At 48.5% G+C, this 121,896-nt stretch overlaps 4 protein-coding genes across 5 annotated transcripts in view; 1 reads left to right on the top strand and 3 right to left on the bottom strand.

Moving 5' to 3' along the window:
• Window positions 1-972: 972 nt before the first annotated feature.
• Window positions 973-76,354, bottom strand: LOC140420136 (uncharacterized). The gene is made up of 3 exons (XM_072504164.1): window positions 75,268-76,354; window positions 73,294-75,165; window positions 973-2,092 (listed from the first exon to the last, which is right to left on the bottom strand). Exons 2-3 carry the CDS (start codon window positions 74,805-74,807, stop codon window positions 1,564-1,566), a joined length of 2,043 nt encoding a protein of 680 aa, XP_072360265.1. The 5' UTR covers window positions 74,808-75,165; window positions 75,268-76,354; the 3' UTR covers window positions 973-1,563.
• Window positions 51,458-55,070, top strand: LOC140420128 (uncharacterized). 2 transcript variants are annotated; one of them, XM_072504150.1, is made up of 2 exons: window positions 51,458-51,752; window positions 53,564-55,070. In XM_072504150.1, exon 2 carries the CDS (start codon window positions 53,833-53,835, stop codon window positions 54,775-54,777), a length of 945 nt encoding a protein of 314 aa, XP_072360251.1. In that variant the 5' UTR covers window positions 51,458-51,752; window positions 53,564-53,832; the 3' UTR covers window positions 54,778-55,070. The 2 variants fall into 2 exon arrangements, with proteins under 2 accessions (XP_072360251.1, XP_072360250.1); XM_072504149.1 differs by lacking the exon at window positions 51,458-51,752 and adding an exon at window positions 51,759-51,896.
• Window positions 76,355-84,224: 7,870 nt separating the features above from the next.
• Window positions 84,225-87,991, bottom strand: LOC140420123 (uncharacterized). The gene is made up of 2 exons (XM_072504142.1): window positions 86,096-87,991; window positions 84,225-85,915 (listed from the first exon to the last, which is right to left on the bottom strand). The coding sequence occupies exon 2, from the start codon at window positions 85,554-85,556 to the stop codon at window positions 84,543-84,545; it is 1,014 nt and encodes a 337-aa protein (XP_072360243.1). The 5' UTR covers window positions 85,557-85,915; window positions 86,096-87,991; the 3' UTR covers window positions 84,225-84,542.
• Window positions 87,992-113,227: 25,236 nt separating this feature from the next.
• Window positions 113,228-121,896, bottom strand: part of LOC140420117 (uncharacterized) — a 10,154-nt gene continuing 1,485 nt past the window's right edge. The window contains exon 2 of the mRNA XM_072504133.1: window positions 113,228-115,109. Within this exon, the coding sequence (XP_072360234.1) occupies window positions 113,473-114,762 (1,290 nt within the window). The 5' untranslated portion in view covers window positions 114,763-115,109 and the 3' untranslated portion in view covers window positions 113,228-113,472. The remainder of the gene's footprint in view (window positions 115,110-121,896) is intronic.

Raw genomic sequence — 121,896 nt, 5'->3', positions numbered from 1 at the left:
TTTGAAACAGAACGAGTTATTCTGATTTGAGATTCACAGCCTGACAATTGTGCAGGAAGTAAATTCAACTATAGCTTTCAAAATGGAACTGGACACACTCTGGAAAGAAGTATAAACTTTCAGGGTACTGGGATTAATTAGATAGTTCATTCAAAGAGGCAGAATGGGGACGATGGGCAGAATGGCCTTCGCTCTCTGAAACCAATTTGCATTTAAAGAAATTGGTAAACATCTGGAGCCCATTCCCTACGATGGGGGTAGAAGCAGAGATGATGGAATGTTTCCAAAAGGAAATTGGATGGGGACCTGAGGGAAATAAAACGACAGGGATAGAACAAGGCGATGGTGAGATCTACAGAGAGCCAGCATGGACTCAATGGGCCCATTGGCCCCATTCCCAACCCTAATTCCTGTTTGATCTAAAAAGAGAAAATTCAGATGCTCCAGTCTCTCCAACTCACTGAAGTCCGTCATCCCTGGTACCATTCTTGTAAATCTCCTCTGCACCCTCTCTTTTCCTCTTCACATTCCTATAGCAGCTTTTCCAGTCAGTTTTTATGTTTCTCACCAGTTTGCTCTCATATTCTATCTTCTCTTTATCAGTTTCTTGATCCTCCTTTGCTGAATTCTAAACCAAGTTCCCAATCCTCAGGCTTACTACTATTTAACTTTCCTTGTTAGCAACTGTTGTATCACTTTTCCTGTTGGATTTCTGTTCCCAAAAATAATCTATATTTGGTGTATATATGAGAAATGAGAGGCGCCAAAGTTCCGGCAAGGGAGAGGGAGAAAGTGAAATAGAGGGAGAGAGCGCCTCGTGCGAGGGGCAATGTTGAGAAGGTGGACCCTTCATAGATAACCTCAGCCAGTACGACAGTTGAACCCCTGCTATTGGAATCACTCCACATCGTGAACCAGCCATCCAGCTAACTGACCCCCCTCCCCCTCCCCCACCCCCCCCCCCCCCCGGCAGATATATAATAATTCCTTAAATATTAGCTATTGCCTGTCTCTCATTATACCATTTAATGTGGTTTCCCAGTCCCCCTCAGACAACTTGCCCCTCATACCCTGATGGTGTTTCTCACAGAAGAAAACTCAGATAAATTCAACAAAAACATGTAACCACCAGGGCCCATCGTCATGGCAATGTGGTATAATTTGGGAGGATCCAAACAGAAATGCAAACTAAATATCGGCTCACTTCCAAACACCCCTTCACTCTGATCCTTGTGAAATTTGAAACAAGGAATTTGCAACAAGGCTCAAAGAGCGTCAGCCCACCGGAGGCAAAGCCGTGAGACCGGCCAGTCCAGCAGAAAGAAACCCTACGGCCATCCCCATTGACCAACTCTCAAAATGAACAAAATTCAGTCCTAGATGTAATTGAAGCAGATACAATAACAGAGAATCCAACCCCTGTAATCACTTGTGAACTTGTTGGTGTCTCAGCAGGTGCAATGAATCAAGCGTTCCCTTCCCTCACCGCGGGGTGATCGGCTTCTCCCCAGTGTGAACTCGCTGGTGTTTCTTCAGGCTGGATAACTGAGCGAATCCCTTCCCTCACTGAGGGGTGATCGGCTTCTCCCCAGTGTGAACCCGCTGGTGTTTCTTCAGGCTGGATAACTGAGTGAATCCCTTCCCACACTGAGAGCAGGGGAATGGCCTCTCCCCAGTGTGAATTTGTTGGTGTGACTTCAGACTGGACAACTGAGTGAATGCCTTCCTACACTGAGTGCAGGTAAAAGGCTTCTCCCCAGTGTGAACTCGCTGGTGTATCCGCAGGTGGGATGAATCTCTGAATCCCTTCCCACACTGGGAGCAGGTGAACGGTTTCTCCCTGGTGTGCACTCGCTGATGTGTCCGCAGGGTAGATGAATCACTGAATCCCTTCTCACACACCATGCATATGAATGGCCTCCCTCCAGTGTGGACCCGCTGGTGTCTCCGCAGGCTGGATAACTGAGTGAATCCCTTCCCACATTGAGAGCAGGTGAACGGCCTCCCCCCAGTGTGAACCCGCTGATGTTTCTTCAGGCTGGATAACTCAGTGAATCCCTTCCCACACTGGGAGCAGGGGAATGGCCTCTCCCTGGTGTGAACTCGCTGATGTGACTGCAGGTTAGATAACTGAGTGAATCTCTGTCCACACCGAGAGCAGGTGAACGGCCTCTCCCCAGAGTGAACTCGCTGGTGTGATGTCAGACTGGAAAATTGAGTGAATCCTTTCCCACACTGAGAGCAGGTGAACGGCCTCTCCCCAGTGTGAACCCGCTGGTGTTTCTTCAGGCTGGAGAACTGAGCGAATCCCTTCTCACACTGCGAGCAGGTGAACGGCCTCTCACCAGTGTGGCTGCGTCGATGAATCTCCAGCTGAGATGGGACACTATATGCCTTCCCACAATCCCCACATTTCCACGGTTTCTCCATGTTTTGGGTCTCCTTGTGTCTCTCCAGGTCAGAGAGACAATCAGTTGAAGCCTTGACCACACACAAACTGGTGAAGGGCTGGTTTAGCTCAGTGGCTAGACAGCTGGTTTATGATGCAGAACAAGGCCAGCAGCGCGGGTTCAATTCCCGTACCAGCTTACCCGAACAGGCGCCGGAATGTGGCGGCGAGGGGCTTTTCACAGTAACTTCATACTTGTGACAATAAAAGATTATTATTAAACACGAGTATGGTCTCTCCCCGCTGTGAATGGTGTGATGTCTTTTTCAGGCAGTGTAACAGGTTAAAGCTCTTTCCACAGTCAGTGCTCTGGAACACTCTCACTCGGGTGTGTGTGTCTCGGTGCTTTTCCAGTCACACTGATGGTTAAAATCTTTTGAAGCCGCCAGATTGGGCAAACATTTCTCCTTCTAGATTCAAAGGCCGATGATACTCAGATTCCAAGGTATCGAGTGAGTCTGTAAGACCGAGACATGATAATTGAAATTTCTGTCTGTAATTCCTCCTCTTGTAATATCTGTAAAAGGAGTTTACAAAAGTCAACACTCAGTATAGGATAGAAATTCAGAACAGAGAATTCTAGTTTCTATGGAACATTGCTTCCTCTCATTCCCCAATACCTCGTCTCCAATACCTATTCCCCAGACCTAGTCTCCAGGAAGCGGACTTGGAGGGACGGAGTTTCGGAGCTGTGACTGGAGGAAGGATGAGCTCGCTGACCACTGCACCCTGGTACAGGAGGCCATTCAAGCGGGGAGAGAAAGTGGTAGCTGACAGGGATTCTGTAATTAGGGAACTGATTCCCTTTGGAAGCAGGACCGAGAGTCCCACATGGTATGTTGCCTGCCTGGTGCCAGGGTGAGGGGCATCTCTAACCGGCTTGAAAGGATATTGGAGAGGGAGGGGGAGGATCCAGTTGTTGGGGTCCACATTGGGACAAACAATATCGGCAAGACTCGGAAAGAGGACCTGTTTGGGAATATCAGGAACTCGGAACAAAATTAAAGAACAGATCCTCAAGGGTTATAATCTCTGGATTATTCCCCAAGCCATGTGTAATTTGGCATAGGGACGAGAAAATTAGGGAAGTAAACACGTGGCTAAAGGAGTGGTGCAGGAAAGAAGGGTTCCATTTCATGGGGCACTGGCATCAGTATTGGGACAGGAGGGATCTGTACAGTTGGGACGGTCTCCACCTGAACCGATCTGGGACCAGTGTCCTCCCGGAACGGATAAATAGGGAGGTAACAAGGACTTTAAACTAACATATGTTGGGGGAGGGGAAGGTCTCAGGGAAACTCAATACAGTTCCAAAAACAAGTAGCAGCATGGTCTGGACTGGACAAATAGACCGGTTATAAAGTTTACAGGAGGGACAGAGAATACAGCAGAGTGGGTGGAGTAGCCTTACTGATTAGAAATACTATCACCTCAATGGTGAGGATTGGATTTGTTAATTGTCACGTGTATCGAGATACAATGAAAAGTATTGTTCTGCATACAGTTCAGACAGATCATTCCATACATGAGAACAATACATCGGGCAAACATAAATACACAGGGGGCCTTCTCCTCCTCCAAAATAGCCCCGTAAACCGGCAATACTACCCCTTCCCCAGTCCCCCTGTCGTCAGCACCTCCTCCAGCAATGTGGAAGCCGGCTTTACTTCGAAGTTCTGTATCTCCTTTCTGGCAAAGTCTCGAATCTGCATGTATCTAAATATTTCCCCTTGCTCCAGCCCATACCTCGCTCCCAGTTCCTTCAATCCCGCAAAAAGACCCCCAAGAAATAAATCTTTTAGTGCCCTAATTACTTTCCAGTCCCATCTCCGACTATTTCCAACCCCACTTCCCTATCTCAAATCTATGGTTATCCTCTCCTTTTTTAAGGAGAAAGTCGACATAGCTTTATGACAGGAAACTCATCTGGACGATGAGGAACACTTTAAATTGGGGTGGGATTAGGTGGGGCAGGTTTTTTCATCTCCTTTTCATCTACTTGATAGCAGGGGTGTTGCAATCCTTATTAATAAAAATATCTCTTTTAAGGTTGAAACCTGCACCAAGGACAAAGGAGGTAGATATGTGATCATTAGAGGTTCGGTGCATGGAGATATTGTTTCAATAATGAATGTTTATGGATCGCCAAATTACTCCCCGGAGGCCTTTGTGGATTTGCAGAGTTAGCTTCAACTAACTCTTTCGTGGTTGGCGACTTCACCTGTCCCTTAAATCCTCTGGTAGATAAGCTCCCGGTTACCAGGAAAGCCCCCCCCCCCCCCCCCCCAATGCTGCTAGGGCGTTGGCCTTTACTTGTGAGGAGGTGGGTTATGTGGATGTTTGGAGCACTTTGCACCTGAGGGGAGGAGATTTTACCTTCTTTCTAGTCCTAATCAATGTCACACTAGAATCAACGACATTTTTATGTCAAGGACGATCCTACACCTGGTGTCCTCTTGCACCGAAGTGAACATCGATTGTGGACCATTCCCCTGTTTCTCTGGAATTCTACTCGAGGGTTCACCCCCAGGTCGAGAATGTGGACGGTTGCTGCCTCTCTGATAAGAGATATTTCATTTACTATGCATTTTAAGAACGAGTTTGAGTTCTTCCTTTGGATTAACTTGACCCCTGGTATTCCCCCTCCATTTTATGGGAGACGTGTAAAGTTTATGCTCGGATGCTGAAGAACCAGCAATGTCTGGGGGTTTGTTTCACGAAGGCCGAGCAGAATTATGAGGAGATCTCAAATAAGCTATTGCTGAAGGAGGTTAATGCGGCAAGAGTGGCTTTGGACTCCCTATTGATTCAGCAGGTTGAGAAAGGTTTGCGAGGCAGACGTTGTACGAGTTTGGGAATAAACTGAGCAAATACTTGACCTGTTGGACAAAGAAAAAGGCCGACATTGGAACAATTCCCTCTGTGTGACGTGGGGGAGGGAAAAGGGTTGTGAGGACAGAGGAGATAAACAGGGATTTGGGGAATTCTATACAGGATTATAAAGTCTCTGAAGTCTGGTGAAGTGTTGTTGGATATGGAGCATTTATTCTCTTCCCTGAAGCTTACGGAGGCCTCAGAAAGCCAGTGTGAGCCTCTTAATGCTCCCCTTTCTAGGGAAGAGGTCTCAAAGGCCATGAAGGAGCTGCAGCCGGGAAAAGCCCCGGGACCGCAATGGCTGTGGGTTTGAGTTTTATCGGGCGCTTGAGGATTTGTTGTTGGACCCATTGATGGGTATGTATTGTCACTCTTTTGACTCAGGGATGCTGCCATCGACTCTTCGGGAGGCTACTATCTCTTTGATTCTGAAGGACCCAGAGGAGTGTGTCTCTTATTGGCCAATATCTCTTTTGAATCTTGACTTCAAATTACGATCTAAAGTTTTGGCGAGCAGGCTGGAGGACATCCTTCCAACAATCGTGTGGGGGCGAGGGGACCAGTCTGGGTTTATAAGGGGGAAGACTTTCCAGTAACAATGTTGGAAGGTTGCTGAATGTGATTCAGGCTTTCCAGAAATACACAGTGGATGGGCTGGTGATCTCCTTCGACGCAGAGAACGTTTTTGCTCGAGCCTCCATGAATGTCTTTAAGAGAGAGAGAGATCTGGACCAAGCTTTCCAGAGTCTGCACCCTCCCTGGATTCACTTCCTTTCCCTTCAGTTGCTGCAAGTCACCAATTGAAGGTGAGAATGAGAAAAGAAATGGAAAGGGGGAGAAAAGAGTTTTACTCACAGATGTTGCAGACAGGAGGATATTTCAGTCTGTGTGAAGGTCAAACTCCATTCACACAAAGCCCGCACTGATTGCCTGGAGTACCACAGTCCTTCCGGTCATCCAATCTTTCCCATTGGTCAACGCTTCAGCAGGAAGGTCAGGGGTGAGCTTTCCCTCGCACATGCGCATTCTCTCCTCTCCCTCGGACATGCGCATCCCCGGGCCGGGGGGAGGGGAAATCACCGTGCGACTTCTCGGTCTGGCCGGAGCTGTCAGCCGGTTGCCTGGAAACCTTGTCTCGAGCAGGGGGAACAATGAATGGGGCGGAAGAAGGTTGTTGACCAATGGGAAGAGTTGGTGAACCGGAAGGACTCACTTCCACCATCCAATCAGCTCCCCCGTTGTTCGAACGTGGAAACTGGACAATGAGGAAAACTGGGGCCTCACACAGTTGTGAACTTCCTCTTGTCTCCAACATCTGTGAGTAAAACACTTTCTTTTCTTCCTCTTTCCATTTCTTTTCTCATTCTGACCTTTAATTGGTCACCTGCAGCAACTGAAGGGAAAGGAAGTGAATCCAGGGAGGGTGCAGACTCTGCAAAGCTTGGCCCAGGTCTCTCTCTCTGTGAAAGACATTGACATCCTTTGGTCCCTCAGCTTCTCACATTTATTTGTCTGGGTAAAAGGATGGTCCCTTTCCTAATGGTCACCATTAAAGGGCTGGTTACTCCAGGTGATGGCTGACATTTAAGGGGACAGTAAATTAATACCAAACAGACATTTCTCGTGCTGTTATATGGTACACATTAGAAAAATTATTTATGGTTCTGTAATAAAGTACAATCCAGTCATCTCTTCCCTTGGAGGGTTATTCATCTCTGGATCTTTCTTCCACAGGGACCAGTGGGGTGTGGGGGTCATTGAATATATTCACAGATGAGTTGGACAGATTTTTAATAAATTGTTATGTTTTAAATAATTTTTAAACACTGAATGCAACAGAATAACAAAACGAATCGTGGGCACAGAGTGGAACAAGAGATATTGCCAACATAAATCCAAGCAACATATTGCAGAATTAATTTGGAACAGGATATTTGAGAGACAAGAGCCTCAAGATGAAATACTAGATCAATTGAAGAACCAGTTAACAGGTTAAAGTAGTGAGTGGGGAAAGAGGGTAAGATTATATAACAATTCAGTTTGTAAACCCAAAAATTTCACAAACTGACTAACCGCATAATCAAATTAAAACGAATAACACAACATAGATGATATAGAACTCCAGTAGTGCAGAAGGCTATTCGCCCCTTCACATCTGCACTGAGACTCAGAAAGAGCATTTCACTGAGGCCCACTCCCCATCCTATCCTCGTAAGCCGGTGCATTGATCATGGTCAACCCACCTAACCTACACATCTTGGACACAAAGGGGCAAATTAGCGTGACCAATCCACTTTCGCTGCACATTTTGGACAGTGGGAGGAAACTGGAGCACCCGGAGGAAATACACAAAGACACAAGGAGAATATACAAACTCCACACAGACAGCCATCCAAGGATGGAATTGAACCTGTGTCCCTGGCACTGAAGTAGCAGTACTAACCACTGTGCCCTAAGTTAAATTGAATTCACTCATGGAAAGCCCAGGAGGAGCAAGTCAGTCAAATTGGAGGCTATGTATTTGAGATAGGAGTACCACACTTTACACAATGCATCAGACTCAGAATGAATTACAGACATTAAAAATTGAATGGAGATGCATTCCATAATCAGCCTATGCCAGTTTTGGATAAAGGGAGAACTGACTGGTCTGCTTCTGTATTGAGCCAGATGAATGTTGGCTCCATCCTAATCCAATCCCTTATGAACATAAGACGAGAGGCCAATTGATGAAGCCTGATTTTCGGGAGACCATCTTCTCCCTTCGCTCCTGGTGATTGGAGCTTAACAAACTTGACGCGAGGTTTCTTTTTGTTCCAGGTGGAGTTATAGATGTTTACAGCTTGGAAACAGGCCCTTCAGCCCAGCTTTTCCATGTCGCCCAGTTTCTATCACTAAGCTAGTCCCACTTGCCAGCATTTGGCCCGTATCCCTCTGTACCCACCCTGCCCATGTAACTGTCTAACTGCTTGTTAAAGGACAAAATTGTACCCGTCTCTACCACTGACTATGGAAGCCATTCCAGATGCTCACCACCCTGTATGTAAAGAAACTTCTCCTCTGGTCTCTTTTGTATCTCTCTTCGCTCACCTTAAACCTATGCCTTCTAGTTCTAGACTCCTCCACCTTTGGGAAAATATGTTGACTATATACTTTATCTATGTTCCTCACTTTGTAGACTTCTATAAGGTCACACCTAAGCCTCCTACGCTCCAGGGAAAAATGTCCCAGCCTATCCATGTGCGGTCTCACCAATGTCTTGTCCAACTTCAATAAGAGATCACAACTCCTGTATTCAATATTCTAACCAATAAAACCGAGTATACTGACTGCCTTCTTCACCAGCCTGTCCACCTGCGACTCCACCTACAAGGAGCTATGAACCTGGACTCCTAGATCTCTTTGTTCTGTAACTCTCCCCAACTCCCTACCATTAACTGAGTAGGTCATGGCCTGATTTGATTAATTTCCCAAACGACTCTGGTCGACAGCAGTATAGGCAGCATCTGCAGAGGGTACAACAGTCTGGGCATACATTCATTTTAATGAAGGCAATCCTCCCTCACCATGAAATCGGAAGAGCCAACCACCAGGCAAGGTCCCACCTAATAGTCATCATCAGCTGTGGAAAGTTGACCTCACATAGCTGCCTAAAAGAGGGGCCATTGACATCCCCAGGTTTGAAAATGGCTCCGGGGGGGGGGGGGGGGGGGGGGGGGGGGGGGCACCTGAAGGGGAAGTTAGCAAGAGGAGGAGGATTACCCCTCAACCCCTCCCCACGGGCATGGCCTCCGACTCAGCAAAATTGATCTTGATACGAGAGAAGCCACTAAATCTATCCACTGCTCCAATAATGTCCAGGACTGAAACACTGGGGTTCAACACAAACAGCAGCCTGTCATCTGCACACAGAGTGATCTTGTGCTGCCTCACCCCACCCTCCAGGCTCAATATCAGAGGATCCAATCTAATATCCTCCGGCAAGGGCTCAGTGGCCAACGCAAACAGCAAGGGGGACAGAGGGCAGCCCTGTCTAGTCCCTCTCTGAAGCTCAAAATTTGACATCCTTATACCATTGGTGAGCACCGCCGCTGCCGGTCTGTGATATAACAATTGAATCCACTCAATATAATCCTCACCCAACCCGAAGCCTCACAGCGGATACGCCAGATAATTCCACTCAACTCGAGCAAAAGCTTTCTCTGCATCGAAGGAGATCACCAGCCCATTCAATGCATATTTCTGAAAAGCCTGAATCACATTCAGCAACCTTCCAACATTGTTACTGGAAACTCTTCCCCGTATAAACCCAGTCTGGTCCTCCCGCACGATTGTTGGAAGGATGTCCTCCAGCCTTATCGCCAAAACATAAGATCGCAGTTTCAAGTCAACATTCAAAAGAGAGATTTGGCAATAAGAGTCCCACTCCTCTGGGTCCTTGCCCACCTTCAGAATCAAAGAGATATTAGCCTCACAAAAGAGTCAGTGGCAGCATCCCCGAGTCAAAAGAGTGACAATACAGATCCACCAACGGATCCAATAACAAATCCTCAAACCCCCGATAAAATTCACACCCACAGCCACCTGGTCCCGGGGCTTTACCCGGCTGCAGCTCCTTCACGGCCTTTGACACTTCTTCCCAAGAAAAAGAAGCATTAAGATTTTCTGAGGCCTCCAGAAGCTTCAGGGAAGAGAGAAAATGCTCCACACCCACCAACACATCACCAGACTGCTTAGACTTGTGTAATCCCGCATAGAATTCCCAAAGTCCCTGTTTATCTCCTCCGTCTTCATGACCCTTTTCCATCCCCCAAGCCACACTGAGGGATTCGCTCGAAGGTCGGCCTTTTTCTTTGTCAAACAGGCAAGTATTTGCTCGGCTTATTCCCAAACTCGAAAACTTCGACCTCATAAACGTTCAACTTTTCTCGGCCTGCTGAGTCAACAGGGAGTCCAAAGCCACTCTTGCTGCGTTAACCTCCTTCAGCAATAGCTTACTCGGGTCCTCCATATGATTCTCCTCCACCTTCGCCAAACAAACCTCCAGAAGCCGCTGGTTCTCCAGCATCCTGCACCTTTTATTAGCAGTGTGAGAAATGATCAGCCCCGAGCATAAACTTTACACATCTCCCACAAAATGGAGGGGGAAATCCCAGGAGTCGAGTTAACCAAAAGGAAGAACTCAAACTCTTCCTGAAAGTGCATAATAAATGAACTCGGGGAGGCTGCAAACCTCCACGTTCTCGACCTGGGGGTGAGCCCTCGAGCAGAAACTCCAGACAAACTGGGGAAGGTCTGCGATTACGATGCTCCCTGTGATGCAAGTGGACACCAGGTGTAGGATCGTCCTCGGCACAAAAAAGTTGTCGATTCTAGTCTGACATTGCTGTGGGGCTGGAAAGAAGGTAAAATCTCTGCTCCTTGGGTACAAAGTTCTCTAAACATCCACATAAACCACCTCCTCACTGTTATGATCCCGGACCAGACCCCAACAGTGGCTCGGATACTGGACACAAACCCCAATATTTTATTTGTGTTTTGTCAGACTGTGAGTAAAGGATACCTCACTCCAGGAGTGATTTTACAAAAAATAGGGCCATGCCGTATGAAAACAAACTTTATTACTAACACAATATTAAAATAAATTTAACACCACACCAGGAAACCGCTGACAATTAGCCCTTAAACAATGCTAATCAATACAGTGAATACAGTAACCCTTAACTGCTACCTTTATTCCCACTCAAACAACAAAAACACCATCTCAGCTCTCAATCCACCGTTAAACACAGTTAGCCCTCAGCAATACCTGCTTTACGCAGATGTTCTTTGAGAGAGATCTTGTGTCACCGCTTTAAAGACAAGGTCTCAATCCTGTCAGAACCATGAAGAAACTTGGGAAGTTGTTTCAGCTTAGACCATAGACCATGGAATTTACAGTGCAGAAGGAGGCCATTCGCCCATCGAGTCTGCACTGGCCCTTACAAAGAGCACCCTACTCCAGCCCACGTATCTACACTATCAGCATAACCCCCACTTAACCTTTTTGGGCACGAAGAGCAATTTAGCATGGCCAATCCACCTAAACTGCACATCTTTGGATGGTGGGAGGAAACCGGAGCACCCGGAGGAAACCCATGCAGCTACAGGGAGAATGTGCAGACTCCGCACCGACAGTGACCCAGCCGGAAATCGAACCTGGGACCCTGGAGGTGTGAAGCAATTATGCTAGCCACTATGCTACCTACTGTCTACGTGAGCTTGTTTCAGCTCACCTTCTGAACTGCTTGGAAAGAAACTGCGAATCTAGCTCCAGACTGAACTGAGATGCTTGACCTCTGCTCATATCTTGAACTAATTCTCAACTAAAACACTTCTTGCATGCCAAACGCCTGATACCGTGGCACCTCCCAGAACTGACATCATCTTACCAAGCTGAAATCTAATTAACTCCACAGGGAATACCCTTCATCAAAACAACTTACCATGAGCCCACATGTTTATGATGCTTTAATTGCACCTCTGGCTCCAGAACCTAGTTGTCTTTCAAACTAGGATTTCTTTTAGAAACATGGCTGCAGCAGTCACACACACTAACTCAGGCTTTTAGCCCTCACTGCGCCAAATACCCAGAGTACAAAAACTCTGAAATTCCTACAGTCATCAAATTACAAGCCAAGGCCAACGCCCAAGCCTGCAGCGTGGGGATGTTGGTGGTAACCGGGAGCTTATCTACCAGAGGATTTCAGTGGCAGTTGAAGTCACCAACCACAAAAGAGTTAATTGAAGCTAACTCTGCAAAGTCCTTTATAATGAACTCCGGGGAGCAATTCGGGGATCCATAAACATTCATTATTGAAACAACACCTCCATTCACCGAACCTCTAATGATCACATATCCACCTTCTTTGTCCTTGGAGCAGGTTTCAACCTTAAAAGTGATATTTTTATTAATAAGCATTGCCACACCCTTGCTGCTTGACGAAACGGAGGCAAAAAACGTGACCCACCCAATCCCGCCTCAATTTAAAGTATTCCTCATCATCCAGATGAGTTTCCTATAATAAACCTATGTCGACTTTCTCCCTAAGTAAGGAGAGGATCTTTTTCCTTCTGATAGGGTGATAGATGCCCCGTACATTCCCTGGGAAAATTTGCAGATTAACTGCCGCCGTTAGTCAGACGACAGAGAGAACCGGAACAGATTTTTACACCACAATCGAGCGTGCGCCATTATGTCCTCCTCCAACTCACTTTGCACCAGAGGCACCAAAGTCTCCCCAAACTGCTCCTTTCACAGATAAAAGCCCCGTCTGTACCAGAGTAGGATAAAGTCAACAACACATAAACCCTCCCATAATAACAAAAATACAAAAGAATCACCACCACAATAGATCCAAGGGGACATTCCTCAATAAGACTGAGGACCCGGAGGATTAACCCCACGGCCAGACTGTCGTTACCCTCAGGACACCTTCTCCAAAATGAGGAGAAGAAAAGGGCCAACAAGGGAATGGGGATCGAATGTCCCTCCCGCATTTTATACCCACCTGTGAAGACCTGCATCCACCACCACCCACCCTTCGGCAATGGCCCCACTCGGTTCTGCCATGATTAACGCTCGGATAATAGAAGAAAGACGGCGGATAATAAGCATATGGCACATCTACCATAACTGAGATAAGATAATCCGAGTCCCTGGGACACTCGAGGAGAAGAAGAAGACATTCAATCGGCGCTCACAGAATAACAACTCCCTTCAACAGGATAAAAGATAACAAATTCAGACAACAAAACAGTGATAAGGAAAGAGTCTAGATTAGAGCCGGAGTTAGTCTGAGCTGCAAACCATCCCTCCAAATCCTTGCGCTTCGTGGATTTAATGAAGGCCAAGGCAGTAGTTGGATTATTGAAAGACTTGACGGAGTTGTCAATATAATTTTCAGGGTCACAGGATAAAGCAACATAGTTCCCTTCAAACTTCATCAAAGTCTCGATGCTTCGTTTGCGTTGCTGTTGAAAAATCCTGGAATAAGGAAAATCCTCATTCCTTATGGAGCCACGTCCCACCTCACCTTACCCGTCTCCAGGACCCTCTGGTGATCTTTCAAGTTGTGGAAGTGAATTGTTACAGGCCTGGGATGAAAACTATCCCTGGGCCTCAAAGACAGGATCCGATGCCCTTTCTAATTTGAAACACCCAGGCTTCACCTCCAGCTTGAGAAAACGTGGCAGCCGGTCCTTGAAGAACCTAACGGGAGCCTCACCCTCCACACCTTCTGGCAGGCCGACGACTCGGATGTTCTTTCTCTGACCCTCTGTTCTCCAAGTCCGCCAGGCTTCTCCCACGCCACTCAGCTGGTTCTCCAAGGATTGAATTCTTGTCTCCGCCGAGGAGGCATCTTGCTCAATGTTCAGGATTTTCTCCTCCGCATCATCGAGCCTCTTCATGGTGTTGTTCAGCTCGGCCTCATGAGCTCACAGATATTGAGTCAGCACACTCAGCCTCTGGTCAATAACACGATAATGTCGCTGACATAGATCGACCAATGATCCCACAGAATAAATGAGCAGGTTCGATGGGCCGAATGGCCAACTGCAGCTCCTATTTGTTATGATCTCTGTGCCCAGGACAGGAAGCAGTGAGCATGGATCTGTCAATCAGCCTGAATCAGCACCGTCAGAAGAATTGAAAGGGTGAATATTAGATACAGCAGGGTGAGAATGGAGGAAGAGTGTGTGGGATGGAGATTTACAGCTTTTGAGGAATGAGAGAGGAAAGAATGTTCTCGAGGAACTAGAATTGTCTGTTCTGAATTTCTATCCTGTACTGACAGTGATGTCTTTTGTGAATTGTTTTGACAGGATATTTGAAGAGGAGGAATTACAGACAGAAATCTCAAACGTCACGTCTCGATCTGGCTGAGTCTCAATTCCTTGGAACTGGATATCACTGGACTTTGAATCTAGAAGGAGAAATGTTTGCCCAATCTGTCGGCTTCAAAAGGTTTTAACCATCATTGTGACTGGAAAAGCACCAAGACACACACACCCGAGTGAGAGTGTTCCAGAGCACTGACAGTGGAAAGAGCTTTAACCAGTTACACAGCCTGAAAAGACATCACACATTTACAGCGGGGAGAGACCGCACACGTGTTCTGTGTGTGGACAAGTTAGACCTGGAGAGTCACAAGGACACCCAAAACATGGAGAAACCGTGGAAATGTGGGGACTGTGGGAAGGGATTCAAATTCCCATCTCAGCTGGAAGCTCATCGACGCAGTCACACTGGGGAGAGGCCGTTCACGTGCTCTGTGTGTTGGAAGGGATTCATTCAGTTATCCGCCCTGAAGTCACACCAGCGAGTTCACACCGGGGAAAGGCCATTCACCTGCTCTCAATGTGGGAAGGGATTCACTGAGTTATCCGGCCTGCGGAAACACCAGCAAGTTCACATTGGGAAGAGGTTGTTCACCTGCTCTCAGTGTGGGAAGAGATTCATTGAGTTATCCAGCCTGCGGAAACACCAGCGAGTTCACACTGGGGAGAGGCTGTTCACCTGCTCTCAGTGTGAGAAGGGATTCACTCAAACATCCGACCTGCGGGCACACCAGCGTGTTCACACTGGGGAGAGGCCGTTCACCTGCTCTCAGTGTGAGAAGGGATTCACTACTTCATCGAACCTGCTGACACATCAGCGAGTTCACACTGGGGTGAGGCCGTTCACTTGCTCTCAGTGTGAGAAGAGATTCACTCAGTTATCCAACCTGCAGAGACACCAGCGATTTCACACTGGGGAGAAGCCGTTCACCTGCTCTCAGTGTGAGAAGGGATTCACTCAGTTATCCAGCCTGCAGAGTCACCAGCGATTTCACACTGGGGAGAAGCTGTTCACCTGCTCTCAGTGTGAGAGGGGATTCACTACTTCATCGCACCTGCTGACACACCAGCGAGTGCACACTGGGGAGAGGCCGTTCACCTGCTCTCAGTGTGAGAAGGGATTCACTCAGTTATCCAGCCTGCAGACACACCAGCGAATTCACACTGGGGAGAAGCCATTCACCTGCTCTCAGTGTGAGAAGGGATTCACTTGGTTATCCAACCTGCAGAGACACCTGCGAATTCACACAGGGGAGAAGGCGTTAACCTGCTCTGAGTGAGAGAAGGGATTCAGATATCCATACACCCTGCGGGAACACGAGTGAGTTCACACCTGGAAGAGGCCATTCACCTGCTCTGAGCAGGTGAGACATTCAATGATCCATCCCAACTACGGAGACACTAGTGAGTTAATTCTGGGGAGAGACCATTCATCTGTTCTCAATGTGGGGAGGGGTTTTGTGATTCATCACACCTGTTGTGACTCCAACAAGTTCACAAATTACAGATGTTGGCTCCGTTGTATTGTTTCTGCTCTCACTGACATCCAGGACTGCATTTTGTTCATTCTGACATCTGGTGAATGGTGATGATTGGAGGGTTTCTTTCTGCTGGACTGGCCGGTCTAACAACGCTGCCTCCGGTGGGCTGACCATTTTTGAGCCTCGTTGCGATCACTTGGTTCCAAGTTTGACGAGGAGCACAGAATGAAAAGGTGTTTGCACGTTGGAAGATATTTAGTTCCCAAAGCAGCCACGTTGCCATGAAGATGGGCTATGGTGGTTACAGGGTTCTTTTGTCTAATTTATCTGGGTGTTTCTCGCAGAAGGAAACTGTCATGGTCTGAGGGGCAAGTTGTCTGTGGTAGATTGGGAAATTACAATAAACATATCACTGAAAGTGGCAACGCAGGTGGATAAGGAGCTAAGAAGGTAGACGGCATGCTTGTCTTCATTGGTCGGGACATTGAGTATAAAAATTGGCAAGTCATGCTGCAGCTGTACAGAACCTTAGGCCACACGTGGAATATTGCCTACAATTCTGGTCAGCACGTTACCAAAAGGATGTGGAGGCTTTGGAGAGAGTACAGAGGAGGTTTACCAGGATTTTGCCTGGCCTGGAGGCTATTAGCTATGAGGAGAGGTTGGATAAACTCGGATTGTTTTAACTAGAGCGACAGAGTTGAGGGACGACCTGATAAAAATTTACAAAATTCTGAGTGGCATGGACAGAGTGGATAGTCAGAAGCTTTTTCCCAGGTTGGAAAAGTCAATTACCAGGTGACAGAGGTTTAGGTGCGAGGGGCAAAGTTTAGAGGAGATGTGTGAGGGAGGTTTTTTTTTTACACAGAGGGTGTTGAGTGCCTGGAACTCGCTGCCGGAGGAGGTGGTGGAAGCAGGTATGACAGTGACGTTTAAGAGGCATCTTGATGAATACATGAATAGGATGGGAATAGACGGATACAGACCCTGGAAGCACAGAAGGTTTTAGTTTAGACAAACATCATGATCCGAGCAGGCTTGGTGGGCCGAAGGGCCTGTTCCTGTGCTGTGCTGTACTGTCCTTTGTTCTTTGTTCATCTTTGTATGACGATAGACAATAGACAGGCAACCTCTCGCATTTTATTTTCATAAAATATAGATTCCTTTAAGAAGCAAAAATTAAACAGCAAAATGAAGCTATCGTGGCTAACAAGAAAAGTTAGATTCTATTAGATCAATGGAGGAGACTCAAAGTGGCTAAAATATTAGTGAGCCTGAGGATTGGGAACTTGGTTTAGAATTCAGCAAAGGACCAAGAAACTGATAAACAGAAAATAGAATACGAGAGCAAACTGGGGAAAAACATAAAAACTGACTGGAAACGCTCCTATCGGAATGTGAACAGGAAAAGATTAGCAAAGACCAATGTGGGTCCATTCCAGGCAGAGACAGGAGAGTTTATAATGGGGAATAAGGAAATGGCAGAGAAACTAAACAATGTGAATCTGTCTTCACGGAGGAAGATACAGAAATCATCCTAAAAACACCAGAGAACCAAGGGACCAGTGAGCACGAGGGAATGAAAGAGATTAGTATTCGTGAAAAAGTAGTACTGGAGAAATTAATGGGATTGAAAGTTAATAAATCCCCAAATGCTGATGCTCTACATCCCAGAATGTTGAAAGAGGTGGCTGTAGAGATAGTGGATACATTGGTGATCACCTTTCACAATTCTATAGATTCTGGAATGGTTCCTGCAGATTGGAAAGTGGTAAATGTCACCTCACTATTTAAGGAGGGAGAGAGAAAACGGGAACCACAGACCCATTAGCCTGACATCAGTAGGAGGAAAAATGCTACAATCTATTATAAAGGATGTGATAACATACGAATTAGGAGCAGGAGCAGGCCACTTGGCCCCTCGAGCCTGCTCCACCATTCAATAAGTTCACGGCTGATCTGATTGTAACCTCAACTCCACAGAGGCCCCTTAGAAAATACATCTCAGGCGATAGTAATAATATTCTTTATTGTTATCTTTATTATTGTTACAAATAGGCTTACATTAACACTGCAATGAAGTTACTGTGAAAATCCGCCAGTCGCCACACTCCGGCCCCTGTTCGGGTACACAGAGGGAGAATTCAGAATGTCCAATTCACCTAACAAGCACGTCTTTTGGGACTTGTGGGAGGAAACCCACGCAGTTTTGGGAGAACGTGGAGACTCCGCACAGACAGTGACCCAAGCCGGGAATTGAACCCGGTTCCCTGGAGCTGTGAAGCAACAGTGCTAACCACCATGTGCCTCCACGCCGCTGTGTCAGTTATGGGGAACAAGGAAATGGCAGAGGAGTTAAACAGATTTTTTTGCATCAGTCTTTATGGTGGAAGATACTTTGTCCCATTAATACTAAAGAATACGGATGGAGCAATTAAATACCATCACTGGAGAAGTCATTTTGGACAAACCGATGGGGATAAGATATGTCCCCTGGATGGCTGCATCCTAGGATCCTAAAAGAAATGGCTACAGAGATAGTGGATGCATTGATTGTAATTTTCCAAAAATCCTTGGATTCTGGAGAAGTACCAGAGGAATGGAAAACTGCCAATGTGACAACCCGCCGATTCAGAATGGGAGGGAGGCAAAAACGAGACACTATAGGACGATCAACCTAACATTTATTGTTGCAAAAAATGTTGGAATCAATTATGAGGAAGTAATAGGAGCACATTGAGAAAATCATAATCTAATCAAGCAGAGTCAGCATGGCTTTGTGAAAGGGAAACCGTGTCTGACTAATTTATCAGAGTGTTTCGAGGAAGTCTCAACCAGAGTGGATAGAGGGGGACCAGTAGATGTGTTGTATTTAAACTCCCAGAAGGCCTTTGACAAGGTATCTCACAAAACGTTAAGTCATGAGATAAGAACCCATGGAGTTGTCCTGGATAGAGAATTGGCTAATGAGCAGGAAACAGCGAGTGGGGATAAGGGGTTCTTTTTCAGGTTGGTGACCTGTAACCAGTGGGGTTCCACAGGGATCAGTCCTGGGACCACAACTGTGTACAATTTATAATAATGACTTGGAGGAAGGAAGCGAACGTACTGTGCCCAAATTTGAAGACAACACAAAAATAGGTGGACAGGTAAGTTGTGAGGGGGATACAAACAGTTTGCAAAGAGATATTGAGAGGTTAAGCAAGTGGACAAAAAGTTGCCACATGGGGCATAATGTGGGAAATTGTGAAGTTCATTTTGGAAGGGAGAACAAAAGAACAGTATTATTTAACTGGAGAAAAACTGCAGAAAGCTGCAACACAAAGGGACTTGGGGGGAACTTGTGCACGAAACACAGAAAGCTAACAGACAGGTGCAGCAGGTAATCAGGAAGGCTAATGGAATATTGGCCCTGATTACAAGGGGGTTGGAGTAAAGGAGTCGGGAAGTCTTGCTGCAGCTGTACAAGGTGCTGGTGAGGCCACATCTGGAGAACTGAGAGCAGTTTTGGTCCCCTTGTTTAAGGAAAGATATTATTTCATTGGAGGCTGTTTAGAGAACGTTCACTAGGATGATCCCAGGTATGGAGGGATTGTCATAGAGCAAAGATTAAACAGGTTGGGACTTTACTCATTGGAATTTAGAAGAATGAGAGTTGATCTCATTGAAACATACAGGATTCTTAAGGAGCTTCACAGGGTAAATGCTGAGAGGATGTTTCCCCTCGTGGGAGAATCTAGGACCAGAGGGCATAGTCTCAGAATAAAGAGATGTCAATTTAAGACTGAGATGAGGAGGAAATTCTTTTGGAGAGTCTTTGGAACGTGAGAGTTGAGGGGACAGAGTCCTTGTGTATATTTCGGGCTGAGATAGATTCTTGATCAGTCAGGGAACCGAGGATTACAGGGAAAGGGCAGGAAAGTGAACGTGAGAAATGTTGGTTTCAGCCATGATCCTATTGAAATGTGGAGCAGGCTGGAAGGGCTGAATGGCCTACTCCTATCACTTATGGTCTTAGTGTGGTCTTATTCCCACCTACCCTGATAAACTTTCACCCCCTTGATTTTCAAGAATCTATCCAACCTGCCTTAAAATATTCAAAAACTCTGCTTCCACTGCCTTTTGAGGAAGAGTGTTGCAAAGACTCACAACCCTGAGAGAAAAAAGTTATCCTCTGTCGTAAATGGGCAAGTTATTGCTTTTGAAGTGACTCCAATTTCTAGATTCTCCCACAAGGGGAAACATCCTTTCCACATCCACCCTGTCAAGGCCCCTCAGGATCTTATCTGGTTCAATCAAGTCACCTAAACTCCATCGGACACCCAGCCTGTCCACTCATTCCTCATAAGACCAGCCTCCAATTCCAGGTATGAGTCCAGTAAAACTTCTCTGATCTGCTTCCAACACATTGACATCATTCCTTAAATGAGAGCAATACTGTACACAGTGCTCGAGATGTGGTCTCACCAATGTCCTGTATAACTGAAGCGTAACCTCCCTACTTTTGTATTCAATTCCCCTCACAATAGACAATAACATTCTATTAGCTTTCCTAATTACTTGCTGTACCTGTATACTCGCCTTTTGTGATTCATGCTCTTGGACACCCAGATCCCTCTGAATCTCAGAGCTCTGCAATCTCTCATCATTTAGATAATAAACCTTTATATTCTTCCTGTCAAAGTGGACAATTACAAATGTTCCCACATTATTCTCAATTTGCCAGATTTTATCCTGCTCATTTAACATATGGCTTTTTAACCTTATGTCCTCTTCACAATTTACTTTCCTACCTATCTTTGTACCATTGGAACATAGGAGCAGGAGTTGGCCATTCAGCCCGTCGAGCCTGCTCCACCATTCAATACGATCATGGCTAATCATTCACTTCAATGCCTTTTCCCCCACACTATCCCCATATCCCTTTGTGTTATTGGTATTTAGAAATCTGTCAGTCTCTGCTTTAAACACACTCAATGACTGAGCTCCCACAGCCCTCTGGGGTAGAGAATTCCAAAGATTCACAACTTGTAGATTTCTTTTTTAAAATATTTTTTATTCTCCTTTTTCACATTTTCGCCCAAATTTACACCCAACAATAAACAATCAGTAACGAATGTAATACCAATCCATATATCAATAACAACGATCCCACCCTCCCACCAAACCCCAGACATTAGCCCGCATGTTAACATAAACAAATGACAAAAAGGAATCAGGACTCACCCATAGTCACCAATAACACACACAGCCCCCCTCCCCCAACCCCACTAATGTTCGATGTGATTCAATTCTCGAAAGTGCACAATGAATAACGCCCATGAAATGTAGAACCCCTCCATCCTTCCCCTCAGTTCAAATTTGACCTTTTCAAGCGTTAAGAATTCCAGCAGGTCCCCCCGCCACGCCAGTGCACAGGGTGGAGAGGTTGATCTCCACCCTAACAGAATCCGCCTTCGGGCGATCAACGAGGCGAAGGCTACAACATCTGCCTCCGCACCCGTTTCCAACCCCGGCTGGTCCGACACCCGAATATGGCCTCCCGAGGGCCCGGATCCAGTTTTACTTGCACCGCTTTAGAGATTAGCCTGAACACCTCCTTCCAGTAATCCTCCAGCTTTGGACAGGACCAAACCATATGAACGTGGTTTGCGGTGCCACCCCGCAACGTTCACACACATCTACCCCCTCAAAGAGCCGACTCATCCTCATCCTTTAAGGTGCGCACTATACACCACCTTCAGCTGTGTCAGCCCCAACCTCGCACACGAGGTGGAGGCGTTCACCCTCCGGAGCACCTCACACCAGAACCCCTCCTCCATACCCTCACCAAACTCTTCCTCCCTGTTTGCCTTGATCCCTTCAAGCGGTGCCTTCTCTTCCTCTAAAATAGTCCCGTAAACCGCCGACACTACCCCCTTCTCCAGTCCCCCTGTCGTCAGCACCACCTCCAGCAATGTGGAAGCCGGTTCTACTGGGAAGTTCTGTATCTCCTTTCTGGGAAAGTCTCGAACCTGCATGTATCTAAATATTTCCCCCTGCTCCAGCCTGTACTTCACTCCCAGCTCCTTCAATCCCGCAAAACGACCCCCAAGAAATAAATCTTTTAGTATCCTAATTCCTTTCTCCTCCCATCTCCGAAAATTTCCATCCCACTTCCCTGGTTCAAATCTATGTTCCCCCGAATCGGCATTTCCATTGACCCTGCCCCCAACCCGAAGTGCTGTCGAAACTGTCTCCAAATTCTCAACAAAGCTATTACTACTGGATTCCCTGAGTATCTCCCGGGGCCGTCGGGAGCGGCGCTGTCGCTAGCGCCTTCAATCCCGACCCCCTACCCAAACTCTCTTCCATTCTGACCCATTGGGAGTCAATCCCTCTGATCCAGCTCCGTACCTTCTCCACATTCGCCGCCCAGTAATAATACATCCGGTTCGGAAGACCCAAACCCCCTGCCTGCCTTCCCCTCTGTAGCAGCACCTTTTTAATTCTAGCCACCTTCCCTCCCCATGTGAATGATCAATCATCCTATCAATCTCTGTAAAAAATGCCTTTGGCAGGAAAATCAGCAGGCATTGAAAAATAAACAGGAATCGCGGCAGCACATACATTTTAACCGCCTGTACCCGACCTGCCAGTGACAGAGGGAGACCATCCCACCTTGCCAGATCAGCATTCACTCTCCCCATCAAACTAGAAATGTTGTACCTGTGGAGGCCCCCGCCCCACTGCCGGGCAACCTGCACCCCCAGGTCCCTGCCCTACGGAACGGCAGCCCCTCACCCCTGCCGCACCACCCCCGACCGAAACACCACAAAATATTCACTCTTGTCTCGATTTAATTTGTACCCCAAGAAAGACCCAAACACCAGAAGCAGCTCCAGTATTCCCCTATTGACACACTTGGTTCCGACATGTATAATAACAAGTCATCGGCATATAAGGACAACCTATGCTCTATCCCCTCCTGCATTATCCCTTTCCATATCCCCAAACATCTTAATGCAATAGCCAATGGCCCAATCGCAAGTGTAAAGAGCAGGGGGGACATAGGACATCTCTGCCTCGTCCCACGGTGGAGAGGAAAGTATTTTGAGCTGGTATTGTTTGTGCGGACACTGGCCCTCGGCTCCTTATATAATAGCTTTACCCAGTCCACAAATCTGGGTACAATTCCAAACCGCTCTGGAGTACCCCCATTCTACCCGGTGAAACGCTTTCTCGGCGTCCAATGCCACAACCACCTGTTTCCTTCCCCTCCGCCGGTACCATAACCATGTTCAATACCCTCCTAATGTTCGAAAAGAGCTGCCTCCCTCTCACGAACCCCATCTGATCTTCACTTATCACCTTCGGGAGGCACTCCTCCAGCCTACCCGGCAGTACGTTAGCCAGTACTTTCGCGTCCACTTTTAAAAGTGATGTGGGCCTATACATCCCACACTCCGTCTGGTCCTTATGTTTTTTTAGCAACAGGGAAATTGATGCCTGCCCCAAGGTTTGCGGCAACACCCCCCTCCCTATCGCCTCCTCAAACATCCCCACCATCAGCAGTACCAGCTTATCCTTGAATTTTTTATAATTTCCACCGGAAACCCATCCGGCCTTGCCACCTTCCCCGACTGCATCCTCCCAATCGCATCTTTTATCTCCTGCTCCACTATCGCTCCTTCTAATGTAGCCCTGTCCCCTCCCCTAACCTCAGGTACTCCAACCCATCTAGAAATTACTGCATCACCCGGTCTGCCCCAGGTGGCTCTGACCTGTACAACTTCTCATAGAATTCCTCAAAGACCTTGTAATCAAATCCAGAGCCACCACCAACTTCTCTGCCCTATCCCTCACCTGAACAATTTCCCTTGCCGCTGCTTCCCTCCGGAGCTGACCTGCTAACATCGCCTTATCTCCATGTTCATAAACTGCACCCTTGTTCGCCTCAGTTGACGTACCGCCTTCCAGGTATTTTTTGTGAAATCACTCCTGGAGTGAGAACATAGAACGATACAGCGCAGTACAGCCCCTTCGGCCCACGATGTTGCACCGAAACAAAAGCCATCTAACCTACACTATGCCATTATCATCCATATGCTTATCCAATAAACTTTTAAATGCCCTCAATGTTGGCGAGTTCACTACTGTTGCAGGTAGGGCATTCCACGGCCTCACCATTCTTTGCGTAAAGAACCTACCTCTGACCTATATCTATTACCCCTCAGTTTAAAGCCATGTCCCCTCGTGCTAGCCATTTCCATCCGCGGGGGAAGGCTCTCACTGTCCACCCTATCTAACCCCCTGATCATTTTGTATGCCTCTATTAAGTCTCCTCTTAACCTTCTTCTCTCTAACGAAAACAACCTCAAGTCCATCAGCCTTTCCTCATAAGATTTTCCCTCCATACCAGGCAACATCCTGGTAAATCTCTGCACCCGCTCCAAAGCTTCCACGTCCTTCCTATAATGCGGTGACCAGAACTGTACGCAATACTCCAAATTCGGCCGTACCAGAGTTTTGTACAGCTGCAACATGACCTCATGACTCCAGAACTCAATCCCTCTACCAATAAAGGCCAACACTCCATAGGCCTTCTTCACAACCCTATCAACCTGGGTGGCAACTTTCAGGGATCTATGTACATGGACACCTAGATCCCTCTGCTCTTCCACACTTCAAAGAACTTTACCATTAGCCAAATATTCCGCATTCCTGTTATTCCTTCCAAAGTGACTCACCTCACACTTCTCTACATTAAACTCCATTTGCCACCTCTCAGCCCAGCTCTGCAGCTTATCTATGTCCCTCTGTAACCTGCTACATCCTTCCGCACCGTCGACAACACCACCGATTTTAGTGTCACCTGCAAATTTACTCACCCACCCTTCTGCGCCCTCCTTTAGGTCGTTGATAAAAATGACAAACAGCAACAGCCCCAGAACAGATCCTTGTGGTACGCCACTTGTAACTGAACTCCATTCTGAACATTTCCCATCAACCACCACCCTCTGTCTTCTTTCAGCTAGCCAATTTCTGATCCACATCTCTAAATCATCCTCAATCCCCAGCCTCCGTATTTTCTGCAATAGCCTACCATGGGGAACCTTATCAAACGCTTTACTGAAATCCATATACACCACATCAACTGCTCTACCCTCGTCTACCTGTTCAGCCACCTTCTCAAAGAACTCGATAAGGTTTGTGAGGCATGACCTACCCTTCACAAAGCCATGCTGACTATCCCTGATCATATTATTCCTATCTAGATGATTATAAATCTTGTCTCTTATAATCCCCTCTAAGACTTTACCCACAACAGACATGAGGCTCACCGGTCTATAGTTGCCGGGGTTGTCCCTGCTCCCCTTTTTGAACAAAGGGACCACATTTGCTATCCTCCAGTCCTCTGGCACTATTCCTGTAGCCAATGATGACATAAAAATCAAAGCCAAAGGCCCAGCAATCTCTTCCCTGGCTTCCCAGAGAATCCTAGGATAAATCCCATCAGGCCTCAGGGACTTATCTATTTTCAGCCTGTCCAGAATTGCCAACACCTCTTCCCTACTTACCTCAATGCCATCTATTCTAATAGCCTGGGTCTCAGCATTCTCCTCCACAACATTATCTTTTTCCTGAGTGAATACTGACAAAAAATATTAATTTAGTATCTCGCCTATCTCTTCAGACTCCACACACAACTTCCCATCCCTGTCCTTGACTGGCTCTACTCTTACCCTAGTCATTCTTTTATTCCTGACATCCTGAGGTATCCTTTCCTCACAGTCTGACAAAACACGAATAAAATATTGGGGTTTGTGTCCAGTATCTGAGCCACTGTTGGGGGTCTGGTCCGGGATCATAACAGTGAGGAGGTGGGTTATGTGGATGTTTAGAGAACTTTGTACCCGAGGAGCAGAGATTTTACCTTCTTTCCAGCCCCACAGCAATGTCAGACTAGAATCGCCGACTTTTTTGTGCCGAGGACGATCCTACACCTGGTGTCCACTTGCATCACATGGAGCATCGTAATCACAGACCTTCCCCCATTTGTCTGGAGTTTCTGCTCGAGCGCTCACCCCCAGGTCGAGAATGTGGAGGTTTGGAGCCTCCCCGAGTTCATTTATTATGCACTTTCGGGAAGAGTTTGAGTTCCTCCTTTTGGTTAACTCGACTCCTGGTATTTCCACCTCCATTTTGTGGGAGACATGTGAAGTTTATGCTCGGGGCTGGTCATTTCTCACACTGCTAATAAAAGGTGCAGGATGCTGGAGAACCAGCGGCGTCTGGAGTTTGGTTTGGCGAAGATGAGGAGAATTATAAGAAGCTTCCTAGTAAGCTATTGCTGAAGGAGGTTAATGCAGCAAGAGTGGCTTTGGACTCCCTGTTTCCTCAGCAGGTCGAGAAAAGTTGAAAAGTCAGAAGTTGTACGAGTTTGGGAATAAGCCGAGCAAATACTTGGCCTGTCTGACAAAGAAAAAGGCCGACTTTAGAGCAAATTGCTCAATGCAGCAATTGCTCAATGCAGTAAAGGGTCATGAAGACGGAGGAAATAAACAAGGATTTGAGGAATTCTATGCAGGATTATGCAAGTCTGAGCAGTCTGGTGATGTGTTGGTGGGTGTGGAACAGTCTTTCTCTTCCCTGAAGCTTCTGGAGGCCTCAGAAAATCTTCATGAGACAGCTGGTTTGTAATGCAGAACAAGGCCAGCAGCGTGGGTTCAATTCCCGTACCGGCTGAGAATTCTGAATTCTCCCTCTGTGACCCAAACAGGTGCCTGAATGTGGCGACTTGGGGCTTTTCACAGTAAAGTCATTGCAGTGTTAATGTAAGCCTGCTTGTGACAATAAAAGATTGTTATATTATTTCTAGGGAACAGGTGTCAAAGGCCAAGAAGTAGCTGCAGCCGGGTAAAGCCTCGGGACCGGATGTCTGTGGGTGTGAGTTTTATCGGGGGTTTGAGGATTTGTTGTTGGACCCATTGGTAGATATGTGTTGTCACTCTTTTGACTCTGGGATGCTGCCACCGACTCTTTGTGAGACTAATATCTCTTTAATTCTGAAGGTAGGCAAGGACTCAGAGGAGTGGGCCTCTCATCACCCAATCTCTCTTTTGAATGTTGACTTGAAACTGCGATCTTATGTTTTGGCGAAAAGGGTGGAGGACATCCTTCCGACAATCGTGTGGGAGAACCAGACTGGGTTTATAAGGAGAAGGTTTTCCAGTAACAATGTTGGAAGGTTGCTGAATGTGATTCAGGCTTTTCAGAAATATGCATTGGATGGGCTGGTGATCTCCTTCGATGCAGAGAAAGCTTTTGCTCGAGCCGAGTGGAATTATCTGGTGTATCCGCTGCGAGGCTTCGGGTTGGGTGAGGTTTATATTGAGTGGATTCAATTGATACATCACAGACCGGCAGCGGCGGTGCTCACCAATGGTTTCAGGGTGTCGAAGTTTGTGCTTCAGAGAGGGACGAGACAGGGCTGCCCTCTGTCCCCCTTGCTGTTTGCGTTGGCCATTGAGCCCTTGCTGGAGGATATTAGATCAGACACTCTGATGTCGAGACTGGAGGGTGGGGTGAGGCAGCACAAGATCACTCTGAGTGTCGATGACGAGCAGCTGTTTGTGTCGAACCCAGTGTTTCAGACCCGGACATTATTAGAGTGGGGGAGGGGGTTTGAGGAGTTGAGGGGTAAGCCCTCTTTTCTTGCTAAGTTACCCTTCAGATGGTTCCCCTTGGGATTTAAATATCTGGGAATGTCAATGTCCCCCTTTTTCAGACAGCTATATGGGGCCAACTTTCCACAGCTGATGGTGACTATTAGGTGGGACCTTGCCCGGTGGTCGGCTCTTCCGATTTCATGGTGAGGGAGAATCACCTTCATTAAAATGAATGTGTTGCCCAGACTGTTGTACCCTCTGCAGATGCTGCCTATACTGCTGTCGAACAGAGTTGTTAAGGAAATTAATGGTACGATTAGTACATTTATCTGGTCTCAAGTTTGTTCTGCTCCAGTCACCAGGAGCTAAGGGAGGGTTGGATCTCCCGAATATCAGACTATGTCAATTGGCCTCTCGTCTCAGGTTCATAAGGGATTGAGTTAGGATGGACCCAACATTCATCTGGCTCAATACAGAAGCAGAGCAGTCAGGTCTCCCTCAATCCAAAACTGGCATAGGCTGATTATGGAATGCATCTCCATGCAATTTTTAATGTCTATAATTCATTCCTAGTCTGATGCATTGGGTGAAGTATGGAACTCCTATCTCAAATACATAGGCTCCAATTTGACTGACTTGCTCCTCCTGGGCATTCCATGAATGAATTAAATTCAACTTCGGCCAGGAATAGGGCACAGTGGGTAGCACTGCTGCCTCACGGCACCAGGGACCCAGGTTTGATTCCTTGAGTGGCTGTCTGTGTGAAGATAGGCATTCTCCCTGTGTCTGCGTGTGTTTCCTCTGAGTGCTACGTTTTCCTCCCACAGTCCAAAGATGTGCAGTTAAAGTGGATTGGTCATGCTAAATTGCCCCTTAGTGCGCTCTTTATACCAAAGAGGTATAATAATAATTGCTTATTGTCACAAGTAGGCTTCAATGAAGTTACTGTGAAAAGCCCTTAGTCAACACATTCCGGCGCCTGTTCAGGGAGGCCAGTACGGGAATTGAAGCCGCGCTGCTGGCATTGTTGCGCATTACAAGCCTGCTGTTTAGCCCACTGTGCTGGTGTAGGTTAGGTGGGTTGTCTATAATCAATGCACGAGGTTATGGGGATAGGGCAGAGAGTGGGCCTCAGAAAAATGCTCTTTCTGCGGGTCAGTGCAGATTTAATAATAATAATAAATGTACTTTATTACAGAACCATAAATAATATATCTAATCTGTACCATATAACAACACTGGACATTTCTCTGTCTGATATTAATTTACTGCCCCCTTAAATGTCAATCATCTCCTGGGGAAACCGGCTATTTAATTGTGAATATTAGAAAACTGACCATCCTTTCAGCCAGACAAACAAATGTATCAAGTGGTTAGCACTGCTGCCTCACAGTTCCAGGGACCTGGGTTCAATTCTGGCCTTGTGAGACTGTCTGTGTGGAGTTTGCACATTCTCCCCGTGTCTGTGTGGGTTTCCTCTGTGTGCTGTGGTTTCTTCCCACAGTCCAAAGATGTGCAGGTTAGGTGGATTGATAATGCTAAATTGCCCTTAATGTCCAAGAGGTTAAGTCGGTTTACTGGATTACAGGGATCGGGTGGAGGCATGGGATTAGGTAGGGTGCTCTTTCTAAGGGCCGTGCAGACTCGATGGGCTCCGTCTACACTGTAAATTCATTGGTTCTATGAAGCTGAGAGAGGAAAGGATGTCAATGACTTTAAGAGAGAGAGAGACCTGGGCCAAGCTTTCCAGAGTCTGCACCCTCCCTGGATTCACTTCCTTTCCCTTCAGTTGCTGCAAGTGACCAATTGAAGGTCAGAATGAGAAAAGAAATGGAAAGGGGGAGAAAAGAAAGTGTTTTACTCACAGATGTTGGAGACAGGAGGAGGTTTCAGTCTGTGTGAAGTTAAATCTCCATTCACACCAAGCTCGCGCTGATTGGCTGGAGGAGCAGAGTCCTTCCGGTCCTAACTCTTCTCATTGGTCAACACCGCACCAAGAAGGTCAGGGGGTGGGCTTTCCCTCGCACATGCGCAGCCGCTCCTCTCTCTTGGACATGCGCAGTCCCGGCACGGAGGGAGGGAAAATCACCCAGTGACTTCTCGCTCTGGCCGGAGCTGTCAGCCGGTTGCCTGGAAACCTTGTCTGGAGGAGGGGGATTAATGAGTGTCCTGGAGCTGCCGTGTCCGCGCGCCGGGCTTGAGCACTGGACCCTGAGACGTCACCGCGGATTCCTGTAAGTGCGTCGGACAGTTGTTGACCAATGGGAAGAGTTGGTGAACCGGAAGGACCCTCTTCCTTCATCCAATCAGCTCCCCCGTTGCCTGAATGCGGAAGCTGGATGATGAGGCGTCCTCCTGTCTCCAACATCTGTGAGTAAAACACTTTCTTTTCTCCCTTTTTCCATTTCTTTTCTCATTCTGAAGAGAAAGGAAGTGAATCTAGGGAGGGTGCAGACTCTGGAAAGCTTTTCTCTCTCGTAAATACATTGTCATTCTTTGCTCCCTCAGCTTGATCATAGAATTTACAGTGCAGAAGGAGGCCATTCGGCCCATCGAGTCTGCACCGGCTCTTGGAAAGAGCACCCTACCCAAGGTCAACACTCCCACCCTATCCCCATAACCCAGTAACCCCACCCAACATTAAGGGCAATTTTGGACACTAAGGGCAATTTATCATGGCCAATCCACCTAACCTGCACATCTTTGGACTGTGGGAGGAAACCGGAGCACCCGGAGGAAGCCCACGCACACACGGGGAGGATGTGCAGACTCCGCACAGACACTGACCCAAGCCGGAATCGAACCTGGGACCCTGGAGCTGTGAAGCAATTGTGCTATCCACAATGCTACCGTGCATTTATTTGTCTGGCTAAAAGGATGGTCTCTTTCCCAATGTTCACAATTAAAGGGCTGGTTTCTCCAGGAAATGGCTGACATTTAAGGGGACAGTAAATTAATATCAGACAGAGATATGTCTCGTGTTGTTATATGGTACAAATTAGACATCTTATTTATATATAATCTCCACATCATATTATTTATGGTTCTATAATAAAGTACATTTATTATTATTTCTAGCCTTGTAATATTGTGCTGTAGCTATGTTATATATTTCCTGTCATCTCTTCCCTCAGAGGGTTATTAGTCTCTGGATTTCTCTTCCACAGGGACCTGTGGGGGTCATTGAATATATTCACGGATGAGGTGGACAGATTTTTAATAAGTTGTTATTTTTTAAATCATGTTTTAAACAATGAATGCAACAGAGTAACAGAAAGAAAGGTGGAAAATGGTCACAGAGCGGAACAAGAGATATTGCCAACATTAATTCAGCAACACATTTCAGAATTAATTTGGAACAGGATATTTGAGGGACCAGAGCCTCGAGATGAAATGCCAGATCAATTGAACAACCAGTTAACAGGTTAAAATAGTGAGTGGGAAAAGAGGGTAAGATTATATAATAACCGAGGATAACAATTCAGTTTGTAAAATATTACAAACAGACTAACAGCATATACAAATTAAAATGAATAACACAACATAGATAACAGAGAACTCCGATAGTGCAGATGGCCATTCACCCCTCAAGTCTGCAGTGAGTCTCAGAAAGAACACTTCACTGAAGCCCACTCCTCACCCTATTCTCGTAAACCGGTGCGTTGATCATGGTCAAGCTATCTAACCTAAACATCTTGGACACTAAGGGGCAATTTAGTGTGACCAATCCACTTTCGCTGCACATCTTTGGACAGTGGGAGGAAACTGGAGCAACCGGAGGAAACCCACAAAGACACAAGGAGAATGTGCAAACTCCACACAGACACCCACCCAAGGCTGGAATTGAACCTGGGTCCCTGGCACTGAGGTAGCAGTACTAACCACTGTGCCCTACTCCCGGCCTAAGTTAAATTAACTTCACTCATGGAAAGCTCAGGAGGCGCAAGTCAGTCAAATTGGAGGTTATGTATTTGAGGTAGAAATCCCATACTTTACCCAATGCATCAGACTCTGAATGAATTACAGACAAAAATTGCATGGAGATGCACTCCATAATCAGCCTGTGCCAGTTTTGGATACAGGGAGACCTGACTGGGCTGCTTCTGTATTGAGCCAGATGAATGTTGGGTCCATCCCAACCCATTATGAACCTAAGACGAAAGGCCAATTGATGAAGCATGATTTTCGGGAGACCATACCCTCCCTTAGCTCCTGGTAATTGGAGCTCAACAGACTTCAGGCGAGGTTTCTTTGTGTTCCAGATAGAGTCATAGATTTTTTTCAGCATGGAAACAGGCCCTTCGGCCCAGCTTGTCCATGCCACCCAGTTTCTATCACTAAGCTAGTCCCACTTGCCAGGATTTATCCCATATCCCTCTATACCCACCCTGCCCATTTAACTGGGGTTTAAATACAAAATTGTACCCGCCTCTACCACTGCCTCTGGCAGCCATTCCAGATGCTCACCACCTTCCATCTGAAGAAATTTCCCCTCTGGTCTCTTTTGTATCTCTCTCCTCTCACCTTAAACGTATGTCCTCTAATTCTAGACTCCTCTACCTGAGGGAAAAGATGTCGACTGTATACCTTATCTATGATTCTCATTATTTTATAGACCTCTATAAGATTACATCTAAGCCTCCTACGCTCCAGGGGAAAAAGTCCCAGCCAATCCAGCTTCTCCTTATAACTCAGACCATCAAGTCCTGGCAGCATCCTCGTAAATCTCTTCTGCACTCTTTCTAGTTTAACAATATCCTTCCTATAATAGGCTGACCAGAACTGTTCCCCATCATCCAGATGAGTTTTCTGTACTAAGGTTATGTCGACTTTCTCCTTAAGAAAGGAGAGGATCTTTTTCCTTCTGATGGGGTGATGGATGCCCCGTACATTCCCTGAGAAAATTTGCAGATTAACTGCCGCCATTAGTTAGGCGACAGAGAGAACAGGAACAGATTTTCACGCCACAATCGTGCGTGCGCCATTACTCCCTCCTCCAACTCACTTTACACCAGAGGCACAAAAGTTTCCCTAAACTGCTCCTTTCAAGGATAAAAGCCCCGTCTGTACCAGAGTAGGATAAAGTCAACAACACATAAACCCTCCCATAATAACAAAAATACAAAAGAATCACCACCACAATAGAACCAAGGGGACATTCCTCAATGAGACTGTGGACCCGGAGGATTAACCCCAGGCCAGACTGTCATTACCCTCAGGATACCTTCTCCAAACTGAGGAGAAGAAAAGAAGGGCCAACAAGGGAATGGGGATCGAATGTCCCTCCCACATTTTAGGCCCACCCGTGAAGACCTGCATCCGCCACTTCCCACCCTTCGGCAATAGCGCCACTCGGTTCTGTCGTGATTAATGCTCGGATAATAGAAGAAAGACGGCGGATAATAAGCACACGGCAAATCTGCCATAACTGAGATAAGATAATACGAGTCCCTGGAACACACAAGGAGAAGAAGAAGACATTCAATCAATGCTCACAGAATAACAACTCCCTTCAACAGGATAAAAGATAACAAATTCAGACAACAACACCATGATAGGGAAAGAGTCCGGATTAGAGCCTCAGTTAGTCTGGGCTGCAAATCTTCGCTCCAATTCTTCCCCTTCATGGATTTAGCGAAGACCAAGGCAGTAGTCGGATTATTGAAAGAATTGACGGAGTTGTCGGATACAATTTTCAGGGTCACAGGATGACGCAACATAATTCACTGTAAGGTGAGGTAGGAGCCAGGTCCCACCTCACCTTTCCCGTCTCCAGGACCCTCTGGTGATCTTTCAAGTTGTGGAAGGGAATGATTACAGGCCTGGGATGAAAACTATCCCTCAGCCTCAAAGACAGGATCCGGGGCCCTTTCTAATTTGAAACACCCAGGCTTCACATCCAACTTGAGAAAATGTGGCAGCCGGTCCTCAAAGGACCTAACAGGAGCCTTACCCTCCACACCTTCTGGCAGGTCGACTACACGGATGTTCGTTCTCTGACCGTCAGTTCTCCAAGTTCTCCAGGAGTCCACCACACCACTCAGCCGGTTTTCCAAGGATTGAATTCTTGCCTCCGCCGAGGAGGCATCTTGCTCAACATTCAGGATTCTCTCCTCCGGATCATCGAGCCTCTTCATGGTGTTGTTCAACTCGGCCTCATGAGCTCACAGATATTGAGTCAGCACACTCGGTCTCTGGTCAGTAACACGCAGAATGTCGCTGACATAGATCGACCAATGATCCCACAGAATAGACGAGCAGGCTCGATGGGCCGAATGGCCAACTGCAGCTCGTATTTGTTATGATCTCTGTGCCGAGGACAGGGAGCAGTGAGCATGGATCTGTCAATCAGCCTGAATCAGCACCTTCAGGAGAATTGGGAGGGTGAATATTAGATGCAGCAGAGTGAGAATGTGGGGATAGTGTGTGGGATTGAGATTTACAGCTTTTGGGGAATGAGAGAGGAAAGAATGTTCTCTCGGAACTGGAATTGTCTGTTCTGAATTCTATCCTGTACTGACAGTGATGTCTTTTGTAAATTGTTTTTACAGGATATTAGAAGAGGAGGAATTACAGACAGAAATCTCAAACTTTACGTCTCGATCTGACTGAGTATCTCAATTCCTTGGAACTGAATATCATCGGCCTTTGAATCTCGAAGGAGAAATGTTTGTCTGTTCTGTCGGCTTCAAAAGATTTTAACCATCAGTGTGACTGGAAAAGCACCGAGACACACACACCCGAGTGAGAGTGTTCCAGAGCACTGACTGTGGAAAGAGCTTTAACCAGTTACACAGCCTGAAAAAAACATCGCACCATTCACAGCGGGGAAAATGAAAATCACTTATTGTCACAAGTAGGCTTCAATGAAGTTACTGTGAAAAGCCAATAGTCGCCACATTGCGGAGCCTGTTCGGGGAGGCTGGTACAGGAATTGAACCGTGCTGCTGGCCTGCCTTGGTCTGCTTTAAAAGCCAGCGATTTAGCCCAGTGAGCTAAACCAGCCCCTTAGAGAGACCGTACACGTGTTCTGTGTGTGATCGAGGCTTCAACTGACAGGTCAAACCTGGAGAGAAAGAAGAATACCCAAAACATGGAGAAACGGTGGAAATGTGGGGACTGTGGGAAGGGATTCAGGGTTCCATCTCAGCTGGAAGTTCATCTGCGCAGTCATACTGGGGAGAGGCCGTTCACCTGCTCTGTGTGAGAAGGGATTCAGTCGGTTATCCACCCTGCAGTTACACCAGCGAGTTCACACTGGGAAGAGGCCGTTCACCTGCTCTCAGTTTGGGAAGGGATTCACTGAGTTATCCAGCCTGCGTAAACACCAGCGAGTTCACACTGGGGAGAGGCCATTCACATGCTCTCAGTGTGAGAAGGGATTCACTACTTCATCGAGCCTGCTGACACACTAGCGAGTTCACACTGGGGAGAGGCCGTTCACCTGCTCTCAGTGTGAGAAGGGATTCAGTCGGTTATCCAGCCTGCAGACACACCAGCGAGTTCACACTGGGGAGAGGCCGTTCACCTGCTCTCAATGTGAGAAGGGATTCACTCGGTTATCCAACCTGCAGACACCAGCGAGTTCACACCGGGGAGAAGGCGTTAACATGCTCTTAGTGAGAGAAGGGATTCAGATATCCGGACACCCTGCAGGAACACTAGCGAGTTCACACCTGGAAGAAGCCATTCACCTGCTCTGAGCAGGGGAGGCATTCAATGATCCGTCCCAACTCCGGAGACACCAGCAAGTTAATTTTGGGGAGAGACCATTCACCTGCTCTCAATGTGGGGAGGGGTTTTGTGATTCATCGCACCTGTTGTGACTCCAACAAGTTCACAATAAATTACAGATGTTGGCTCCGTTGTTATTGTTTCTGCTCTCACTGACATCCAGGGCTGCATTTTGTTCATTCTGATATCTGGTGAAGGGTGATGATTGGAGGGTTTCTTTCTGCTGGACTGGTCAGTCTAGCACCTCTGCCTCCGGTGGGCTGACCATTTTTGAGGTTAGTTGCGATTACCTGGTTCCAAGTTTGACGAGGAGCACAGAATGAAAAGGTGTTTGCACGTTGGAAGATATTTAGTTCCCAAAGCAGCCATGTTGCCATGAAGATGGGCTATGGTGGTTACATGGTTCTTTTGCCTAATTTATCTGGGTGTTTCTCGCAGAAAGAAACTGCCATGGTCTGAGGGGCAAGTTGTCTGGTAGATTGGGAAATTACAATAAACAAATCACTGAAAGTGGCAACGCAGGTGGATAAGGAGCTAAGAAGGCAGACGGCATGCTTGTCTTCATTGGTCGGGGTATTGAGTATAAAAATTGGCAAGTCATGCTGCAGCTGTACAGAACCTTAGTTAGGCCACACGTGGACTATTGCCTACAATTCTGGTCACCACATTACCAAAAGGATGTGGAGGCTTTCGTGGTAGTCACCACTGATGTATATATTGTATATCGAGGATGTCGATGTAGATGCTTTATGGTGAGGCCCTGTACTACAGGTATGGGGGTAGTACCCTGCCTGCTGGCCCCGCCCAGTAGGCGGAGTATAAATATGTGTGCTCCCTGTACAGCAGCCATTTCGCCAGCTGCTGTAGGAGGCCACACATCTTAGTGTAGTAAATCCTTGATTGCATCCAACTCTCGTCTTTGTGTAATTGATCGTGCACCAATTTATTACACTAAGTTTTCAGAAGATGGACCTCCGCATCAAGCCGGATCGCCTGCAGCTGCATCCGCAAGCAGACAACGCCAAAAAGGAGTATCAACACTGGCTAGCCTGTTTCGAAGCTTACATCGGGTCTGCGCCAGCCCCAATCCCAGAACCACAGAAGATCCAGATCCTTTACACGCGGCTGAGCTCCAACGTCTTTCCACTTATCCAGGACTCGCCGACCGACGCAGAAGCCATGGCGCTACTGAAGGAAAACTATGCTCAGCGGCCGAACACACTATACGCCAGGCACCTCCTCTCCACGTGTCGTCAACTTCCTGGTGAGTCAGTGGAAGATTTCTGGCGTGCCCGGGTTCCCCTAGTTAGAGACTGTTACTGTCAGGCCGTCTCGTCCATGGAACACTCGAATTTGCTCATGAGAGATGCATTTGTTACGGGCACAGGGGCCGATCACATCCGCCAGCGCCTTTTAGAACGGTCCACGCTCGACCTCGCAGAAACCAAAAAGCTAGAGCTCTCACTCACGGTCGCTTCATGCAACGTCCAGCCTATGCACCCGGCCGAGCGGCCCACCCCCCCTGTGCATCATGGACTCCGCAGACGGCCGCCCCATCATGGACCCTATCAGCGAACGCCCTCAGCCAACCCCACGCCTGTGCCACGCGGCAGCCAACCGATCATTTTGCTGCAGTGTGCCAGGCCCGCTCAATTGCCACTATTGTTCCGGCACCCGCCACGTGCGGACAGTGGGCTCCGCCATTTTCCCTTCCTCAGACCACGTGCGACCTAAGGGTGCCGCCATCTTGTTCCCCCCAGGACCAACGGGCGCCACCATCTTGTTTTCCCCACGACACGTGCAGCCCGTGGGCGCCGCCATCTGTTCCCCCCCAGGACCAATGGGCGCCACCATCTTGTTTTCCCCACGCACGTGCGGCCCGTGGGTGCCGCCATCGTGTTCCCCCCAGGACCCCTGCCCATCCGGCACCTCAACCAGCTGCTCATCGCCCGCAACCACCGATGACCAGCCGCGTCTCGCCTCGGTCACGGTCGCAAAAAGAAACATCCTCCAAGAATTTGGATCATAATTAGGAGAGAGCGCACATCACTCAAAGGGATCCTTCATTTTCAACACACAACCGTTAGAGTGGTTAACTGATACGAGTGGGATCATCTCAGGACAAAGTCCACTTGGATCTATCCGCTTTCCGCAGTCTCGTCCACACAACCTTGCAACTGCTTCAACCAAAGTGAAGGTCGATGGGCACAAGATCTCCTGCCTGCTGGACTCCGGGAGCACTGAGAGCTTCATTCACCCCGATACGGTAAGGTGCTTCCTCGCGCTACATCCCGTTAACCAGAGAATCTCCCTGGCCTCCGGGTCCCACTCCGTGGCGATCCGGGGGTGTTGCATCGCCACTCTCACTGTCCAAGGCGTGGAGTTCAGCGGCTTCCGTCTCTACGTCCTTCCTAACCTCTGCGCTGCCCTGCTACTTCCAGTGCAACCTCCAGAGCCTAACACTGAAATGGGGCAGGCCCCTACCACCCCTTACTGTGTGCGGCCTCGCGACCCTAAAGGTCGACCCACCTCCCCTATTTGCAAACCTAACTCCGGATTGTAAATCTGTCGCCACCAGGAGCAGACAGTACAGCGCCCAGGACAGGACCTTCATCAGGTCCGAAGTCCAGTGACTGTTTCGGGAGGGCATCATCGATGCCAGCAACAGCCCCTGGAGAGCCCAAGTGGTAGTCGTTAAAACTGGGGAGAAACACAGGATAGTCGTTGACTACAGCCAGACCATCAATCGGTACACGCAGCTCGACGTGTACCCACTCCCACGCATATCTCATATGGTCAATCAGATTGCACAGTACCGGGTCTTCTCAACTGTGGGCCTGAAATCTGCCTACCACCAGCTCCCCATCCGCAAGGCGGACCGCCCATACACAGCCTTCGAGGCAGGTGGCCACCTTTACCACTTTCTTAGCGTTCCCTTTGGCGTCACTAACGGGGTCTCGGTCTTCCAACGGGAGATGGACTGAATGGTTGACTGGTACGGACTGCGGGCCACTTTCCCGTACCTGGACAATGTCACCATATGCGGCCACGATCAGCAGGACCATGACGCCAACCTTGCCAAATTTCTCCACACCGCCACTCTCCTCAACCTAACCTATAACAAGGAGAAGTGCGTGTTCAGCATAAGCCGCTTAGCCATCCTCGGCTATGTGGTCCAGAACAGAGTTCTGGGGCCCGACCCCGATCACATGCGCCTCCTCATAGAACTCCCCCTTCCCCACTGCTGCAAGGCCCCCAAACGATGCCTGGGGTTCTTTTCGTATTACGCCCAGTGGGTCCCAAACTATGCAGACAAGGCCCGCCCACTCATTCAATCCACTGTTTTCCCCTGACGGCCGAGGCTCCACCAGGCCTTCAACCATATCAAGGCCGACATCGCCAAGGCCGCGATGCACGCAGTCGACGAGACGTTACCATTCCAAGTCGAGAGCGATGTATCAGACGTCGCTCTGGCCGCCACCCTCAACCAGGCAGGCAGGCCCGTGGCATTCTTTTCCCGCACCCTACATGCCTCCGAAATTCGGCATTCCTCCGTTGAAAAAGAGGCCCAAGCCATCGTTGACGCTGCGCGGCATTGGAGGCATTACCTGGCTGGCAGGCGATTCACTCTCCTCACTGACCAACAGTCAGTTGCCTTCATGTTTAACAACACACAGCGGGGCAAGATCAAAAACGATAAAATCTTGAGGTGGAGGATCGAGCTCTCCACCTACAACTACGAGATTTTGTATCGCCCCGGTAAGCTCAACGAGCCCCCTGATGCCCTATCCCGAGGTACATGTACCAGCGCACAGGTGGACCGACTCCGGACTCTGCACGACAACCTCTGTCACCCGGGGATCACACGTTTTTACCATTTCATTAAGGCCCGCAACCTGCCCTACTCCATCGAGGAAGTCCGGGCAATCACCAGAGACAGCCAGGTCTGCGCGGTGTGTAAGCCGGACTTCTACTGGCCAGACCGTGCGCGCCTGGTGAAGGCCTCCCGCCTCTTTGAACGCCTCAGCGTGGACTTCAAAGGGCCCCTCCCCTCCACCGACCATAACACTTACGTCCTCAGTGTGGTCGATGAACATTACAGATTCCTCTTCGTCATCCCATGCCCTGATATAACGTCTGCCACCGTCATCAAAGCCCTCAACACCATCTTCGCTCGGTTCAGCTTCCCCGCCTACGTCCACAGCGACACGGGATCCTCATTCATGAGCGATGAGCTGCGCCAGTTCCTGCTCAACAGGGGTATCGCCTCGAGCAGGACGACCAGCTACAACCCCCGGGGAAACGGGCAGGTGGAAAGGGCGAATGGGACGGTTTGGAGGGCCTTCCAGCTGGCAGGAGGTCCTCCCCGACGCCCTTACTCCATTCGGTCGCTCCTGTGCACTGAGACTCATGAAACATCTCATGAATGTCTCTTTGCCTTCCCTAGGAAGTCCACCTCTGTGTCCCTCCCGACATGGCTGACAGCTCCGGGACCCATTATCCGCCGTAGGCACGTTCGACTCCACAAGGCGGACCCGTTGGTTGAGAGGGTACAGCTACTTCACGCCAACCAGCAGTACGCCTACGTAGCGTACCCCGACGGCCGCCAAGACACAGTCTCCCTCAGGGACCTGGCACCAGCTGGTTCCACCAGACCCCCCCCCTCCCCGCTCCGGCGCACCCCACCGCAGTTCCCGCTCCAGGATAATCCGTCCTCCCCCGGCTCACACCCGGGGATGAAGAGGATTTTGCCACGCTCCCGGAGTCACCAAAGACCAAATCAACACCGGAGTCGCCGCCCGGAGTCACCGAAGACCAAACCAACGCCGGAGTCACCGCCAGCACTGCTCTCAACGGCAGATCAAGGCTCCGGACCGCCTGAACTTGTAATATTTTCTGTATTTGAAATCACATCTTTCTGCATATAGTTCTCCACCACCCCCGCCGGACTCAATTTTAACAGGGGGTGAATGTGGTAGTCACCACTGATGTATGTATTGTATATAGAGAATGTCGATGTAGATACTTTATGGTGAGGCCCTGTACTACAGATACGGGGGTAGTTCCCTGCCTGCTGGCCCCGCCCAGTAGGCGGAGTATAAATATGTGTGCTCCCAGTATAGCAGCCATTTCGCCAGCTGCTGTAGGAGGCCACACATCTCAGTGTAATAAAGCCTCGATTGCATCCAACTGTCGTCTTTGTGTAATTGATCGTGCATCAGTTTTGGAGAGAGTTCAGAGGAGGTTTACCAGGATGTTGCCTGGCCTGGCGGGTATTAGCTATGCGGAGAGGTTGGATAAATTCTGATTGTTTTCACTAGAGCGACGGAGTTGAGGGACGACCTGATAAAAGAGTGGCATGGACAGAGTGGATAGTCCGAAGCTTTTTCCCCGGTTGTAAAAGTCAATTACCAGGTTGAAGGTGTGAGGGGCAAAGTTTAGAGGAGAGATGCGAGGGAAGTTTTTTACACAGAGGATGGTGAGTGCCTGGAACTCGCTGCCGGAGGTGGTGGTGGAAGCAGGTACGATAGTGACGTTTAAGAGGCATTTTGACAAATACATGAATCGGATGGAAATAGACGGATACAGATGGAAGCACAGAAGGTTTTAGTTTGGATAGACATCATGATCAGAGCAGACTTGGTGGGCCCAAGGGCCTGTCCCTTTGCTGTACTGTCCTTTGTTCTTTGTATGTCGATAAACAATAGACAGGCAACTGCTCGCATTTTATTTACATAAAATATAGATTTCTTTAAGAAACAAAAATTAAACAGCAAAATGAAGCTATCGTGGCGAACAAGGAAAGTTAAAGATTCCATTAGATCAATGGAGGAGACTCATGAAGTGGCCCAAATAGTAGTGAGCCTGAGGATTGAGAACTTGTTTTAGAATTCAGCAAAGGACCAAGAAACTGATGGAAGAGAAAATAGAATATGAGAGCAAACTGGGGAGAACTGCAAAAGCTCCTATAGGAATGTGAAAAGGAAAAGATTGGCAAAGACCAATGTGGGTCCATTCCAGGCATAGACAGGAGAGTTTATAATGGGGAATAAGGAAATGGCAGAGAAACTAAACAGTGTGTGTTTGTCTTCATGGAGGAAGATGCAGAAATTGTCCCAAAAACATTAGTGAACCAAGGGACTAGTGAGCAGAGATTAGTATTAGTGAAAAAGCAGTACTGGAGAAATTAATGTGGTTGAAAATTAATAAATCCCCAAAAGCTGATGCTCTCCATCCCAGAGTGTTGAAAGAGGCGGCTGGAGAGATAGTGGATACATTGGTGATCATCTTTCAAAATTCTATAAATTCTGGAATGATTCCTGCAGAATGGAAGGTGGTAAATGTAACCCTACTATTTAAGGAGAGAGAGAGAAAACAGGGAACCACAGACCCATTAGCCTGACATCAGTAGGAGGGAAAATGCTACAATCTATTATAAAGGATGTGATAACATACAAATTAGGAGCAGGAGTAGGCCACTCGGCCCCTCGAGCCAGCTCCACCATTCAAAAGGTTCATGGCTGATCTGATTGTATCTTGGGAGATAGTAATATTCTTTATTATAATCACCTTTATTATTGTCACAAGTAGGCTTACATTAACACTGCAATGAAATTACTGTGAAAATCCCCTAGTCGCCACACTCCGGCACCTGTTCGGCTATACAGAGGGAGAATTCAGAATGTCCAATTCACCTAACAAGCACGTCTTTTGGGGCTTGTGGGAGGAAACCCACACTGTTTTGGGGAGAACGTGGAGACTGCACAGACAGTGACCCAAGCCGGGAATTGAATCCAGATCCCTGGAGCTGTGAAGCAACAGCACTAACCACTGTGCCTCCATGCCACTGTGTCAGTTATGGGGAACAAGGAAATGGCAGAGGAGTTAAACAGATATTTTGCAAAAGTCTTTATGGTGGAAGATACTTAAAATATCCCATTAATACTAAAGAATATGGAGGGAGCAATTAAATACCATCGTTGGAGAAGTTGTATTGGACAAACTAATGGGGATAAGATAAGTCCCCTGGATCGCTGCATCCTAGGATCCTAAAATAAATGGCTGCAGGGATAGTGGATGCATTGATTGTAATTTTCCAAAAATCCTTGGATTCTGGAGAAGTACCAGAGGATTGGAAAACTGCCAATGTGACAACCCCCCGATTCAGAATGGGAGGGAGGAAAACAACGAGACACTATAGGATGATTAGCCTAACATTTATTGTCGAAAAAAATGTTGGAATCAATTATTAGGAAATAATAGCAGCACATTGAAAAAATCATAATCTAATCAAGCAGAGTCAGCATGGCTTTGTGAAAGGGAAACCGTGTCTGACTAATTTATCAGAGTGTTTTGAGGAAGTCTCAACCAGAGTGGATAGAGGGGGACCAGTAGATGTGTTGTATTTAAACTTCCAGAAGGCCAATATCATTTAGGACCTTTCCCATCCCTTGTGGATCTGTACATAGATGACCTAGTGTATCCTTAAGAGGCTCTACCCTCTCCCTAGTCACTCTTTTACCCTCTATGTATCTGTAAAAGCTCTTTGGATTTTCCTTTGCCTCATCTGCCAAGACAATCTCATGTCCCCTTTTTACTCTCCTGATCTCTACCTTAACTCTACTCCGACAAACACTGCACTCTTCAAGGGATCCACTTGATCCCAGCTGCGTATGCATGCCATATGGCTCCTTTTTGACCACAGCCTCAATATCCCGAGTCATCCAGGGTTCCCTCCTCTACCAGCCTGAGGGGAATGTGCTCACCCTGAACCCTAGTTAACACCTTTTTGAAAGACTCCCACTTGCCAGCTGTCCCCTTGCCTGCAAATAGCTGATCAATAATTTTGCAATAAAATCAGAAGGGCACTGCAGGGCTACAGAATTGGACAAATGTGAGACTGACAGAATTGCTCGACAGAGAGTTGGCATCGACTCGAGTTGCTGACTAACTCCTTCTGTGCTGCAATGCTCTGAGGCTGGAAATATATAACAAAACAACAGTACTAGATTACAAGACTGGAAATAAATGTACTTTATAACAGAACCATAAATAATACATATATGGCGACTAGGGGCTTCTCAAAGTAACTTCAATGTAAGCCTCCTTGTGACAATAAAGATTATTATCATTAATATGTACCATATAACAACATGAGACATATCTCTGTCTGATATTAATTTACTGTCCCCTTAAATGTCAGCCATCTCCTGGGGAAACCAGCCCTTTAATTGTGAACATTCGGAAAGAGACCATCCTTTTAGCCAGACAAATAAATATGTCAAGCTGAGGGAGCAAAGGATGCCAATGTCTTTAAGAGAGAGAGAGACCTGGGCCGACCTTTCCAGAGTCTGCACCCTCCCTGGATTCACTTCCTTTCCCTTCAGTTGCTGTAAGCGACCAATTGAAGGTCAGAATGAGAAAAGAAATGGAAAGGGGGAGAAAAGAAAGTGTTTTACTCCTAGATGTTGGAGACAGGAGGACGTTTCAGTCGATGTGAAGCTCAGTCTTCATTCACACAACGTCCGCGCTCTGACTGTCCTGGTCCTCCAACTCTTCCCCCACACATGCGCAAGCTCCCCTCACCCTTAGGCATGCACAGCCGCACGTTTGCACGGCGGATAGAGTGGTTTCCGCAGCGCGGGGCATTATGGGGGCTTCGGCCGCCATTACTCATTCGGAGCCCAGTCTCCAAACTCCTTGGACTTGGGACTTTTGGGGGTGTGGTGGGGGGGGGGGGGGGGGTAGTCACTGGATTGGATTATGACGCCCCCCTTAGTAAAACAGTTTGTTAACTTCAGGTGTAAAGATTTAGACACCTGGGTGACATATTGGGGAGAGCAACGGGTGAGAGTGAAACTGAACCCGAGAGTCAGCACCTTCCAGGAGGAGAATTGGGGAAAAAGCAGGAAGTACTTCTGCACTGTATGTTGTATGTTCTATGGGGACAGTGGGATTAATTAGTGTTGAAATCAATTGGGAGGAGGGAGTGTGTGGGGGATAGAGATTTATAGTTTCGGAAGAAGGATTTCTGTGACAACAAGAATTATCAATTCTGAATTTCTATCCTATAATTACAGTGATGACTTGATGATGTCAATCCTATTACGCCCATTAAAGTCTCTATCAGGTCAGTCTTCAACCTTCTCTTTTCCAGAGAAAATATTACCAGCCTGTTCAACATATCCTGTAACTTAATCCCTCTCAGTTCTGGTATCATCCCTGTGAAACTTTCTAGAGATGCAGGTAGGGCAGTGGATGTTGTCTATATGGACTTCAGTAAGGCATTTGACAAGGTCCCTCATGGCAGACTGGTACAAAAGGTGAAGTCACACGGGATCAGGGGTGAGCTGGCAAGATGGATACAGAACTGGCTAGGTCATAGAAGGCAGAGAGTAGCAATGGAAGGGTGCTTTTCTGATTGGAGGGCTGTGACTCATGGTGTTCCGCAGGGAACCGTGCTGGAACCTTTGCTGTTCATAGTATATATAAATGAATTGGAGGAAAATGTAACTGGTCTGATTAGTAAGTTTGCGGATGACGCAAAGGTTGGTGGAATTGCGGATAGCAGTGAGGACAGTCGGAGGATACAGCAGGATTTAGATCATTTGGAGACTTGGGCGGAGAGATGGCAGATGGAGTTTAAACCGGACAAATGTGAGGTTTTGCATTTTCGAAGGTCTAATGCAAGTAGAGAATATACAGTGAATGGTAGAACCCTCAAGAGTATTGACAGTCAGAGAGATCTAGGTGTACAGGTCCACAGATCACTGAAAGGGGTAACACAGGTGGAGAAGATAGTCAAGAAGGCATACGGAATGCTTGACTTCATTGGCCGGGCATTGAGTATAAATATTGGCAAGTCATGTTGCACCTGTATAGAATCTTAGTTCGTCCACAATTGGAGTATAGTGTTCAATTCTGGTCGCCACACTATCAGAAGGATGTGGAGGCTTTAGAGAGGGTGCAGACGAGATTTATCAGGATGTTGCCTGATATGGAGAGCATTAGCTATGAGGAGAGGTTGAATAAACTCGGTTTGTTCTCACTGGAATGACGGAGATTGAGGGGCGACCTGATAGAAGTCTACAAAATTATGAGGGGCATAAACAAGGTGGATAGTCAAATACTTTTTCCAGGGTAGAGGGGTCAGTCACTAGGGGGCATAGGTTTAAGGTGCGTGGGGCAAAGTTTAGAGGAGATGTACGAGGCAAGCTTTTTTACACAGAGGGTAGTGGGTGCCTGGAACTCACGACCGGAGGAGCTGGTGGAAGCAGGGACAATAGAGACGTTTAAGGGGCATCTTGACAAATACATGAATAGGATGGGAATAGAGGGACACGGACCCCGGAAGTGCAAAAGATTTTAGTTTAGACGGGCAGCATGGTCGGCACAGGCTTGGAGGGCCGAAGGGCCTGTTCCTGTGCTGTACTTCTCTTTGTTCTTTGTTGTCTTTCCGTTTGAACGAGCAGATAATTAATATTTGGGCTTAGTATAATTTAGTTACAGGTGCCTAATTGCTCTATTCTAAATTGACCCTCCTAAAGGTTTAGTTAGGAAAAGCCTTAAACATCTGGCAAGACAGAACTGTGAAATAGCAAATACTATCAATGCTTTAGTTCAAATGACTTCACCATCTGAGAAGACAGCTAACAATATCAATGTTTATTTAAAAAACATGAACGACTTTCACCCCTTCAATCTTTTTTTAAACATGTTTTTCAGTGGGTTTTTGAACAAAGTATATTTACTGTTATGTACACAGAATAAAATATACATATATATATATATATATATATATATATAGAAGAGCACACACAAACAAAAAATAATAAAATAAAATAGCTGGTAGGGTATTATGCACTAGCTCAACAACAGCAACTCTGTACAATTGGCAATATTATTTTTAACACATAAGTAGGCATCTGTTTGTGGGGGAGGGGGCAACTGGGGAGGTACATATACATTTGGGTGCCAGAGAAACAATTACAGAGGGCAATCCTCGAATGGATCTGGTGTTGTTCACCCCTTCAATTGACCGACCACCCCAGGTAGGAGTGTGAAACAGCGATTTCCCAAAATCCTGCCACAGGAGCACTGAGTATCTCCATGACTAGAGTCCAACTTGCAACGCCCAAGATCACTCACAAATCCCACGTTTACCTCTTGAATTAACATTCCCTGATCTGAATAAGACCTGTTGTAATCAGACAATTGGTTATTGTTTATATTGGGTTAATTTTATTGGATTTAACCATTTATGTAAATTGCTCCTTGGAGCAGAACAATGGGACTGTTCAGAATCTTTCTATTATCCGGAAGGTAGGGAGGTGGAGGTAGTGGTCGCAATGGATGCAGAGAAGGCTTTTGAATCGGGTAGAATGGGAATATCTGTGGGAGGTACTGGGACGGTTTGAATTTAGGCGGGGCTTTATTGACTGGGTCAGGTTGCTGTATGAGGCTCCTGTGGCAGGCGTACGGACGAATAGAACAACATTGGACTACTTTAGACTGCACCGGGGGACGAGACAGGGATGCCCCTTCTCCCCACTGTTGTTCGCGCTAGCTATTAGAGCCACTGGCAATTGCTCTGAGAGCTTCAAGGGGCTGGAAGGGGCCGGGGTGGAGGGGGGGGAGGGGGGGGGGGTGGAGCACAGGGTCTCGCTTTATGCAGATGACCTGCTTCTGTATGTATCGGACCCAATAGAGGGGATGGAAGAAATCATGAGAATTCTCGGGGAATTTGGCTGGTTTTCGGGGTATAAGCTAAATATGGTGAAAAGTGAGATGTTTGCGGTCCGGGCGAGGGGACAGGAACGGTGATTGGGGGAGCTACCGTTTAGATTAGTGGGGAAATGCTTTAGGTATCTAGGCATCCATGTGGCGCGGGAATGGGAATGGCTGCATAAATTAAATCTGGCCCGACTAGTAGACCAAATGAAGGACGATTCTCGGAGATGGGACGCGCTTCCGTTGTCACTGGCTGGGAGGGTGCAGATGGTGAAGGTGATGGTCCTCCCGAGATTTCTGTTTGTATTTCAGTGTCTCCCCATTTTTGTTCCGAGGTCCTTTTCTAAACGGGTTAACAAAGTGATCACTGGCTTTATTTGGGCGGGCAATACCCCATAAGTAAGGAAGGTAATGCTTGAGCGGAGTTGGGGAGATGGCGGGCTGGCGCTGCCAAATTTCAGTAACTATTACTGGGTGGCGAATATAGCCATGATCAGGAAGTGGGGGAGGGGGGAGGAGGTCGGCATAGCAGCGTATGGAGGCGGCTTCATGCAAGGGCACCAGTTTAGGTGTATTGGTAACTGCGCCTCTGCTGTTCCCGCCGGCACAGTACTTCACCAGCCCCGTGGTGGTGGCGGCCCTGAGAGTCTGGGGGCAATGGAGGAGACATGGGAGCAGATGGAGTATTGGTCTGGTTCTCAATCTGTAATAGTCACCGGTTTGCCCTGGGAAGTATGGATATGAGGTTCCGGGCATGCCAGAGAGCAGGGATTGAGAGGATGGGGGATATGTTTATAGAGGGGAGCGTTCCGAATATGAGGGCGCTGGAGGAGAAGTTTGGGTTGGCGAGGGGAAACAAATTCAGGTACCTGTAGGTGCAGGACTTCCTACGTAGACAGGTGTCAACCTTCCCGCTCCTACGACCAAGGGAGATTCAGGACAGGGTAGTTTCCAGAGGGTGGGTGGGAGAGGGGAGTGTCTCCGACATTTATAAGGAACTTATGGGGTCAGAGGAGACGCAGACCGAGGAGCTGAAGCGCAAGTGGGAGGAGGAACTGGGAGGAGAGAGAGAGGATGGTCTGTGGGCAGACGCTTTGAGCAGAGTCAATGTGCCAGGCTCAGCCTGATTACAATTCAAGGTCGTTCATCAGGCTCACATGACAGGGGCCTGGATGAGCAGATTCTCTGGGGTGGAATACAAGTGTGCAAAGTGTGCGGGAGGACCAGCGAACCATGTCCACATGTTTTAGGCATGTCCGAAGCTTCGGGGATTTTGGCTGGGGTTTGCAGATGTCATGTCCACGGTGTTAAAAACAAGGGTGGCACCGAGTTCAGAGGTGGCGATTTCCAGGGTGTCAGAAGATCCGGGAATCAGGAGAAAGAGGCAGACGTTCGGGCCTTTGCTGCCCTAGTAGCCCGGAGACAGATACTATTAGCATGGAGGGACTCCAAGCCCCCAAAGTCGGAGACCTGGCTAGCAGACATGGCTAGCTTTCTCTGTTTGGAGAAAATCAAGTTCGCCTTGAGAGGGTCAATGTTAGGGTTCGCCCGGAGGTGGCAACCATTCGTCGATTTCTTTGCGGAAAATTAATCATCAGCAGGAGGTGGGGTTAGGTTAGTTTAGAGTAGGGGGTTAATAAAGGTGGGACCTGTAAAGGAGGGAGACATCTTTTGCACTATGTTTATAGATTCATGTACATTGTTTATTTTGTTGTTGTTGTAATACCAATAAATGTTTATTATATAAAAAAGGGTCTACAAGACACATGTTCAGGTAGAACAGGAAACTGAGGAGATTAATAATAACATCAAGCAGACAAAGGAGACAACTTGGTCGGACAATATTTGGGATTGGGGCTCTAATATGGACATACACCCTTGGATACAGGTCACATTGCATTTTGTTATTGCTGTTGTTCTTGTAACTATACATCAAGCTTCAATGATAATTATGTTTAAGAGATGGAAAAGGCAAATGGAAGAGAGATTCAATGTGGAATAGGTAATGAGACGTAGGGATTTGTTTCTAAATATAAAAATACATAATTAAACAAGCTTTTAATAACTGTAACTAAGTATGTAATTGAATACGTTTTGAATAATGTAAAGAAATGATGTATCTTGGACTCACACTGGGAAATACAGTTGCCCAAACTAGTGGCCCCATACGTTTATATTTATGGGATCAAAGGGGGAAATGTGATACTGGGAACAGGCTGACAAGGAAGAAAACACACATAGGCCGAAAAATAGGAACTGCCAAATAAGGCCCTGGCTAAATTCGATACTGGACATCTGCCAGAGCACCCAGGTCAGTACAGAAATTCATTACACTATATGGAACTTTGTGATTCCCACTTACAGTAGTTAACAGTTTTACACAAAAGGGCAAAAAAACCATATTATGAATACCTAATTAACTACGAGGCAGAAGTAATCAACTTTACAGCATGCAAACGATATCAGACTCCATAATGGACTAATAGCTGGTCAGCCAAGAGTGTTTCAGAGGACAATGGATCTTGTTTGAATCACCCTGGGTGAACAGGAGTATCCTGTTTATTCCTATTTCTGAGTTTAAGTCTGGATGGGACAATAGAACTCAGGCCAGATGTGGGTGTGTACTTACAACTCAGTGCTAGCAGAACTGGTATAGAAGAAGGAACATTGAAACCTGTCGCGAGTGACAACCTGGGAATCTCCCAGGCACAACTATCACAAGAAGAAGGGGCCCTGGGCTCTGAGCTCAGAGAAGAAGGTATCCACATCGAGTGATCTTGGCCTGGCCAGCTTACTTCACGAAGTGCGGGTAATACCTGGAACTCAGCTGTGAGTCTGAGTCATATTCAGTGTGAGTGCTGTTGAAGATTGTAATGCCCAAATAAAACAGAAGAACAGCAAAACAATCAGAGAATTGTGAATAAAATTGGGTGAACCCATGAATCTGTTTTGTCCTTTGTTCGTCTCATAAGTAAGGACAACTGGGTAAAATATTTAATAATAAACTGGTCAAAGTATCTGATAATTCACCGGACAACAAATGGAAAAGTGACAAATTTTAGATCTACCTGTAGTTTAAAAAAATATATATATGTTTGTATTGAGGCATTTATATTAGAATTGTAACAATTTTAACAAGATAATAAAATAACAAAATGAACAACACACACCCAACCAACAAAGCCCTAGTCGACATGGTTTACATCAACGACACCCAAATCCCAGTTCCCCCTAACCTCCCCCCACCTTCCCCCCCCCCCCCCCCCCCCGCCCCCGCCCCCGCCCCTGCCCCTCCCACTGCTGACAGCTTAATTTTTCCCAGAGAAGTCGATAATCTGCCCTCTGGGCAGATCTACCTGTAGTGGTAGGAAATCATTATTTACTCTCCAGGATAAAATAAATGTCCTTCATCCGATTTTAGGGATCATTTCAGTGGAAATGTGCTCTCCCAGGCTCAAAGAACATCAGCCCACTGGAAGAAAATTGAGGGAAGGACCAGTCCAACAAAAAGAAACCCTCCGACTTCATCAACTTTCAAAATGAACATTGTTCAGTCCTGGTTGTGATTAACAGCAGAATCCAACCCCCATCATCACTTGTGAATTCGTTGGTGCCTCAGCAGGTGAGATGACTGAGTGAATCGCTTCCCACACTCAGAGCAGGTGAACGGCCTCTCCCGAGTGTCAACTCGCTGGTGGGTCCGCAGGTTAGATGGATCATTGACTTCCTTCCCACATTCCGAGCAGATGAACAGCTTCTCCTCAGTGTGAACTAGCTGGTGTGTCTGCAAGTGAGATAACTGACTGAATCCCTTCTCACATAGAGAGCAGGTGTATGGCCTCTCTCCAGTATGAACTCTGTGGTGTATCTGTAAGTGAGATAACTGACTGAAGCCCTTTCCACACAGAGAGCAGGGGTATGGTTTATCTCCAGTGTGAACCCGTTGATGTGTCAGCAGGCCAGATAAAGCTATAAATTCCTTCCCACACTCAGTGCAGGAGAATGGCCTCTCTCCAGTGTGAACTCGCTGGTGTCTCACTAGGTGGGATGAATGAATGAATCCCTTCCCACACACAAAGCAAGTGAACTGGCCTCTCCCCAGTGTGACTGCGTCGATGAATTTCAAGATGAGATGGGGATATGAATCCATTCCCACAGTCTCCACATTTCCAAGGTTTCTCCATGGTGCAAACGTTCTTGTGTCACTCAAATTCCAAGATGAGCTCAAGGCCAGACAAACACAGAACACGTGTGCTGTCTCTCCCTGCTGTGAATGGTGTGACGTTTTTCAGGCTGTGTAACTGGTTAAATTCTTTGCACAGTCAGTGCACAGGAACACTCTCACTCAAGTATCACAATGTCATTAAGAGAGAACCAACCTTTCCAGAGACCTGCCCTATTAAAGTCACCAATGTCTGACCAGAGTGAGAAAAGAAATGGAAAGGGGGAGACATTGATTTGCTCCCAGATGTTGCCCAGAAGAGGGAGCTTTAATCTGAAACTCATTGCCCAACCTCCGCATTGTGACGTCACAATCTAGCCCTGCCTGAATCAGCCAATTGGAATCATGCTACTCCTTGATGACGTCTCTGGGTTCCAATGCGCAGGCCCAGCGTGGCTGAGCCCCCCCCCCCCACCCCCCCACCCGCGCCCCCGCCGCCCGCCAGCCAATGTTCCGCTCCCCTGACACCTCGCAAAACAAGGTTTCCAGGCAACCGGGTGACGGCTCCGGCCAGAGCGAGAAGCCGCTCGATGATTTCCCATTCCCATCGGCCGAGGACTGCGCATGTCCAAGGAAAGGGGAAGTTGCGGAGGCGAGCTCGCCCTTGACATTCCTACTGAGGTATTGACCAATGGCAAGAGTCAGAGCACCGGAAGGACTTTTGACCTCCAGCCAATCAGAACGAGATTGAGCTTCACACAGACTGAAATCGCCTCCTGTCTCCAACATTTGTGAGGAACACACTTTCTTTTCTCCCCCTTTCCATTTCTTTTCTCCCCCTTTCCATTTCTTTTCTCATTCTGACCTTCAATTGGTCACTTGCAGCAACTGAAGGGAAAGGAAGTGAATCCAGGGATGGTGCAGACTCTGGAAAGGTTGGTCCAGGTCTCTCTCTCTCTCTTAAAGACCTTTGCTCCCTCAGCTTGACACATTTATTCGTCCGGCTAAAAAGGATGGTCTCTTTCCTAATGTTCACAATTAAAGGGCTGACATTTAAGGGGGACAGTAAATTCATATCGGACAGAGATATGTCTAGTGTTATATGATACAGATTAGATAGATTATTGATGGTTCTGTAATTAAGGATATTTATTATTATTTTTAGTCTTGTAATATTCTACTGCAGCTACATTATATATGTCCAGGCGTCGATTCATTGTGGCACAGGCAGGGTCCATCCAGTAACCAGAGCCTGTGCCGAATTTGGGTACAACAATCCAGTCAGTTCCATTCCCCACTATAGCCCCGTTCTACATAGAACATAGAAAATACAGCACAGAACAGGCCCTTCGGCCCACGATGTTGTGCCGAACCTTTGTCCTAGATTAATCATAGATTATCATTGAATTTACAGTGCAGAAGGAGGCCATTCGGCCCTTTGAGTCTGCACCGGCTCTTGGAAAGAGCACCCTACCCAAACTCAACACCTTCACCCAACACCAAGGTCAATTTGGACATTAAGGGCAATTTATCATTGGCCAATTCACCTAACCTGCACATCTTTGGATTGTGGGAGGAAACCGGAGCACCCGGAGGAAACCCACGCAGACACGGGGAGGACGTGCAGACTCCGCACAGTCAGTGACCCAAGCCGGAATCGAACCTGGGACCCTGGAGCTGTGAAGCAATTGTGCTATCCACAATGCTACCGTGCTGCCCTTGAGAACAAATAAATCTACACTATATCATTTAACCGTAATCCATGTACCTATCCAATAGCTGCTTGAAGGTCCCTAATGTTTCCGACTCAACTACTTCCACAGGCAGTGCATTCCATGCCCCCACTACTCTCTGGGTAAAGAACCTACCTCTGATATCCCTCCTATATCTTCCACCTTTCACCTTAAATTTATGTCCCCTTGTAATGGTTTGTTCCACCCGGGGAAAAAGTCTCTGACTGTCTACTCTATCTATTCCCCTGATCATCTTATAAACCTCTATCAAGTCGCCCCTCATCCTTCTCCGTTCTCCTGCAAGATTAATTGCACGTCCAATTTCAGTTTGAAATTATTCTTATTCACCGCCACCACTGGCGTACAAAGTGATTTTTAGATTTTGCCCACTCAATGTCTAAATAAAGTTCTTCCTCACACCCGCACTATATCTCTAATTAGGATATACAGTCCTGTACCTCAAAATCTGTTGTGCAGCTCATGATGTACATAGAAATATATCTGTATTGGATTGGATTGGATTTGTTTATTGTACCGAGGTACAGTGAAAAGTATTTTTCTGCGAGCAGCTCAACAGATCATTAAATACATGGGAAGAAAAGAAAATACATAATAGGGCAACACAACATATAACGTAAAGCCTATATTAAGATTTTTGTGTGTCTGTCTCCAGGCTATGAATCACTCCTTTAGGAGGGTTGGGAGGGTGTATATTAGATGTAACAGAATGAGAATGGAGGGAGAGTGTGTTGGATGGAGATTTACTTTTGGGGAATGAGAGGACTGAATGTTCCACAAAAACTAGAATTGCCTGTTCTAAATTTCTATCCTCTACTCACAGTGATGAATTTTGTAAACTCCTTTTGCAGGATATCAGAAGGAGAGAATTTTCAGACAGGAAATGGAGACCAAAATTTTTCATCAAGATCTGAAAGAGTCACGCAACTCATCAGGAATGTTTGTCTGATTCAGAAGTTTTTGAACATCAGTGTGACTGGGAAAGTACCGAGACACACACACCCGAGTGTGAGAATTCCAGCTTTAAGCAGTTACACAGCTTGAAAAAACCATTACCCTTTGGAGCAGGGAAAGACCGTCCACAAGTTCTGTGTGTGGACACTTCAGTTAATTGTTGAACATGGAGAGCCACAAGAACACCTGCACCATGGGGAAACCATGGAAATGTGGGGAATGTGGGAAGAGATTCATATCACCATCAAAGCTGGAAATTCATCGACGCAGTCACACTGGGGAGAGGCCATTCACCTGTGCTGTGTGTGGGAAGGGATTCACAAATTCATCCCACCTTCTGACACACCGGCGAGTTCACACGAGTGACAGACCATTCAACTGCTCTGAGTGTGAGGCGAGATTCAGTCGGTCATCCCACCTGCTGAGACACCAGCGCACTCACACTGAGGATAGGCCGTTCAACTGCACTGAGTGTGGGAAGGGATTCAAACATTCATCCACCCTGCAGAAGCATCAGCGAGTTCATACTGGGGAGCGTCCGTTCATCTGCTCTGAGTGTGGGAAGGAATTCGCTCAGTTATCCAACCTGCTGACGCACCAGCGAGTTCACACTGGGGAGAGACAATTCAGCTGCTCTCATTGCACAAAGAGTTTTACATGGTCATCCAACCTGCTGGAACACCAGCGAGTTCACACCGGAGAGAGGCCATTCACCTGCACTGAGTGTGGGAAGGGATTTATTCAGCTGACCAAACTGCAAATGCATCAACGAATTCACACTGGGGAGAGGCCATTCACCTGTTCTGAATGTGGGACGGGATTTAGAGATTCTTCCACGTTGGTGAGACACCAGCGAATTCACAGTGGGGAGAGGCCGTTCTCCTGCTCAGTGTGTGACAAGAGATTCAGTCATTTATCCAGCCTCTTGAGACACCAGCGAGTTCATACTGGGGAGAGGCCGTTCTCCTGCTCTGAATGTGGGAAGGGATTCAGGGATTCATCCAACCTGCGGATACACCAGCGAATTCACACCGGGCAGAGATTGTTCACCTGTTTTAAGTGTGGTAAGGGATTTGCTCGGTCATCCCACCTGGTGAGACATCGGTGTTAAACTCAGATGGAACCTCTGTGATAAGAACTAGAAAGCAAGTCTTCTTCAACTCCAATTTTATTGTGTTCTACAATCACTTCTCCTCCACCTGTATCCCCTTTACACATATTTGCAATCTCTCAAACAATGTGGTCGATTAAGCAACTAAATTTAAGCACTGGGGAACATTAACTCTTTCCTAACAGATTTGCAAATAATAATTTCTAAGTTTGATGTAAATTACCACAACAAATTATACAAATGTATCTATTTTCGTTTTGACAATAAATGCACCCTATTCCTTGTTCTTAAAACATTTTTTTTTAATATCCACCCTCACATTCTCTTCCTTAAGGGAAAAGACTCCCCTCTTTAACAATTTCTAATAACTTCTTCAAACTTGCCCCTTTTCATGTCAGACAGTCAGATAAATGGAACTGCTATCAACATCACTTGATCTTGTCAATCTCCCTGTTCTCGAGCATCTGTTTTAGGATCGCTATGTTAATCTGCAGTCTCTTTTCATTGAAGCTTTTTGCAGAGAGGACATTCTCCCAAAGGGACATATTGTCTATGTGACACTCTATATCTATTGTCTATGTGACACTCTATATGTATTGTCTATGTGACATTCTATATGTATTGTTCCCATAATGTCCTGTTCCATTGAAAATGTTTGCCAGGATCTTGGATATAAAAAATGCCATATCTACTGCCTCCACAAAGACAAGTGTCTCTGCTGCCAATGTACTTTTTACCACTCTTCTTATCATTTTAGTTTCCCGTGTCAAAGGGCAACATTCACCTTTCTCCCCCTGGAGGAAAACTATAAATCCTCCTGCACTCGAAAAGCCATCACAGAGATTAGCATAAGATGTGTCCCTGTAAACAATCAGTTTCCATTGTCTAATCTTACTTAAAGATGGGAATTTCAAAACACAATTCTCCAATTTTAATTTTGCCAAAGTTTTGTTTGCTGCAATAGTTTCTTCAATTTTAGGATCGTTCATTTCAGTGCTTAGCCTCTAAAACACCAAAGCTGCCGTCCGGTTTTGTTTGTCCACAATTATTTTCTTTTCTTTACTGTGTAGAATTATCGACTGACCCTACTTAGTTGCCAAGTTGACAAAGTGTGAATGAAAATGTTCTTTTCTTTATCCCTCACCATAAGGTCCACGGCTACAACTTCATTAAAATCTTTCACTGAGGGCATACTCTCTATGGGTTGGGATGGCATTCTTCTATATTTCTTACATATATCACATCTAGCGTTTATCTGTTCTTTATTCCGATACCTTCCCCTCCACCACTCCCGCTTTTGACACTCCATTACCCTGTAGCCCCTGGGGCGGTGGGTACGGAAAGGTTGAAACCTGCCTCCGCACAAAGTCCCTCACCGTCAAGTAGCCAAACCAATTCCCAGCAGGCAGTTCAAACTCCTCCTCCAACTCTCCCAAACACGGAAAGCCACCATCTATAAACAAATCCTCAAAATCGCTCCATCCCCGCCCGCTGCCACCCCCGAAACCCCCATCCAGCCCCCCTGGAGCAAACCAGTGGTTACCACATATCGGTGCCCACTGACACCCCCTCCAGCCCCATGTGCTGCCGCCATTGTCCCCACACCCTCAGGGCTTGTGGAGTACCTGGTCGGTGAGAACGGCAAAGGTGCCTTTAACAGTGCCCCTAAACGCGAGACCTTACACAAGGCTGCCTCCACCCGCTCCCACACGACCCCCTCCCCCACTACCCATTTCCTCCCGTCCTTCACTTTCCCGATCTCTCTCGCTGCCTTCTGCTTCCTCAGCTGGTGCGCCAGCATCCTGCTCGCTTTCTCCCCATATTCATGAACCGTCCCTCTCGCCCTTCTCAGCTGCCCCACCCGCCTTCCCTGTGGCTAACAATCCGATCTCCATCTGCAGCTTCTGCCGCTCCTTCAACAGCCCCACCTCCGGGGCCTCCGAATACCTCCTGTCCACCTGCAGGATCACCTCCACTAGCCTTTCCATCTCCAGCCGCACTGCCTTCCCCCTGTGCGCCCGTATCTAGATAAACTCCCCCTTCACTACTGCCTGCAATGCTTCCCGCAAAGTGGCCGCGAGACCTCCCCTGTGTCGTTTCGCTGCACAAACCCCCTAATGGCCTCCCTCACCCACTCACAAACCTCCTCATCTGTCAAAAGCCCCACATCTAGCCTCCATTGTGGGCACTGGTCCCCTCCCTTATTCACCCGCAAGCCAACCCAATGCAGCGCATGATCCAATGCAACAATCGCTGCAATGCAACAATCGCTGACTACTCCACATCGACTCGCCCCACCAACAGGACCAAAAAGTCAATTCTGGAGTACACCCTGTGTACATGTGAAAAGAACAAAAATTCCTTTGCCCTCGGCCTACCAAACCTCCACAGACCCCCCCCCCCCCCCCACCTCCCCATGTTCTCCAGAAACCCCCTCAGCTCCTTTGCTACCGCCGACACCCTCATCGACCCCGAACTCGACCGATCCAGCCTTGGGTCCAAATCCCCCCCATTATCAACTGATCCGAGTCCAGATCAGGGATCTTCCCCAACACCCACCTCATAAACTCCACATCGTCCTAGTTCGGAGCACAAATATTCACCAACACCAACAGCATCCCCTCCAATTTCCCACTCACCATCAGATACCTCCCCGCCAAAGTCAGCCTCTTCGAACGCCACCGTTTGTTCATCAAAATTGCCACAACCCTCGTCTTAGAATCTAATCCTGAATGGAATACCTGCTCTACCCACCCTTTCCTCAGCCTAGTCTGATCCCCAAACTTCATATGTGTCTCCTGTAACAGAGCTATGTCCGCCATTAGACTCTTTAAATGTGCAAACAAACTGGCCCTCTTGACCGGCCCATTCATATCTCTCACGTTCCATGTAATCAGCCGGGTCGGGAGGGCAGGTACCTCTCACCTCAGGCCCACCTTCAGGCACCCACCGTCATTGACCCTTCCCCTACCACCTTCTAGAAACCCCTCCCCTACCACCTTCTAGAAACCCCTCCCCTGTCAGCACTACCTCCCCCTCTCCCCTATCACAAAATAACAACACCAAACCCCATCAACACACTAACCACCTGCTCACCCCCCACTGTGCGTCCGTGAGCTAGTCCACCCAGCAAGCCTGGTAGCCCCCACCCATGGCACCTAGCATCTTACACCCCATTGATTCCCCTCCCCTCCGCTCAAACATCCTCCCAGTGCAAACTTAACAACACCCACCCAACACAAAGAAAAGAACAAGAACAGATTCCGAGCAATGGTCCCAAACACAATACAAAAACAAACAGAAAGCGATCATCTCCTCAAACATTCAGTGTCCTCCTTCTCCTGCCAGTTCATTGTCACTGACAAATTCCATCGCCTCCTCCGGCATCCCAAAGTACAGCTCCCGACCCTTATAGGTCACCCACAGGCGTGCCGGGTACAGCATACCGAAATTCACCCCCCTTCTTTTTTTAAAAATATATTTATTAAGATTTTTAACACAATTTTTCACCCTTACAAACAAAACCTCCCCCCTCCCCCCCGTAACAGAAAGAAAGAAAGCGCACATAGCAAGACATGAACATGGTAAAACGAGATGTTACAGAGCTTTGTACATTGGATTCCTCCCGTACATGTCAGTTTTCCAGATCCTTCATGTATTTTCTTGGTCAAAGACGCCCCAGGCATCCCCCCCTCCCCCCTGGGTTGCTGCTGCTGCTGACCGACCTTCATCTAACGCTCCGCGAGATAGTCTAGGAACGGTTGCAACCACCTGTAGAACGCCTGCGCAGACCCTCTCAAGGCAAACATTATCCTCTCCAACTTGATAAATCCTGCCATATCATTTATCCAGGCCTCCATGCTGGGGGGCTTCACCTCCTTCCACATTAGCAAGATCCTTCGCTGGGCTACTAGGGACGCAAACGCCAGAATGCCGGCCTCTTTCGCCTCCTGCACTCCCGGTTCGTCCACTACTCCAGATATTGCTAGCCCCCAGCTTGGTTTGACCCGGACTTTCGCCACCTTAGATACTGTTCCCGCCACTCCCCTCCAGAACCCCTCCAGTGCCGGGCATGACCAAAACATATGGACATGGTTTGCCGGTCTTCCTGAGCACCTCCCACATCTGTCCTCCACCCCAAAGAACCTACTCAGCCTCGCCCCCGTCATGTGCGCTCTATGAACCACCTTAAATTGTATTAGGCTAAGCCTGGCACACGAGGAGGAGGAATTAACCCTACTGAGGGCATCAGCCCATAGCCCCTCCTCAATCTCCTCCCCCAGCTCCTCCTCCCATTTACCCTTCAGCTCCTCTACCAAGGCCTCCCCCTCTTCTTTCCTCTCCTGGTATATCGCCGACACCTTGCCCTCTCCGACCCATACACCCGAGATCACCCTATCTTGAATCTCCTGTGCCGGGAGCAATGGGAATTCCCTCACCTGTCGCCTCACAAATGCCCTCACCTGCATGTATCTGAAAGCATTTCCCGGGGGTAGCCCAAACATCTCCTCCAGTGCCCCTAGGCTCGCAAACGTCCCATCAATGAACAGGTCCCCCATTCTTCTAATCCCTGCTCGATGCCAGCTCTGAAACCCCCCGTCCATCCTCCCTGGGACAAACCGATGGTTACCCCTGATCTGGGACCACACCGAGGCTCCCATTGCACCCCTGTGTCGGCTCCACTGCCCCCAGATCTTTAGCGTTGCCGCCACCACCGGACTCGTGCTGTACCTTGTCGGCGAGAGCGGCAGCGGTGCCGTCACCAGCGCCCCCAGGCTCGTTCCTTTGCAGGACGCCATCTCCAACCTCTTCCATGCCGCCCCCTCTCCCTCCATCACCCACTGACGGATCATCGCCACATTTGCTGCCCAGTAGTAGCCACCCAGATTCGGCAGCGCCAACCCTCCTCGGTCCCTACTGCGCTCCAGAAACCCTCTCCTTACCCTCGGGGTCTTATTCGCCCACACAAAACCAATCATACTCCTGCCTACCCTCTTAAAAAAGACCTTGGTGATTACAATTGGAAGGCACTGGAACACAAAAAGAAACCTCAGGAGGACCACCATTTTGACCGACTGCACTCTACCCGCTAGCAAGAGCGGCAACATGTCCCATCGTTTGAAGTCCTCCTTCATCTGCTCCACCAGCCTCGTCAGATTCAGTTTATGTAGGGCCCCCCAACTCATAGCTATTTGGATCCCCAGGTACCGAAAGCTCCTTTCCGCCCTCCTCAGCGGTAGATCGTCTATCCCCCTTTCCTGGTCTCCTGACTGTACTACAAAAAGCTCACTCTTCCCTACATTAAGCTTATAGCCCGAAAAATCCCCAAACTCCCTTAGAGTCTGCATGACCTCCACCATCCCCTCCACTGAATCTGCCACATACAGCAACAGGTCGTCTGCATAAAGGGACACTCGATGCTCCTCTCCCCCTCGGACCACCCCCCTCCATTTCCTAGACTCCCTTAATGACATGGCCAAGGGTTCAATTGCTAATGCAAACGACAGGGGGGACAGGGGGCACCCCTGCCTCGTCCCACGATACAGCCGAAAATACTCCGACCTCCGCCGATTCGTAACCACACTTGCCACCGGGGCTCTGTAAAGGAGCTTAACCCAACTAATAAACCCTCCCCCGAACACAAACCTACGCAGCACTTCCCAGAGGTACTCCTACTCTACTCGGTCAAAGGCCTTCTCCGCGTCCATAGCTGCCACTATCTCCGCCTCTCCCTCCACCGATGGCATCATTATCACGTTTAGGAGCCTCCGCACATTGGTATTTAACTGCCTGCCCTTTACAAATCCCGTCTGGTCCTCGTGAATCACCCCGGGACACAGTCCTCGATCCTCGTAGCCAGCACTTTTGCCAGCAACTTAGCATCCACGTTGAGGAGCGAGATCGGCCTGTACGACCCACATTGCAGTGGGTCCTTGTCCCGCTTCAGGATCAAAGAGATGGTGGCCTCCGACATTGTCGGGGGCAGGGTCCCTCCCTCCCTTGCCTCATTTAAAGTCCTCACGAGCAACGGGGCCAACAGGTCTACGTACTTCCTACAGAACTCAACCAGGAACCCGTCCGGTCCCGGGGCCTTCCCTGCCTGCATACTCCCCAGACCTTTGCTCAGCTCCTCCAACCCAATTGATGCCCCCAAACCAGCCGCCACCTGCTCCTCCACCCTCGGGAACCTCAGTTGGTCCAAGAATCGTCTCATCCCCTCTTCCCCCGCTGGGGGCTGGGATCTGTACAGCTCCTCATAGAAGGCCTTGAATGCCTTATTTACTTTTGTCGCACTCCGCACCGTAGCTCCCCTTCCATCCTTGACTCCACCTATTTCCCTCGCTGCCATCCTCTTACGGAGCTGGTGTGCCAGCATCCGACTCGCCTTCTCCCCATACTCGTACGTTGCCCCCTGCGCTTTCCTCCACTGTGCCTCTGCCTTCCCTGTGGTCAACAGGTCAAACTCCATCTGGAGGCGTCGCCTTTCCCTAAGTAATTCCTCTTCAGGGGCATCTGCGTATCTCCTGTCCACTCTTGAAATCTCCCCCACTAACCTCTCCCTTTCCATGCCCTCTATCTTCTCCCTATGAGCCCTGATGGAGATTAGCTCTCCCCTGATCACCACCTTCAGCGCCTCCCATACCACCCCCACCCGCACCTCCCCGTTGTCGCTGGCCTCCAAGTACCTTTCAATACACCCCCTCACCCTCCCACACACCGCCTCATCTGCCAGCAGTCCCACATCCAACCGCCACAACGGGCGTTGGTCCCTCTCCTCTCCCAACTCCAGTTCCACCCAGTGCGGGGCGTGATCTGAAATGGCTATGGCCGAATACTCCGTTCCCTCCACTTTCGGGATCAGCGCCCTGCCCAGAACAAAAAAATCTATCCGGGAGTAGGCTTTGTGCACGTGGGAGAAAAAAGAAAATTCCCTGGCCTGCGGCCTGGCAAACCTCCACGGGTCCACTCCCCCCATCTGATCCATAAACCCCCTAAGCACCTTGGCCGCAGCCGGCCTCTTTACGGTCCTAGATCTGGAGCGAGCCAGTGCTGGGTCCAACACCGTATTAAAATCCCCGCCCATTATCAAGCTTCCTACCTCCGGGTCCGGAATGCGCCCCAACATGCGCTTCATGAATCCGGCATCGTCCCAGTTCGGGGTGTATACATTTACCAATACCACACACCTCCCCTGCAACTTACCGCTCACCATCACGTATCGACCTCCATTGTCCACTATGATATTCTTGGCCTCAAACGACACCCGCTTCCCTACCAGTATTGCCACCCCTCTGTTCTTCGCATCCAGCCCCGAATGGAATACCTGTCCTACCCATCCCGTTCTTAACCTGACCTGATCCGCCACCTTCAAATGTGTCTCCTGGAGCATGACCACGTCTGCCTTCAGTCCCTTTAAGTGCGCGAACACTCGGGCCCTCTTTACCGGCCCATTCAGGCCCCTTGCATTCCACGTTATCCGCCGGAGGGGGCCACCCCCCCCCGCCACCCCCCCCCCCCCCCCCCCCCCCCCCACCCCCTCCGCCAGCTAGCCATCTCCTTTTCTAGGCCAGTCCCATGCCCGCGCCGCCATCACCCTCCAGTCCCCCAGATGGGCGACCCCCGCCCACCTCTTCTGTGTCCCATTCCCCTTCGGCCAGTGCAGCAGCAACCCTATTTCCCCCCCCCCTCCCCGCTAGACCCGTGTCTAGCTCTTTTGCTCCCCCCATAGCACTCCCGTAAGTCAGCTGACGCCTGCTGACCCCGGCTTCCCCCGCCGTCACATTGACCCCCCCGTGTGGGAATCTCCCAATCAGTGTTCGCTCCTCCGTTCCCCCCGCCCCCCCCCCCCCCCGTCTTTCCCTGGCGCGGGAAAAAGCCCGTGCTTTCCTAAGCCTGCCCCGCCCCCTCTGCCACAGCTCCTGTCGCGGCCTTGTCTCATTTCCCCCATCCCCGAGCCTCCTCTCCCTCCAGCACCAGCGCCCGCCGTCTCGTACGGTCTACTCACCCGGTCCCTTTCCCCATCCCCATCCATCCCCCAGCCCGTGGAACATTTCCTGCGCGTGATTAACACCCCATGTGCAACAAACATCAAACACCCCCCCCACCCTCACAAACCCTCAGTTTGAGTCCAACTTTTCAGTTTGAATAAAGGTCCAAGCCTCCTCAGGCATTTCAAATAGTGATGTTGATCCTTGAATGTGACCCACAATCGCGCTGGCTGCAGCATTCCGAATCTCACTCCTTTCCGGTGCAGCACCGCCTTGGCCCGGTTGAAACCCGCTCTCCTCTTTGCTACCTCCGTGCTCCAGTCCGGGTATATTCGGATCTCCGCATTCTCCCAGCTGCTGCTCCGCTCTTTCTTGGCCCATTTCAAGACCCTCACTCTGTCCGTGAAATGGTGAAACCTCACCGCAATAGCCCTTGGCGGCTCACTAGCCTTGGGCCTCCTCTCCAACACCCGGTGTGCCCCATCCAGCTCCAAAGGCCTCGAAGGGGCCTCCGCGCCCATCATCGACTCGAGCATCGTGCTCGCATATGCCCTGGCATCGGCCCCCTCCACTCCCTCAGCAGACCCAGGATCCGAAGATTCTTTCTCCTCGACCTGTTCTCCAGGTCTTCGTATCTTCCCGCCCACCTCTTGTGCAGCGCCTCGTGCACCTCCACCCTCACCGCCAGGCCCAAGATCTCATCCTCGTTCCCATTAACTTTTTTCTGCACCTCCTGGATCTTTACCTCGTGGGCCTTCTGGGTCATCCCCAATCCTTCAATCGCCGACCGCATAGGCGCCAGCATCTCTTTCCGCAGCTCCTCAAAACAGCGCTTAATGAACTCTTGCAGCTCCGGCCCATATTCCACTTTATCTCCGGCCGCCGCCATCTTGTTTTTCTTCCCTTGCTTCTCCCGTTGCTCCAACGCCACTTTTTTGGCCGTTTCACTTCTTGTCTGATCCATAAACAGTGAAGGAGGACCTCACTCTCCCCTTCCCACACGGAACGTCTTCAAAAAATTCCCGTTGGGGCTCTTCTAGAGAGCCCGAAAGTCCGTGATCATGGGAGCTGCCGAATCGTGCGGCTTAGCTCCGCATCGCCGCATCCGGAAGTTATTTCACCCCCTTCTTAAAGAGGGCCGCCTTCACTTTGTTGAAGCCCGCTCTCCTCTTGGCCAGCTCTGCACCCAGGTCCTGGTACACGCGGATTTCACTGCCCTCCCAGGTACATCACCTCGCCTGCCTGACCTCAGGATCCGCTCCTTATCAGGAACTGGTGCAGCCGCACCACCACCGCCCACAGCGTCTCGCTCCCCTGCGGCTTCCTCATCAGCGCCCTGTGTGCCCGATCCACTTCCAAGTGGCGTTCAAATGTCCCCTCACCCAGCAACTTCTCAAACAAGCGAGCCTCACACGTGCCAGCGTCCGCTCCCTCGCTGCCCTCCAGGAGTCCCATGATCCGCAGGTTTTGCCTGCGAGACCGATTCACCAGGTCCTCCACTTTCTCCTGCAGCCACCTCTGATTATCCCGCATCAACCCCATCTCCGCTGCCATTGAAGTGAGCTGCTTCTTGTGCTACCCCACCATCTCCTCCACCTTCCAGATCGCCTGGCTCTGGGCCTCCAGCCTTGTCTCCAGACGTTCGATCCCGCTTTTAATCAGGTCCACCACCCTAGCCAGGTCCTTCAGATTCTCCTTCCTCTGCTGGGTGAACTTCTTGTTCAGAAAGCCCACCAGCTGCTCCGTCGACCATTGAGAGGGCAGGATCAGTCCCTGACCGTCCGCCACCTTCTCCTGTGTCGCAGGCACCACCCCAACTATCTCCAACTGTTCCTTTCTTTTTAGACAACTTCTGGTCCACAAATATATCCACCGGTGGTACCCTCTGTCCTTGTAGGCCTCGTCAAAAAGAAAAAGGAGGAATTTGTCAAGGCTAAAAGGCTGGGAACAGACAAAGCCTGTGTGGAACATAAGGAAAGTAGGAAGGAACTTAAGCAAGGAGTCAGGAGGGCTAGAAGGGGTCACGAAAAGTCATTGGCAAATAGGGTTAAGGAAAATCCCAAGGCTTTTTATGCGTACATAAAAAGCAAGAGGGTAGCCAGGGAAAGGGTTGGCCCACTGAAGGATAGGCAAGGGAATCTATGTGTGGAGCCAGAGGAAATGGGCGAGGTACTAAATGAATACTTTGCATCAGTATTCACCAAAGAGAAGGAATTGGTAGATGTTGAGTCTGGAGAAGGGTATGTAGATAGCCTGGATCACATTGAGATCCAAAAAGACGAGGTGTTGGGCGTCATAAAAAATATTAAGGTAGATACGTCTCCAGGGCCTGATGGGATCTACCCCAGAATACTGAAGGAGGCTGGAGAGTAAATTGCTGAGGCCTTGACAGAAATCTTTGGATCCTCACTGTCTTCAGGTGATGTCCCGGAGGACTGGAGAATAGCCAATGTTGTTCCTCTGTTTAAGAAGGGTAGCAAGGATAATCCAGGGAACTACAGGCCGGTGAGCCTTACTTCAGTGGTAGGGAAATTACTGGAGAGAATTCTTCGAGACAGGATCTACTCCCATTTGGAAGCAAATGGACGTATTAGTGAGAGGCAGCATGGTTTTGTGAAGGGGAGGTCGTGTCTCACTAACTTGATAAGAGTTTTTCGAGGAGGTCACAAAGGTGATTGATGCAGGTAGGGCAGTGGATGTTGTCTATATGGACTTCAATAAGGCCTTTGACAAGGTCCCTCATGGTAGACTAGTACAAAAGGTGAAGTCACACGAGATCAGGGGTGAGCTGGCAAGGTGGATACAGAACTGGCTAGGTCATAGAAGGCAGAGAGTAGCAATGGAAGGATGCTTTTCTAATTGGAGGGCTGTGACCAGTGGTGTTCCGCAGGGGTCAGTGCTGGGACCTTTGCTGTTTGTAGTATATATAAATGATTTGGAGGAAAATGTAACTGGTCTGATTAGTAAGTTTGCAGACGACACAAAGGTTAGTGGAATTGCAGATAGCGATGAGGACTGTCAGAGGATACAGCAGGATTTAGATTGTTTGGAGACTTGGGTGGAGAGATGGCAGATGGAGTTTAATCCGGACAAATGTGAGGTAATGCATTTTGGAAGGTCTAATGCAGGTAGGGAATATACAGTGAATGGTAGAACCCTCAAGAGTATTGAAAGTCAGAGAGATCTAGGTGTACAGGTCCACAGGTGACTGAAAGGGGCAACACAGGTGGAGAAGGTAGTCAAGAAGGCATACGGCATGCTTGCCTTCATTGGCCGGGGCATTGAGTATAAGAATTGGCAAGTCATGTTGCAGCTGTATAGAACCTTAGTTAGGCCACACTTGGAGTGTAGTGTTCAATTCTGGTTGGCACACTACCAGAAGGATGTGGAGGCTTTAGAGAGGGTGCAGAAGAGATTTACCAGAATGTTGCCTGGTATGGAGGGCATTAGCTATGAGGAGCGGTTGAATAAACTCGGTTTGTTCTCACTGGAACGACGGAGGTTGAGGGGCGACCTGACAGAGGTCTACAAAATTCTGAGGGGCATAGACAGAGTTGATAGTCAGAGGCTATTCCCCAGGGTAGAGGGGTCAATTACTAGGGGGCATAGGTTAAAGGTGAGAGGGGCAAGGTTTAGAGCAGATGTACGAGGCAAGTTTTTTTACACAGAGGGTAGTGGGTGCCTGGAACTCGCTACCGGAGGTGGTGGTGGAAGCAGGGACGATAGTGACATTTAAGGGGCATCTTGACAAATACACGAATAGGATGGGAATAGAGGGATACGGACCCAGGAAGTGTAGAAGATTGTAGTTTAGTCGAACAGCATGGTCGGCACAGGCTAGGAGGGCCGAAGGGCCTGTTCCTGTGCTGTACATTTCTTTGTTCTTTGTTCCACTCCTCCTGCAACTTTATAAATCAACAAATCCACCCATTAACAAGGGAAAAAGTCAGAATATTCCACCACGGGCGGGAGCCACCAAATGTGCGACCACTCACACCGTGGCCGCCACCGGATATCCCCCTTTCTAATTTTGTATTGTCTATAGTGTCAGCCGTGGCTCAGTGGGCAGCTCTCTCACCTCGGAGTCAGAAGGTTGTGGATTCAAATCCTACTCCATGGACCTGAGGACAGAAATCACATCCAACATTCCTCGTCCCAGCACTGAGGGGGTGCTGCACTGTCAGAACAGCTACTTTCAAATAAGATGTTAAACTGAGGTCCTGTCTGCCCCTCCCAGGTGGGTGTAAAAGTTCCACAGCCACTATTTTGAAGAAGAGCAGGGGAGTTATCCCCAGTGTCCTGGTCAATATTTATCCCTCAATCGACATCACTAAAACCAGATCATCTGCTCATTATCACATTGCTGTGTGTGGGATCTTGCTGTGTGTAAAATGGCTGCTGTGTTTCCTACATTACAACAGTGACTACACTTCAAAAGAACGTCATTGGCTGTAAAGCACTTTGGGACGTCCTGTGGTTGTGAAAGGTGCTGTAGAAATGCAGGTTTTTAAATTGAAGATTTATGTTAAAAGATCTTGTTATCTGGAACTTAATTGATTTCAGCCACCCCCAACTTACCATTTAATAAATTCACTTTGGTTCAGACAAGACTTTAACCAATTAAGGCAAAGGCAGAATTCTCTGGATAGTAAATTTCAAAAGAGGTTTATGAGATGAAAAGTTTACTGAACAACTTTAAGACACTGGGCTGGATTTTCCGATCCTGCGGCCAAGTCCACACCGCTGATCCTCCGCCCGGTGGGGGGCTTGTAGTCACGCAGCGTAAAGCCCGGCTTTACCTGATGAACGGTCGCAGAATTGCCGGGTCATTGGCTCCGCATGTGCATGCCGGCTGCCGCGCCGCGCAACATGGCGCCCGCCACGAGCGGACCCGGCCTGCCAAACACTGCCCCCCTGTAACCAGCCTCGCCACCCCCACCAGTCCCCCGCTGAAGCCCCCCATGGCAGCAGAACAGTTCCCTCTCCCCCCGTGACTGTGGCGACGCTGGACTCAGTCCGCCGCTGCCACGCGAGGTCCCCTAATGGTGTGAGCACAGGCGAGTGACGCAGTCGGGGACTCGACCCATCGGGGGCGGAGTATCTGGGGAGGGTCTCAGGTGACCTCTTCGAGTTCGCTGTTTTTGAGTGGGCGGAGAATCGCAAAAATGCCGCCACTTCTGCCGTAAAAGTGGATTCTCCGGCCAATCGCGGTGATCGGAGAATCCAGCCCATTGACTTTTACAACTTCATGTGGGTGATCAGTCTGTAGAAGGGTAACCCTCTCTGGCTCCTTCTTTGAGAGTAATTCTTGTGGAATTCAGCCTCGGGAGTCTGGCTCCTTCTTTGACAGTAATTTCCTTGGAACTCGGCCGCGGGAATCTTCAGTACTTGGCCAGCAAGGAAGACCTTCGGAACCTCTACTTTTATCCCCAAAGTGACCATTACCTCACGTCAGAGTTGGGCCTGTTGTAACATGACAATTGGTCAATTTGGTCACTGGATTAATTTAATTGGATCTCCAATTCCTGACACCACCTTCTCTATCTCAGACAGGAATACAATAGAACTGTTTCATACTATCCCTTTATCTGATTCTATACAATCCCTTATTCATAGTTTCAAATGTTGAGGCTAATCAGAGGTTGAAGGTCTCTCTTGCCAGTACATTTATCCTCATTGCACATTCTTTACATACACAGCAATTAAGTATTTACATTTTTACAGCAAATAAAACTCAAGCCATGATCTAATGGCCATATTGAGCCAGGCGAGCCGGTTAGACCGCTGGAGAGTCCGGAATTGGTAACCACGCCAAGCGCTAATCGCTTTCCGATCTAACCGGCCCACTCCCGTTGGCGAGGTCGAGCTCCAATGAAGGCCAATCTCCATCCCATTAACGGAAGGACCCTCTAATAGCCCCCGGTGATCTAACTAGCTCCCCAGCAAGCGGTCATGCGGGCGCCGAGTGTTACTGGTCTACACAGACATGGACCAGGCATCACAGCACCTGAGGGGTCTCCCGGCCATTGGAAGCCCTTGAATGGTCAGGGCGGACCCCTGGCCTTCCCCGGGAACATGGGTACCGTGGCACTGCCGGATGGCACCTTGGCACTGAAAACTTGGGTATATCACACTCTGCCCATTCATGAAGATCACTCATAAAGACTGAGGCTTGATTTTCTCTCCATTTCAAATACAGTGTGAAAATCCAAACACAGTATATCATGAAATAATTAGATTTAAAACCGAACGAGCTGTTGGGATTCACTGCCTGACAAAGGTGCAGGAAGTAAATTCAACTGTAACTTTCAAAAGGGAACTGGACAGATTCTGTGGGAAAAGAAACTTGCCGGGCGATGGGACTAATTAGATACCTCACTCAAAGAGCTAGCATGGGAACAATGGGCGGGATGGCCTCTTTCTGTGCTCTCTGACTCGTTTGCATTTGAAGAAAGTGGGAAATACCTGGAAGCCACTTCCTACGAGGGGGGTAGGAGCAGAGATGATGGAATGTTGGTTTGATCTACAGAGATCTACACGTTGTGAATCTTTGGAATTCTCTCCCCCAGAGAGCTGTGGGAGCTCAGCCATTGAGCGTGTTTAAAGCAGAGACTGACTAACAGAGACCCAATAACACAAAGGGATATGGGGACAGTGTGGGGGAAAAGACATTGAAGTGGATGATCAGCCATGATCGTATTGAATGGTGGAGCAGGCCCGACGGGCTGAATGGCCAACTCCTGCTCCTATGTTTCAATAACACAAAGATAGGCAGGAAAGTAAGTTGTGAAGAGGACATAAGGAGGTTAAAAATCTGAACATCAGGCGCCTGCTGAACGTGATCATGACCCCATCCGTGGAGAGAAAACCTGAGGTGATCTTCTCCCTGGACAGAGAAAAGACCTTTGATAGAGTTGAGTGGAAGTACCTCATAGAGGTACTGGAGCGGTTCGGGCTTGGAACAGGATTCACTGCCTGGATGAAACCCCCGTTTAACCCCCCCCACCAGCTCTAAATACTTCCAGCCGCACAAGGCAGGGATGACTGTTATCCCCGCTACTGTTCGTCCTGGCGATCAAATCACTCGAGATCGCGCTTAGGGTGGCAAAGAACTGGAAAGGGATCCGGAGAGGAGACACAGAGCTTTGCTCTATGCAGATGGCCTCCTCTACATCTCGGACCTGCAAACCGCATGGAATGAATTATGGGGCTTTTGAAAGAGTTTGGAACCTATTTGGGTGACAAACTTAACCTGAGCAAAAGCGGGATCTTCCCGGTGAACCCATAAGGGAGAGGAGCAGAGATGGAAGGTTTACCTTTTAAACAGGCCCGGCACAAATTCCACTACCTGGGGATCCAAATCGCTCATCACAAGACAGGGATCCACAAGTGGAGCCTGACCAGCCTGGTGGAGGAAGTATAACAGGACCTGCAGAGATGGGACACACTCCCACTCACCTTGGCGGGGAGGGTGCAGACGATCAAAATGAATGTACTGCCCAGGTTCCTCTTCCTTTTTTTTTTAGAAAACATTTTATTGAAGCATTTGTAATTTTCACAGTTTAACAATTTAACATTCTAAACAAGCGAGCGGACCGACACACGCAACAACATCACCATAAAATACCCAACTGCCCTCTCCGCCCGAGCTCCTAACTACCCGTATATTAGATTCCCCATCCTTATTTTACACTGCTGTGCCTCCCATTCCCCCCCTCCCCCCTCTCTTACTGCTGACGGACAGTTTTCCTTGAAGAAATCAATGAACAGTTGCCACCTCCGAGCGAACCCCTGAATTGAACCTTTCAAGGCGAACTTAATCTTTTCCAGCCTGCGAAACCGTGCCATGTCACTGACATTGGAGGCTCTGAATCCTTCCATCCCAACAAAACCTGTCTCTGAGCCACCAGGGAGGCAAAGGCCAAAACGTCGGCTTCTCCTCACCTCCCCCTCCCCCTCCGGATCTTCCGATACCCCAAATATTGCCATTTCTGGACTCGGAGTCACCCTCCCTTCCAGGACGTCCACAAATCCCTGCCAGAATCCCCTCAACTTCGGACATGCCCAGAACATGTGTACGTGGTTCGCCGGGTTACCCCCAAACCGCCCGCACCTATCCTCCACTTCCTCAAAAACCTACTCATCCGGGCCACAGTCATATGAGCCCCATGAACCACCTTGAACTGGATCAGGCTAAGCCTGGCACACAACGAGGATGAATTGACTCTCATCAAGGCCTTTTCCCATAGTCCGACTTCCAACACCCCTCCCAACTTTTCCTCCCACTTCCTCTTTGCCTCCCCATTTGGGACCCCTTCCCACTCCATCAATTCCTTGTATATTTCCGAGACCCTACCCTCTCTAACCCCTGTTTTTGACATCACCATATCCTGTCGTCCCCTTAGGGGGAGGCGGGGAAAACTTGGGACCTGTCTCTGGACAAAGTCCAAAACCTGCAGGGAGTGAAACCCGTTCCCACCCGGCAACTCAAACTCCTCCTTTCGTGTCTCCAGGCTCGGAAACCCTCCTCAATGAAGAGATTACCAAATCCCTCGATCCCTGCCCGCTGCCATCTCCTAAAGCCCCCGACCAATCCTCCCGGAATAAAACAGTGATTGTCACAGGTCGGTGACCCCTCCAGTCTCATGTGCCGCCTCCATTGCCCCCACACTCTCAGGGCTGCCACTACCACTGGGCTTGTGGAGTACCAAGCCGGCGAGAATGGCAGAGGCGCTGTTAGTAAAGCCTCCAAACTCGTACCCTTACAAGATGTTGCCTCCACTCGTTCCCACACCGACCCCCTCCCCCACTACCCACTTCCTAACTGTTAGTGGGAGAGAATCTCAAAGAAATCACTCAACGCCCAGGGTTACTGGTTCTCGCACCAAACGGTTCATTTCGCCGGCGGGGAGATGGCGTCTGTTACAGTCCCAGACCATCTCTCCACTGAACAAAGGAAAACATCCATTCTTATATTTTTCAAAACAGCCGCACAGCCCATTCCGGCCGGACCTTGTCCAATAATACTGATTATAGATTACATACATTAGATATATATCCAATTAAATTTGACATTACGCAAAGTGGGTTGGTGTCTTACCAACCCCTAACTTCATGAAGAAGTCACTCAAAACCAACTTAAAGTTATGTCTCCTGCCTGCACCTGGAGACCTTGAGCTGGTGAGGATACATTCTGCTCTTTGTCCTGTGGAGCTGTTATCAGTGCTGGTAAAATCCTCCCTAAAAACCCCCATGTATGTTTCACATTCAATTCCTTGATATCAATCATTCCTGCCTCCCTGACTAACTCTGCTGTCTGTAATTAAATGATGTTATTTGTACCAGTTTGCAAGTAACCCAGCTAATGATTGTTCAGCAATGTGCCTAGCTCAGCTAACAGCCATTTTGTGTCCTTTCTGATATTAGTAATTCTTCGGTTATAAAATCACAAGCATGTTATACACTATCTATTCCTACAAATTGCCTCTTGTCCAGGCATCCAAGCCAGGGTACCTTTATCTAAAATCTTCTTTCTAAATCGGACTTCAACACTAACCATCGATATGTTGGCCGCCCAGTAATAGTTAATAAAATTCGGAAGAGTCAAGCAAAAGTTTGCCATCCGAGGTCGGAAGGGGGATTCCACAAAACGTGGGAGCCATTCACTCGGTTGTTCCAAGACCTGTTTGTAGCCCAACAGCTTAGAAGACAAAGAACAGGAGAAGGCAGTCATGACACAGTAAGGGAGGGGGAGGGGGTGGGTGGGATAGGGGAATGAGAGGGGGGCAGGAGACATGGAACCCAACCACGCCCAACAAAAGAAGCATGAGAAACAAGGGGGGGGCGGGGCAACAGCCGGAACAAAAATAAACAGTGGGGAACGAAAAACAGGTAACCACAACCACCACTGTGAATAATGCGAGAGAAAGAACAACCGTGTCTGTATGTACACACTGATCCTTCTTTTTACCACAAAAATCTCAATAGAGAGAGAGCCCCTGGTAAATATGTAATCATTCCTTAAATATTAGCTATTCTAGGTCTCCCATCAGTTTCCCAGTCCACCTCAGACAACTTGCCCCTCATACCCTGATGGCGTTCTTCTGTGAGCAACACCCAGATAAATTAAACAAAAAAAAACCCATGTAACCATCACGGCCCATCTTCATGGCAATGTGGCATGATTTTGGGGGATCCAAACAGAAATGCAAACTGAATATCTTCTCAATTGCGAAACATCCTTTTACTCTGTGATCCTTATGAAATTTGAAACCAGGTATTCGCAACAAGACAAAGAGCATCAGCCCACTGGAGGCAAAGCCATGAGACCGGCCAGTCCAGCAGAAAGAAATCCTCCGACCCTCCCCATTGACCAACTGTCAGAATGAACACAATGCAGTCCTGGATGTAACTGAGAGCAGAAACAATAACAGCAGAATCCAACTCCTGTAATCACTGGTCAATTTATTGGTGTCTCAGCAGATGCAATGAATCATGCTTTCCCTTCCCACAGGTGAATGGCCTCTACCCAGTGTGAACTCGCTGGTGACTCTGCAGGTTGGATGACTGAGTGAATCCCTTCCCACACCGAGAGCAGGTGAACGGCCTCTCCCCAGTGTGAATTCGCTGGTGTGTCTGCAGGTTGGATGAATCACTGAATCCCTTCCCACACTGAGAGCAGGTGAACGGCTTCTCCCCAGTGTGAACCCGCTGGTGTCTCTTCAGAATAGATAAGCGAGTGAATCCTTTCTCACACACAGAGCAGGTGAATGGTCTCTCCCCAGTGTGATCTCGCTGGTGTGTCTTAAGACTAGATAAGCGAGTGAATCGCATCCCACACTGAGAGCAGGTGAATGGCTTCTCCCCAGTATGAACCCGCTGGTGTGTCTTCAGGTCAGATAACCGAGTGAATCCTTTCCCACACACAGAGCAGATGAATGGCCTCTCCACTGTGTGATCGTGCTGGTGCGTCTTCAGACTAGATAAGTGAGTGAATCGCATCCCACACTGAGAGCAGGTGAACGGCTTCTCCCCAGTGTGAACTCGCTGATGTGTCTTCAGGTTAGATAACCGAGTGAATCCTTTATCACACACAGAGCAGGTGAACGGCCTCTCCCCAGTGTGAATCCGCTGGTGTGACTGCAGGTTAGATAACCGAGTGAATCCTTTCTCACACACAGAGCAGGTGAATGGCTTCTCCCCAGTGTGAACCCGCTGGTGTGTCTTCAGGTTAGATAACCGAGTGAATCCTTTCTCACACACAGAGCAAGTGAATGGCCTCTCCCCAGTGTGATCTCGCTGGTGTGTCTTCAGACTAGATAAGTGAATGAATCGCATCCCACACTGCGAACAGGTGAACGGCCTCTCCCCAGTGTGAACTTGCTGGTGTGTCCGTAGGTGGGTTAACCGATTGAATCCTTTCCCACACTGAGAGCATGTGAATAGCTTCTCCCCAGTGTGAACTCGCTGGTGTTTCCGCAGGTTGGATGAATATCTGAATCCCTTCCCACACTGAGAGCAGGTGAACGGCCTCTCCCCAGTGTGAACCCGCTGGTGTTTCTTCAGGCTGGATAAATGTTTAAATCTTTTCCCACACTGAGAGCAGGTGAATGGCCTCTCCCCAGTGTGAACTCGCTGATGTATCCGCAGCGTGGACAACTGACTGAATCCCTTCCCACACTGAGAGCAGGTGAATGGCCTCTCCCCAGTGTGAACTCGCTGGTGTAACTTCAGGCTGGATAACTGTCTAAATCTCTTCCCACACTGTAAGCAGATGAACAGCTTCTTCCCAGTGTGAACTCGCTGGTGTATCCGCAGGGTGGATAACAGACTGAATCCCTTCCCATACTGAGGGCCGTTCAACGGCCTCTCCCCAGTGTGAACTCGCTGGTGTGACTGCTGGTGGGATAACTGACTGAATCCCTTCCCACACACAGAGCAGGTGAAGGGCCTCTGCCCAGTGTGACTGCGTCGATGAGTTTCCAGTGCAGATGGGACTCTGAATCCCTTCCCACAGTCTCCACATTTCCACGGTTTCTCCATGTTTTGGGTCTCCTAGTGTTTCTCCAGGTCGGACAACCAGTTGAAGCCTCGTCCACACACAGAACACGTGTACGGTCTCTCCCCACTGTGAATGGTGTGTTTTTTTTCTGGCTGTGTAACTGGTTAAAGCTCTTTCCACAGTCAGTGCTCTGGAACACTCTCACTTGGGTCTGTGTGTCTCGGTGCTTTTCCAGCCACACTGATGGTTTAAATGTTTTGATGCCGACAGATTGGGTATACATTAATTCTTCTGGATTCAAAGGCCGATGATATTCAGATGCTAACGAATCAAGTGGCTCTTTCAGATCGCGACGTGACGTTTGAGTCTTCTGTGTGTAATTCCTCCTCTTGTAATATCCTGCAGGAGGAGTTTACAAAGTCAACTCAGTATCGGATAACAATTCAGAATAAACAATTCTAGTTTCTGCATAACATTCTTTCCTCTCTCATTCCCCCATACCTAGTCTCCAGGAAGGAATGGAGTATTGGAGCAGTAAGTATAACAACCGTACCTCGGGATTCACAGCCTAGTCTCCAGGGACGGGACTCGGAGGGGCAGAGAATCTGAGCTAAGAGTATAAAAGCCTTTGCACATTCTCCCCCTGTCTGTCTGGGTCTCACCCCCACAACCTAAAAAGATGTGCAGGGTAGGTCAATTGGCCACGCTAAATTGCCCCTTAATTGGGGAAAAAAGAATTGGGTTACTCTAAATATATTTGAAAAAAGATTTAATTATGAGTAATAACCCTAATTTAGTTGGTAGCCTAACTGCGCAAACATTTATCAAATAGTGATCACAACATGATTGAATTCACTGTAGTGTTTGAAAGTGAAAAGCACGTTACAGACAGTAGAATTTTAGAATTGGGTAAGGCTGACTTTAACGGGATGAGACAGAGACTGTCCACGGTAAACTGGGGAGATCGGTTACTGGGTCAAACAACTGAAGATCAGTGGAGAATATTTAAAGAAACATTTAACGAGATAGAGAGCAAGTATATCCCCGAGAGGAAAAGGCTCCGCTTCACAAATAAAAACAGCCACGGACAAATAAGAGGTTAGGGACAGCTTAAAATTAAAAGAAAGGGCGCACAAAAATACAAGACACAGGACAGATCCATTTCAAGTTGACTATGTTGTTCGTCAGTTCCCCAATACTTTGGGGTGTGTGAGCTGCATTGTTATCCTCCTGTTTTTATAGAATCTAACCCTCTTTCCCCACTCACTGTGTGAACATGTTGACTGGTTGTTGATTTGCTGACATTTCACCTGGAGGCTGTGCTCCCTCAGATATCCTGTTCTGAATGAATTCCCAATGTCTGGTTGTATTTCTGCGGCAATATCTCTTGTTCTCTGGACCCATTTCCCGCCAGTTTTTCTGCTGCTTTCATTGTTTGAAAAATGTTGAAAAGAAAAGTAATAAAAATATTGACATTTGCGGGTGTCTGGCGGGAGGTGCGCGGCTTCCCTTCCGACAGGGAGTCAGGAAGCCGCTTCAGCTCTTTCCGTGCAGCCTGGTCAAGCTGCCGAGAGCCTCGGGACTCACTGCTCGGTGTCGCCGGCCGGTGCTGCGGGTCCGACGCGGGGACAACCCAGTCAGTGACCTTCCCCTCCCCCGGCCCGGGACTGCGCATGTGCGGGGAAGAAGGGAAGCCGCGTATGTGGGGCGAAGCGGCCACCCCTGACCTTACTGGTGACGTTTGGACCAATAGGAAGTATTGGAGGACCGGAAGGACTCTGGTCCCCCATCCAATCAGAGCTCCGGCTTTGTGTGAACGAAGTTTGAGCTTCACACAGACGGAAACCTCCTCCTGTCTCCAACATCTGGGAGTAAAACACTTTCTTTTCTCCCCCTTTCCATTTCTTTTCTCATTCTGACTTTCAATTGGTCACTTGCAGCAACTGAAGGGAAAGGAAGTGAATCCAGGGAGGGTGCAGACTCTGGAAAGCTTGGCCCAGATCTTTCTCTCTCTCTCTCTGAAAGACATTAACATCCTTTGCTCCCTCAGCTTGACACGGGGAGAACGTGCAGATGCCGCACAGACGGTGGGACCAGGCTTTTGGACTGAACCCCTGGGTGGTTCCGATGTGCTTGGCCCGGCGGTCGCCTGAAGGGTATCCTGTCCACGACCCACACTTGGGCTGAAGTGTTTTTGTCACAAAGGCCCCTGGGTTAAGGGTGTAGCTCTGCCCGCCTCATCCAGGTAGGTGGTACTTGGGTGAGGCCTGAGGGAATCTGAGGTTGCAGATTCCTTGGTCTCCTGTAGGGTTGCAACACAGGGAAAATGGTGCTGAGGTAGAGGGGCCAATTATCTATCGAATGGTTGAGCAGGCTTGATGGGCCAAATGCAGCTCCTATTTATTCTGTGTTGAAACACATGATAGCACAGTGATCAGCACTGTTGCTTCACAGCTCCAGGGTCCCAGGTTTGATTCCCGGCTTGGGTCACCGTCTGTGCAGAGTCTGCACGTACTCCCCGTGTCTGCGTTGGTTTCCTCCGGGTGCTCCGGTTTCCTCCCACAAGTCTCCAAAGACTTGCTGTTCGGTGAAATGAAAAATGAAATGAAAATCACTTATTGTCACAAGTAGGCTTCAAATGAAGTTACTGTGAAAAGCCCCTAGTCGCCACATTCCAGCACCTGTTCGGAGAGGCTGGTACGGGAATTGAACCCGTACTGCTGGCCTTGTTGTTTTACAAGCCAGCTTTTTAGCCCTGTGCTAAACCAGTCCCTCAGTGATTTGGACATTCTGAATTTTCCCTCTGTGTACACGAACAGGCGACGGAATGTGGCGATGCGGGGTTTTTCACAGTAACTTCACTGCAATGTTAATGTAAGCCTACTTGTGACAACAAAGATTATTATTATAAAGCAGTGAGCATGGATCTGTCAAACAGCCTGAATCAGCACCTTCAGGAAAATTGAGAGGTTGATATTAAAAACAGCAGAATGAGAATGGAGGGAGAGTGTGTGGGATGGAGATTTACAACTTTTCGGAACATAGGAACTGGAGCAGGCCATTCAGCCCCTGGAGCCTGTCCCGCTATTCAATGAGATCATGGCTTATCTGTGACCTAACTCCATATACCTGCATTTGGCCCATATCCCTTAACCTCTTTGATTTACAAAAATCTATCTATTTCATTTAAAATAAACAACTGATCTAACTTCAACTGCAGTTTGTGGGAGAGAGTTCCAAACTTCTACAACTCTTTGAGTGAAGAAGTTCTTCCTAACATCTCTCTTGAACGGTCCAGCCCTAATTTTATTTTTTAATAAACATTTTATTGAGGTATTTTGGATTGGATTGGATTTGTTTATTGTCACGTGTACCGAGGTACAGTGAAAAGTATTTTTCTGCGAGCAGCTCAACAGATCATTGAATACATGGGAAGAAAAGGGAATAAAAGAAAATACATAACAGGGCAACACAACATATACAATGTAACTACATAAGCACTGGCATCGGATGAAGCATACAGGGTGTAGTGTTAATGAGGTCAGTCCATAAGAGGGTCATTTAGGAGTCTGGTGACAGTGGGGAAGAAGCTGTTTTTGAGTCTGTTCGTGCGCATGTAGAAACAACAACAAAATAGAAAAGATACATGAAACCATAAACATCGTGCAAAAACCGTTTACCTTTGGTACAGGTCTCACCCTTATTGACCCCCGACTCTAACCTAACCTACTCTCCCCATCCACCCCCGTCTGCTGACAATTAATTTTCCGCAAGGAAGTCGCGAACGGTTGCCACCTCCGGGTGAACCCGAATAGTGAACCTCTCAAGGCAAACTAAATTTCCTCCATACAGAGAAAGCTAGCCACGTCCGATAACCAGGTCTCCGACTTCGGGGGCTCTGGGTCCCCCCATGCCAAAAGTATCCGTCTCCGGGCTACCAGGGAAGCAAAGGTCAGAACATCCGCCTCTCTCTCCTCCTGGATTCCCGGAACTTCCGCCACCCCGAGAATCACCACCTCTGGACCTAGCGCCACCCTTGTTTTTAACACCGTGGACATGATGTACACAAACCCCTGCCAGAATCCCCGAAGCTTTGGACATGTCTAAAACATGTGGACATGGTGCACCTGTCCTCCACCTAAAAGAATCTGATCATCCGGGCCACTGTCATGTGAGCCCGGTGCACAACCTTAAATTGTATCAGGCTGAGCCTGGCACATGTTGCAGACGTGTTGACTCGAAACGCGTCTGCCCATAAACCATCCTCTATCTCACCTCCCAGCTCCTCCTCCCACTTACGCTTCAGCTCGTTGGTCTGCATCTCCTCCGACCCCATAAGCTCCTTATAGATGTCTGAGACGCTCCCCTCCCCTACCCACCCTCTGGAAATTACCCTGTCCTGAATCCCCCTCAGTGGTAGGAGCGGGTAGGTTGACACCTGTTTACGAAGGAAGTCCCACACCTGCAGATACCTGAATTTGTTTCCCCTCGCCAGCCCAAACTTTTCCTCCAGCACCCTCATACTTGGGAAACTCCCCTCTATGAACACATCCCCCATCCTCTCAATCCCCGCTCTCCGCCATACCCGGAACACCCCATCCATACTCCCCGGGGCAAACCGGTGGTTAGCACAAATTGGGGCCCAGACCGATGCTCCCATTGCTCCCACATGCAACGTCCACTGGCCCCAAACTCTCAGGGCCGCCACCACCACTGGACTGGAAGAGTACCGTGCCAGCGGGAATGGCAGAGATGCAGTTACCAACGCCCCAGACTGGTGCCCTTACAAGAAGTCGCCTCCTTACGCACCCACGCTGACCCCTCCCCCACCACCCACTTCCTGATCATGGCTATGTTAGCTGCCCAGTAATAATTGCTAAAATTTGGCAGCGCCAGCCCGCCCTCTCCCTGGGTCCGCTCGAGCGTTACCTTCCTTAGCCGTGGGGTCTTGCCCGCCCAGACGAAGCCCGTGATCACCGTGTTGACCCACTTAAAAAAGGAACGCGGAATAAAAATGGGGAGACATTGAAATACAAATAGGAACCTCGGGAGGACCATCATTTTCACCTATTGCACCCTCCCGGCCAGAGACAACGGGAGCACGTCCCATCTCCGAAAATCGTCATTCATTTGGTCCACTAGCCGGGCCAGATTCAAGTTATGCAGCCGGTCCCATTCCCGTGCCACTTGGATGCCAGGTACCTAAAACGACTCCCTACCGACCTGATCGGCAGCTCCCCAGTCGCCCCTCCTGTCCCCTCGCCTGAACCACAAACATCTCACTCTTATCCATGTTTAGCTTATACCCCGAAAACCGGCCGAATTCCCCAAAAATCTTCATGATTTCCTCCATCCCCTCTACTGGGTCCGAAACGTTCAGAAGCAGATCATCCGCATAGAGCGAAACCCTGTGCTCCACCCCACCCCCAACCAGTCCAGCTCCTTGAAGCTCTCAGAGCAATTGCCAGTGTCTCTCGCCAGCAAAAACAGCAGTGGGGAGAGGGGGCATCCCTGTCTCGTCCCCCGGTGCAGTCCAAAATAGTCCGAAGTTGTCTATTCGTCCACACACTTGCCACAGGAGCCTGATACAGTAACCTGACCCAATCAATAAAGCCCCGCCCAAATCCAAACTGTCCCAGTACCTCCCACAGATAATCCCATTCTACCCCATCAAAAGCCTTTTCTGCATTCATTGCGATCACTACCTCAATCTCCCTACCTTCCGGGGACATCATGATCACATTTAGCAGCCTTCTTACATTGGCCATCAACTGCCTATCCTTAACCTTCTGGTCCTCCCCAATAACGTCCGGATCACAATCCTCAATCCTGGAGAACAAGATTTTGGCCAGCAACTTGGCATCCACATTCAGCAGGGAGATCAGCCTGTAGGACCCACACAACTCCGGGTTCTTGTCCCGCTTAAGAATCAGCGAAATCATTGCCTGTGACATCGTCGGGCGCAGCACCCCTCTCTCCCTTGCCTCATTGAACATCCGCAACAACACTGGCCCCAATATCCCCGAGAACTTTTTATAGAACTTTACTGGGTACCCGTCCGGACCCGGGGCCTTACCCGCCTGCATGGCCTTCAAGCCGTCCACTATCTCTTCCAGCCCAATTGGGGCCCCCAGCCCTTCTACCCGCTCCACGTCCACCATTGGGAAATTCAGCCCCTCCAAGAAGTGCCTCATCCCCTCCGGCCCCGCAGGGGTTTCCGACCTGTACAGCCTGCTGTAAAAATCTCTGAACACCTTATTCACCCCTACCGAGTCACCAACCAGGTTCCCATCTCAGTCCTTTACTTTCCCTATCTCCCTAGCTGCCTCCCTCTTCCTAAGCCGCTGTGCGAGCATTCTACTGGCCTTCTCCCCATGTTCATAAATCGCCCCCCTCACCTTTCTCAGCTGCTCCACCTGTGGTCAGCAAACTAAACCCCGCCTGCAACCTCCGCCGTTCCCTTAATAGCCCTGCCTCTGGGGGTCTCCGCATACCTCCTATCAATCTGTAGTATCTCCTTTACCAGTCTGTCCATCTCTGCCCTGTCAACCTTCTCCCCATGAGCCCGGATCGAGATCAGCTCCCCCCTTACCACCGCCTTCAGTGCTTCCCAAACCACTGCTGCCGAAGTTTCCCCCGTGTCATTGACCTGCAGGTAGTTCTGAATGCATTTCCTCAGCCTCTCACTCACCCCTTCATCTGCCAAAAGTCCCACTCCAGTGCAGGCGCTGGTTACTGTCTTTGCTAACCTGCAGGTCATCCCAGTATGGTGCATGGTCTGAGATTGTAATCGCCGAATACCCCGTGTCCACTACCCCAGTCAGAAAGACCCTGCTCAAAATAAAGAAATCAATCCGGGAATGCACTTTATGCACGTGAGAGAAGGAGAACTCCTTCACCCTCGGTTGCCTAAATATCCATGGATCCACCCCGCCCATCAGCTCCATGAACCCTCTTAGTTCCTTTGCCATTGCTGGAACCCTGCCCATTTTTGAGCTTGACCGGTCTAAGCCAGGGTCCATAACTGTATTGAAGTCCCCTCCCATGACCAACCTGTGCGAGTCCAGGTCCGGTATCTTTCCCAGCATCCTCCTAATAAACTCCACATTGTCCCAATTTGGCGCATATACATTTACTAATACCACCTGCACCCCCTTCAGTTTCCCACTGACCATAATGTACCGACCTCCCACGTCCGAGACTGTTCTACCCGCCTCAAACACCACCTGTTTATTGATCAGGATCGTGACCCCTCTAGTCTTTCAATCTAGTCCCGAGTGAAACACCTGGCTGACCCAGCCATTCCCCAATCTAACCTGGTCCGTTATCTTAAGGTGCGTCTCCTGCAACATTATCACGTCCACCTTCAATCTCCTAAGTTGCGCGAGCACACGTGCCCTTTTAACCGGTCCATTTAACCCTCAAACATTCCAGGTGATCAGCCTAGTTGGGGGGCTCATTGCCCCCCCCACCCTCCGCTGCTCAGCCACCCCCTTTTTTAGGCCCACCTCCAGCCCGTGTTCCGCGCCTCCACCGGTCCGCCCCCAGGCAGCCCCCGATCTCCTCTCTGTCCCTCAGCCCAAGTCCCTCCTTTGTCAGCAGAACATTCACCCCCCCCAGCAACAACACCCTGTAACCCAACCCCTTTCCTAAACCAAACATATGCACACCCCCCACTGCACTTCCGAGAGCTAGCTCACCGAGCTAGCTTGGCGGCTCCCATCCCCGGCGGCAGATAGTCTTCCACCTATTGTTCTCTCTCCTTCCCCCCCCCGCTCATACAAACAAACTCCAGCATCAAACAATCCCCACATAATTGCCCAACAGAAAAAACACCAAGATCAAAACAAGCACACCTCCATCCCCCAACAGTGCAAATGAAAACCTTAACTCACTCAGCTCTACTCCTGGTTCCAAATCAATGCAAACGGCACCTCAAACCCATCTTCTATAAAACGCAGAACGAGAAACTTTTTGCAAAAACAGAGGAACAAAAACATGAACATTGCAGCCAAGTTCAAAAGTTCTCAGTCCTTCGCCAGCCCTTTCTTTCTTGCAAAGTCCAACGTGTCCTCAGGCGACTCGAAGTAAAAGTGTTGATCCTCATGCGTGACCCAGAGACGGGCTGGGTATAACAGTCCAAACTTCACCTTTTTCTTGAAAAGGATCGTCCTGATCTGATTGAAGCCTGCCCTCCTCCTGGCCACCTCCACGCTCAGGTCCCGCAGGATGCTATTGTCCCATTTATAGCTCTGTGTCTGCTTGGCTCACTGCAGAATATACTCCTTATCTGAGAACCTGTGGAATCTCACCACCATAGCCCTCGGAAGGTCTCCCATCCGCGGCTTCCTCGCGAGTGCTCTGTGAACCCTATCCACCTCCAAGGGCCGGGAGAATGCCCCATTCCCCCAGCAGCTTCTCAAACATGCCTGCGACGTATGTCCCAGCGCCGTTCCTTCGGACTCCTCCGGGAGCCCGACAATTCTTAGGTTCTGCCGGCGGGACCAATTCTCTAGGTCCTCCAACTTCTCCAGAAGCTTCTTTTGCTGGTCCCTCAGCATCCCCACCTCCAGTTCCACTGCAGTCTGATGCTCCCCCTGCTCAGCCAGCGCCTTCTCCACCTTCTGGATCGCCCGATCCTGGGCGTCCAATCTGAGCTCCACCCACTCAATCGATGCTTTTATTGGGTCCAAGCAGTCCCGTTTCTGTGTCGCAAAGCCCTCCTGAATGACTTGCATCAGCTGCTCCATAGACTGCTGGGTCGACAAGCCAGAGGTGCGCCCCTCCGCCATGTTCTCTCCTGTTGCAACTTCACCCCAAGTCTTCTCTGTCTTTCTGTTTCTGCCCTTACGAACACTTCTAGTCCTTTTCTCCATGTACCGAAGTGGGAATTCTGTAGAGAATTGCCAGTGACGTCCGTTCTTCAATTCAACTCCGTTAAAAAATAGTGGGAAAAGGTCCAAAAGTCCGACCAGAGCGGGAACCACCAAATGTGCGACTTACTCCTTCATAGTCGCCTACGAAAGTCCTCCGGGGCTAGAATTGACCACACACCAGGCCGGGAGTGGCAATATAACTTGGGGGCTCAGGTCCCTGATCTTTGGAATGGCAGACGCCGATGATTGGGTTACAGTATAAATTAAAAAGACACACCAGGTTTGTAGTGGTATAAGGATGGCTCTGGAGGCTGCTAAGATTTTATTCAGGTGGACGGCCTGTCTTTGGTTTCTTGAAAAGGGTTTCAAAACGGCAAGCTGGTGAATTGGCAGGTAAATGAAAATAGAAATGCCAGCTAAAGCTAGGAAAGCAGAGATATGTGATGTATTCGTTGAATATGTGGGTCTGTTAGAAACACAGGAGAGCTCACATGGTTCTGAGACTCAGAGGGATCTGGGTGTCCAAGAGCAGGAATCACAAAAGGCGAGTTTCCAGGTACAGCAAGTAATTAGGAAAGCTAATAGAATGTTATTGTTTATTGTGGGGGAATTGAATACAAAAGTCGGGAGGTTATGCTTCAGTTATACAGGACATTGGTGAGACCACATCTGGAGCACTGTGTACAGTATTGCTCATTTACCGCCAGTCCAGCAGAACAAAACCCTCCGACCCTCCCCATTGATGAACTGTCAGAATGAACAAAATGCCGTCCTGGATGTAATTGAAGCAGAAACAATAACAGCAAAATCCAACCCCTGTAATCACTTGTGAACTTGGTGTCTCAGCAGGCGCCATGAATCATGGATTCCCTTCCCAGACTGGGAGCAGGTGACCGGTCTCTACTCAGTGTGAACTCGACGGTGTGATTTCAGGCTGGATAACTGAGTGAATCCCTTCCCACACTGAGAGCAAGTGAACGGCTTCTCTCCAGTGTGAACTCGCTGATGTTTTCGCATGTTGGATAATTGACTGAATCCTTTCCCACACTGAGAGCAGGTGAATGGTCTCTCCCCAGTGTGAACTCGACGGTGTGATTTCAGGTTGGATAACCCAGTGAATCCCTTTCCACACTGAGGACAGGTGAATGGCTTCTCCCCAGTGTGAACTCGCTGATGTTTTCGCAGGTTGGATAATTGACTGAATCCCTTCCCACACTGAGAGCAGGTGAAAGGCCACTCCCCAGTGTGAACTCGCTGGTGTGACGTCAGGTTGGATAACACAGTGAATCCCTTCCCACATTGAGAACAGGTGAACGGCCTCTCCCCAGTGTGAACTCGCTGATGTGACTGCAGGTGGGATAACTGAGTAAATTCCTTCCCACACTGAGAACAAATGAATAGCCTCTCCCTGGTATGAACCTGCTGGTGTCTCCGCAGGCCGGATAACTGAGTGAATCCCTTCCCACACTGAGAGCAGGTGAACAGCCTCTCCCCAGTGTGAACTCGGCGGTGTGCCCGCAGGTTGGATAACTGAGCAAATTCCTTCCCACACTGAGAGCAGGTGAATGGCCTCTCCCCAGTGTGAACTCGCTGGTGTGTCTGCAGGTTGGATAACTGAGTGAAACCCTTCCCACAGTGAGAGCAGGTGAATGGCCTCTCCCCAGTGTGAACTTGTTGGTGTGTCTGCAGGTTGGATAACTGAGTGAATTCCTTCCCACACTGAGAGCAGGTGAACTGCCTCTCCCTGGTGTGAACTCGCTGGTGTGACTGCAGGTTGGATAACTGCGTGAATCCCTTCTCACACTGAGAGCAGGTGAACGGCCTCTCCCCAGTGTGAATGCGCCGATGAGCTTCCAGCTGTGATGGGGCTCTAAATCCCTTCCCACAGTCCCCACATTTCCACGGTTTCTCCATGTTTTGGGTGTCCTCGTGTCTCTCCAGGTTGGACAATCAGTTGAGGCCTCGTCCACACACAGAACACGTGTACGGTCTCTCCCCGCTGTGAATGGTGTGATGTGTTTTCAGGCTGTGTAACTGGTTAAAGCTCTTTCCACAGTCAGTGATCTGGAACACTCTTACTCGGGTGTGTGTGTCTCGGTGCTTTTCCAGTCACACTGATGGTTTAAATGTTTTGATGCCGACAGATCGGGTAAACATTAATTCTTCTGGATTCAAAGGCCAATGATATTCAGATCCTAACGAATCAAGTGGCTCTTTCAGGTCTAGACGTGACGTTTGAGATTTCTGTCTGTATTTCCTCCTCTTGTAATATCCTACAGAAGGAGTTTACAATTTCAACTCAGTATCGGATAGAAATTCAGAACAAACAATTCTAGTTTCTGTGCAACATTCATTCTGTCACATTCCCCAATACCTCGTCTTCAATACCTATTCCCCACATCTAGTTTCCAGGGAGGGATGGTGTATTGGAGCAGTAAGTACAACAACCTTACCTCGGGATTCACGGCCTAGTCTCCAGGGAACGGACTCGGAGGGGCAGAGTATCTGAGATAAGAGTATAAAAACCTTAATTTGGGGATTCTAAAGTCCATGTAGACTAAATCAACTGCACTACCCTCATCTACACACCTAGTCACCTCTTCAAAAGATTCAATCAAATTTGTAAGACATGCTCTCCCTTGTTTAATCCTTGCCTTTCCAAGTGGAGATTAATTCTGTCCCTCAGAATGTTTTCCAGTAGTTTCCCTGGCAGTGAAGTTAGTCTCACTGGCTTGTAATTTCCTGGTTTGTCCCTACTTGCCTTCTTGAATAATGGCACCACATTAGCTGTCTTCCAGTCCTCAGGCACCTCTCCTGTGGCCAGAGAAGATTTGAATTTTTTTTGTCAGAGCCTCTGCAATCTCCTTCCTTGCCTCCCACAGCAGCCTGGGATATATCTCATTTGGCGCTGGGGATTTATTCGCTTTCAGACCTGGTGAAACTGTTCATACCGTCGCCCTCTCAATGTTAAGTTGTTCAAGCAAATCACAATGTGCCTCCGTGATTTCTGTTCCTACATTATCCTTCTCCGTAGTGAACACAGATGCAAAGTGCTCATTTAAAACCTTCCAGTTCCATGCACACATTGGTCCGTACTCTTACCCTGGTCAACCCCCTGCCCCATTTTCCATGCTTCCTCTTTGCTCTCCTAATTCCTTTCTTAAGTAATCCCTTGCACTTTCTATGTTCCTCTGGGACTTCCGCTTTGAGCCCTCAGTATCTGTGACAAGAGTCACCTTTAATTCCTTATCCAACCCTGGATATCCCTTACATCCAGGGTTCCCTGGACTTATTGCTCCCATCCTTCACTATCATGGGAACATGGAATTTACAGTGCAGGAGGAGGCCATTTGGCCCATCGAGTCTGCACCCGCCCTTGGAAAGAGCACCCCACTGAGGCCCACACCTCCACCCTATCCCCGTAACCCCACCTAACCTTTTTGGACACTAAGGGCAATTTAGCATGGCCAATCCACCTAACCTGCGCATCTTTGGACTGTGGGAGGAAACACGAGCACCCGGAGGAAACCCACGCAGACATGGGGACAACGTGCAGACAGTGACCCAAGTCGGGAATCAAACCTGGGACCTTGGAGCTGTGAAGCAACAGTGCTACCCACTGTGCTATCATGCCTCCTTGTGCGCTATCAATCCTACTGCTCGGATATAGATTTTTCGACAAGTGGCTGCTCCCAGTTGATTTTGTACAGATCCTGTCTTATGTTTGAAAAATTTGACCTCCCCATTCTGCAACGTATGAGACCCAACCTCAAATTCAGATGTTTCAATTTCATTGGCTTGCTCCTCTTGGGCTTTCCATGAGCGAATTCAATTTATCCATTTCAAGTTGACTATGTTGTTAGTCAGTTCCCCAATACTTTGGGGTGTGTGAGCTGCATTGTTATCCTCCTGTTTTTATAGAATCTAACCCTCTTTCCCCACTCACTGTGTGAACATGTTGACTGGTTGTTGAATTGCTGACATTTGATCTGGAGGCTGTGCTCCCTCAGATATCCTGTTCTGAATGAATTCTCAATGTCTGGTTGTATTTCTGCGGCAATATCTCTTGTTCTCTGGGCCCATTTCCCGCCAGTTTTTCTGCTGCTTTCATTGTTTGAAAAATGGTGAAAAGTATAAAAATATTGACATTTGCGGGTGTCTGGCGGGAGGTGCGCGGCTTCCCTTCCGACAGGGAGTCAGGGAGCCGCTTCAGCTCTTTCCGTGCAGCCTGGTCAAGCTGCCGAGAGCCTCGGGACTCACTGCTCGGTGTCGCCGGTCGGTGCTGCGGGTCTGACGCGGGGACAACCCAGTCCGTGACCTTCCCCTCCCCCGGCCCGTGACTGCGCATGTGCGGGGAAGCTGCGCATATGCGGCCGGTGGCAAGCCCCATGACCATCCAGCAGACGTATTAACCAATGTGAAGAGTTGGAGGACCGGAAGTACTCTGGTCCTCCAGCTAATCAGAGCTCGGGCTTTGTGCGGCTGATAATTGAGCTTCACACAGACTGAAACGTCCTCCTGTCTGCACCATCTGTGAGGAAAACACTTTCTTTCCTCCCCCTTTCCATTTATTTTCTCATTCTGACCTTCAGTTGATGACTTGCAGCAACTGAATTGAAAGGAAGTGAAATCAGGGGGGGTGCAGACTCTGCTCCCTCTTCAAACTCTGCAAAGGTTGGCCCAGGTCTCTCTCTCTCAGTCTCTCAAAGACATTGACATCCTTTGCTCTCTCAGCTTGACACATTTATTTGTCTGGCTAAAAGGATGGTCTCTTTCCTAATGTTCACAATTAAAGTGCTGGTTTTCCCAGGAGACGGCTGACATTTAAGGCAACAGTAAATTAATATCGGACAGATACATAAATGTCCAGTGTTGTTATATGGCAGATTAGATATATTATTGATGGTTCTGTAACAAAGTACATTTATTATTATTTCTAGTTGTGTAATGTTGTTCTGTATCTCCATTATATATTTCCAGGCATCTCTTCCCTCAGGGTGGGATTTCTCTTCCACAGGGACCAGTGGAGTCTGGGAGTTGGTGAATATTTTCACGGATGAGTTTGACAGATTTTTCTGAACGCATTTTTTTTTTAACCATAGACACAGCAGTACAATAAACACAACAGAGTAACAGAAACATTGGTGGGAAATGGGTACAGAGCAGAACAAGAGATATTGCCGCATAAATACAAGGAACACATTGCAGAATTAATTCGGAACAGGATAGTTGAGGGACCAGGGCCTCTAGATGAAATACTGGATCAATTGAACAACCAGCTAACAGGTTAACATGGTGAGAGGGGAAAGAGGGTAAGAGTTTGTAAAAACAGGAGGACAGCAATGCAGGTTGCACACCCCAAAGTATTATGAAACAGACTAACAACATAGTCGACTTAAAACGAATAAGGTGAATTGAATTCAGTCATGGAAAGCTCAGGAGGAGTAAGTCAGCTGAATCGGAGCATATGTATTTGAGATATGGCTCCCGTACTTTACACAATACATCAGACTTAGAGCAGAGTACAGATGTTAAAAATTCCACAGGGATGCATTCCATAAATAGCCTATGTCAGTTTTGGATAAAGGGGAAGTTGTCGGTAATCCAGGAGCAGAGGATATTTTTATGAGTGGCAAAGGTCAGGATATTATATTTTCTTTTAAAATTAGAATTGGTGATTTGCCCACCTTAGAGTCCCAGGATCAGGAATACAGGTTTAGATTCTAAAGCTCTCTCAAAACCCCTCTCCAGTTCCCTGACTACATTTGACCAATAGGATTGAATCTTTACACAGCTCCATAGACAACGTGTATAGTCACTCTCAACCACCAGGCACATTGGAGTAGAGTGGGCTCAACCCGGTGTCTAAGACTAGACGTAATATGAAGACTGTGTAGTATTGCACAGTCTCCTTCGTTTTATTGCAAATCAAAATTTCACTGGCATAGTCCCATATGTTACCCCATGTCTCCTCATCAATATTGACTGCTAAGTCCTTGTCCTATGACTGCAAGGTTCTCATCATTGAAATACAGGATCTGGAATTTAGTATATCATAGAATTGGCTAATCAATTGTTTAGGCTCCACAGAATTCAGGATTCTTTCCACTGGGGAAATTGAGGAATCAAGACACAAAGATGTCTTGTTACGAATAACATCGCTGAGCTGTAAATACTTAAAGGATTGTCTTGTGATGTCAAGTTGCTGACATAGCTGCTCAAAGGATGACAAGGAAGTGTCTCTGAACATGTCTCCCAGTCGACAAACGCCTCTATCACTCCAGGTATCGAATCCGTGGTCTTTGAATTGTAGATTTTGAATCTAGAAGGAGAAATGTTTGCCTCATCTGTCGGCTTCAAAAGATTTTAACCATCAGTGTATCTGGAAAAGCACTGAGACACACACATCTGAGTGAGTGTTCCAGAGCACTGACAGTGGAAAGAGATACACTGCCTGAAAAAACATCACACCATTCACAGTGGAGAGAGACAGTACACGTGTTCTGTGTGTGACCGAGGCTTCAACTGATTGTCCAACCTGGAGCGACACGAGGAGACCCAAAACATGGAGAAACCGTGGAAATGTGGGGACTGTGAGAAGGCATTCAGAGTCTCATCTGAACTGGAAGCTCATTGACGCATTCACACTGGGGAGAGGCCATTCACCTGCTCTGTATGTGGGAAGGTATTCATTCATTTATGCATCCTAAAGACACATCAGCGAGTTCACACTGTGAGGGAGCTACTCACCTGTCTTCAGTGTGGGAAGGAATTCACTACTTTATCCAGCCTGCGGATATACCAGCGGGTTCACACTGGAGAGAGGCCGTTCATTTGCTCTCAGTGTGGGAAGAGATTCACTTCTTTACCCATCCTGCGGAGACACCAGCGAGTTCACACTGGGGAAAGGCCATTCACCTGCTCTGACTGTGGGAAGTGATTCACTCAGTTTCCCCATCTGCAGACACACCAGCAAGTACACACTGGGGAGAGACAGTTCGCCTGTTCTCAGTGTGGGAAGGCATTCACTACGTTATCTAGCCTGAAGTCACACCAGCGAATTCACACTTGGGATAGGCAATTGTAGAAATGGACCCAAAGTGGAGGTATCTGCAATATACATCTATATGTATATGAAACGTATAATATTTCAAATACGGATCATTTTCTAGATTCACCCTAACCGTGTATAATCCTTGTTTAAAATGTCATGTAGCAGCCTCTGAGGCATCATGGATAGCCAGCTGACTTGGCCACATTCCTTGTGAAGGAGTTCACACAGAGAGCTGAAATCCCCTTGCCTGTAACTCCCAGGCAGCTGCCTGTGAGGAATGCTGCCTGTAGCACCAGTCTGTAATGAGGTTAAGATAAGAGAGTCTATCAAAAAGACCCAAGGACAGCTGATAAGTGGTCTGGAATACACCACGAGGGGGCCTCTGTCTGTTTATGACCTCTGACCACACAGCCCCATGTAGATAGTAACCAATAATTATTAGAATTGGATTGTGTCCAGCCGAGGTGGGCTGTGTAACTGTTCGAATTGTATAATTATTGATGATTTTTGTTATGCATTAAGAGAAGCGCATGGTGAGACCCATGACTGGCTCCCTGCCGGTGTTAAATCAATAAACTGTTTAACATTTGGGGTAGACCCGAGTGTTGAGTGATTCTTTCAGAGTCATTCCCGCGAATACCATTCAATGTGGGAAGGGATCCTGAGATTCATGGCATCCGGTGAGACACCAACAAGTTCACAATTGATTACGGGGGTTGGATTCTGTTACTGTTTCTGCTCTTAATTACATCCAGGACTGCATTGTGTTCATTCTGACACTTGGTGAAGTGGGAGGGTCGGAGGGTTTATTTCTGTTGGACTGGCCGGTCTCACGACTTTGCTTCTAGTGGGCTGATGCTCTTTGAGCCTTGTTGCGAATATCTGACCTAAATTTTACAAGGACAAAGACTGAAAGGGTGTTTGGAAGTTGAAAGATATTTGGTTCCCATTTCTGTTTGGAGCTCCCCAAAGCATGCCACGTTGCCATGAAGCTGGGCTATGGTGGTTATATGGTTGTTTTGTTTAATTTATCTGGGTGTTTCTCACAGAGGGAAACTGTCAAGGTATGAGGGGCAAGTTGTTTGTGTCACATTGGGTCACTACAATTAAACTCAAGACAAAAGAGAGGCACTCGCTAGCAGTTCAGCAATTATTACATATTTCCATAACATATAAATTCCTTTAAGAACAAAAATCCACCAGGAAAAATGATGCAATCGTGGCTAACAAGAAAAGTTAAAGATTCCATTAGATAAAAGGAAGAGGCTTTTCCAGTGGCAAAAATTATAGTAAGCCGGAGGATTGGGAACTAGTTTTAGGGGATGGCACGTCGCACAGTGGTTAGCACTGGGACTATGGCACTGAGGACCCGGATTGGACTCCCAGCCCTGGGTCACATTGGTCTTTGCTAATCTTTTGCTTTTCACATTCCGAGAGGAGCTTTTCCAGGTGGTTTTTTTATGTTTCTCGCCAGTTTAATCTCACATTCTATTTTCTCTTTATCAGTTTCTTGGTCTTCCTTTGCTGAATTCTAAAACTAGTTCTTTTTTTTTCCTTCTTTTAAAAAAAATAAATTTAGAGTACCCAATTATTATTTTTTGTCCTATGAAGGGCCAATTTAGCCTGGCCAATCCACCGAACTTGCGCATGTTTGGGTTGTGGGGGGTGAGATCCACAGTCACGGGGAGAATGTGCAAACTCCACACGAACAATGACCCGGGGCCAGAATCGAATCCAGGTCCTCAGTGTCGTAGGCAACAGTGCTAACCACTGTGCCACCATGCCGCCACATGGTCTCTCTTCCGATTTCATGGCGAGGGAGGATCGCCTTCATTAAAATGAATGCTGTACTCTCTGCAGATGCTGCCTATACTGCTGTCGACCAGAGTCGTTAAGGAAATTAATAGAACCCAGTACATTTATCTGGAACAAAAAGAGACCTTGCATCAAGTTTGTTCAGCTCCAATCACCCAGAGCTAAGGGAGAGTTGGGTCTTCCAAAAATCAGGCTATATCAACTGGCCTCTCATCTGAGGTTCATAAGGGATTGGGTTAGGATGGACCCAACATCCACCTGGCTGAATGTAGAAGCAGACCAGTCAGTTCTCCCTCTACAGGTCTTGTTGTTTATGGTGACATTAAGACAGGTTCTGCTAAGTGTGATAATCCTGTTATTATTAATACTCTCAGAGTGTGGAGGTTGGCCCACCAATTAGAAGGGAGATCGACATTGACTTCCACTCTCCTCTCCACGGCAGTCTAGATTTTCCACCCAGTCTCATTGACCACGGATTTGATACCTGGAGAGATAGAGGTGTTTGTCGGCTGGGAAACAAGTTCAGAGATGCTTCCATATCATCCTTTGAGCAACTCTGTCAGAAATGTGATATCCTGAGACAAACCCTTTTTAAGTATTTACAGCTCAGGCACTTTATTCTTAATAAGGGATCTTTGCCTCATGATTCCTCAATTTCCCCCGTGGAAAGAATCCTGAATTCTGTGGAGCTGAAACAATTGATTAGCAAGTTCCATGATACTCTAAATTCCAGATGCTGCATTTCAACGTTGAGAGCATTGCAGTCATGGGAAAGGGACTTAACAGTCAATATTGCTGAGGAGATATGGGATAACAAATGGGACTATGTCTGTAAAAATTTTGGTTTGCAATAAAATGAAGCAGATCCAGTTCAAGATACTGCACCATCTTCAAATTACGTCTAGTCTTAGACTATATCCGCAATGTGCCTCAAGTGCCTGATAGTCAAGGGCAACTATGTATGTTGTTTATGGACCTTTGTCAAGATCCAAGCCTATTGGCGAAATGTGGTCAGGGAACTGGAGAGGATTTTAGACAGAGTGTTAGAGTCGAACGCTTTATTCCTGATCCTGGGTCTCCTACATGGACGAATCACTGATTCTATTTTAAAAAAAGCTGTGCAATATCTTGACTGTTGCCACTCGTAAAAATATCCTCTACTCCTGAATTAGCGACAATTTCCCCTCTGTCCAAATCTGGCATAGGCTGATTATCGAAAGCATACCAATGGAATTTTTAATGTCTGTACTCCGTTCTAAGTCTGATGTATTCCACAGAGTATGGAAGCCCCATCTCAAATACACAGGTTCCATTTTATCTGACCTGCTCGTCCTGGGCTTTCCATGAGCTTTTTATGCTTCATTTTAATTGGACAATGTTGTTAGTTTGTTTCACAATATTAAAGGATATGCAACCTGCATTGTTATCCTTCTGTTTTTATATAATCTTACCCTCTTTCCCCACTCACTATGTTAACCTGTTAACTGGTTGTTAAATTGATCCGGCATTTCATCGAGAGGCTCTGGTCCCTCAAATATCCTGTCCCAAATTAATTCTGCAATGTGTTCCTTGTATTTATGCTGGGAATATCCCTTGTTCTCTGCACCCATTTTCCACCAATGTTTCTGTAACTTTGTGTTCATTGTTAAAAACCAATAAAAATATGTTTTTTAATCAATCCAGCTCATCTGTGCATATATTCAATGACCTCCCCCTCCCCCCCCCCCTCCCCCAAAGCCTCCATTGGACCCTGCGGAAGAGAATTCAAGAGACAAACAACCCTCTAATGGAAGAGACGACTGGAAATATATAATGTTGCGCCAGTACAATATTACACAACTGGAAATAATAAATGTATTTTATTACAGAACCATCACTAATATATCTAATCTGTGCCATATAACATTAGATATATCTCTGTCTGATATTACTTTTCTGTCCCCTTAAATGCCAGCCATCTTCTGGGGAAACCAGCCCTTCAATTAGGAATATTAGGAAAGAGACCAGTGTCTGGATTAGCACAGTGGGCTAAACAGCTGGCTTGCAATGGAGAACAATGCCAGTAGCACGGGTTCAATTCCAGTACTGGCCACCCCAAACAGGCGCCGGAATGTGGTGACCCGGGACTTTTCACAGTAACGTCATTGAAGCCTACTTGTGGCAATAAGTGATTATTATTGTATTATTATATTATCCTTTTAGTCAGACAATTTTAGTGAAGACAATCTTCACTCACACTAAGCTCGCGCTCTGATTGGCTGGAGGACAAGAATCCTTCCCCGCGCTCCAATTCTTCCCATTGGCCAACATCTCAGCAGAAAGGTCAGGAGGCGGCTCCTTCCCGAACGTGCGCACCTGTCCCTCTCCTTGAGGCATGCGCAGTCCCGGGCCGCGGGGAGATCACAGAGCGGCTTCTCGCTCTGGCCGGAGTCATCAGCCCGTTGCTGGGAAACCTTGCATTTCGGTGGTGTGGGGGGAAGGGGAGCAATGGATGGGGGTGGGGCTCCCGTGTCCGTACCGGGTATGCGCACTGGAATCTGGAGACGTCATTGCGGAGCAGCGTGATTCCCGTTGGTTGATTCAGGCAGGACTCCACTGTGAGGTCAGAAAGCGGAAGTTGGACAAGAATTTTAGACTGAAGCTTCCTCTTCTGGGCAACAGCAGAAAATTAATGTCTCAACCTTCCCCATTTATTTTCTCATTCTGGGTGACATTGGTCACTTGCAGCAACTGAAGGGAAAGGAAGTGAATCCAGGGAGGGTGCAGACTCTGCAAAGCTTGGCCCAGGTCTCTCTCTCTCTTAAAGACATTGACATCCTTTGCTCCCTCAGCTTGACACATTTATTTGTCTGGCTAAAAGGATGGTCTCTTTCCTAATGTTCAATGAAAGGGCTGGTTTCCCCAGGAGATGGCTGACATTTAAGGGGACAGTAAATTAACACTGAACAGATTTATGTTCAGTGTTGTTACATATTACTGACTCAATATATTATTTACAGTTCTCTGTAAGATGCAATGATTATTATTTCCAGTCTTGTGATATTATTCATTACTTAGTACTACTGAACTAAGCATTGCTAAAAAAAAAAAGGGACTTCTGTTGAAACTTTTCATCTTCACTCATCAGGACAGATGCAAGAATACCAAATTTCAAAGGGAACATTAGCACACTGGGCTAAATCGCTGGCTTTGATAGCAGACTAGGCAGGCCAGCAGCACGGTTCAATTCCCGTAACAGCCTCGTCGAACAGGCGCCAGAATGTTGCGACTACGGGCTTTTCACAGTAACTTCATTGAAGGCTACCTGTAACAATAAGCGATTTTCATTCATTTCAAAGTAGGTCCTGATTGGTTGACAAATCAGAATTGATTGGGTGATGCTTTGCTATTGTGAATAAAACAGTTTGATCATCAGTCTTTTGAGTATTGATTAAAGGTGCAAAATATCCAACTAATTTTATTCCAGTTCTATATATGATTATCAGGACTCTGTTTCTTGTACCGGAAGTGGTGCGAATTGGCCTGTCCACCAGAATGTCCTGCCACCTTTTGGAGATTTGGGAGGCTGTGTGTTAGATAAAACAAAGTGTGTATGGAAGAAGAGTGTGTGAGACAGAGATTTACTTTTGGGGAACGAATGAGGAAAGAATGTTCCATAGAAACTAGAATTGTGTATTCTAAATTTCTATCCTATACAGACAATGCTGAATTGTTGTCAACTTATTTTACAGGATACTAGAAGGGGAGGATTCAGAGACAAATCTCAAATGCAACGTCACAGGAAGATCTGACAGAATCTTTTGATTCATTGAGACGGAAATATTATTGGTCTTGGAATCTTCAGGATAAGTTGTTTGTTTGTCCTGCCTGGTTAAAAATATTATAATCATCAGTGTGACTGGGAAGGGTCTGAGACTCACAGACCCCCGAGTGAGAGTGTTCCAGACCATTAACTGTGAAAAGAGCTTCAACCAGTTACACGTGTCGTGTGTGTGGACAAGGCGTGAATAAATCATTGACCCTGGAGAAACACGTGGAAACCTGCACCATGGAGAAACCGTGGAAATGCGAGGACTGTGGGAAGGGATTCAAAGGCCCATCGCAATTGGAAATTCATCGACGCAGTCACGCCGGGGAGAGGCCGTTCCCCTGCTCTGAGTGTGGCAAAGGATTCAGTCAGTTACCAACCTGCAGACCCACCAGCGAGTTCACACCAGGGAGAGGGCATTCTCCTACTCTGACTGTGGAAAGACATTCACTAGGTTATTCGCCCTGCTGAGACACCAACGGGTTCACACTGGAGAAAGACCGTTCACCTGCTCAGTGTGTGGGAAGGGATTCAGTCAGTCATACAACCTGCTGAAACACCAGGACAGTCATAACTGTGAGAAACACTTCAAATGCTCTGACAGTGGTGGTGGCTTTAAGAACTCTGTGGATCAGATGTTCCACCAGCACATTCACAGAGGAGAAGAGATGGTTCAGCTGCTCTCGCTGTGCAAAGAAGTTTAAAAAGTCATCCACCCTGCTGATACACCAGCGGATTCACACTGGGGAGAGGCCATTCACCTGTTTGCAGTGTGGCAAAGGATTCAGCCAGTCATCCACCCTGCTGCTCCACCAGCGAGTTCACACTGGGGAGAGGCCGTTCACCTGCTCTCAATGTGGGAAGGGATTTACTCAGTTATCCAAATTGCAGACACACCAGCGAGTTCATACAAGGGAGAAGCCATTCACCTGTACTCAGTGTGGGAAGGGATTCAGTCAATCGTCCACCCTACAGAGACATCCCTGTTAAAATTCCCCGGAGTGAATTCGCCGGTGCGTCAGAAGGTGGGATGACTGAATAAATTTCTTCCCACAGTCAGGGCAGGTGAACGGCCTCTCCCTGGTGTGAACTCGCTGGTGGGTCAGCAGGTTGGACGATCGGGTGAATTCCTTCCCACAGTCAGGGCAGGTGAACAGAGCCTCCCCTGTGTGAACCCGCTGGTGTATCAGCAGGTGGGATGAGAGAGTGAATCCATTCCCACACCGGAGCAGATGAAAGGCCTTTCCCCGGTGTGAACTCGCTGGTGTGTCAGGAGGGTGGAAGACTGAGAGAATCCCTTCCCACACTCGGAGCAGGTGAATGGCCTCTCCCTGGTGTGAACCCGCTGGTGTGTCAAAAGGTGAGATGAGAGTGAGAATCCCTTCCCACACAGTGAACAAATGAACGGCCTCTCCCCAGTGTGAACTCGTTGGTGTGTCCGCAGGTGGGATGACTGAGTGAATCCCTTCTCACACTGAGAGCAGGTGAATGGCTTCTCCCCAGTGTGAATTCGCTGGTGTTTCAGTAATGTTGATGACTGAGTGAATCCCTTCCCACACACCGAGCAAGTGAACGGCCTCTCCCCAGTGTGACTGCGTCGATGAATCTCCAGCTCAGATGGGACTTTGAATCCTTTTCCACAATTCCCACATTTCCATGGTCTCTCCATGATGTGGGTATCCTGGTCTCCCTCCAGATTTACTGGTCAGTTGAAATCTTTTCCTCAATTAGAACAGAGATAAGGCCTCTCTCCGCTGTGAATGGTGCAATGTTTTTCAGGTTGTGGAACCGGTTAAAGTTCTTTCCACAGTCTGGAACACTCTCACTCGGGTGCGTGTGTCTCGGTGCTTTTCCAGTCACACTGATGTTTAAAATCTTTTGAAGCAGTCAGAACAGATAAACATTTCTCCTTCCACCTTCAAATGCCAATGATATTCCGGTCCAGATGAATCGAGTGACTGTCAGATCTTGATGTGATGTTTGGTTTGAGATTTACTTTCTGTAAATCCTCAACTTTCTAATATCCTGTAAAAGGAGATCACAAAATTCATTCCTGTCATTACAAGCTAGAAACATAGAACAGACAATTTCAGTTTCTATGGAACATTCTTTCCTCTCTCATTTCCCAAAAGTAAATTTCCATCCACATCCCTCTGGCCAGTGTCACTGTGCAGTACCTAATATTCCATTCCAATTCTCTTCTCACACCTAGTGGTGCACCAAGGCAGACTTTTGTCTGTTTCCGTAGCTAGTTATTCCGAAAACATAATATACACCCTCCAAATTCTCCTAAAGGTGCTGATTCATCCAGCTTCACAGATCCATGCTCACCACTTCCTGCCCAAGAAAGTAGAGATCTGATAATCATTGGTATTACTGGAATAAAAGTAGCTGGACATTTTTCACCCCTTTAGTTACATAAAAATATTGGGAGTCAATTGCTCTGTGTTGCAATCAACTTGTCAAAGAATTGCCCAATCAATTCTGACTTGCCAAACAATCAGGACCTGTTTTCAAAAAAATTGTTCCCTTTGAAATTTGCTATTCTTGGATCTGTCCAGATGAGTGAGGATGAAAAGCCTCGACTGCTGGTCCCTTTTTTAGCAACACACAAGTTCTATAGCACTGAGTGACGAATAATATTACAAGACTGGAAATAATCGGACTTCCAGTGGCGGCCATGGAGTGAGTGGTCGCACATTTGGCAGCTCCTGCTCGAGGTGGAATTTTTGGTCCTTCTCCCCAGTTGCTGGGCGGATGTTTTGAAGGAAAATGGTTTAAGAGTGGTGGAGGAAGACTTTACTCCATCGGTGAATGGATTTGTGGACCAGAAGTGGGTTTAGAAGAAAGGAGCTGCAAGAGCAAGGAGCTCTTTGTGTGACACAGGGAAAGATGGTGGAGAGCTAGGGGTCAGCCCGACCAGCTCAATGGTCGACTGAGCAGCTGGTTGACTTTCTGAATGAAACTTTCAGCCAACAGAGGGTGGAGGCTCTGGAGGATCTGGAGAAGGTGGTACACCCGCTGAGAGCGGGGATGGATCGTGTGGAGCTGAGGCTTGAGATCCAGAGCCAGGCGATCCAGAAGGTGGGGGAGCACGAGGTGTAGCTTACCTCGTTGGTGGCCGAGATCGGGATGATGCGAGAGACCCAGAAGCGGCTTAAGGAGAAAGTGGAGGACCTGGAGAACTGCTCCCGGAGACAGAATTTAAGAATTGTGGGGATGCCAGAGGGCATTGAGGGAGCGGTGCAGGCTCGTGTCGCCAAAATGCTGGAGACGTTGATGGGGGAAGGGGCCTTTGACTGGCCCCGGTGGTTGATCGGGCGCACAGGGCGCTGATGAGGAAACCGCAGGCGAACGAGCCGCCGAGGGCTATGGTGGCGAGGTTACACCGATTCCTGGATAAGGAGAAGATCTTGAGGGGGGCCAGGCAGACGAGATGTACCTGGGAGGGTAATGAGCCCTGGGTATACCAGGACCTGTGTGTGGACCTGGCCAAGAAGAGAGCGGGATTCAACCGAGTCAAGGCTGCCCTCTATAAGAAGGGGGTGAAGTTCGGGATGCTGTACCCTGCCCACCTCTGGGTGACCCACAATGGTCGTGAGGATTATTTTGGAGCGCCGGCGGAGGCGATGGAGTTTGAGAGAGACAATGGACTGGCAGGAGAAGGACATTGAACTTTGGAGGCGGTGTGAGGAGATGCTGATTCTCTCTGTCCCATTGTGATTGTTGCTTTTTTATTGTATTGTTTTGTTTGGGGTGACGGTCAGGGAAGAAGCTCGTTTCACTCAGGGATCGTTTGTCTTTCTTGCGAGGTTCTTTGCTGGGAGGCTGGAGGATCAGGTGGGGTGAGGGCATCTTTTATTTTCTTATTGTTATTGTTGATTGCACCATGGAAGTGCTGGGGGGAGGGGGGGGGATCAGTGGGGGGTAGGAAGTTTGCCGCTGTGGGCGGGTCAGCCAGGCTAGCTGGGCGAGCTAGTTCACAGGAGCGCAGTGGGGGGTGAGTAGGTGATCAGAGTATTGAGATTGTGTTGTTCAGGGTGTTGACAGAGGTGGTGCTGTTGAAGTGCGATAAGGAGGGGGTTGGTGACGGTGGGCATCAGAGGGCGGGCCTGGAGAGTTGCGTGATGTGGGCCGGGGCTGGCCCAAGAGAAGCTATGGCTGATCAGTGGAGAGGGGGAGGGGCACGCCCCCTGACCAGTTGATCACATGGAGAGTGAGAGGGCTGAATGGGCCGGTCAAACAGTCGTGCATGTTCGCCCACTTGAGGAGCTTAAACGCGGATGTGCCATTTTTACAGGAAACACATTTGAAGATAGAGGACCAGACTAGGCTAAGGAAAGGGTGGGTAGGCCACGTCTTTCACTCAGGGTTAGATATGAAGACACGGGGGGTGCCATTTCAAATCCCCTGTAAAAATCCAAACACAGCGTATTGTGAAATTATTCAATTTAAAACAGAACGAGTTGTTGGGATTCACTGCCTGACAAAGCTGCAGGAAGGAAGTTCAACTGTAACTTTCACAAGGGAACTGGACAGATTCTTGAGGAAAAGAACTTACTGGGCGATAGGAGTAATTAGATAGTTCATTCAAAGAGCTAGCATGGGAACAATGGACAGAATGGCCTCTTTCTGTGCTCACTGAGACTCATTTGCATTTGAAGAAAGTGGGAAATACCTGGAAGCCACTTCCTACAATGCGGGTAGAAGCAGAGATGTTGGAATGTTTCCAAAGGGAAATTGGATGGTCTTTTGAGGGAAATAAACTGACAGGAAAATGAGGATAGAATGGGGCAATGGTTTGATCTACAAGTTGTGAATCTTTGGAATTCTCTACCCCAGAGGGCTGTGGAAGCTCAGTCATTGAGTGTGTTTAAGACAGAGACTGACAGATTTCTAAATCCCAATAACACAAAGGATGTGGGGAAAAGACATTGAAGTGGATGATCAGCCATGATCGTATTGAATGGTGGAGCAGGCTCGACGGGCTGAATGGCCAAGTCCTGCCCCTATATTCCAATGATACAAAGATAAGCAGGAAAGTAAATTGTGACAAGGACATAAGGAGGTTAAAAAGGTAGATGTGAGACTTCCGGGTGCGGCGATGACCAGCTGAGTCGCACGTTTCGGCAGCTCCCGGTGAAACGGACTTTTGGGCTCTTGATAGGAGCCCCAACGGCAATTTTGACGGCTAAAAACACTGTGCGGTAAACGAGAAGGGAATCCCCCCTGGATACGGATGAAAAAAGGAGGAGAAAGTGGCCGGATTGCAGTGGATCCTTTAGAACAGCGGCAAGGAAGGCAAGCAAAAACCAAGATGGCGTCGGAAGGTGGCAGTTTAACATGGGGCCCTGAACAACAAGAGTTCTTGAAATGCTGTGTGGAAGAGCTCAAAAAGGAAATGAAGAAAGAGCTGTTGGCCCCGATACTACAGGCGATCGAAGGGCTACGGGCCAAGGCGGTGCTTCATAAAAAGAAGATAAAATTTGGAATGCTGCAACCGGCAAGACTGTGGGTCACATATCGAGGGAGGCACCACTACTTTGAGACGGCGGATGAAGCGTGGACTTTTATTGTGGAAGAAAAACTGGAATGAGCGGGTTATTAAAAAGAACGTTTGAACAAAGTGGTGGGGCAAATGTGGGGGGCGAAGAGGGGGGGAAAGAGGAGTTTTATGTACTAATCCTGCGATGTGGTAACTTTTCTCTCTTCCACAGGTGGTGATGGGGGGAGGAGGGGAGGTGGAGGAGATGGGGTGTTGGCCATTGGGGGCGGGGCCAAAGGAGAAGCGCGGGCTTGGTTCCCGCGCTATGATAATCATGGCGGGAATAGAGAAGCAGGAAGGAGGGGGCGTTGCACGGTGCGAGCCGAGGTCACGGGGGGGAAGCCGAGGTCGGCCAGAGTTTGCTGACTTCTGGGAGCAACATGGGGGGAGTAATTACGCTAGCGGGGGATCTAGCGGGGGGGGGGGGAATTACTGGGTTGCTGCTGCTGGGGAGAGGGGGGAGCTGGTATGGGAGGGGACGGGCGGGGGGCACCGCCTGGGGGAGATACAGCTGCGTGGGAACCGGGTGAGGAGCTTGAAAAAGGGGATGGCTAATCGACAAGGGGGGGGGGGGGGGGGGGGTAGGAAGCCCCCCAACCCGGCTGATCACGTGGAACGTGAGAGGGCTGAACGGGCCGATAAATAGGGCACGGGTACTCGCACACCTTAAGAAACTTAAGGCAGATGTGGTTATGTTACAGGAAACGCGCCTGAAACTGATAGACCAGGTTAGGCTACGCAAAGGATGGGTGGGGCAGGTGTTCCATTCGGGGCTAGATACGTGATGGTGAGTGGCAATCTACAGGGGGAGACGGTGGTTTTGGTAAACGTATATGCCCCGAACTGGGATGATGCCAATTTTATGAGGCGGATGCTAGGACGCATTCCGGACCTAGAGATGGGAAAGCTGATAATGGGGGGAGATTTTAATACGGTGTTGGAACCAGGGCTGGATAGGTCGAAGTCCAGGACTGGAAGGAGGCCGGCAGCAGCCAAGGTACTTAAAGATTTTATGGAGCAGATGGGAGGTGTAGACCCGTGGAGATTTAGCAGACCTAGGAGTAAGGAGTTCTCGTTTTTCTCCTATGTCCATAAAGTCTACTCGCGAATAGACTTTTTTGTGCTGGGAAGGGCGTTGATCCCGAAGGTGAGGGGAACGGAGTATACGGCTATAGCCATTTCGGATCACGCTCCACACTGGGTAGACTTGGAGATAGGGGAGGAAACAGGAGGGCGCCCATCCTGGAGAATGGACATGGGACTAATGGCAGATGAGGGGGTGTGTCTAAGGGTGAGGGGGTGCATTGAAAAGTACTTGGAACTCAATGATAATGGGGAGGTCCAGGTGGGAGTGGTCTGGGAGGCGCTGAAGGCGGTGGTTAGAGGGGAGCTGATATCAATAAGGGCACATAAAGGGAAGCAGGAGAGTAAGGAACGGGAGCGGTTGCTGCAAGAACTTTTGAGGGTGGACAGACAATATGCGGAAGCACCGGAGGAGGGACTGTACAGGGGAAGGCAAAGGCTACATGTAGAATTTGACTTGCTGACTACGGGCACTGCAGAGGCACAATGGAGGAAGGCACAGGGTGTACAGTACGAATATGGGGAGGAGGCGAGCAGGTTGCTGGCACACCAATTGAGGAAAAGGGGAGCAGCGAGGGAAATAGGGGGAGTGAGGGATGAGGAAGGAGAGATGGAGCGGGGAGCGGAGAGAGTGAATGGAGTATTCAAGACATTTTATAAAAAATTATATGAAGCTCAACCCCCGGATGGGAGGGAGAGAATGATGGGCTTTTTGGATCGGCTGGAATTTCCCAAGGTGGAAGAGCAGGAAAGGGTGGGACTGGGAGCACAGATCGAGGTAGAAGAAGTGGTGAAAGGAATTAGGAGCATGCAGGCGGGAAAGGCCCCGGGTCGGATGGATTCCCAGTCGAATTCTATAGAAAATATGTGGACTTGCTCGCCCCGGTATTGACGAGGACCTTTAATGAGGCAAAGGAAAGGGGACAACTGCCCCCGACTATGTCAGAAGCAACAATATCGCTTCTCTTAAAGAAGGAAAAGGACCCGCTACAATGCGGGTCCTATAGACCTATTTCCCTCCTAAATGTAGATGCCAAGATCCTGGCCAAGGTAACGGCAATGAGAATAGAGGAATGTGTCCCGGGGGTGGTCCACGAGGACCAAACTGGGTTTGAAGGGGAGACAGCTGAACACGAATATACGGAGGCTGTTAGGGGTAATGATGATGCCCCCACCAGAGGGGGAAACGGCGATAGTAGTGGCGATGGATGCCGAGAAAGCATTTGATAGAGTGGAGTGGGATTATTTGTGGGAGGTGTTGAGGAGATTTGGTTTTGGAGAGGGGTATGTTAGATGGGTGCAGCTGTTGTATATGGCCCCGATGGCGAGCGTGGTCACGAATGGACGGGGATCTGCATATTTTCGGCTCCATAGAGGGACAAGGCAGGGATGCCCTCTGTCCCCATTATTGTTTGCACTGGCGATTGAGCCCCTGGTGATAGCGTTGAGGGGTTCCAAGAAGTGGAGGGGAGTACTTAGAGGAGGAGAAGAACACCGGGTATCTTTGTATGCGGACGATTTGCTACTATACGTGGCAGACCCGGCGGAGGGGATGCCAGAAATAATGCGGATACTTGGGGAGTTTGGGGATTTTTCAGGGTATAAATTGAACATGGGGAAAAGTGAGTTGTTTGTGGTGCATCCAGGGGAGCAGAGTAGAGAAATAGAGAACCTACCGTTGAGGAAGGTAACAAGGGACTTTCGTTACCTGGGGATCCAGATAGCCAAGAATTGGGGCACATTGCATAGGTTAAATTTAACGCGGTTGGTGGAACAAATGGAGGAGGATTTCAAGAGATGGGATATGGTATCCCTGTCACTGGCAGGGAGGGTGCAGGCGGTTAAGATGGTGGTCCTCCCGAGATTCCTCTTTGTGTTTCAGTGCCTCCCGGTGGTGATCACGAAGGCTTTTTTTAAAAAAGGATTGAAAAGAGCATCATGGGTTTTGTGTGGGCCGGGAAGACCCCGAGAGTGAGGAAGGGATTCTTACAACGTAGCAGGGATAGGGGGGGGCTGGCACTACCGAGCCTAAGTGAGCATTATTGGGCCGCTAATATTTCAATGGTGAGTAAGTGGATGTGAGAGGAGGAGGGAGCGGCGTGGAAGAGATTAGAGAGGGCGTCCTGTAGGGGGACTAGCCTACAGGCTATGGTGACAGCCCCATTGCCGTTCTCACCGAGGAACTACACCACAAGCCCGGTGGTGGTGGCTACACTGAAGATTTGGGGACAGTGGAGACGGCATAGGGGAAAGACTGGAGCCTTGGGGGGGTCCCCGATAAGAAACAACCATAGGTTTGCCCCGGGGGGAATGGATGGGGGATATGGAATGTGGCAAAGAGCAGGAATAACGCAACTGAAAGATCTGTTTGTGGATGGGAAGTTCGCGAGTCTGGGAGCGCTGACCGAGAAATATGGGTTGCCCCAAGGGAATGCATTCAGGTATATGCAACTGAGGGCTTTTGCGAGGCAACAGGTGAGGGAATTCCCGCAGCTCCCGACACAAGAGGTGCAGGACAGAGTGATCTCAAAGACATGGGTGGGGGATGGTAAGGTGTCAGATATAAATAGGGAAATGAGGGACGAAGGGGAGACTATGGTAGATGAACTAAAAGGGAAATGGGAAGAAGAGCTGGGGGAGGAGATCGAGGAGGGGCTGTGGGCAGATGCCCTAAGCAGGGTAAACTCGTCGTCCTCGTGTGCCAGGCTAAGCCTGATTCAGTTTAAGGTATTACACAGGGCGCATATGACTGGAGCACGGCTCAGTAAATTTTTTGGGGTGGAGGATAGGTGTGCGAGGTGCTCGAGAAGCCCAGCGAATCATACCCATATGTTTTGGTCATGCCCGGCACTACAGGGGTTTTGGATGGGGGTGACAAAGGTGCTTTCAAAAGTAGTGGGGGTCCGGGTCGAACCAAGCTGGGGGTTGGCTATATTTGGGGTTGCACAAGAGCCGGGAGTGCAGGAGGCGAGAGAGGCCGATGTTTTGGCCTTTGCGTCCCTAGTAGCCCGGCGCAGGATATTGCTAATGTGGAAAGAAGCCAAGCCCCCGGGGGTGGAGACCAGGATAAATGACATGGCAGGGTTTATAAAGCTAGAGCGGATTAAGTTTGTTCTAAGGGGGTCGGCTCAAGGATTCACCAGGCGGTGGCAACCGTTCGTCGAATACCTCGCAGAAAGATAGATGGAATGGAAAAAAGAAGGCAGCAGCAGCAGCCCAGGATCGGGGGGGGGGGGGGGGGGGGGGGAGGAACCAGAAGGACTCTCAGGGTTGTTAATATATACTGTATAATATGTATAGGTCGTTGCGACAGATAATTATATATTGGACTGTTAAATTATATTTTTGGAGAGTGTTACTTGTGATAAGGCAGTTGCCAATTAGGGTTAGTTTTCATTTTTGTTATTTAATATTTATTCATTTTCTGTTTATAAAATAGGTCATTGTTATTTGTGTTGTTATAAAATTGTGTCAAGGATGCACAATGTATGGTGTTGGTGGACCAAAAATTTTCAATAAAATATTTTTTTTTTTAAAAAGGTAGATGTTAAATGAGTGGAATAGGATCTGCCAAATGGAGAATAACGAGAGAAAATGTTTTGTCCATATTGGCCAGAAGGATAAAAAATCTTATTATCTAAATGGTGAGAGATTGCAGAGCTCTGAGATTCAGAGGGATCTGGGTGTCCAAGAGCATGAATCACAAAAGGCGAGTATACAGGTGCAGCAAGTAATTAGGAAAGCTAATAGAATGTTATTGTTTATTGTGAGGGGAATTGAATACAAAAGTAGGAAGGTTATGTTTCAGTTATACAGGACATTGGTGAGACCACATCTGGAGCACTGTGTACAGTATTGCTCTCATTTAAGGAATGATGTAAATGTGTTGGAAGCAGATCAGAGAAGTTTTACTGGACTCATACCTGGAATTGGAGGCTGGTCTTATGAGGAATGATTGGACAGGCCGGGCTTGTGTACGATGGAGTTTAGGTGACTTGATTGAACCGTGTAAGATCTTGAGGGGCCTTGACAGGGTGGATGTGGAAAGGATGTTTCTTCTTGTGGGAGAATCTAGAAATTGTGGTCACTACAAAACCAATAACTTGCCCCATTTAACGCGGAGAACTTTTTTCTCTGAGGGTTGGGAGTCTTTGGAACTTTCTTCCTCAAAGGGCAGTGGAAACGGAGTCTTTGAATATTTTTAAGGCAGACTTGGATAGATTCTTGAAAATCAAGGGGTGAAAGTTTATCAGGGATAGGTGGGAATAAGACCACACTAAGACCATAAGGAATAGGAGTAGGCCATTCGGCCCTTCCAGCCTGCTGCACATTTCAATAGGATCATGTCTGAAACTAACATTCCTCACGTTCACTTTCCTGCCCTTTCCCCGTAATCCTCGGTTCCCTGACTGATCAAGAATCTATCTCAGCCGGGCAGCGCAGTGGCGCAGTGGTTAGCACTGCTGCCTCACGATGTTCCCAGGTTCGATCCCGGCTCTGGGTCACGGTCAGTGTGGAGTTTGCACATTCTCCCCATGTTTGCGTGGGTTTCGCCCCCACAACCCAAAGATGTGCAGGGTAGGTGGATTGGCCACACTAAATTTCCCCTTAATTGGAAAAAAATGAATTGGGCACTCTAAATTTACATTTTTTTTTAAACTAAAAAAAAGAATCTATCTCAGCCTTAAATATACACAAGGACTCTGTCCCCACAATTCAGTTCCAAAGATTCTCAGAAGAAACTCCTCCTCACCTCAGTCTTAAATTGACATCTCTTTATTCTGAGACTATGCCCTCTGGTCAACACTCCCATGAGGGAAACATCCTCTCCGCATTTACCCTGTCAAACCCCTTAAGAATCCTGGATGTTTCAATGAGATCACCTCTCATTCTTCTAAATTCCAATGAGTAGAGTCCCAACCTGTTTAACCTTTGCTCATAACACAATCCCTCCATAATGGGGATCATCCTCGTGAACCTTCTCTAAACAGCCTCCAATAAAATAATATCTTTCCTTAAATAAGGGGACCAAAACTGCTCTCAGTTCTCCAGATGTGGTCTCACCAGCACCTTGTACAGCTGCAGCAAGACTTCCCGACTCTTATACTCCAACACCCTTGAAATCAGGGCCAACATTCCATTAGCCTTCCTGATTACCTGCTGCACCTGTCTGCTAGCTTTCTGTGTTTCGTGCACAAGTTCCCCCAAGTCCCTTTGTGCTGCAGCTTTCTGCAGATTTTCTCCATTTAAATACTGTTCTTTTGTTCTCCCTTCCAAAATGAACTTCACATTTTCCCACATTATGCTCCATGTGGCAACTTTTTGTCCACTTGCTTAACCTCTCAATATCTCTTTGCAAACTGTTTGTATCCCCCTCGCAACTTGCCTTTCCATCTATTTTTGTGTTGTCTGCAAATTTGGGCACAGTACATTCACTTCCTTCCCCCAAGTCATTAATATAAATTGTACACAGTTGCGATCCCAGCACTGACCCCTGTGGAACCCCACTGGTTACAGGTCACCAATCTGAAAAAGAACCCCTTATTCCCACTCGCTGTTTCCTGCTCATTAACCAATTCTCTATCCATGTCAATATACTACCTCCAACACCATGGGTTCTTATCTCATGACTTAACGGTTTGTGAGGTACCTTGTCAAAGGCCTTCTGGAAGTTTAAATACAACACATCTACTGGTCCCCCTCTATTCACTCTGGTTGAGACTTCCTCGAAACACTCTGATAAAATTGTCAGACACGGTTTCCCTTTCACAAAGCTATGCTGACTCTGCTTGATTAGATAATGATTTTCTCAATGTGCTCCTATTACTTCCTAATAATTGATTCCAACATTTTTTCAATAATAAATGTTAGGCTAATCGTCCTATAGTGTCTCGTTTTTTGCCTCCCTCCCATTTTGAATCAGGGGTTGTCACATGGGCAGTTTTCCAATCCTCTGGTACTTCTCCAGAATCCAAAGATTTTTGGAAAATTACAATCAATGCATCCACTATCCCTGTAGCCATTTCTTTTAGGATCCTAGGATGCAGCCATCCAAGAGACTTATCTTATCCCCATTAGTTTGTCCAATACAACTTCTCCAGTGATGGTATTTAATTGTTCCATTCGCATTCTTTAGTATTAATGGGATAGTCAAAGTATCTTGCACCATAAAGACTGATGCAAAAAAATCTGTTTTAACTCCTCTGCCATTCATTCCGTAGGGCAGAGACTCACTTTAGGTATCTGGGGGTGCAGGTTGCCCGGGAGTGGGGGAGGCTTCGCAGGTACAATATCACTAGTTTGGTGGGGAGAGTGAAAGCTGATCTGGCAAGGTGGGATGGTCTCCCTCTGTCACTGGCGGGTCGGGTACAGGTGGTTAAAATGAATGTTTTGCTGCGATTTCTGTTTATTTTTCAATGCCTCCCGATTTTCCTGCCAAAGGCTTCTTTCAGGGAGATTGAGGGAAGGATTACCTCGTTCATATGGGGAGGGAAGGCGGCCAGAGTGAGAAAGGTGCTGATACAGAGGGGAAGGCAGGCAGAGAGTTTGGTTATCCCGAACCTGATGTACTACTACTGGGCAGCGAATGTGGAGAAGGTGCGGAGCTGGGTCAGAGGGGTTGATTCCCAGTGGGTCAGAATGGAGGAAAGTTTGTGCAGGGGGTCGGGACTGAAAGCACTAGCAACAGCGCCGCTCCCGATAGCTCCGGGTAAATACTCAGCGAGTCTGGTAATAATAGCTTCATTGAAAATCTGGAGGCAGTTTCGCCAACACTTCGGGTTGGGGGCAGGGTCAAGGGAAATGCCGATTTGGAGGAACCACAGATTTGAACCAGGGAGGTGGGATGGAAGTTTTCGGAAATGGGAAGAGAAGGGGATTAAGACTCTAAAAGATTTGTTTCTTCGGGGTCGGTTTGCAGGATTGAGGGAGCTGGAAGCGAAGTATGGGCTAGAACAGAGAGAAGGGTTTAGGTACATGCAGGTTCGGGATTTTGCCAGGAAGGAGATACAGAGCTTCCCGGAGGAACCGGCCTCCACATTGCTGGAGGAGGTGCTGACGACAAGGGGACTGGAGAAGGGGGCAGTGTAAGCGGTGTATGGAGCTATTTTGGAAGAGGATAAGGTACCACTGGAAGAGATCAAAGCAAAGTGGGAGGAAGAGTTGGGAGAGGTTATTATAGATGAGGGGTTCTGGTGTGAGGTGCTCAGGAGAGTAAATGCCTCCACCTCATGTGAGAGGTTGGGGCTGATACAGCTGAAGGTGGTATACAGAGCACACCTCATGAGGGCGAGGATGAGGCGATTCTTTGAAGGAGTAGATGGTAGATGTGTGTGAATGTTGCGGGCGGGGGGGGGGGCTAATCAAGTTCATATGTTTTGGTCCTGTCCAAAGCTAGAGAAGTACCGGAAGGAGGTTTTTAGGGTAATTTCCGAGGTGGTGCACGTGAAACTGGACCCTGGTCTCCGGGAGGCCATATTCGGGGTGTCAAATCAGCAAGGGTTGGAAACGGGGGCAGAGGCAGATATTGTAGCCTTTGTCTCGTTGATCGCCCGAAGACGGATCCTGCTGGGATGGAGAACAGCCTCTCCACCCTGTGCCCTGGCGTGGCGGGGGGACCTGTTGGAATACTGGACCCTTGAAAAGGATAAATTTGAACTGAGGGGAAGGATGGAGGGGTTCTACAATTAATGGGCATTATTCATTATGCACTTTCAAAAACTGGATAACATCGAACATTAGTTGGGGGGGGTGGGTGGGAGGGTTGGGGGACTGTGTGTATGAAGGGTGACTACGGGTAATCCCTGATTTGTTTATGTAAACATGCGGGCTGATGTTTGTTGATTGGTGGGAGGATGGGATTGTTGTTATTGTTATGGGGATTGACATATTTGTTGCTGATTGTTTATTGTTGGTAGGTGTAAATTTGGCAGAAAATGTGAAAAAGGAGAATAGAATATATATATTTTTAAACTCCTCTGCCATTTCCTTGTTCCCCATAACTGACACAGCGGCGTGGAGGCACATGGTGGTTAGCACTGTTGCTTCACAGCTCCAGGGACCCGGGTTCAATTCCCGGCTTGGGTCACTGTCTGTGCGGAGTCTCCACGTTCTCCCTAATACTGCGTGGGTTTCCTCCCACAAGTCCCAAAAGATGTGCTTGTTAGGTGAATTGGACATTCTGAATTCTCCCTCTGTGTACCCGAACAGGGGCCGGAGTGTGGCGACTGGCGGATTTTCACAGTAACTTGATTGCAGTGTTAATGTAAGCCTATTTGTGAAAATAATAAAGATTATAATAATAAAGAATATCATTACTATCTCCTCAGATGTATTTTCTGAGGGGCCTCTGTGGAGTTGAGGTTTCAATCAGATCAGCCGTGAACTTATTGAATGGTGGAGCAGGCTCGAGGGGCCGAGTGGCCTACTCCTGCTCCTAATTCCTCTGTTATCACATCCTTTATAATAAATTGTAGCATTTTCCCTCCTACTGATGTCAGGCTAATGGGTCTGTGGTTCCTGTTTTCTCTCTCCCTCCTTAAATATTGGGGTTACATTTACCACCTTCCAATCTGCAGGAACCATTCCAGAATCTATAGAATTTTGAAAGATGATCACCAATGTATCCACTATCTCCACAGCCGCCTCTTTCAACACTCTGGGATGTAGAGCAGCAGCTTTTGGGGACTCATTAACTTTCAATACCATTAATTTCTCCAGTACTACTTTCTCACGAATACTAATCTCTTTCATTCCCTCGTGCTCACTGGTTCCTTGGTTCTCTGGTGTTTTGGGGACGATTTCTGTATCTTCCTCCGTGAAGACAAACACACATTGTTTAGTTTCTCTGCCATTTCCTTATTCCCCATTATAAACTCTCCTGTCTCTGCCTGGAATGGACCCACATTGGTCTTTGCTAATCTTTTCCTTTTCACATTCCGGTAGGAATTTTTCCTGTTGGTTTTTATGTTTCTCCCCAGTTTGCTCGCATATTCTATTTTCTCTTTATCAGTTTCTTGGTCCTTTGCTGAATTCTAAAACAAGTTCCCAATCCTCAGGCTCACTAATATTTTACCCACTTTGAGTCTCCTCCATTGATCTAATAGAATCTAACTTTTCTTGTTAGCCACGATAGCTTCATTTTGCTGTTTAATTTTTGCTTCTTAAAGGAATCTATATTTTATGTAAATAAAATGCGAGTGGTTGCCTGTCTATTGTCCATCGTCATACAAAGAACAACAAAGAAGAAAGGACAGCACAGGAACAGGCCCTTCGGCCCACCAAGCCTGCTCGGATCATGATGTTTGTCTAAACTAAAACCTTCTGTGCTTCCAGGGTCTGTATCCGTCTATTCCCATCCTATTCATGTATTCGTCAAGATGCCTCTTAAACGTCACTATCGTACCTGCTTCCATCACCTCCTCCGGCAGCGAGTTCCAGGCACTCACCGCATTCGGTGTAAAAAAAACTCCCTCACACATCTCCTCTAAACTTTGCCCCTCGCACCTTAAACCTCTGTCACCTGGTAATTGACTTTTCCAACCTGGGAAAAAGCTTCTGACTATCCACTCTGTCCGTGCCAGTCAATTTTGTAAACTTTTATCAGGTCGTCCCTCAACTCTGTCGCTCGAGTGAAAACAATCAGAGTTTATCCAACCTCTCCTCATAGCTAATAACCTCCAGGCCAGGAAACATCCTGGTAAACCTCCTCTGTACTCTCTCCAAAGCCTCCACATCCTTTTGGTAATGTGGTGACCAGAATTGTAGGCAATATCCACGTGTAGCCTAACTAAGGTTTTGTGCAGCGGCTGCATGACTTGCCAATTTTTATACTCAATGTCCAGACCAATGAAGACAAGCATGCCGTCTGCCTTCTTAGCTCCTTATCCACCTGCGTTGCCACTTTCAGTGATACGTTTATTGTAATTTCCCAATCTACCACAGACAACTTGCCCCTCATACCATGACAGTCTCCTTCTGTGAGAAACACCCAGATAAATTAGGCAAAAGAACCCTGTAACCACCATAGCCCATCTTCATGGCAACGTGGCTGCTTTGGGAACTAAATATCTTCCAATGTGCAAACACCTTTTCATTCTGTGCTCCTCGTCAAACTTGGAACCAGGTAATCGCAACTAGCCTCAAAAATGGTCAGCCCACCGGAGGCAGAGGTGCTAGACTGACCAGTCCAGCAGAAAGAAACCCTCCAATCATCACCATTCACCAGATGTCAGAATGAACAAAATGCAGTCCTGGATGTCAGTGAGAGCAGAAACAATAACAACGGAGCCAACATCTGCAATTTATTGTGAACTTGTTGGAGTCACAACAGGTGTGATGAATCACAAAACCCCCTCCCCACATTGAGAGCAGATGAATGGTCTTTCCCCAGAATTAACTCGCTAGTGTCTCCGGAGATGGGACGGATCATTGAATGTCTCCCCTGCTCAGAGTAGGTGAATGGCCTCTTCCAGGTGTTAACTCACTAGGGTTCCTGCAGGGTGTATGGATATCTGAATCCCTTCTCTCACGAAGAGCAGGTTAACGCCTTCTCCCCTGTGTGAACTCGCTGGTGTTTCCGCAGGTTGGATAACCAAATGAATCCCTTCTCACACTGAGAACAGGTGAACGGCCTCTCCCCAGTGTGAACCCGCTGGTGTCCCAGCAGGCTCCATGAAGTAGTGAATCCCTTCTCACACTGAGAGCAGGCGAACGGCCTCACCCCAGTGTGAACACGCTGGTGTGTCAGCAGGTTCGATGAAGTAGTGAATCCCTTCTCACACTGAGAGCAGGTGAACGCCTTCTCCCCAGTGTGAACTCGCTGGTGTCTCAGCAGGCCGGATGAAGTAGTGAATCCCTTCTCACACTGAGAGCAGGTGAACGGCCTCTCCCCAGTGTGAACCCGCTGGTGTCCCAGCAGGCTACATGAAGTAGTGAATCCCTTCTCACACTGAGAGCAGGCGAACGGCCTCACCCCAGTGTGAACACGCTGGTGTGTCAGCAGGTTCGATGAAGTAGTGAATCCCTTCTCACACTGAGAGCAGGCGAACGGCCTCACCCCAGTGTGAACACGCTGGTGTGTCAGCAGGTTCGATGAAGTAGTGAATCCCTTCTCACACTGAGAGCAGGTGAACGGCCTCTCCCCAGTGTGAACTCGCTGGTGTGTCAGCAGGCCGGATGAAGTAGTGAATCCCTTCTCACACTGAGAGCAGGTGAACGGCCTCTCCCCAGTGTGAAGTCGCTGGTGTGTTAGCAGGTCGGATGAAGTAGTGAATCCCTTCTCACACTGAGAGCAGGTGAACGGCCTCTCCCCAATGTGAACTCGCTGGTGTGTCCGCAGGTCGGATAACTGAGTGAATCCTTTCTGACACTTAGAGCAGGTGAACCGCCTCGCCCCAGTGTGAACTCGCTGATGTCTCTGCAGGACGGATAACCGAGTGAATCCCTTCTGACACTGAGAGCAGGTGAACGGCCTCTCCCCAGTGTGAAATCGCTTATGTGCCAGCAGTCCCGATGAAGTAGTGAATCTCTTCTCACACTGAGAGCAGGTGAACGGCCTCTCCCCAGTGTGAACTCGCTGATGTATCCGCAGGGTGGATAACTGAGTGAATCCCTTTTCACACTGAGAGCAGGTGAACGGCCTCTCCCCAGTGTGAACTCGCTGATGTTTCCGCAGGCCGGATACCTGAGCGAATCCCCTCTCACACACAGAGCACGTGAACGGCCTCTCCCCAGTGTGAATGCGCCGATGAACTTCCAGCTCAGATGGGACCCTGAATCCCTTCCCACAGTCCCCACATTTCCACCGTTTCTCCATGTTTTGGGTATCCTCGTGTCTCTCCAGGTTTGCCGATCAGTTGAAGCCTCGTCCACACACAACACGTGTACAGTCTCTGTCCGCTGTGAATGGTGAGATGTTTTTTCAGGCTGCGTAACTGGTTAAAGCTCTTTCCACAGTCAGTGCCCTGGAACACTCTCACTCGGGTGTGTGTGTCTCGGGGCTTTTCCAGTCACACTGATGTTTTGAAGCCGACAGAAAAGACAAACATTTCTCCTTCTAGATTCAAAGTCCGGTGATATTCAGTTTCAAGGAATTGAGAGACTCAGTCAGATTGAGATGTGACGTTTGAGATTTCTGTCTGTAATTCCTCCTCTTCTAATATCCTGTAAAAACAATTTACAAAAGTTACTTTTCTTCTCCTCATTTTGGAGAAGGTTTCCTGAGGGTAACGACAGTCTGGCCGTGAGGTTAATCCTCCGGGTCCTCAGTCTTATTGAGGAATGTCCCCTTGGGTCTATTGTGGTGGTGATTCTTTTGTATTTTTGTTATTATGGGAGGGTTTATGTGTTGTTGACTTTATCCTACTCTGGTACAGACGGGGCTTTTATCTGTGAAAGGAGCAATTTGGAGAAACTTTGGTGCCTCTGGTGTAAAGTGAGTTGGAGGAGGGGGTAATGGCGCACGCACGATTGTGGTGTGAAAATCTGTTCCTGTTCTCTCTTGTCGCCTAACTAATGGCGGCAGTTAATCTGCAAATTTTCTCAGGGAATGTACGGGGCATCCATCACCCTATCAGAAGGAAAAATATCCTCTCCTTTCGAAAGGAGAAAGTCGACATCGCTTTATTACAGGAAACCCATCTGGATTATGAGGAACACTTTAAATTGAGGCGGGATTGGATGGGGAAGTTTTTTTCACCTCTTTTTCATCCAGTAACAGACTTGTGGCAATGCTTATTATACACTATCCAAGCAGTCAGGGTAACTCTGCCGATTACAATGTGCATGTCAATTTCCTTTGTGCCGGTCCCCCCATCTCCCGTCCCTCCCCTCCGCCCCATCACTCGTCGTTTCTGGGTCCTTTCCTGGGCCCTTCACTGTACAATGGGAGTTATCTATTATTTACAAGTGGACGGTGCCCCCCCTCCCCCCCCCCCCACCCCCACCCATTGATGGGCCTCCCCCCTTCCACCCCGCGCACTCCCTGTCCTGTTTTAAACCTTCCCTTGGGGGGTTCCTCCTCTTGTGTTTTTGTTCTCGGCTCTCTGGTCTCTGTGTCAGTTGGTTTCTGGTTCTCCCACCTTGTCCCAGTAGCCCCCCCCACCTCTTTTCCTGCCTGCTCCCTGTGATCCCGTTGGCCCCCGTACACCCACCTCCCTCCCCAGTGTTCCATTGGCCGCTGGCTTCAAACAGGTCCTGGAACAAGTTGGTGAATGGCCTCCACACTTTGTGGGAACCATCCTCTGACCCTCGGATGGTGAACTTGATCTTCACCAGGTGGAGAAATTCCGATAGGTCTGCCAGCCAGTCTGAGCTGTGGGTGGTGCTGCTGATCGCCAGCCGAGCAGGATTCTCCAGCGGCCGATTAGAGAAGCAAAGGCAAGGGCGTCCGCCCTCTTCCCCATGAGTAGTTCTGTCTGGTCCGATACCCCGAAGACTGCCATTTGTGGGCACGGCTCCACCTTCATAACCATGGACATTGCCTCTAAATAGGCTGTCCAGAATTCGACAAGTCTGGGGCATACCCTGAACATGTGGGTATGGTTTGCCGGGCCCCGCTGGCACCATTCACATTTGTCCTCCATCTCCGGGAAGAACCTGCTCATTCGGGTTCTTGTCAGGTGCGCTCTGTGCACAACATTCAGCTGCATGAAGCTTAGCCTTGCGGAGGAGAAGGTGGAGTTGGTCCCGTTCAGTGCTTCGCTCCAGAGACCCCACCCTATTTCCGTCCCTCGCTCTTCTGCCCATTTTTCCTGGGTTTCGTCAAGTAAGGAGCGCATCCTTATTAAGAGTTGTCCGTACAGGTCCCCACAGTTTCCCTTCCCCAGACTGTCTGCGTCCAGTAACTCCTCTTGCATTGTGCTTCTCAGGGTTCCTGGGTGTGCTGGTGTCTCCTTGCAGAGAAAGTGTTTGACCTGGAGCTCATCCCTGTTTGGTAGGTTCAGTCTCTCCATCAGCTCCTCTAAGGTCGCTAGTCTATTTCCCGTGTAAAAGTCCCTAACCATCAGTGTTCCCCCACCCTGTCTCTACCTCTTGAAGGTGGTGTTGAGAATGGCTGGTGCAAACCTATGGTTGCCGCAGATGGGGGCCATGAAGGACACATCGGACAGACTGAAATGCTGCCACATCTGGTTCCAGGTTCTCAGGGTAGCTGCCACCACTGGACTGGTGCTGCCGGGGATGGGAGTGGGGCCCGGAGGGTCATTCCTGTACATGAGGACTCGTCCATCATCACCCATTCTATGACTGGGCCCTTTACCCATCTCCTCACTCTTTCGGCCGTGGCTGCCCAGTGTTAGTATTGCAAGTTCGGGAGGGCCAGGCCTCCCATGTTTCTTCTCCATTGTAGTACTATTTTAGGGATTTTGGAATTCTTGCCCCTCCGCACAAACGCCATAATCACTTTATCTATTGAATGGAAAAAGGCCTTGGGGATGTAGATCGGTAAGGATCTAAACAGGAAGAGGAACCTGGGCAGTACGTTCATCTTGATCATCTGCATCCTCCCCGCCAGGGAAAGCAGGAATCCATCCCATCTCTGTGGGTCGTTTTTGACTTCCTCCGCCAGACTGGTCAGCTTCCACTTGTGGATCCGTGTCCACTCGTGGGAAACCTGGATCTCCAGGTAGCGGGATTTGTTTTGGGCTATTTTAACTGGGAGGCCCTCCAGCTCTGCCCCTCCCCCTCACCGGGAAATCTTTGTTTTTGCCCAGGTTGGGTTTGTGGCCCAAGAAGATTCCGAACACTCTCCGGGGAGGAGGGGGTCCTCGGAGGCGTACAGTCCCCGGTAGAAGGCCTTGAACGCTTGGTTGACCTTTTTTGGTTGGGCTACGGGACGGCTATGGTTGGGCGGCACGGTAGCACAGTGGTCAGCAATTTTGCTTCACAGCGCCAGGGTCCCAGGTTCGATTCCCGTCACTGTCTGTGTGGAGTCTGCACGTTCTCCCCATGTCTGCGCGGGTTTCCTCCGGGAGCTCCGGTTTCCTCCCACAAGTCCCGAAAGGCATACTGTTAGGTGAATTGGACATTCTGAATTCTCCCTCAGTGTACCCGAACAGGTGCCGGAGTGTGGCGACTAGGGTATTTTCACACTAACTTCATTGCTGTGTTAATGTAAGCCTACTTGTGACAATTATAAAAATTATTCTACCAGTCTGCCTCTGTTATCCTTTACCTGGGCTATTTCCCTAGTGGTTGCGTTCTTTCTCAGCTGGTGAACCAACAGGCGGCTAGCCCTCTGTGCTCATAAAAGGTCCCCCGTGCCTGGTGGAGTTGGTCACTGCTTTCCTGGTGGGGAGCAGGTCAAAGTTCTTTTGCAGCTTCTTTCTCTCCAGCAGAAGCTCTATGGTCAGGGCCTCGGAGTATCGTCTGTCAACCTCCAGAATGGAGTCGATCAGTTGCTGCCTAACCGCTCTCTTTTCCCTGTCTCTACGAGCCTTTTGGCGATTATTTTTCCCCGAATCACAGCCTTCAGTGCCTCCCAGAACGTGGAAGGTGAGACTTCCCCGTTCTGGCTGTTAGTGATGTACTTGCCGATGGCCGGTGATGTTTTCTGGCAGAAGACCTTGTCGGCCAAGAGGGTCGTGTCCAACCTCCATGTGGGGCATTGGGTTTGTCCCGTCTCCAACCTCACATCCATGTAATGTGGAGCGTGGTCTGAGATTCCAATCATGGATTATTCCACTCTGACTATTTCTGGAAGCACCGATTTCCCCACAACAAAGAAGCCGATGTGAGTGTAGACCTTGTGCACTGGTGAGAAGAACGAGAATTCCTTCTCATCCGGGTGTAAGAACCGCCAGGGATCCACTGCCCCGCCTGCTCCATGAACCGCCAGGGATCCACTGCCCCCGTCTGCTCCATGAACCGCCAGGGATCCACTGCCCCCGTCTGCTCCATGAACCGCCAGGGATCCACTGCCCCCGTCTGCTCCATGAACGTTCCCAGTTCCCTCGCCATGGCTGTCATTTTCCCTGTTCTGGGATTGATCTGTCAGTAAATGGATCCTGTAAACAGGTGTGAAGTTTCCCCGCTCATGATCAGACCGTATCCCCCCCTCTTCTATCTCCCTCCCAGCCCACTGTATCCCCTCCTCTTCTATTCTGCCCCCCACCCCACCGTATCCCCCTCCTCTATCCTCTCTTTCTCCCCCCCCCCCCCCCCACACACAGACGCTCTCTTCCCAGTGGGAGATGTGCCACGGGCCCTCTCTCTCCCGTACTTCCTGGCACTAGCTTTCCCGCTGGTGTGCCCCCCCCCCCCCCCCCCACCCAGGATCGATCTGACCCCCATCCTACACCCGCTCTGCTTGTGTCCCTGCTGCCTCCTCCTCACCCTCTCCTGCGCTCTGCTGACCTCGCCCCCTCCCTCCTATGAGCTGGCTCCCCTGTTCAGTGCGAGGTGACGCCCTGTCGATGTCTGGCGGTTTGGGGAAGCTGTCCCTCCCAATCAGATTGCCCAGCATTTGGGCCACGTAGTCGATTGGGGCCGCCGACCCGCTTGCTCGCCACTCCTGTCCCTTGCTGCAGTTTGTGACCCTGCAGCCTTTCGAGCTGTTGCTTCCTAGCATTTTGTTGTCCGCACTATTGTTGAGGGTGAGGGGATGTTGAAGTCTGATTTTGCGGCTAAATTCGGCCGACAGTGCCTATTTTTCTGTTGTATGGAGGAGAGCCACCTGATGTGTGACTGCTCAGCACATCCCCGTCACAAGTTCCCTCTCTTTTGAATGTTGACTTGAAATTGCGATCTTATGTTTTGGCGATAAGGCTGGAGGACATCCTTCCGACAATCGTGCGGGAGGACCAGACTGGGTTTATACGGAGAAGATTTTCCAGTAACAACGTTGGAAGGTTGCTGAATTTGATTCAGGCTGTTCAGAAATATGCATTGGATGGGCTGGTGATCTCCTTCGATGCATAGAAAGCTTTTGCTTGAGTTGAGTGGAATTATCTGGTGTATCCGCTGCGAGGCTTCGGGTTGGGTGAGGATTATATTGAGTGGATTCAATTGTTACATCACAGACCGGCAGCGGCGGTGCTCACCAATGGTTTACGGGCATCGAATTTTCAGCTTCAGAGAGGGACTAGACAGGGCTGCCCTCTGTCCCCCTTGTCCACTGAGCCAATGCCAGAGGCTATCAGATCGGAGTCTCTGATATCGGGACTGGGGGGTGGGGTGAGGCAGCACAAGATCACTCTGTGTGCACATGACGGGCTGCTGTTTGTGTTGAACCCCAGTGTTTCAGTCCTGGACATTACTGGAGTAGTGGATAGATTTTTTTTAAAGTATTTTCATTCTGATTTTAACATTTGTAACACATAACATTACAAAGTAAAACCAACACAAAACCTCTAAACCCACCCCAACTCCCTAACCAAACTCTTCACCTCCCTCCCCTCCCACCTAGCAGTTCCTTGAAATTATAGAACATAGAATCCGTACAGTGCAGAAGGAGGCCATTCAGCCCATCGAGTCTGCACCGGCTCTTTGAAAGAGCACCCTACATAAGCCCATGTCTCCACCCTATCCCTGTAACCCATTAACCCCACCTACCCTTTAATGGAAGCCTACAAAACCTCAGTTTCCCTGCTCCAACCCCACACGTACTCTGCGTTCGCCGCCCAATAATAGTATAACAGGTTCAGCAGGGCCAAGCCTCCTGACTGTCGCCCTCTCTGAATCACCGTCTTCCGAATCCTTGCCACCTTATCTGCCCACACAAACGATTAAACCAACCAATCCACCCCCATAAAGACCAATTTTGGCAAAAAGACCATTAGGCACCGAGATAAAAATAAAAACCACAAAATGTTCATCTTAACCAGCTGCACCTGATTGTGGATAGATTTAGTGCCTTCTCTGGTTATAAGATGAATTTTACTGAGTCAGAGGCCATGCTGGTGAGGGGAGGGGGGGGGGGGGGGGAGGGTGTTGCAGGGTAAGCCCCCTCCTCTTGCTAAGTTCTCAATCAGATGCTCCCCCCTTGGGATTTAAATATCTGGGAATATCAATGACCCTTTTTCAGACAGCTATATGGGGCCAACTTTCCACAGCTGATGGTGACTATTAGGTGGGACCTTGCCCGGTGGTCGGCTCTTCCGATTTCATGGTGAGGGAGGATCACCTTCATTAAAATGAATGTGTTGCCCAGACTGCATACCCTCTGCAGATGCTGCCTATGCTGCTGTCAACCATGGTCATTCAGGAAATTAATGGAATGATTAGTACATTTATCTGGAATAAAAATAAACCTCACCTCAACTTAGTTAAGCTCCAATCACCAGGAGCTAAAGGTGGGTGTCTCCGGAATATCAGGCTTTATCAATTGGCCTCTCATCTTAGTTTCACATGGAATTTGGTTACGATAGACCCAACATCCATCAGGCTCGATATGGAAGCAGGCCAATCAGTTCTCCCTCTATCCAAAACTGGCACAGATTGATTACAGAATGTATCCCATTGCAATTGTAATGTCTGTACTTCATTCTAAGTCTGATGCATTTGTTAAATAATGAGACCCCTGTCTCAAATATATGTGCTCCAATTTGACAGACTTGCTCCTCCAGGGATTTCCATCAGTGAATTCAATTCAACTGAGCCCAGAGTAGGGCACAGTGAGGCACAGTGGTTAGCACAGAGCCAGGGAACCAGGTTTGATTCCTTGAATGCCTATCTGTGTGGACATGGACATTCGCCCTGTGTCTGTGTGGGTTGCCTCTGGGTGCTCCAGTTTCCTCCCACAGTCCAAAGATGTGCAGGTTAAGTGGATTGGTCATGCTAAATTGCCCCTTAGTGTCCAAAGATGTTAGGTTAGGTGGGTTGACGATGATCAATGCACCGGATTATGGGAATCGGGCGGGGAGTCTGCCTCGGTGAGTGCATTTTCTGAGGGTCAGTGCAGACTTGAAGAAGCGAATAGCCTCCTTCTGCACTATAGAGATTCTGTGTCATC

Source organism: Scyliorhinus torazame, chromosome 5, assembly GCF_047496885.1.
Source record: "Scyliorhinus torazame isolate Kashiwa2021f chromosome 5, sScyTor2.1, whole genome shotgun sequence".
Lineage (NCBI taxonomy): Eukaryota > Metazoa > Chordata > Chondrichthyes > Carcharhiniformes > Scyliorhinidae > Scyliorhinus > Scyliorhinus torazame.
Note: the sequence above shows the minus strand (reverse complement) of the source record. Positions and strands in the feature narration are given on the sequence as shown.

What these genes read in the sequence shown, in the direction of transcription:
- LOC140420128 (XM_072504150.1), top strand. Translation starts at nt 53,833, where the DNA reads ATGGAGAGCCACAAGAACACCTGCACCATGGGGAAACCATGGAAATGT.
- LOC140420136 (XM_072504164.1), bottom strand. Translation starts at nt 74,807, where the DNA reads ATGGAGAAACCGTGGAAATGTGGAGACTGTGGGAAGGGATTCAGAGTC. An exon ending in CACCAGCGAGTTCACACTGG is followed by an intron (nt 2,093 to 73,293) that starts GTAGAGGCCATT and finishes AGTTCACACCAG; the next exon opens with GGAGAGGCCATTCCCCTGCT.
- LOC140420123 (XM_072504142.1), bottom strand. Translation starts at nt 85,556, where the DNA reads ATGGAGAAACCGTGGAAATGTGGGGACTGTGGGAAGGGATTTAGAGCC.